Source organism: Haliotis cracherodii, unplaced genomic scaffold (genome assembly GCF_022045235.1).
Source record: "Haliotis cracherodii isolate W230 unplaced genomic scaffold, xgHalCrac1.p SCAF_1, whole genome shotgun sequence".
NCBI classification, from domain to species: Eukaryota; Metazoa; Mollusca; class Gastropoda; order Lepetellida; family Haliotidae; genus Haliotis; species Haliotis cracherodii.
This window is the reverse complement of record NW_027266264.1, coordinates 36,366,533-36,497,439: the sequence shown is the minus strand read 5'-3', so window position 1 is coordinate 36,497,439 and position 130,907 is coordinate 36,366,533. Positions and strand designations below refer to the sequence as shown.

Sequence of the window (130,907 nt, the reverse complement as noted above, 5' to 3'; positions counted from 1 at the left end):
TGGTTGTCGAGACATCATACACTGACAGTGTGGGACATTGCTCATAATGTACTGGTTGTCCAGAGAACATACACTGACATTGTGGGACATTGCTCATAATGTACTGGTTGTCCAGACAACATACACTGACATTGTGGGACATTGCTCATAATGTACTGGTTGTCCAGACAACATACACTGACATTGTGGGACATTGCTCATAATGTACAGGTACACATGCACCTGACATTGTATTGGGCAGTTATGTAGATTTTACTCGCGTTTGAAACAACATTTCTGCTCAGAGACCGACCGGTTTACTCCCATTTGTCAGACGACCCTGGCATCAGACAAGGCCAGTCAAGTGTGACCAGTGTAACTGCCTGGTCTTACCAACTAAGTAATGAGTTTCTCAATACTTGAACTGTGAGCAGAGTAAGTTATTCTAACTCTTTAAGTGATACAGATTAACCAGATTATGATTGTGTTTGTAAATTGCGTTTAACACGTCCCATTTTAATTCTGGAAACCCAAAAGTCCAGAAACTCTACGCTCTTTGCCCAGTCTCGGTTAAAGGTATTTACAAAAATAAACATGCCGTTTTCATGGGAACATGCCAAGGAAGAAAAAATGAAAAAAAAATTGTTTAAAAACTCAATATTTAGACTATGTCGCCCATGGGCCTGCCCATGGGCGAAGTCTGGCCCATGGGCCTGCCCATGGGCGAAGTCTGGCCCATGGGTAGGCCCATGGGCAGGCCCATGGGCGAGAATATGTTCCTTTACTTAAAACTCATGTTTTTGTTTCGCAAATACATTTAATGTATTCATTGAAGTATCATGACACAAAATTTAACTCATTTTAACTTAATTCAACGATTTTATAGCGATATTGAAATATTTCGCCCATGGGCAGGCCCATGGGCGAGAACATGTTCCTTTACTCAAAACTCATGTTTTTGTTTCGCAAATACATTAAATGTATTCATTGAAGTATCATGACACAAAATTTAACTAATTTTTACTTAATTCAACTATTTTACGGCGTTATTAAAATATTTCGCCCATGTTTTCGTCAGTCCCTTTAAAGCATCAACTAACTGTTTGCAAAGTATATTGTATCATGTGAAATATACTTTATATTATATCATTACATTACTATTTAAAAAGGGCATTTGGTTGGATGTTTCCTTTAGTTCTACAAATTTCACCTGTTTTACATATTGTAGCGATCTTTAATGAACCCGGCCTTACCTCTCAAAACGTTTTGACAGTTTATCATACGAATTCATGTGCGTGTACTCCAATTCATTGGAGTTATTTTCCACAACATTAAATTTTAGTTAGTTTCTATTTCATTTCCCATTTTACACTGGGCAATTACGTGACACTAGGTATGCAATATACAGGTACGCGTGCGCGTATTTTAATGAAAAAAACTATTCGTCTTTTATTGCATAACGTTTGGCTGAATATTCTTACATTCTAACGAAATCTCGAAATAATTATTTAATTACATGCGGTTTCGAACTGACCAGTGGGAATTATGTTTCAATGCGATTGAGGAAAACGTGAGTGAATATTGTGACACTAAAGCAACTTTTAACTGCATTGTCACTTTTGGTATGAAAATGGTAACAGTTCAGAAAAAACAACAGCCTTCTTATGATAATTCTCATTAGTCCGTTGTATCTAATTACAGTGTCGGCCTTATTTACAGGTGATTCTACAATACCTGCTCTCGGTCAATCACGATCTACCACACCACGCGTGAATAAACAGTTATGCAGGTGTTGTTGTGGGCAAATACCTAGCCTGAAAATGTTTATTTTTTTTAGGATACATGTTTTACAAATGTTCGTTGATATGTGGATTTATTAAGCACAAAGACAAAAAAATGTTTATGAAAGATGAATTAGTGCCTTGATATATTCATCGAGATGTGTATCATCGTTTAATGGGGTCATTCAATAAACGTATGTTTGGAGGAGATATCAAAGGAGCCGCCCAATATACACAGTGTCGTCCGGTGAACTACCACCCCACCCTGTCCATTAGAGTTATGTAATCGGTACACAAATATACTTGATGCGGTGTCAGTGCGGAAGGAGTTTGAATTACGTCCGCCACTTGCCACAGAAATCCTCAAAGTATAGAAACAATAAACAAGGTCAATCCGTACTAATTACCTAGTGACGCACGTAACAACGACTGTCAATAGGGAAAATGGTGAAAACAAATTGAAATAGATTTTAATAAAACATTATAGTACTAAATAACTCGTAAAAGCGAGTATACTGATATCGGTGTCCACTGTTAAAAGGGTATTAGTGCAGTCAGCCATGGTAAATGGAGAGACAATAATAAGGTGATTAGTTATAGTCTGTTGCAGAATATGCGGTATAAGTGTAGTCATTGATACATATACACATTACACATATACAGATGAAATACACGATATGATGCAGTGCAAGAACAAATTAAGATACGGTTTCTATTAAAAATAATTATACGATTTTGGATTTAATTAGCATGTTTACATTTTCAGGCCAACACGGCTGAGATACAGCATCGGCATACTCAACTGGAGTTGTTTTCTGCCGGTCGTAAGTTCATTGTTTGACCGAGCACACTCGTGTCGGGGTTGCGATATTTTCTTCTCTTTGTTGGCAGCCTGCCACCGGTCTGAATTTTGAGAAAGGTCTCAGCATGGGACTGTTAATTACTTCTTAATGATGTCTACAAGCTTACAAACTTGTAGATGTTGGGTGCGGTTAGGACCAAACTTTTTCAGCTCAGAGTGTTAGTGGTCCTGGAACCCATAGTGTCAAACAGGTTCTGCACAAAACGTCCATCAGATTCTACTGTTCAGCAACATTGTCACTGAATTTCAGAACTCTGGCATGATATAATAATCAAGGATTTCGAAGGCAAAACCTTTTCTCGCCCATGGGCGAAATATTTCAATAAATCTGTAAAATAGCTGAATTGAGTAAAATTGAATTTCATTATGTGCCATGAAAATAGTAAGAACACCTGCATGTATTTGCGAAACAAAAACATAAGTTTTAAGTAAAGGAAAATATTCTCGCCCATGGGCCAAACCCTTTTCTCGCCCATGGGCAAAATATTTCAATATCGCTATAAAATCGTTGAATTAAGTTAAAATGAGTTAAATTTTGTGTCATGATACTTCAATGAATACATTTAATGTATTTGCGAAACAAAAACATGAGTTTTGAGTAAAGGAACATATTCTCGTCCATGGGCCTACCCATGGGCCAGACCTTTTTCTCGCCCATGGGCGAAATATTTCAATATCGCTATAAAATCGTTGAATTAAGTTAAAATGAGTTAAATTTTGTGTCATGATACTTGAATGAATACATTTAATGTATTTGCGAAACAAAATCATGAGTTTTAAGTACAGGAACATATTCTCGCCCATGGGCCAAACCTTTTTCTCGCCCATGGGCGAAATATTTCAATATCGCTATAAAATCGTTGAATTAAGTTAAAATGAGTTAAATTTTGTGTCATGATACTTGAATGAATACATTTAATGTATTTGCGAAACAAAATCATGAGTTTTAAGTACAGGAACATATTGTCGCCCATGGGCCAAACCTTTTTCTCGCCCATGGGCGAAATATTTCAATATCGCTATAAAATCGTTGAATTAAGTTAAAATGAATTAAATTTTGTGTCATGATACTTAAATGAATACATTTAATGTATTTGCGAAACAAAAACATGAGTTTTAAGTAAAGGAACATATTCTCGCCCATGGGCCTGCCCATGGGCCTACCCATGGGCCAGACTTCGCCCATGGGCTGGCCCATGGGCCACACTTCGCCCATGGGCAGGCCCATGGGCGACATAGTCTAAATATTGAGTTTTTAAACAATTTTTTTTTCATTTTTTCATCCTTGGTATGTTCCCATGAAAACGGCATGTTTAATTTTATAAATACCTTTAACCGAGACTGGGCAAAGAGCGTAGAGTTTCTGGACTTTTGGGTTTCCAGAATTAAAATGGGACGTGTTGTTTGATCTTTGTCTGGGTTGCGTGTGTTTCATTGTCAAAGACATTGAGAAGTTTTTTTCACTGATATAGAATATAGGAAACGCAGCGAATATTAGTAAAATCATTTTAACCGTTGAGTTTGTTTTGCAGTATTTTCACTAAATACAATGTTAGGAAGTATAAGACCGCATTAAATAGATAAAATGAAACGAACATGGAAGAACTAACAAGACTAGCTCAAATAGAAGGCAAAAATGGGATAATCCTTGGTGACTTTAATGCCCACAGCCCTCTCTGGGAAGACAGGAATGATTCATGCAAATACGGCAAAATGGTAGAGAAATGGGTAGAGGACGACAATCTCATAACTCTGAACAACGGCAGTCACACACGTTATGACCAAGTCCACAACACGTGGAGTTCAATTGATCTCACAATTGCCACCAACAACCTCGCCACACATTGCCAATGGCAAGTCCATGATGACACTTGGGGAAGCGATCACCTTCCTATACTCACCTACATAGGTAGCCCACCACAATTAGAGGAACAGCCCAATCCTCAGCCCACATGGGACTATGCAAATGCTGATTGGCCTAAATTCAGGAAGGAATGTATATCATTCAAGTCCTCAGAAATTGCCTCGGATAATTCTGATCTTTTTTGCCAAAATCTCACCTCAGCAATTATTGCCGCAGCTGAAAAATCAGTTTAAAAAAGACCACAAAACTGGCAAAACTCCGGTACTATGGTGGAAAGGGAAATAGCGAAAGCTAGGAGAGTGAGAAAGAAAGCCCTAAATAGGTCAAAAAGGGATAAATCAGCTTTCGCCCAAGTCCGAGCAACCACGACAAAAGTAATACAGCTCATAGACGATTCTAAAAAAGAGTTATGGCAGACCTTCTGCAAATATCTAAATGAGAAAACAAATGCTAAAACAGTCTGGAGCAAAATACATGCAATCAGGGGTAAGCGTAAACCCTCAAAAAATCCCAAGTTAGCTAACGCCCATATAGTCAAAGAAAAGGCCAACATTCTAGCTGAGCACTTCTCATCTGTCAGCAGGAACACAAATTGCAGCAAAGAATTCAAACAGGAAAGAATGCTTATGCTAAGATATCAAAACAGCCGCAAAGCAAGCATCTGGTATACAATTTACCATTTACTGTGACAGAATTTGATGATGCGATACAACATAGAAAAGGCACAGCACCTGGTCTTTGACACAACCAGCTACGAGATATTGAAAAACCTACCTGATCAAACAAAAAGCTTACTCACTGTTGTATAACATGACATGGTCTAAAGGAGAAGTCCCAAAAGCATGGAAACATGCTTCAGTTACCCTGCTTCTAAAACAAGGGAAAGACGAAGCCCTACCAAACACTTATCGACCGATCTCACTCACCTCAAACATGTGCAAAGCCACGGAAGCCCTGGTTACGAAAAGGTTCATGCATCGCCTTGAAACTGGCAACCACATCAAACCTGACCGAAGTGGCTTCAGGTAAGGACACTCGTACCTAGATCATATTCTAAGATTGGAAAATGAAATAAAATTAAATTAAACAGACAATACCTAGCCCCAATATTTCTGGATTTCAGCAAAGCCTTCGACATAGTATGGCATGACAGACTCCTGACAAAACTAGCACAAAATGGAGTAGAAGGGAACATGGCAAACTTCATAGATAGCTTCCTGCAAGACAGGTCGCTAGGGAAATAGGGAACAATCGATGTGATCCTATGGCACTGGACAATTGGACGCCACAAGACAGTATTATAAGCTCAACCCTGTTAAACATTATGATCAATGATCTTTTTGACAATGTCAACTCCTCTACCCAAACTTCTAAATTCGCTGATGACGGAGCAATATGGGTAAAGCACAGAGATATTTCACAAATCAGAAAAAGACTCCAGTCAGCCCTGGATGGAGTAGATCAATGGTGCAATAAATGGGGATTCACCCTTTCAAGTGAAAAAACTGTTGGAGTTCTATTCAAACGCCGGGGGCAAGATGCTATGATACCCTGTGTCTCCATAAAAGGCAGACCAATCAAATTCGATAAATCCGCAATATTTCTTGGGGGTGATCCTTGATCAACACCTCACTTGGCGCAAACATATAGAATATGTGGAAAACAGATGTCAAAAAGACCTGAACGTACTACGCGCAATTTCAGGCACATCTTGGGGCACATTGAGGGATATTCAGCTTGACCTCTACAAATCACTAATCAGAACAAAAAGTGACAATGGCTGTGAGGCGTTTCACTCAGCATCAGATACTATCTTGAGCCGCCTAGACAGAATAAAATACAAAGCCCTAACGCTGGCCACAGGTGCAGCAACAGGCACCTCACTAGAAGCACTGCAAGTAGAAACGGGAGAAGCCTCATTCCAACTAAGAAGAGAGCAGGCAGTATTATCGTTCTGGGGACGAACATCAAACCCTTTGGTTAAAAAGATATGGCAAGACAAAAACACTCGAGATGAAGCCCTAGCTCGAAAAAATCCCTCACTTAAGCCATCTGGGATATTAGTACTTGAACTCATCCGAAGTCACAATTGTGATGACATTCAGCCCCCAGGAAGTCACTACAAAGGGTACACCCTCCCTGGACTTTAAAAACTCCCAAAGTTGACACTGCTTTAACATCAGAAGTCACTAAAAAAGAAAACCCAAACCTACTACGATCAGTAGCTATCACTAAAATTCAAACTACCTTGGACAGCTGGGCCCATATAAACACTGATGGATCCAAGAATCCTATCAACAACAGTGCTGGTTACGGGATCCACAGCTCCAAACCCCAAGCACATTCAGTTCGCCTGCCTGATGGTCAGTCAGTATTCACGGCTGAATTGGAGGCAATTCATCATGCACTCAAACTCATACCGGAACTTCCGGAAGCAAAGGCAGTCGTCCTATCAGACTCGATAAGTGCACTTCAAACCATCAGTGGCAGAAACTCAAACTCCAGGCCAAACACAGTCAACAATATTCTATACGAATATACAAAACTATCGGTCCAAGGGCAACAGGTGGAGCTGTGTTGGATCCCATCTCACATAGATATTCATGGAAATGAAAAAGCAGACTCACTGGCAAAGCTAGCTCTAGACAGAGCGGATATACAGCCTATTCCCTTTAGTAAACTAGAGATAAAAATCAAAATCAAAGCCTCTATAGCAGAAAGATGGCAAGCTCAATGGGAAGCAAGTAAGATCGGCAGATGGCTATACAAAATTCAACCCAACGTCCAACAAAAGCCAAACTCATACTCAAATTAAAGGGAAATTGAAATTGCCATCTCACGCCTCAGACTCGGTCACAAAGAGCGCTATGGCAAGGTTTGTTCATCTTGCAATCAGACTTAACCATTGCTCACGTGTTACTAGAACGTCAAGACCATGCACAGCCCGGGCTAGGTTAAAACAAGAATTGCTGTTAGATCCGCTATCTGTCGTAGATCTCCTAAAGCCAAGAGACGCAATAGCGAAGGCCAAACTAACTTTATTTCTGAGAGATGGACAGCTACTCGAACGTATATAAACAGAGCAGCCAAGGACAAAAAATGAAATCATATCAATAAAAAAAAATTAGAAATCATATCAATACAAAACAGAAATTATGTGTATACCAAACTCACAATAGATATGTGTACCCTACTCACACACAGGAATACCAAAGAGGGACAGGTCAGCCGAAATTTCTTCGGCAGAAGGCGACCTCTTAAACACTTAATGCAAAAACAACAACGACATAAAATGTCTGCAAAACCTGTATATAATCCCACATGTACTAGAGGTACCGAACTATATTACATGAAGTCAAAGTCAGTAGGGACGGAGCAATATGTGTAAAACACTGAGATATTTAACAAATCCGAAAAAACTCCAGTCAGTCCTGGACGGAGTAGATCAATGGTGCAATAAATGGGGGTTCACCCTTTCAAGTGAAAAAAGTGTGGGAGTTCTGTCAAACGCAGGGGGAAAGATGCTATGATACCCCGTCTCTCCATAAAAGGCAAACGAATCATATTCGAAAAATCCGCAAAAAAACCCAGGGGTGATCCTTGATCAACACCTCACTTGGAGCAAACATATAGAATATGAGCAAACCAGATGTCACAAAGACCTGAACATATTGCAGGCAATTTCAGGCATCTTGGGGCACATCGAGGGGCATTCAGCTGGATATCTACAAATCACTTATCAGATCAAAAATAGACTATGGTTGTGATGCCTTTCTATCAGCATCAGATACTGCCTTGAGCCGCCTCAACAGAATACAATACAGAGCGCTAGTGCTGACCACAGGTGCAGCAGGTACTTCACTAGAAGCACTGCAAGTAGAAACAGGAGAACTCTCATACAAACTAAGGCGAGAGCAGGCAATATTATCGTTCTGGGGACGAACATCAAACCCATTGGTGAAAATAATAGGGCAAGACAAAAACACCCTAGATGAAGCCCTAGCTCGGAAAAACCCCTCATTAAAGCCATCTGGGATATCAGTACGTGAACTCATCCGAAGTCACAATTGTGACCAGAATTCGAAAGTCTCTAGAATTTAAAATCTCCTTAAATTGACGCTTCTTAACATCAGAAGTCACTACAAAAAGAAAACCCAACTCTACTACGATCAGTAGCTATCACTAAAATTCAAAGTACCTGAGGCACCGGGACCCACATATACACTGATGGATCTAAGAATCCTATCAACAACACTGCTGGTTCATGGAAATGAAAAAGCAGACACACTGACGAAGCTAACTCTAGACAAAGCGAAGATACAGCCTTTTTCCTCCGTAAACTAGAGATAAAAGCAAAATTAAACCCTCCATAAACCAAACATGGCGAACCCAGTGAGACGCAAGTAAGATCGGCAGATGGCTATACAAAAGACAACCCAAGACCCACCAAAAGCCATCTCACGCCTCACACTCGGTCACTATGACAAGGATTTTCCGTCTTGCAATCTAAAAACACCTAAAACAACAACAAGAAGAAGAAGAACAACAACAACAGTACGGTACCACCACCATGGCTAGTATACGCGGAGTTCAATACATTGAGTCTCAGAGAGGAGTCCCACAAGTATTACTTGATGAGTTCACATTCTCTAAGAATCGAACAAAAGGGAAATGTTCCATAGTTGTTGGGACTTCCTTAAAGATGTCTGGTCCCACTGCCAGTACTTTGAAGAAACGGGCCAGGGAAGAAGCAATACATGACCAGGGAAGAAGCAATACATGACCAGGGAAGAAGCAACAGCGGACCAGGCTATCTACATCTGATCAGTGTATATTGTGTGTATATAGTGTCTTTTTCAAGAATGTAATAGTCGTGGCATGCATTTTTTTCCAACAGTCTGAAGCATAACTATTTTTTTTCAAGAATTTGGGGGCCCAAGAATATATAATGGACTGTCCCTAAACGGCAAATGGATTGTTACGGCATAACTATAGCATTCTGATTTTACAATTGCACCTGTAAATGTATTCATTCAATGTAAACAAACAGACAAATGGAAAGCTAGAGCCTCATCTGGTGCCTTATTTGGAAAAAGCCCCTTATCATATCATGGTTATAGTTTCATAAAAAGATATCCCTTCAATGAAAAAAGTGTTCGGATTTCTGAGTGTGTGGATGTTGAGATGACTGATCTATCATATTCATGGACTTATGATATTAAAAATAAACATGTCGTTTGACAGCTTTGAAACCGTAAAATGAAACCTCATTTTTCCATTGCATGGTTATTTAACAAATGTTATTCTTGCGATAACACTTCCTCAGTAAAGCACAGATTCTAGTACATTTTTCCCACTCAGCCACCAAGGCTTCCACAAAAATGAAAGTCCGACAACTGGTAGTCTAGATCACGTACTTTGTGTACCATTCTGACAAACGTAAATTGGCAGGGCACCCATGGCCGAAAGTTACGAATACACAATACCATTTAGAAAGTGATCTAATGTAACAACATTTATATTTGGGATAGCACTTCCTTATTAAACAAATGCTACTCTTTTGGGGGTTGTGTCCCATCCCACACTTTGCATGATTATTGTAAAGCGGACGCTGTAAAAAGAACAATCAACCCAAAGGGTATGTACAATTGTCTACTCTCTAGTATACAGCAAATACGTATTATTTATGTTACGTTATTTTCTTAATTCGGTTAATTCGGTTGATTTACTAAATAGTAAATGTACATTACCTAAATGTACATTACACAACAATAACTGCTGCCTTGTTGTCATCCATGCTTCATGGTACGAGGGCTGTTCAAAAAGTTCTAAGCCTGACTAACTTTCAACTTTGGGACATAACGAAGTGATCTGGTCTATGTAGTACATTGTTTGAATAGTTCATCGCAAGAGTATTTGGTATTTTGAGGCCGTTTGTATATTAGTGACAGCCAGTTGAACGTTGAAGAACGATGGTTTCAAAGCTGCCGTGATGGGTTTTTCAGGGTGGCTTCAGAAAACCTCTTCCTGGCTGGAATTGAAAAGCTTCACTGTCGACATGAGAAGTGTACAATAAAGGTTATTATGTGTGGAGACACGAAACAACACCTCTGTATTGTCAGAGATACAGATTAGTCAGAGTACGGTTTTGACAGATTTCACTGTTCTAACATATATCTAGTATGCTAACGAATGTGCACAATCTAACCAGAAAATGGATCTTCTCTAAATATAATGACTTCGAGTGCATATGTCATTATCTGACATGGTATCTATGCGAGACAGTTTCTATTAATATAATTGAAGACTGGCGCACAGTCTATGGCAGGGCAACAAGAAGGGGAAGATGACTGCCAATCCAAGGGAGACAAGTAATATTGCCCGCGAAACTCCATACACACATGTCAACGGATTGACCTGAGCACAGACGAGTGTTTATTTGGAATATTATTGCACGTCATTTCATGTTTCAAAAGGTATTTCGATCCACTAAGGCGCTAATACGTTTCTATATTGCAGGACAATAATTGACAACCTTAATTATGTTCTACATTTGGGAAAAATCATACTTTCCGGATAAATATGTCACGACATCGACTTACAAAAAGTTACAGTTCACGTTAGAGATGATCTCATTGGAGAGGATGACACGGACGTGATTTTGTGTAAAAAGTGAATGCACGTGTCCCATTTTGTAAACAACCTTTGTGCATAAAAAACCCAACAGATACACAATTCCTCCACCTAATCACAGTGTGTATTTTTTACATGCAAGTAAAGCAATTTCCGTCTGGTGCAGAAGAAAATGTCCCAATGCAAAAAATGGCACCAGACAATTTAGAGAAAGTGGCCCCAAATTTGAGTGAAAATGGCCCCAAATTTTGGAGATAATTGAGGCAGATATTGGAGAAACATAATTAACACAAACCAGGAGATACTAAGTCATTACTGATTTGTGTTAATTTTGTTCTACCAGGATGACAACAAGAGATAGCAATCATATTATTCACGCAATCTGAAATCTGAAAATGCTTTCACTAGAGGGATACTTTTTTTTATTGTTATTACTATATAACCATCAGCATGATCAGGGGTATTTCCAAATAACGACATCTGATGTGCTTCCACCATTCTTTTTGTCTGTTTCTTTAGGATGAAGAAATGAATTAACATGCGCCATTTGTCAAAATCTTCATAGATCACGGGTAACCAATCAGTGTTCATAAATGCGTGAAACAGATATTGCCTCAAAGTTTATATAGCTGTCGTTACAGACCGTAGCCCAGTCTCTTGTCACGGTCAGTTGCGTTACCGAGCAAATCGACTCAAGGCAGCTAGTGAGCCCTCTAGTGGGCAGTGTAAGACAGCTGAGAAGAAGCCAGAGATTAGTACCCTTTTAAAAAAAAGGAACAGAACAAGATAAGAAAATTAAAAGAATAATTTACCGGAAAGGTTTAAAGCTTTGTGCTCCATCATCTGTGCAACACTACTGAGGTGACATTAAATTTGAACTCCTTCACTTTTTCAATTTTCAGAATCTTGTGCCACATCATGGCAGCCGGCAATATTCCCGAAGATGTGAAGAAGAATGTCAGAGCTGTACTTCTGTCCAAGATAGGGGGTGTCCTTGTCAGTGACTTCAGGAAAGACTACCGTAATCTTACCAACAAGAAACTCTTTATTGAGAATTATGGATTTGACAATTACAAGGACTTTGTTGAGGCTATACCTGAATATGCGAGGTGAATAAAAGTTCTCCAACCCTGCATGCTAAGTTTCCTGTGACCAGTGTCTTATCAATGATAATTAAGCCTTGTAAATTCTAATCATTATAATGTGTTATTTGATATTGTGACATGATAATTACATTTATTGTGTGTTCTTAGTAATTACGACAATCTGATTGGCTGAAAGGACTAGTTTTTTTTTAATTCATTTCCCAAGAATGTAAAACAATAAGTCACGCCCGCCAAGGTAGACAACTTTGACCACCATGGAATGTCAGGGGAATCCCAATGAAAGTTTGACCGCCTCCGGGGTTTACTGGATAAAGTGTCTGCCTGGAGAGTGGAAGGTCGTTGGTATAATCCCAGATCACGTCAATACCATAAGTAGTTAAAAGATGGTACTAGTAGGTACCCTGTGTGGCTCTCAGCATTAAGTGGCTTCAACAAGGACTGGTTGGGTCGGAGTCAGAATAATGTGTCAGAACGTGGTATCCGTGTAAGACTGTGGCGTGGTATCTCGGTGGGCTAGCACTGTACAACCGTCTCTTCCTAAGTGCTTTCTTCCTGGGCGCACTTGCATGAAACTATCTTATAGCTACACTTATTGTAAATCCAAAAAAACATGATCTTAAGTTCATCCTACCATCGCCATCCACTTGCACAAAATGATTGTGGGCTAGGACAGATGATTGTGAGCTACAATTGAAATAATATACAGCTAGTCCTGACTAGTTAAAATCAGTGTAGTCTCTGAACATACTGGACAAGGGAGGGCCTCCTTCAAATAAATAATCTGCTGCACATTCAAACACTGACATTCATTTTGTTAAACATTGTGATTCAAATCAACTCTCCTAAAACACGAAGAATGCATCAAAGATTTCTGTCAGAAATATTGTTAATAGCAACCCACATAACTATCGAGTCAATCGTCTAAAGATAATCTTCATTCGAGTCTGTGAGCAAAGAAGTGTAGCATATCTTTTTGAGTGAAATTTGAGAAGGATGAACACGAAAGATGCACGTATCTGCAAGCTACTGTAATGACCATGACCTTTATTATGACACGGGCTGCTAATCTTAGTTCACATTCTGTAGTCGGGAGATGTTTCCCTTTGTATATATGCCTTTGACTTTGGGGGCATGCAAATTTGCGTTGATATTAGTAATGTCTTTGGAGGCATGCCTACAATGTCCTGACCAAGTATGCAAAATGGAATCGGGTGAAATCAGATTGAAGTCAATCTGTTGGTTTGTCATTTTTGTATATCGTATTTATGATCATGTGGATATATCATTAAATATTTGTTGACATTTCAGACTTGAGTACTCTGACAAGGACATGGCCTACAGATTGTTTGGTGTGGGTGACCCGAACATGTACATGTCTCTGTCCGCTAAGAAGGCACAGGGAAATATACAGGGAAGTTTACAGAAGGGACATTCCTCCAACATGTCAAAGGGAAACAGATTTGCAAACAGAAATGGTCAGTATAATCATGCCCTGTGGTGCCAGAATAGGTCTCCGCAGCTTGTGCTTGTCATGAGAGATGCATATGAGGATCGGTGGGTTACCATGGTTACAAGGTGTGAACTGGCTGCATGTGTGCTATGATCATACTATTGTTCATGCTGTCAGCACTGGACTGTGTGTCCCTCACGTGAATATGTTATGTGTAGTAGTTCTAGTGTAAACATATTGATAGTCATTCGCCGTGGCAGTAAATGATTGAAATACTTGTTAAAAATATCAAGTGCTGTCATGGATGGATTTGACCTGCAGTTAACAGCAGTGAGTTGAGCTTTCCAGAAGGGCTTGGTTTCTGGATGGGACAGTTTCTAGAAGGCTGACTACCTAGCGACAAGGGGTGATTGGAGACGTTTTCAACCTGACTTGTTTCTTATCTACTTGCCAAGTGTGGTTGGGATACATATTTGTGTAAAAAACAAATTCCTGCCGTCTTCCAATACTATTCTGGATTAAAAAATGGAAACAGGCCTCTGATACGCCTTTTGATAGTTTTGGAATTTAAAAAAAATTATTCATTGAGTTTCCATAACAACGACTTTGAGATTGACTGAAATGGCGGTAGTGATCGTTTGCGGAGCAGATCTTGAAAATCGTTCAATATTTCTTCACCAAACTTGTCACATAGATAGGTCTAGTGGTAATAGGTGGGTTTTTGACAACTTTGACATAGGGGCAAATGCCTTGCCCACAACAGGACATGTCATATTGGCAGGGGATATGAGTATGTCATGTTTGTTCATGGTTATGTCATGTTTGATGTCTGTCTTGTCAGGATAAAAGGGTTAATGTACCTGACTGATATACCAGTAGAAGATTTAACGTGCGCTTGCCGACTGTAGCGTATTTCGCACACGGACATCTCAAGTTAGTTAGTTACTTTGGAGATTTAACATGCGCTTTCCGACTGATGCATATTTCGCACACATCACAAGTGCACACACAAACCTTATATATGCAATAAAAATATATGGGAGTAGTGCACTTTACCCTAAAGACGTGTAAGTTTCCCTAAGGACCCCCAAGGGGTGTTGGACCCTAAAACGTGTACAAATTGGGTGGCTAACCCTAACCCTAACCCAACCCTAACCCTAAGGACCTCCAAGGGGTGTTTGACCCTAAAGACGTGTAAGTTTCCCTAAGGACCCCCAAGGGGTGCTTGACCGGCAAGGGGTGTTGGAGTCACTGGAGCGTGAGCCACGGTCACGGTATAGCGAGACACCGGCCGCGCTAAAGCGCGGTAATTGAGCGGATGGTAGAGGCCGGGCTGCGCCCGGTAAACTGCATTGTTGCCAAATATATTTATCTTGCGTTGTTTTTTTTCTACAATGATAGGTCGCGTGTGTAACTCCAGCACACGTCGCCATTTTGTGTTTACACGGTACAACACCAAATTGGTGCCCGTAAAATAAAATTCATTTATGAAGTAATAACATATAAGAGACAATGGTAAGCAATTAATCGCCAGTTAACTTTGTTGTAACTAACTAGGCTTATGTTTGCTTCACATTCACATTATTCCACAATCACTTGAACACACCGTCTCCAACACTTGTTAATACAACTGTTAAAACAGCGGGAATTGATTTCAGCTTCACCGGTTATCACATGTTAGGTCACATGTGCAATATGCAAATTACCAGTACTTCCGGCTCTCTACTCACGGATGTTGATTGTTTTACCGTGTCAGCTGGCTTGACAATCTGCATCGAGGCGAGGGTCATTTCAACTTTATTTGCAGAAATTATTAAACTTTATTCAAGGAAAAGAGATACAAATCATGTTTATGTATGGAAATAGTTATTGAAACAGTTATTTAGGACGAAATGCGAAGTTTTATTGTCAAATGCTTTTGCTGGCTATCGGACGCCGGTTGACATCGCCAGTGGAAAAAAATGTGAGATCTTCGACTCCGTGTATAAGACGACCCCCCTTCTTAGCCCCCTCATTTTAGGTACGAAAAACTCGCCTTATACACAGCGATATACGGTAGTTCAGATGTGAGCAAATTACTCTTTGGGGGAATTTCATTTTACTGAAAATTTTGAAAGAGTTTTTGTCATTCAGTATAGAGAGGCTGAACTCTGATATGAAAGCGGTTAATGTCACCTTACAACTACGTACAGTGTAGTGAAGACGTCAAGTGTTTCAGTTTTCCTGCATGCTTGTAGGATAAGGATATACCCTTATGATGCTGTGTTGTGTTTCTGCAGGTTCATCACACAACAACGAAGATGGCAAGAAACTGATCCCCAATGGCCGTGGACTCTACACTGTATGCTACAGAAGTGAAAAGGCAGTCAGCAATGATAAAGAAGTATGTACAGAGAACATAGTTGTACAACATTCTCCTCAAAATAGCACCAGACATGCTGAATTGCTTGAAATTGATAGTAGCAAGTAGTGAAAATGCCACCTCAAGATTATTTTCGCCTTCTGAACTCAAACTCTCTACTTCTTTTGACCAAGTTTACTTATCAAATCAACTGATCAAGAAGTTTGCCTATCAATATTTGCCATTAGTCTCTAATGTACGGTTCATTGTATTTTGTGTTTTAGGAAGGTTGTAAATGAGTCATATTTTACTTAGATTGTGTTTTAAAAACTTCTGTTGTCCTGTTGATCCACAAGAAAATGCCACTAGTCTTTCCTGAGTTTAACTAGTATCAGACTGTCAGGAAAAATCCCAAATTGGAATAACACATTTCCTAATTCTTGGTGTTCAGTTATCACTAATGTTTTGGCTTTGCACAGTCTCGTTTATTAAAATAAGGATAGGTACTTTTATAAAAAAAATCCAATTTTGAACAAAATATGTTTTGTTTCCAGTTTGAACAGGAAGCAGTATTAGTGATGGTTAGACGTGCAGTAATCATGTATCAACACATTGTTTCACCCTATGTTTGGGTAGTTAGTCGTCACTGAGAATGTTGCCCTTCTACATGCTTGTGTTGCAGGACATCGTAGAGTGGTTCAGTGAAGCCGGGGAGGTGGGCGAGGTCAACATCACACCCAAGTAGGTGGTAGGAAGTAGGAGCTGTATTGGTTGTGTACAGTACTCAAACTGAGCTTTATTATTATTTCATTTCATGTTTCATTCATTGTTTTCATTGTTTGTGATATCTTTTCAAAAACATTGTTGCTAGTAATCAAAGATGACGTGATCCACTGGTCCTGACATCAGTCGTTTGTATGTGATATTGATTTGGTTGTATGTGATATTGATTCGGTTGTATGTGATATTGATTCAGTTGTATGTGATATTGATTCGGTTGTATGTGATATTGAGTCAGTTGTATGTGATATTGATTCGGTTGTATGTGATAATGATTCGGTTGTATGTGATATTGATTCGGTTGTATGTGATATTGATTCAGTTGAATGTGAGATTGATTCGGTTGTATGTGATATTGATTCGGTTGTATGTGATATTGAGTCAGTTGTATGTGATATTGATTCAGTTGTATGTGATATTGATTCGGTTGATTGCAATAGTTTCTTTCAATATCAATAGTTATCACAATAGTGATTTCCAGACCTATAGTGACCCCTAGTATTGAGTTGGTTATTTGTGATATTGAGTCGGTTGTATGTGATAGTGAATCGGTTGTATGTGATATTGAGTCGGTTGTATGTGATAGTGAGTCGGTTGTGTGTGATATTGAGTCGGTTGTATGTGATATAGACTCGGATGTATGTGATAGTGAGTCGGTTGTGTGTGATATTGAGTCAGTTGTATGTGATATTGAGTTAGTTGTTGTATGTGATATTGAGTTAGTTGTATGTGATATTGATTTGGTTGTGTGTGATATTGAGTTGGTTGTATGTGATATTGAGTTAGTTGTATGTGATATTGATTTGGTTGTGTGTGATATTGAGTTAGTTGTATGTGATAGTGAGTCGGTTGTATGTGATATTGAGTTGGTTGTATGTGATAGTGAGACGGTTGTATGTGATATTGATTTCGTTGTGTGTGATATTGAGACGGTTGTATGTGATATTGAGTAAGTTGTATGTGATATTGAGTTAGTTGTATGTGATATTGAGTTGGTTGTTTGTGATATTGAGTTAGTTGTATGTGATATTGATTTGGTTGTGTGTGATATTGAGTTGGTTGTATGTGATATTGAGTTAGTTGTATGTGATATTGATTTGGTTGTATGTGATATTGAGTTAGTTGTATGTGATATTGAGTTAGTTGTATGTGAGATTGAGTCAGTTGTATGTGATATTGATTTGGTTGTATGTGATATTGAGTCAGTTGTATGTAATATTGAGTCGGTTGTATGTGATAATGAGTCGGTTGTATGTGATATTGAGTCGGTTGTATGTGATATTGATTTGGTTGTATGTGATATTGAGTTGGTTGTATGTAATATTGAGTTGGTTGTATGTGATAATGAGTCGGTTGTATGTGATAGTGAGTTGGTTGTATGTGATAGTGAGTCGGTTGTATGTGATATTGAGTCGGTTGTATGTGATAGTGAGTTGGTTGTATGTGATTGTGAGTTGGTTGTGTGTGATATTGAGACTGAGTTGATGTCCTCACTGGAGTCTGGGAAACCCACCCGTTCCTTGATGTTGTCAAAAACAAATGTTTACGGGTAATAGATCGAATATCCTACTTGCAACATGCCAAGGCTTGTGATCTATGATGTGAAGTCACTCATAGGTTAGTATCTTACTTAACGTGGGTCCAGGGGTGCCTTTTAATGTATCTGGGCAAGCATCTTATAGATACATCATGCTTGTATGACATCAATTCTAGCATTTGTTTGTTACAGTTTTGATGCTTTGGAATGAAAACCTGTTTGTAGCATGTAGCATGAAGCATGGCTGGAGACCTGTCAGAAGTGCACTGCATGTGGTTTAACCTTGCAGGCAGGCATGGGGTTCAGAGCACCAGTAGGTCCTATGTGCTCTATTGTTTGTGGTAACAGGGGACTTAAGTGGATCATATTGTCAGACTCCGTGACTTGGTTGATTGTGTTTCATACTCTGATTGGATGGTGCTCATATTGACCACTGATTTTTCTGGTCCTGACACAATTATTTAGAGGTTGCTGTGATATAGCTGAGATATTGCTGATGCTGCGTAACGCAACAAACAAACAAGTAAACATAGCATGTAGTTTCACACTGATGACCATATTTAAGCTTCAGATGTTGTGTGCTGGGTAGTTCCAGCTCTAGGATAAGCATGTCCTCATTACCCCAGGTTGAAGGATGCTGGGAATGGGTGGCTTCAGTGGCTACTGGTTGGACCAGTACTTACATGAGCCAGTGTTGGGAGTGTTGTACACTGACAACACCAACTGCTGGTCACACCCGTGAAGATCCGGGGAGGAATAGATCTTCACCAACCCATTCTTGCCCTAAACTATGCTTGTCGTAAGGGATCGGGTGGTCAGACTCGCTAACTTGGTTGATGCATGTCATCGGATTCCAATTGTGTGGATCAAGGTTCATGATGTCGATCACTGAATTGTCTGGTCCAGACTTGATTATTTACAGACCACGGTCATATAGCTGGAATATTGTGGTGTTATACAAATAAACAAAAAAACAACATCATGATGGAAGATATTCTGTATTCCGAAAGACAGTTACGGCCCGTACGACTGATTCCGTCAAAATTATCGTTTGTCTCTCGCTTCCATAGGATAATCATTTGAACGGAGGAGGCGTTGCACAGTACGTGGCAAGCACTGCCATACAATCCCAACCATATATTAGACATTCCGGAATGTCCGTTTGTTTAGTTTTCAAAATTTTAATCGAGAACTGTGTTAACATATTTTTCATGGGTAGTCTGAAATGGTAGTCGCCAGGTTGAAACGAGTGCCGTAAAGCACGAGAAAGCTTCCTTCAGATTGGTCACTCAATTGGTCGGTCAAAGTTCGCGAAAGGTCGTTCTGACGTGACCCGTAATGGGATGTCCTCAGATCTTTGTTTAGCGGCAGCGAGAACTTAGAACTGATTTTAATGAGATTGGGTGAAGGTAAGAAATTAGTTTGTTATGCCGTGTATTTTGTTATGGAAACCTGCATGGCTTTATGCACTCTGACTGTGCTGGAATGTTTTCTATGTACTTTTACGTCACCACGTCAATCAGCATGTACAGTGGCCAGTGGTGGCATTTATCACACACATCTGATGAAGACAGCAGCATCATCATCCACCTTTCTGAGTTCTTTGCATGTTTTGATACTTGAAAATGTCAATAGCACTTTGTGAATATACATATCTGGCTTACATATTAACTTTCTCGTGGCTTCTTGCAATCCCCTTTGAGCCTGATAATCGTTGCTGAAATGAATCTTTATCCTGTTCGTTAAGCAATACGATTCTTGATTTACAGATATTTTTGTTCAAAATTTTGTTAGAAGGTGTGAACAAAATAATATTAAAAACTATTTCACCATGTTTAATTGATTTTTTGGTTCATATAGAAGTTGAATATGTTGGCATGTGTGCCACTCTTCAGTGTCCCATGTTAATGCAATCACAACCTGATAACAATACAGACAAATAGAATTTTCTGATTTGTCTTTTCCACTTTTTGTTCTTTAGGATCAGTGGATCTATAAACCTATTTTGCAAAAATGTATTGCCTTTCTTTCTTGCTGTTCAATCAGTCTACCATTACCCTGCAATCACTTGCTGAAACTGGCCATCATTTCTCAAAGCTGTCAAGCACTTCTGGAAGCTGTCAATCAGTTCACAGGTTTCCCCAATCCCAAGTTAGCTAACGCCCATATAGTCAAAGAAAAGGCCAACATTCTAGCTGAGCACTTCTCATCTGTCAGCAGGAACACAAATTGCAGCAAAGAATTCAAACAGGAAAGAATGCTTATGCTAAGATATCAAAACAGCCGCAAAGCAAGCATCTGGTATACAATTTACCATTTACTGTGACAGAATTTGATGATGCGATACAACATAGAAAAGGCACAGCACCTGTTCTTTGACACAACCAGCTACGAGATATTGAAAAACGTACCCGATCAGACAAAAAGCTTACTCACTCAGTTGTATAACATGACATGGTCTAAAGGAGAAGTCCCAAAAGCATGGAAACATGCTTCAGTTATCCTGCTTCTAAAGCAAGGGAAAGACGAAGCCCTACCAAACACTTATCGACCGATCTCACTCACCTCAAACATGTGCAAACCACGGAAGCCCTGGTTACGAAAAGGTTCATGCATCACCTTGAAACTGGCAACCACATCAAACCTGACCAAAGTGGCTTCAGGTAAGGACACTCGTACCTAAATCATATTCTAAGATTGGAAAATGAAATAAAATTAAATTAAACAGACAATACCTAGCCCCAATATTTCTGGATTTCAGCAAAGCCTTCGACATAGTATGGCATGACAGACTCCTGACAAAACTAGCACAAAATGGAGTAGAAGGGAACATGGCAAACTTCATAGATAGCTTCCTGCAAGACAGGTCGCTAGGGAAATAGGGAACAATCGATGTGATCCTATGGCACTGGACAATTGGACGCCACAAGACAGTATTATAAGCCCAACCCTGTTAAACATTATGATCAATGATCTTTTTGACAATGTCAACTCCTCTACCCAAACTTCTAAATTCGCTGATGACGGAGCAATATGGGTAAAGCACAGAGATATTTCACAAATCAGAAAAAGACTCCAGTACGTCAGCCCTGGATGGAGTAGATCAATGGTGCAATAAATGGGGATTCACCCTTTCAAGTGAAAAAACTGTTGGAGTTCTATTCAAACGCCGGGGGCAAGATGCTATGATACCCTGTGTCTCCATAAAAGGCAGACCAATCAAATTCGATAAATCCGCAATATTTCTTGGGGTGATCCTTGATCAACACCTCACTTGGCGCAAACATATAGAATATGTGGAAAACAGATGTCAAAAAGACCTGAACGTACTACGCGCAATTTCAGGCACATCTTGGGGCACATTGAGGGATATTCAGCTTGACCTCTACAAATCACTAATCAGAACAAAAATTGACAATGGCTGTGAGGCGTTTCACTCAGCATCAGATACTATCTTGAGCCGCCTAGACAGAATAAAATACAAAGCCCTAACGCTGGCCACAGGTGCAGCAACAGGCACCTCACTAGAAGCACTACAAGTAGAAACGGGAGAAGCCTCATTCCAACTAAGAAGAGAGCAGGCAGTATTATCGTTCTGGGGACGAACATCAAACCCTTTGGTTAAAAAGATATGGCAAGACAAAAACACTCGAGATGAAGCCCTAGCTCGAAAAAATCCCTCACTTAAGCCATCTGGGATATTAGTACTTGAACTCATCCGAAGTCACAATTGTGATGACATTCAGCCCCCAGGAAGTCACTACAAAGGGTACACCCTCCCTGGACTTTAAAAACTCCCAAAGTTGACACTGCTTTAACATCAGAAGTCACTAAAAAAGAAAACCCAACCCTACTACGATCAGTAGCTATCACTAAAATTCAAACTACCTTGGACAGCTGGGCACATATAAACACTGATGGATCCAAGAATCCTATCAACAACAGTGCTGGTTACGGGATCCACAGCTCCAAACCCCAAGCACATTCAGTTCGCCTGCCTGATGGTCAGTCAGTATTCACGGCTGAATTGGAGGCAATTCATCATGCACTCAAACTCATACCGGAACTTCCGGAAGCAAAGGCAGTCGTCCTATCAGACTCGATAAGTGCACTTCAAACCATCAGTGGCAGAAACTCAAACTCCAGGCCAAACACAGTCAACAATATTCTATACGAATATACAAAACTATCGGTCCAAGGGCAACAGGTGGAGCTGTGTTGGATCCCATCTCACATCGATATTCGTGGAAATGAAAAAGCAGACTCACTGGCAAAGCTAGCTCTAGACAGAGCGGATATACAGCCTATTCCCTTTAGTAAACTAGAGATAAAAATCAAAATCAAAGCCTCTATAGCAGAAAGATGGCAAGCTCAATGGGAAGTAAGTAAGATCGGCAGATGGCTATACAAAATTCAACCCAAGGTCTAACAAAAGCCAAACTCATACTCAAATTAAAGGGAAATTGAAATTGCCATCTCACGCCTCAGACTCGGTCACAAAGAGCGCTATGGCAAGGTTTGTTCATCTTGCAATCAGACTTAACCATTGCTCACGTGTTACTAGAACGTCAAGACCATGCACAGCCCGGGCTAGGTTAAAACAAGAATTGCTGTTAGATCCGCTATCTGTCGTAGATCTCCTAAAGCCAAGAGACGCAATAGCGAAGGCCAAACTAACTTTATTTCTGAGAGATGGATAGCTACTCGAACGTATATAAACAGAGCAGCCAAGGACAAAAAATGAAATCATATCAATAAAAAAAAATTTAGAAATCATATCAATACAAAACAGAAATTATGTGTATACCAAACTCACAATAGATATGTGTACCCTACTCACACACAGGAATACCAAAGAGGGACAGGTCAGCCGAAATTGCTTCGGCAGAAGGCGACCTCTTAAACACTTAATGCAAAAACAACAACGACATAAAATGTCCGCAAAACCTGTATATAATCCCACATGTACTAGAGGTACCGAACTATATTACATGAAGTCAAAGTCAGTAGGGACGGAGCAATATGTGTAAAACACTGAGATATTTAACAAATCCGAAAAAACTCCAGTCAGTCCTGGACGGAGTAGATCAATGGTGCAATAAATGGGGGTTCACCCTTTCAAGTGAAAAAAGTGTGGGAGTTCTGTCAAACGCAGGGGGAAAGATGCTATGATACCCCGTCTCTCCATAAAAGGCAAACGAATCATATTCGAAAAATCCGCAAAAAAACCCAGGGGTGATCCTTGATCAAAGACCTGAACATATTGCAGGCAATTTCAGGCATCTTGGGGCACATCGAGGGGCATTCAGCTGGATATCTACAAATCACTTATCAGATCAAAAATAGACTATGGTTGTGATGCCTTTCTATCAGCATCAGATACTGCCTTGAGCCGCCTCAACAGAATACAATACAGAGAGCTAGTGCTGACCACAGGTGCAGCAGGTACTTCACTAGAAGCACTGCAAGTAGAAACAGGAGAACTCTCATACAAACTAAGACGAGAGCAGGCAATATTATCGTTCTGGGGACGAACATCAAACCCGTTGGTGAAAATAATAGGGCAAGACAAAAACACCCTAGATGAAGCCCTAGCTCGGAAAAACCCCTCACTAAAGCCATCTGGGATATCAGTACGTGAACTCATCCGAAGTCACAATTGTGACCAGAATTCGAAAGTCTCTAGAATTTAAAATCTCCTTAAATTGACGCTTCTTAACATCAGAAGTCACTACAAAAAGAAAACCCAACTCTACTACGATCAGTAGCTATCACTAAAATTCAAAGTACCTGAGGCACCGGGACCCACATATACACTGATGGATCTAAGAATCCTATCAACAACACTGCTGGTTCATGGAAATGAAAAAGCAGACACACTGACGAAGCTAACTCTAGACAAAGCGAAGATACAGCCTTTTTCCTCCGTAAACTAGAGATAAAAGCAAAATTAAACCCTCCATAAACCAAACATGGCGAACCCAGTGAGACGCAAGTAAGATCGGCAGATGGCTATACAAAAGACAACCCAAGACCCACCAAAAGCCATCTCACGCCTCACACTCGGTCACTATGACAAGGATTTTCCGTCTTGCAATCTAAAAACACCTAAAACAACAACAACAACAACAACAACAACAACAACAACAACAACAGTACGGTACCACCACCATGGCTAGTATACGCGGAGTTCAATACATTGAGTCTCAGAGAGGAGTCCCACAAGTATTACTTGATGAGTTCACATTCTCTAAGAATCGAACAAAAGGGAAATGTTCCATAGTTGTTGGGACTTCCTTAAAGATGCCTGGTCCCACTGCCAGTACTTTGAAGAAACGGGCCAGGGAAGAAGCAATACATGACCAGGGAAGAAGCAATACATGACCAGGGAAGAAGCAACAGCGGACCAGGCTATCTACATCTGATCAGTGTATATTGTGTGTATATAGTGTCTTTTTCAAGAATGTAATAGTCGTGGCATGCATTTTTTTCCAACAGTCTGAAGCATAACTATTTTTTTTCAAGAATTTGGGGGCCCAAGAATATATAATGGACTGTCCCTAAACGGCAAATGGATTGTTACGGCATAACTATAGCATTCTGATTTTACAATTGCACCTGTAAATGTATTCATTCAATGTAAACAAACAGACAAATGGAAAGCTAGAGCCTCATCTGGTGCCTTATTTGGAAAAAGCCCCTTATCATATCATGGTTATAGTTTCATAAAAAGATATCCCTTCAATGAAAAAAGTGTTCGGATTTCTGAGTGTGTGGATGTTGAGATGACTGATCTATCATATTCATGGACTTATGATATTAAAAATAAACATGTCGTTTGACAGCTTTGAAACCGTAAAATGAAACCTCATTTTTCCATTGCATGGTTATTTAACAAATGTTATTCTTGCGATAACACTTCCTCAGTAAAGCACAGATTCTAGTACATTTTTCCCACTCAGCCACCAAGGCTTCCACAAAAATGAAAGTCCGACAACTGGTAGTCTAGATCACGTACTTTGTGTACCATTCTGACAAACGTAAATTGGCAGGGCACCCATGGCCGAAAGTTACGAATACACAATACCATTTAGAAAGTGATCTAATGTAACAACATTTATATTTGGGATAGCACTTCCTTATTAAACAAAGCTACTCTTTTGGGGGTTGTGTCCCATCCCACACTTTGCATGATTATTGTAAAGCGGACGCTGTAAAAAGAACAATCAACCCAAAGGGTATGTACAATTGTCTACTCTCTAGTATACAGCAAATACGTATTATTTATGTTACGTTATTTTCTTAATTCGGTTAATTCGGTTGATTTACTAAATAGTAAATGTACATTACCTAAATGTACATTACACAACAATAACTGCTGCCTTGTTGTCATCCATGCTTCATGGTACGAGGGCTGTTCAAAAAGTTCTAAGCCTGACTAACTTTCAACTTTGGGACATAACGAAGTGATCTGGTCTATGTAGTACATTGTTTGAATAGTTCATCGCAAGAGTATTTGGTATTTTGAGGCCGTTTGTATATTAGTGACAGCCAGTTGAACGTTGAAGAACGATGGTTTCAAAGCTGCCGTGATGGGTTTTTCAGGGTGGCTTCAGAAAACCTCTTCCTGGCTGGAATTGAAAAGCTTCACTGTCGACATGAGAAGTGTACAATAAAGGTTATTATGTGTGGAGACACGAAACAACACCTCTGTAGTGTCAGAGATACAGATTAGTCAGAGTACTGTTTTGACAGATTTCACTGTACTAACAAATATCTAGTATGCTAACGAATGTGCTCAATCTAACCAGACAATGGATCTTCTCTAAATATAATGACTTCGTGTGCATATGTCATTATCTGACATGGTATCTATGCGAGACAGTTTCTATTAATATAATTGAAGACTGGCGCACAGTCTATGGCAGGGCAACAAGAAGGGGAAGATAACTGCCAATCCAAGGGAGACAAGTAATATTGCCCGCGAAACTCCATACACACATGTCAACGGATTGACCTAAGCAGAGACGAGTGTTTATTTGGAATATTATTGCACGTCATTTCATGTTTCAAAAGGTATTTCGATCCACTAAGGCGCTAATACGTTTCTATATTGCAGGACAATAATTGACAACCTTAATCATGTTCTACATTTGGGAAAAATCATACTTTCGGGATAAATATGTGTCACGACATCGACTTACAAAAAGTTACAGTTCACGTTAGAGATGATCTCATTGGAGAGGATGACACGGACGTGATTTTGTGTAAAAAGTGAATGCACGTGTCCCATTTTGTAAACAACCTTTGTGCATACAAAAACCAACAGATACACAATTCCTCCACCTAATCACAGTAAAGGGGCACTGATCTAACGCAATTCCCCGGGACTGGTTGTTGCCTTAGTTATTGTTTTTTCCCAGTGAGTACCCGGATGTAAAGCAGAAATCAGGACTAGCTCGCGACCTCTGTTGCGCCATTCGTAAGCGCATTAGTCACTTTTATGGATACCGGTAGTAATAAGAGCTTATGGTCACATTGATCAACAAAATGAGATAATAAGGAAATGTAGGCATCTTTGTGGGAAGCATCGGTAATGGTGACGAAGTTTTGATAAGTCACTTGCTTGGTAATTTTGCGATTTTCGTTTACACTATTTTGACTTGCAACACAAAGTAAATATTTCACCTGAGCATTGTTTTTTTTATAGTGTGTATATTTTTTTACTGTCAAAATGTGTAACATATTTATTAAACGACTAAATATTCAGTTATTTTACAAAGTGACTGAAAAACATTTCCATCTGTATTATTATGATAACGAATTCCAAACATTTTGATGTTTAATGTCATCACCAAGAGACTGAAAATGTTACGTTGGAAAGTACATTTCTATGTTGTTTGGATTCTAATCCTACATAATAATCTGTTGTGATGTTTGTAGGCCCTTTTGATCGTCTTAATCAATCTGGACATATTTTTTAGTCAAAATGACTGAAATATTTACACATTTTATAAATTGCCTGAGAGAATCACATTTACAAATTGACGGTAATCTATACTCGCTTACAAAGGAAATGACCTGTGAAAACAACGTCTATCGTGCATTGAAGAATTTCCCAACCAAGACGTAGAAAAACAAGAACGAATCGGTTCAAATGAAGGAAAACAAAATGCAAATACCATAATTACAGCTTACCAAATTTATGTGTATAAATAGGCGGCTTCCTTATTCGAGGAATGTATCCGTGAATATCCACACAAAGGAATAATATCCCAATCGTCTGCAGCCATACAAAATAACTTATTCGATGTCACGTGTCTCTGTAACTATCAAATATTCTAAAAGATATATATCGTTTCGGGTGTCAAGTCACAAGGGTCGGCTGAGAAAGGCCACGTGACAACTATTTTCATTACGTCGATGGTTCCTAAAAGATCCATTGAGTTTGATAACAATGAGCAACCAATCAACGTATTATCAGTTAACCCTTTGAACAAATTGTATGTTGTTTTTACATCGGCACTTCACGCCATGATATGAGTGTATTCCCTTTGTTTTAGTAAACCTAGACATGTAAACACTCTCTTTTGACATATATGCAAGATAACAGTGATTAATCAATCAACGTATTTTCTGTTAATCCTTTGATGACTAGGAACGATCCGTTGATTTACAAAAAAAAGTAAATCAACTGATCATTCATCTCTTGCTGGGCTGCCACGTGCATATTACATAACCTCACTTCAAACCTGGATTTAGATTGAATAATTACCCCAGACACAATAAATGCCAAATGAGAACCTTTGTCAGGTAATCTAAGTGGTGCTACCGCTAATTGTACCTGTGATAAATTCATTAACTGAGCATCAAGTGAATGACGACAAATACACAAGTGTAGGGTTATACGAGAAAACGTGGATGACAACAAGGGAATAGTAATCGTATTATCGACGCAATCCGAAATCCGAAAATGCTTTCACTGCATGGATATTTTTTTTAGTATTAAACTATAACCATCTGGTGTATTTCCAAATGACGACTTCCGATGAGCTCCGCCGTTCTTTTTGTCTGTTTGTTTAGGCTGAAGAAATTATTTAATATGCGCCCTTTGTCGAATCTTTATAGATCACAGTTAACCAATCAGTGTTTATGCAAAAATGCGTAAAACAAATATTGCCTCCAGCCTCCAAGTTTATTTAGCTGTCCTTGCAGACGGTAGCCCAGTCTCTGGTCACGCTCAGTTGCGGTGCGTATCATCCGGGTACTCACGGGGGAAAAAACAATAACAAAGGCAACAACCAGTCCGGGGAATGGCGTTAGATCAGTGCCCCTTTAAGAAGGAAATATACCTGTTACAGTGTGTATTTTTTACATGCAAGAAAAGCAATTTCCGTCTGGTGCAGAAGAAAATGTCCCAGTGCAAAAATGGCACCAGACAATTTGGAGAAAGTGGCCCCAAATTTGAGTGAAAATGGCCCCAAATTTTTGAGATAATTGAGGCAGATATTGGAGAAACAAAATTAACACAAACCAGGAGATACTAAGCCATTACTGATTTGTGTTAATTTTGTTCTACCAGGAAACATGGATGATAACAAGAGATAGCAATCATATTATTCACGCACTCTGAAATCTGAAAATGCTTTCACTAGAGGGATACTGTTTTTTATTGTTATTACTATATAACCATCAGCATGATCAGGGGTATTTCCAAATAACGACATCTGATGTGCTTCCACCATTCTTTTTGTCTGTTTCTTTAGGCTGAAGAAATGAATTAACATGCGCCATTTGTCAAAATCTTCATAGATCACGGTTAACCAATCAGTGTTCATAAATGCGTAAAACAGATATTGCCTCAAAGTTTATATAGCTGTCCTTACAGACGGTAGCCCAGTCTCTTGTCATGGTCAGTTGCGTTACTGAGCAAATCGACTCAAGGCAGCTAGTGAGCCCTGTAGGCCTAGTGGGCAGTGTAAGACAGGTGAGAAGAAGCCAGAGATTAGTAACCTTTTAAAAAAATATTAAAGGAACAGAACATGATGAAAAGATAAGAAAATTAAAAGAATAATTTACCGGAAAGGTTTAAAGCTTTGTGCTCCATCATCTATGCAACACTACTGACGTGACTTTAAATTTGAACTCCTTCACTTTTTCAATTTTCAGAATCTTGTGCCACATCATGGCAGCCGGCAATATTCCCGAAGATGTGAAGAAGAATGTCAGAGCTGTACTTCTGTCCAAGATAGGGGGTGTCCTTGTCAGTGACTTCAGGAAAGACTACCGTAATCTTACCAACAAGAAACTCTTTATTGAGAATTATGGATTTGACAATTACAAGGACTTTGTTGAGGCTATACCTGAATATGCGAGGTGAATAAAAGTTCTCCATCCCTGCATGCTAAGTTTCCTGTGACCAGTGTCTTATCAATGATAATTAAGCCTTGTAAATTCTAATCATAATAATGTGTTATTTGATATTGTGACATGATAATTACATTTATTGTGTGTTCTTAGTAATTACGACAATCTGATTGGCTGAAAGGACTAGTTTCTTTTGAATTCATTTCCCAAGAATGTAAAACAATAAGTCACGCCCGCCAAGGTAGACAACTTTGACCACCATGGAATGTCAGGGGAATCCCAATGAAAGTTGGACCGCCTCCGGGGTTTACTGGATAAAGCGTCTGCCTGGAGAGTGGAAGGTCGTTGGTATAATCCCAGATCACGTCAATACCATAAGTAGTTAAAAGATGGTACTAGTAGGTACCTTGTGTGGCTCTCAGCATTAAGTGGCTACAACAAGGACTGGTTGGGTCGGAGTCAGAATAATGTGTCAGAACGTGGTATCCGTGTAAGACTGTGGCGTGGTATCTCGGTGGGCTAGCACTGTACAACCGTCTCTTCCTAAGTGCTTTCTTCCTGGGCGCACTTGCATGAAACTATCTTATAGCTACACTTATTGTAAATCCAAAAAACCATGATCTTAAGTTCATCCTACCATCGCCATCCACTTGCACAAAATGATTGTGGGCTAGGACAGATGATTGTGAGCTACGATTGAAATAATATACAGCTAGTCCTGACTAGATAAAATCAGTGTAGTCTCTGAACATACTGGACAAGGGAGGGCCTCCTTCAAATAAATAATCTGCTGCACATTCAAACACTGACATTCATTTTGTTAAACATTGTGATTCAAATCAACTCTTCTAAAACACGAAGAATGCATTTCTGTCAGAAATATTGTTAATAGCAATCCACATTACTATCGAGTCAATCGTCTAAAGATAATCTTCATTCGAGTCTGTGAGCAAAGAAGTGTAGCATATCTTTTTGAGTGAAATTTGAGAAGGATGAACACGAAAGATGCACGTGTCTGCAAGCTACTGTAATGACCATGACCTTTATTATGACACAGGCTGCTAATCTTAGTTCACATTCTGTAGTCGGGAGATGTTTCCCTTTGTATATATGCCTTTGACATTTCAGAGGCATGCAAATTTGCGTTGATATTAGGTAATGTCTTTGGAGGCATGCCTACAATGTCCTGACCAAGTATGCAAAATGGAATCGGGTGAAATCAGATTGAAGTCAATCTGTTGGTTTGTCATTTTTGCTGACTGGCAAGAAACAGAGTTCTCTCACCTCCATGGAATGTGTGTGCATATTGATAAGTGTATCTGTGACATAATTTGGTTGACTTTATCCTAATTATAAGTATGAGGTTTTTAAGGACATTATCATTAACAAGTGCGAAGATTTGGCATTAACTGCAAGCACATTTTGATTATTTAGTATATCGTATTTATGATCATGTGGATATATCATTAAATATTTGTTGACATTTCAGACTTGAGTACTCTGACAAGGACATGGCCTACAGATTGTTTGGTGTGGGTGACCCGAACACGTACATGTCTCTGTCCGCTAAGAAGGCACAGGGAAATATACAGGGAAGTTTACAGAAGGGACATTCCTCCAACATATCAAAGGGAAACAGATTTGCAAACAGAAATGGTCAGTATAATCATGCCCTGTGGTGCCAGAATAGGTCTCCGCAGCTTGTGCTTGTCATGAGAGATGCATATGAGGATCGGTGGGTTACCAGGTTACAAGGTGTGAACTGGCTGCATGTGTGCTATGATCATACCATTGTTCATGCTGTCAGCACTGGACTGTGTGTCCCTCACGTGAATATGTTATGTGTAGTAGTTCTAGTGTAAACATATTGATAGTCATTCGCCGTGGCAGTAAATGATTGAAATACTTGTTAAAAATATCAAGTTCTGTCATGGATGGATTTGACCTGCAGTTAACAGCAGTGAGTTGAGCTTTCCAGAAGGGCTTGGTTTCTGGATGGGACAGTTTCTAGAAGGCTGACTACCTAGCGACAAGGGGTGATTGGAGACGTTTTCAACCTGACTTGTTTCTTATCTACTTGCTAAGTATGGTTGGGATACATATTTGTGTAAAAAACAAATTCCTGCCGTCTTCCAATACTATTCTGGATTAAAAAATGGAAACAGGCCTCGGATACGCCTTTTGATAGTTTTGGAATTTAAAAAAAATTATTCATTGAGTTTCCATAACAACGACTTTGAGATTGACTGAAAATGGCGGTAGTGATCGTTTGCGGAGCAGATCTTGAAAATCGTTCAATATTTCTTCACCAAACTTGTCACATAGATAGGTCTAGTGGTAATAGGTGGGTTTTTGACAACTTTGACATAGGGGCAAATGCCTTGCCCACAACAGGACATTTCATATTGGCGGGGGATATGAGTATGTCATGTTTGTTCATGGTTATGTCATGTTTGATGTCTGTCTTGTCAGGATAAAAGGGTTAATGTAGTTCAGATGTGAGCAAATTACTCTTTGGGGGAATTTCATTTTACTGAAAATTTTGAAAGAGTTTTTGTCATTCAGTATAGAGAGGCTGAACTCTGATATGAAAGCGGTTAATGTCACCTTACAACTACGTACAGTGTAGTGAAGACGTCAAGTGTTTCAGTTTTCCTGCATGCTTGTAGGATAAGGATATACCCTTATGATGCTGTGTTGTGTTTCTGCAGGTTCATCACACAACAACGAAGATGGCAGGAAACTGATCCCCAATGGCCGTGGACTCTACACTGTATGCTACAGAAGTGAAAAGGCAGTCAGCAATGATAAAGAAGTATGTACAGAGAACAGAGTTGTACAACATTCTCCTTAAAATAGCACCAGACATGCTGAATTGCTTGAAATTGATAGTAGCAAGTAGTGAAATTGCCACCTCAAGATTATTTTCGCCTTCTGAACACTATACAGACTCAAACTCTCTACTTCTTTTGACCAAGTTTACTTATCAAATCAACTGATCAAGAAGTTTGCCTATCAATATTTGCCATTAGTCTCTAATGTACGGTTCATTTGTATTTTGTGTTTTAGGAAGGTTGTAAATGAGTCATATTTTACTTAGATTGTGTTTTAAAAAACTTCTGTTGTCCTGTTGATCCACAAGAAAATGCCACTAGTCTTTCCTGAGTTTAAAGGGGCACTGATCTAACGCCATTCCCCGGACTGGTTGTTGCCTTTGTTATTGTTTTTTCCCCCGTGAGTACCCGGATGATACGCAACGCAACTGAGCGTGACCAGAGACTGGGCTACCGTCTGCAAGGACAGCTAAATAAACTTGGAGGCTGGAGGCAATATTTGTTTTACGCATTTTTGCATAAACACTGATTGGTTAACTGTGATCTATAAAGATTTGACAAAGGGCGCACGTTAAATAATTTCTTCAGCCTAAACAAACAGACAAAAAGAACGGCGGAGCTCATCGGAAGTCGTCATTTTGAAATACCCCAGATGGTATAGTATCCATGCAGTGAAAGCATTTTCGGATTTCGGATTGTGTAATACGATTACTACTCCCTTGTTGTCATACACGTTTTCTCGTATAACCCTACACTTGTGTATTTGTCGTCATTCACTTGATGCTCAGTTAATGAATTTATTACAGGTACAATTAGTGGTAGCACCACTTAGATTACCTGACAAAGGTTCTCATTTGGCATTTATTGTGTCTGGGGTAATTATTCAATCTAAATCCAGGTTTGAAGTGAGGTTATGTAATATGCACGTGGCAGCCCAGCAAGAGATGAATGATCAGTTGATTTACTTTTTTTTTGTAAATCAACGGATCGTTCCTAGTCATCAAAGGATTAACAGAAAATACGTTGATCGATTAATCACTGTTATCTTGCACAGTGGATATGTCAAAAGTGAGTGTTTACATGTCTAGGTTTACTAAAACAAAGGGAATACACTCATATCATGGCGTGAAGTGCCGATGTAAAAACAACATACAATTTGTTCAAAGGGTTAACTGATAATACGTTGATTGGTTGCTCATTGTTATCAAACTCAATGGATTTATTAGGAACCGTCGACGTAATGAAAATAGTTGTCACGTGGCCTTTCTCAGCCGACCCTTGAGACTTGACGCTCGAAACGATATATATCTTTTAGAATATTTGATAGTTACAGAGACACGTGACATCGAATAAGTTATTTTGTATTGCTGCAGACGATTGGGATATTATTCCTTTGTGTGGATATTCACGGATACATTCCTCGAATAAGGAAGCCGCCTATTTATACACATTAATTTGGTAAGTTGTAATTGTGGTATTTGCATTTTGTTTTCCTTCATTTGAACCGATTCGTTCTTGTTTTCCTACGTCTTGGTTGGGAAATTCTTCAATGCGCGATAGACGTTGTTTTCACAGGTCATTTCCTTTGTAAGCGTGTATAGATTACCGTCAATTTGTAAAATGTGATTCTCTCAGGCAATTTTTAAAATGTGTAAATATTTCAGTCATTTTGACTAAAAAATCTGTCCAGATTGATTAAGACGATCAAAAGGGCCTACAAACATCACAGCAGATTATTATGTAGGATTAGAAGCCAAACAACATAGAAATGTACTTTTCAACGTAACATTTTCAGTCTCTTGGTGATGACATTAAACATCAAAATGTTTGGAATTCGTTATCATAATAATACAGATGGAAATGTTTTTCAGTCACTTTGTAAAATAACTGAATATTTAGACGTTTAATAAATATGTTACACATTTTGACAGTAAAAAAATATACACACTATAAAAAAAAGCAATGCTCAGGTGAAATATATACTTTGTGTTGCAAGTCAAAATAGTGTAAACGAAAATCGCAAAATTACCAAGCAAGTGACTTATCAAAACTTCGTCACCATTACCGATGCTACCCACAAAGATGCCTACATTTCCTTATTATCTCGAAAACTGTATTTCATTTTGTTGATCAATGTGACCATACGCTCTTATTACTACCGGTATCCATAAAAGTGACTAATGCGCTTACGAATGGCGCAACAGAGGTCGCGAGCTAGTCTAGATTTCTGCTCTACATCCGGGTACTCACTGGGAAAAAACAATAACAAAGGCAACAACCAGTCCCGGGGAATTGCGTTAGATCAGTGCCCCTTTAACTAGTATCAGACTGTCAGGAAAAATCCCAAATTGGAATAACACATTTCCTAATTCTTGGTGTTCAGTTATCACTAATGTTTTGGCTTTGCACAGTCTCTTTTATTAAAATAAGGATAGGTACTTTTATAAAAAAAATCAAATTTTGAACAAAATATGTTTTGTTTCCAGTTTGAACAGGAAGCAGTATTAGTGATGGTTAGACGTGCAGTAATCATGTATCAACACATTGTTTCACCCTATGTTTGGGTAGTAAGTCGTCATTGAGAATGTTGCCCTTCTACATGCTTGTGTTGCAGGACATCGTAGAGTGGTTCAGTGAAGCCGGGGAGGTGGGCGAGGTCAACATCACACCCAAGTAGGTGGTAGGAAGTAGGAGCTGTATTGGTTGTGTACAGTACTCAAACTGAGCTTTATTATTATTTCATTTCATGTTTCATTCTTTGTTTTCATTGTTTGTGATATCTTTTCAAAAACATTGTTGCTAGTAATCAAAGATGACGTGATCCACTGGTCATGACATCAGTCGTTTGTATGTGATATTGATTCGGTTGTATGTGATATTGATTCAGTTGTGTGTGATATTGATTCGGTTGATTGCAATAGTTTCTTTCAATATCAATAGTTATCACAATAGTGATTTCCAGACCTATAGTGACCCCTAGTATTGAGTTGGTTGTATGTGATATTGAGTCGGTTGTATGTGATATTGATTCAGTTGTGTGTGATATTGATTCGGTTCATTGCAATAGTTTCTTTCAATATCAATAGTTATCACAATAGTGATTTCCAGACCTATAGTGACCCCTAGTATTGAGTTGGTTGTATGTGATATTGAGTCGGTTGTATGTGATAGTGAATCGGTTGTATGTGATATTGAGTCCATTATGTGTGAGATTGATTTGGTTGTATGTGATAGTGAGTGGTTGTATGTGATAGTGAGTTGGTTGTATGTGATAGTGAGTCGGTTGTGTGTGATAGTGAGTCGGTTGTATGTGATAGTGAGTTGGTTGTGTGTGATATAGAGTTGGTTGTATGTGATATAGAGTCGGTTGTATGTGATATTGAGTCTGTTGTATGTGATAGTGAGTCGGTTGTATGTGATAGTGAGTTGGTTGTATGTGATATAGAGTTGGTTGTATGTGATATTGAGTTAGTTGTATGTGATATTGAGTTAGTTGTATCTGATATTGAGATGGTTGTATGTGATATTGAGTTAGTTGTATGTGATATTGAGTTGGTTGTATGTGATATTGAGTTAGTTGTATGTGATATTGATTTGGTTGTGTGTGATATTGAGTTGGTTGTATGTGATATTGAGTTGGTTGTATGTGATATTGATTTGGTTGTATGTGATATTGAGTCAGTTGTATGTGATATTGATTTGGTTGTATGTGATATTGAGTTAGTTGTATGTGATATTGAGTTAGTTGTATCTGATATTGAGACGGTTGTATGTGATTTTGAGTTAGTTGTATGTGATATTGAGTTGGTTGTATGTGATATTGAGTTAGTTGTATGTGATATTGATTTGGTTGTGTGTGATATTGAGTTGGTTGTATGTGATATTGAGTTGGTTGTATGTGATATTGATTTGGTTGTATGTGATATTGAGTCAGTTGTATGTGATATTGATTTGGTTGTATGTGATATTGAGTTAGTTGTGTGTGATATTGAGTCAGTTGTATGTGATATTGAGTTAGTTGTATGTGATAATGAGTCGGTTGTATGTGATAGTGAGTCGGTTGTATGTGATATTGATTTGGTTGTATGTGATATTGAGTCGGTTGTATGTGATATTGAGTTGGTTGTATGTGATAATGAGTCGGTTGTGTGTGATAGTGAGTTGGTTGTATGTGATAGTGAGTCGGTTGTGTGTGATATTGAGTCGGTTGTATGTGATAGTGAGTCGGTTGTATGTGATTGTGAGTTGGTTGTGTGTGATAATTAGATAGAGTTGATGTCCTCACTGGAGTCTTGGAAACCCACCCGTTCCTTGATGTTGTCAAAAACAAATGATTACGGGTAATAGATCGAATATCCTACTTGCAACATGCCAAGGCTTGTGATCTATGATGTGAAGTCACTCATAGGTTAGTATCTTAATTAACGTGGATCCAGGGGTGCCTTTTAATGTATCGGGGCAAGCATCTTATAGATACATCATGCTTGCATGACATCAATTCTAGCATTTGTTTGTTACAGTTTTGATGCTTTGGAATGAAAACCTGTGTGTAGCATGTAGCATGAAGCATGGCTGGAGACCTGTCAGAAGTGCACTGCATGTGGTTTAACCTTGCAGGCAGGCATGGGGTTCAGAGCACCAGTAGGTCCTATGTGCTCTATTGTTTGTGGTAACAGGGGACTTAAGTGGATCATACTGTCAGACTCCGTGACTTGGTTGATTGTGTTTCATACTCTGATTGGACGTTGCTCATATTGACCACTGATTTTTCTGGTCCTGACACAATTATTTAGAGGTTGCTGTGATATAGCTGAGATATTGCTGATGCTGCGTAACGCAACCAACAAACAAGTAAACACAGCATGTAGTTTCACACTGATGACCATATTTAAGCTTCAAATGTTGTGTGCTGGGTAGTTCCAGCTCTAGGATGAGCATGTCCTCATTACACCAGGTTGAAGGATGCTGGGAATGGGTGGCTTCAGTGGCTACTGGTTGGACCAGTACCTACATGAGCCAGTGTTGGGAGTGTTGTACACTGACAACACCAACTGCTGGTCACACCCGTGAAGATCCGGGGAGGAATAGATCTTCACCAACCCATTCTTGCCCTAAACTATGCTTGTCGTAAGGGATCGGGTGGTCAGACTCGCTAACTTGGTTGATGCATGTCATCGGATTCCAATTGTGTGGGTCAAGGTTCATGATGTCGATCACTGAATTGTCTGGTCCAGACTTGATTATTTACAGACCACGGTCATATAGCTGGAATATTGTGGTGTTAAACAAATTAACAAAAAAACAACATCATGATGGAAGATATTCTGTATTCCGAACGACAGTTACGGCCCGTACGACTGATTCCGTCAAAATTATCCTTTGTCTCTCGCTTCCATAGGATAATCATTTGAACGGAGGAGGCGTTGCACAGTACGTGGCAAGCACTGCCATACAATCCCAACCATATATTAGACATTCCGGAATGTCTGTTTGTTCAGTTTTCAAAATTTTAATCGAGAACTGTGTTAACATATTTTTCATGGGTAGTCTGAAATGGTAGTCGCCAGGTTGAAACGAGTGCCGTAAAGCACGAGAAAGCTTCCTTCAGATTGGTCACTCAATTGGTCGGTCAAAGTTCGCGAAAGGTCGTTCTGACGTGACCGGTAATGGGATGTCCTCAGATCTTTGTTTAGCGGCAGCGAGAACTTAGAACTGATTTTAATGAGATTGGGTGAAGGTAAGAAATTAGTTTGTTATTCCGTGTATTTTGTTATGGAAACCTGCATGGCTTTATGCACTCTGACTGTGCTGGAATGTTTTCTATGTACTTTTACGTCACCACGTCAATCAGCATGTACAGTGGCCAGTGATGGCATTTATCCCACACATCTGATGAAGACAGCAGCATCATCATCCACCTTTCTGAGTTCTTTGCATGTTTTGAGACTTGAAAATGTCAATAGCACTTTGTGAATATACATATCTGGCTTACATATTAACTTTCTCGTGGCTTCTTGCAATCCCCTTTGAGCCTGATAATCGTTGCTGAAATGAATCTTTATCCTGTTCGTTAAGCAATACGATTCTTGATTTACAGATATTTTTGTTCAAAATTTTGTTAGAAGGTGTGAACAAAATAATAATAAAAACTATTTCACCATGTTTAATTGATTTTTTGGTTCATATAGAAGTTGAATATGTTGGCATGTGTGCCACTCTTCAGTGTCCCATGTTAATGCAATCACAACCTGATAACAATACAGACAAATAGAATTTTCTGATTTGTCTTTTCCACTTTTTGTTCTTTAGGATCAGTGGATCTATAAACCTATTTTGCAAAAATGTATTGCCTTTCTTTCTTGCTGTTCAATCAGTCTACCATTACCCTGCAATCACTTGCTGAAACTGGCCATCATTTCTCAAAGCTGTCAAGCACTTCTGGAAGCTGTCAATCAGTTCACAGGTTTCCATGCATTAACCACGTTCTGTGTTCAACAGCTGGATATTTGTGCGCTTCAAAACGAAGCAGGGAGCCCTGTCGTCCCTCGAGAAGTTGTCTTATCTCGATGTACGCATTGCCGATGAGGGTAAGAACAAGAACAAGGAACACCGGAACTCGTTAGTGGAAGAGACAGAGGAGGAGAATGATAGTCTCCTGGCCAACAAACGTACCTAAACCTTCGTCATTTTGCCAGGTGTTCGTCGCCTTAGCCAGAAGTTTCACATGTCAGTCAACTCTTCTTCCAAAGTCAGAGGTCTTTACCATGTCTACAGTAGCTGTAATTTTATGTAAATATACGCCTATTTTACTTGAAAAATATTCACAATATATGGCAATCCATTAAACAAAGCAGTGTTTGAAATTCAGAGTTAAGATCAAGGCCTCCTTGTTTTTATCCTAATGTTTTAAGGACTTGATGGGTTTATACATTACAAAGCTAATTTTGCTGTAGCCTCAGGAACCCCCAGTTTTTAACACCACAAAGCACCATGTAACTGGTGGCATGGAAGCCTGGTACATAGACTGATGGCTAAGGCTGACGGATCAGCTGGCTAATATTCCATAGTGATATCCATCAACCTGGTGAACAATACCCAATGCCATGTCATATCATATTTTACTGATTTTGTACTGACCAAAGTGCAAGAACATCTTAAAGAGTCAAGAGATCAGTTACAGTGATTGAGAATTCAGCCTTATTTAATCAGGTCATGTATAACCAGTTTAACCACAGATCTGCATATGACATGTCAATCAAAGTGTAATACCCCAAATGGATTGTTGATACCCTATCGGCATAGAACCACAGTTGAAGTGTAATACCTCAGAAGGCATATTGTTGATACCCACATTGGCGTGTATGTTTGAAAGTTATGATATTCTTTGATGGAGCTCATTTTTCGAGATGTGGAAATTGTGTCTATGATACTTGGTTGCGTTGTACACTTGTGTATAGGCAAAATGTTTTATTTTGAGGTAAACCATTTTCTTGATTTTATTTTTGCATTTAAAGTGTAAAAAGACTCCACTTATTGCTAAGCCCGCAATGTGTTTCCCAAATGTAATTCGCATTTTAGTTTTTGTTTAGACTCATTTGGGTACTATAAATGACGTATAATAATTCAAGTCTAATATTATACTCGATCTCCGACTTGTAAAAATGTAAGCAGCGCAAAGATCTGATGGAAGAAACAAAAAGTGGGCCAGCCTACCGTTGTTTGATATTTGTCATCTCTGTACTCTGCAAAATTTGTAACATGCTTTTCTTTCCTGGCTGATTACAGATGGTTAATGACAATGGCAAGATGTATTATTTATCAGCTGATGGATATGTGTAGATTGATGAGATGTGGTTAATACTGAAGATATATGCTTGCGCTATGGCTGACCAGTCATTTATTACAGGGGGCAGGGGGCCAGAGGTTTAGGATGCACTAATCTACAGAAAATAATAACCCTAATGCCTGTCATATCACATTAAGTAATACGTTACCACTGTTATACCGAGGCTGTTGTCTCCCACAACTGCTCTGATAGCGAAATCTACCACAGAGATCTCAATTACCTCATGCAGCACGTGCGTAGCCACGTAGCTGCCATGTGACACCCTTCACACTTGTCTCCTCGCTTGCTCCAGCAAGACGTACAATAAAGACTGCTCTGAAGCGTTCCTGTTTCTCCAACCATTCGGTGATATTTATTACTGTTTATTATCTCAACATACTGTGCTTTTATGGGGCGTTTGCTGTAACTACACTTGGAAATATTTTTCCCGCCAAAAGGAAAATATTTTCCCGCCCTTTTTTTCTATATACTTGTGGGGTGTCTCGTATGCACGTTGCGTCTTATGTTCCCCTGTTCTAGTGTGTCTTGGGGGTTTACATCACTTATCTCTCTATATGCTATATGTGTATGTTCTATATTCGCATTGCTCGTTTATTTTCTTGTGAAAATGCTCGTTTGTGAATATTTGTGATGCGTGTGTTGTAATCATGTTTTACTCTTTGTTCATAGTGAAAACAATGTCTGACATGGATGTCTCGCCGTCCTCCACCCCCTCTACCCCCGCAACTCCTGGTGTGCCGTAAATTCCTGTTTTCTCGGGATCCCCACGATGGTTGCCCGCGGTGCAGGGTTTATGATCTCTTTGAGGACATGCCTAAGCTCCTGCTGGTACCGCGGGGAATCAACGGCTCTGTGGGTTCCGCCGAGGTATTCGAGGAGTCTTCTGACAAGGCTTTCCCCGCATCAACCATGCCGCGCAGGATCAAGCCTTCCTTGGAGAAAGCCTTTGCGGCGGCCTCCGGTCGTTGCCTCCCCCGTCATGGAGAAAGGGTTCATGACCTTGCCTTTCCCGAGGCTGGTCCTACCACGGAGGCCCATGTTGAGCGGTTGGGTGTCCGTGCCCCACCGGCTGCTACGGTAACGAAGGCTACCTTGCAGCAGCTGGACACCCTCGCTCAGCACTCCATGCTTGCCATGTCTCACGGAGACACGTACTTGGCTGCAGCGGCCAGTCTGGTCGAAGGTTCTCCCACGGACCGAGACCAGCGCATTTACAACTGCTTGCTCAGTTTTAATGCTTCCCTGGAGTACGTTGCCGGGGCTTCGGCCTATATTTCCGGCACGTGCCATTTTATGAGGCGCCAAGCGTATCTTGCTGCCTCAGGGTTGGACGCTGCCAACAAGGAAGTGCTCCTTCCGCAGCCTTGGTCTGCGCAGACCCTTTTCAATAACAAGATCCCTGGGGTTCTGAAAGAACAACAGGCTGCTTCGTCTGCCGTGGCCTCTCGGCACACACTTGATCTTGTTGGGTCCCTGCATAGACGCCTGGGTGCTGCCCCTAAGCAGAGTGCCCCCCAGGATGCTGCGGCCGGCAGGTCGAAGGGGTCGGGTCCTTCTTCCTCTGGGAAGAAACCCTGCCCTAAAGGCTCCGGTAAGGGCAATCAGCAGCCCTTTCGTGGGAGGAAGGGGAACTGGGGGAAGCCCAAGCCATCTAGGGACGGCAAGCGCTGCTCCAGGTGACTCTCACTGGAGGGGTTCGTATGTCGACAGTGTCAACTTCGGTTGGCCCGTAGGCGAACCCGTGTCACTCGGCCCTAGACAGTTGTGCCTGCCACAGCCTGTCAGGCACGCCTCTCCTTCCCCGGTCGGAGCCAGACTCCAGACTTACTGGGAGAACTGGGAACCAGAATTCGACGACCCGTGGGTGGTCAACACGATCCGGTACGGCTATCACCTAGATCTCAAAGCGGATCCGCTACTCACCGTTGCCCCGTTGGTAGGTTTCTATTCGGAAACCGATCTTCCCATCCTGGGCGATGCCATCGGCAGGTTGGTGGAGAAGAGGGCGGTACGGGAGATAGCCCTACCAGAAATAACACCGGGCTTTTAAAAAAACTCCAGGATATTTCTCGTTCCCAAGAAGGACATTGCCGAACTCGGAATGTTTCACAACCTTAAGTCAGGCAGGCATTACGAGAGGGTAGCATTTCCTTTCGGCCTATCGTCCGCTCCCTGGCTGTTCACCTGGTTAACCACCCCCATAGTGGGGTTCCTCCACAAGATGTGCGGCAGGTACTTTGTGTACCTGGACGACTCGCTAGTGGCGAATCGGATGACGGACAGGCTGTCTCGTCAACTCGATTTCCCACTTCAGCTCTTGGAGCAATGGGGGTGGATTGTCAATCTCCCCAAGAGCGAGTTAACCCCCTCACAGAACTTGAAGTTCATCGGAGGTCGGTTCGACACGGTGACCCATCGCCTTTTTGTCCCCCCCAGACCGGTGGCACAAGATTCAGGTGATGATTGCCAAAGTCTTAGCGGTGCAACAGACGGTTCATAGCTGTTAGGGCTGCTTGTGTCAGCCCGGCACTGCACCGAACGGGGTTGTCTCCAACTCTGCCCGCTGCAACTGTTTCTAATCCAGTTATTAGCACAGGAGGAGAACACTGCGTCCGTCGCCCTCCTAGATTGGCTCCGACCGTGTTATCAGGAGTCTTTATGCGGCCCTTCCAGGCCACGTTGAACCTGTATACAGACGCCTCTCTAGTGGGTTGGGGCGCCCATCTAGAGGGGGAGGGGAGCTTGGGGCTGTGGTGCGTAGACGAACTAGGTCTTCACATCAATTGCCTCAAGTTCAAGGCAGTGATCAACGCAGTCAATCACTGGAAGCATCGTCTCGTCGACGCCTGGCTCAGGCTGGGGACTGACAACACGACGGTAACGTTTTAGGTGAACAAACTGGGGGGAACCCACAGTCACTCACTACTCGATCTCACGTTCGAGTTTTACGCTCTGGTGGACAGTATCCCATGCCAGGTACGCGCCTGTCACATTCCCGGTGTGCGGAACGTACTGGCAGACGCTCTGTCGAGGCTTCGGGATCCGAGACCCACGGAGTGGATGCTTAATCCAGTAGTGTTTCAGTGGCTGTGCGAACGTCTGGGTTGTCCGATGGTCGACCTGTTTGCAACCAGATTCAACAATCAACTCCTGTTGTTTGTATCACCAGTCCCAGACCCAAGGGCCATTGATCATGATGCTCTCGCGTTAGACTGGACAGGCATGGACGCTTATGCTTACATGCCGATGGCGTTAATACCACTCATTCTAAGCCGGCTCCGAGGAGTTCGCTGTCAAATGTTGCTGATCGCGCCCATGTGGCCGAACAGATCGTGGTAACCCGACGAGCTGGCCAAGGTCACGCAGTCGCCAATTCCACTGCCTGTGAGACCGGATCTACTGATCCATCCTCACACCCGTCAACTTCATCCAAACGCAGGGCAGTTCAGTCCGCACGTGTGGATGCATGTTGTCTGAGGAGTAAAGGTTTTTCTCGTCAGGCGTCTCGGGCATATGTTAGTATGCATAGTGATTCTACCCAGAAGGTGTATAATGCACGCCTTCGGGCACCGGCCTGGGATCTTTCCTTAGTGTTGAAATCACTTACGGAAGCTCCGTATGAACCCTTGAGTAGTGCTTCATTTCGGCATGTGACTTGGAAAACAGCATTTCTCCTCTCCTTTGCCACGGCGGCACTTGTATCTGAGATTCATGCACTTGATGTCACTAAAGTACGATTCAATAGGGGCGACGAAGGAGCGGTCCGCCTGGACCTGCTCATGGGCTTCGTCGCTAAGAATCAGAAATTTGGCCAAACGGAGAGAGAATTCAGTGTAAGATCACTCAAGGAAATCTTACATCCTGCTGATACCGAGGACAGATCACTGTGTCCGGTAAGGGCCCTTAAGTATTATCTTAAGGCCTCGAATGAACGCAGACAAGGGCGTTGTTCATATTGTGTAACCCTAATCAGACTGCTGACATAACTCGCAACTCGATTGTGTTATGGCTTCGTTCTGTCATCAATCTGGTGTACCGGTCTCGGGGGTTACCGGTTGCAGGGTCAAACCCACACGAGATCAGGGCGCTAGCGGCAACTTTTGCCCTACACTCCAATGTCTCTGTTCACAGAATATTGAGAGGTTGTTACTGGCGTTCTGACTCGGTTTTTGCCAATCATTACCTCAGAAAGGTTTCTGATGAAAACGTGGAGGGTGTGCACCGTCTTGGGCGGCTGATCGCGGCACAAGCAGTCATCTAAGGGGTGTGCCCAGCGCAATCCCGAACTCCTCAGGCGTCAGACCTTGCACGGTGGTCAATCTGGGTCGACTCAAATGTTCCCACTGCTGTGGGTACAGGAGTGGGGGTCCCGCAAACCAGCGCACTCACACCACAGGTGAGGGCGGCTTTTTGTGTGTTTTGTCCTTATTTGTATTTTGACAATTGTGTATGTAATTGTCTGTCGTGTATTCAAACCTTGTAATGCACGGTTACAAATATTGGAATTAGGTCACGCGCCTAATGCATACTTGAAGTAGGCTTGCTCTGGGATATACGGTCCGAATGACTGTTGACCTCATCTAAGATTTAGCTCCCACAGATACTGTGTTCTCATCCGATGCGGCGATGAAATACCTATCCAGTGAGGCCGTTTGGAGTCACCAATCGTTTGGCAAAGACGATTGAGCCTTACGGTATGCGCTTGACAGTGCTTTGGTATTCCTATAGGGTAACGCTTAGCTAGGAGCATGCACATCGAGTGCTTCCGCCTTGTTGTTTACTTCCGCTGGACGGAAGGAACACAAGCAGTCAGGTTCGGGTTGTAGGTGCTCCCCACCGCCTACTGTGGTAGTCAGCCTCGGTATAACAGTGGTAACGTATTACTTAATGTAATTTGTAGAATTTTCCTATTCGGAATATATCATAAGTAATACGTTACCACTTGGCTGATGCCCGCCCGTCCGTCCCCTGAGCATTTGCTCTCGCAAGAGACAAGAGTGTAGGGTGTCACATGGCAGCTCAGGTGGCTACGCACGTGCTGCATGAGGTAATTGAGATCTCTGTGGTAGATTTCGCTATAAGAGCAGTTGTGGGATACAACAACCTTGGTATAACAGTGGTAACGTATTACTTATAGAATATTCCGAATAGGAAAATTCTACAAATTTATGGATTGCCCTCCCCAGGTCCTTGTTCATTTCTAACACCCTCCCCCAAAAGACAAAATGCAAAAGCACTTTACGTTTTGTTGTAAAATGTCCATTTTTCATGACCCTCCCCGATTCCTTCTGACTCACCCACCACCCTTATAATAAATGACCGGTCTTCTAACTAGATGAAGTTGCTTGAAAGTAATCAGTGATCTTAATATTAACTGTGTGAATAACATGTATGGCAGTTAGGAAATAGTGAAGGAGGAGGCTGCAGGAAGATTTGCTAAGCCAAATGAGACCAAGAGAAATTTATACAGAGTTTGTCATCCGGGGCCCATCAGCCGATTGTGTGAAAGGCTATCAATATGATGCACCAATTTGCAAGGAATGGATTATTATATAAACAATACTTTCACTCTTTTAAAGAGTATATGAAGTATGTTTATCAGATAAATTTCTTCAGTCCAAACAATTATTTGTGTTGTAAATAAATGACATTCAGTTATATGATAAAATATGCTTGTTTGTGAAAATATGTTTTTCTGCTGCAAGTAATGTATAATCATACAGTCACTGAATCTCATGCTAACAGAAAAAAAGCATTGACAGATATCATAAAACGTTGTGAATTTGGATCTGTATCAAATTATATTATATTAATTTTATATTGGAAGTTTTGGAGAAAAGCTTATGACATGGTTTCTACTTTTTTCTGAATAAACATAAAAATAGGGGTACTTTTAAGCTGGCTTTGCCCTAGTCAAGAAGTAAGTCTATGCCCAAGATAAGCATGATGATAAAAGTGAAAAAACGATCAGGGAGTTTCACATTGCATTTATGAATGTAGGGCCCGTGTTTTGGCTAAGACAGTTAAGTACTTTGACATGTGTATATATATATATATATATGCTGTTCATTACAACAAACCTGTGATATAAATTCTTTTTACCCAAGGAAGTTATGATATCTATTTTCTATTTATCTATCCATTAGCCCAAATGCGTGACATCCCACCAAAAAGACAAGATAATCAACAGGAGAAACAAGGTGCTCACAAGAAGTTAATCAGGAAAGGGGTCCCTGGTGGGCGGCAACATGAGGTTTTTGTGGGAAACATTACGAACACTCTTAAAGAGGTATGTAGACGGCAATGGGCAGTTGGAACGGTAGTCTTTATGTCTCCACATGCGGCGAAGTCACATACTGTTGATAACGGGGCACAAATGAGTGGTGACTTGCGGGTTTCAATTTCTTGTAGCTGCAGTGTGACGTTTGAGTACAGATGAGAGTACCTTTATCAAGCAAGTGAACATACTTAAAGATCACATATAAGGGTTTAAATCTGTAAATCAACCCTGTCTTTATCGAAACCACATCTTCTATATGCCAGAAAAAGACACAGAATATAAATATTAATACAGTTTACATGGTCCATACAAGTTATACTCTCAGGGCTACCTGTGGGAATTCTGGGTAAGAATATAGGGCCCAGCAACCTATGCTTGTTGTGAAAGGCAGCTAAATTAATTAGGTGGTCAGACCCAGAGTCTTGATTGAGTGCATGTCATTGTATCCCAACTGCATGGAACAATGCTCATGGTGTCAATCACTAGATTTTCTGGTCCAGACTTAATTATATACAGACCACTGTCCTGTAGCTGGAATATTGCAGACTGTGGCAATAATCATTAAAAAATAGAATTCTGACTGCTGGACAGATGTGTCAGACAGGCTATACTTTGTAGCGTACAGGCATTGTCCAAGACCCGTGAAAATCTGGGTAGAATAGGTCTTCAGTAACCCATGCTTGCCGTAAAAGGTGACTGCTTGTCGCAAGCGACGACTAATGGGATTGGGTGGTCAGGCTGGCTGACTTGGTTGATGCATTTCATGGTATCCCAATTGCGTGGATCGATGCTCATGATGTGTATTACTGGATTGTCTGGCCCAGACTTGATTATTTATTAACCGTATTCATATAGCTGGAATATTGCTGAGTGCAACGTTAAACAACAAACAAACAAATCAAACAAACACTTGCACCAAGTGATTGCAGCGCTTGACTTTCTTGACACTTCTACTGTATCATTTATGAAGTGATTGCTGTGATTGCTTTTTTGGCAAGTTGGTTCTTTGCCTGTATAATCAAGATGGCAGGTGACAAAGCTGTACCCCTGCTGGCTGGCTTGTATGTCCATGTGTGTGGACAGTTGCTGATGCTGTTGGCTACATGAAGCAAGTGACTGTGTGATGCCTGGGAGAATACTTCTATGTTTCATTGTGTGTTGCCATGGTCCCAGTAATGTTTGTTTTGTGAATGGGTTCTGTTGGTTAGGCCACCATCGTTTTCCTATGTCTTTTAGAAGTTTACAATGTTGACATCTAAAATGACAATCTTAATTCGGGAATTGGCATGTTTGACCTATGCATGTGTGATCCTTTTTCCAACAACCTTTACGTTAAAACCATGTCATGATTTCCTTTATTTTTTGTTTAATAGGAAGAGTTTGATGAAATGATTGCCGAGTTTAACCCAAGAGAATCAAGACTAGTTCGGAAAGATGTGAAGTTGTAAGTTGATTGTTTAAAACGTCTTCATGATCCTAAGTAAAGACAGAGTTTGGGCATGAGTCATGGAACATGCACCACCTGTTGATGCTACTGTATAATGGGGCATGCTGGCACCAGTGGTTTCAGACACTGAAGTTTGAAGCCTGAGGTCAGTAAAATGTTTTCCTGTCTGGAACTTTAGTTCATAACAACCTAGTTATTAACTCCAAAATTGACTGACTTTGCTGCAAAGAGACAGTTTCTGTCCAGAATAGTGGCTGGCAGATGTCTGTGTACTGTCAGTATGTAGATGGCATTCTCATCTGTTTCATTTGGTCGTCTGGTTAGTTAGAGCTTATAATATTGCTACAATAAGGTTAAAAAAAATAATAATCTTGGTTCTCAGGCACCGCCCACATCATCAGAAAGTCTACTGCACGTTTTGTTTTTATTTCCATTTTGAAAAAAAATCTAAAAACCCTTATACTTAAACAATGCGATCCAATACAGCACGCAGTTACTTCCCTTTATATGCGAACTGCTTTACTGTGCATCTTGTGTTATGGTAATTGCGGAAATAGTAGTAGTAAACTTTGTATGCTTCTTTATGTAGAGAGGCCCTTACCCAGGTTGATGGTACACAACTGTTTATTTGGTTACATACTATAGTCTGGAAGGTAATTTAAGGTACCGACGTTTACTACAATATCTGAAAAACTATTGGACCTACTCCAGTCAAAGTTGGTATGAGATTATTAAACACTCATACATAATTGGATATTACATTTAAAGACAATCGGTGCATGAATTTTTTAGCTATCACTATGTTTCATCAACAACCAGACCTGTTCGTCAATTGTGGAACGAGCAGTCGTTGAAACAGCCTCTGCATGATGCTACCCATAAGTCACAGGGCCATATGACACAGTTGAACCAATCAACTCAACTCGAAAGGGTGCACGGGACTCACGCACGTTGAGACGCCCAACGCTAACACTGTATTCGTGCGTGCGTGATTTTTTATTCATGCACCGATTGTCTTTAAATGCAATATCCAGTTATGTATTACTGTTAAATAATCTCATACCAACTTTGGATGGAGTAGGTCCGATAGTTTTTCAGATATTGTAGTAAACATTGGTACCTTAAATTACCTTCCAGACTATAGTTTGAACAAGCAAAAAAAATCCAACCCATCCCGCCTGCATGCACTATATTTTCAAAAGGCATTGCCTGACAACCAATCCGGGTTTTTTTTAAGCCTTATGAGGGGACATTTTTTTTGTAATGTAAACATGATGTAGGGAATGCATTAAAGTTTTCAAAACTTGGAATTTGAGATTATGTGTAGTGTTTTATATCTAAGTGGAAGTTGTAATATCCTGGACCATTGCTCAGGCAATCCTGAAAGGGTTATTGGCTATATGTGGATTCTATTTGTGAAACAAATCTTTGCAGACTTTAAACAGGTCAAACATTGCCAGGAACCAGTCCATGAATTAAGGGGACCGCTTCCATGGTCTAGTGGATAGAGCATCTGCCTGGGGAGTGGAAGGCCTGGGTTCTATCCCCAGCCACGTTATCCAAAAGACGTTTTAAAATTTTTTTGTTCCCCTGCCTGGCGCTCGGCATAAAAGGGCTAATACAAGGACTGTTGGGCTTGGAGGCTGTATTTTATGTTCACAATTCAAACACATAGGTTTGATGAGAAGAAGCCTGTGTGAAAGCGGAGAAGTAATCTTGGAGACTATTGATTCCCGGCTTGCATACTTCCAGGAATTGTTGAGGCATGAGCATTTTTCTTTCTGATCATGCTAGTTTCTGACTGATGTCCTCCCAGGTAGGCAATGAGTCTTTTGACACCTGACAAGTGGAAGTCCCACTGTATACTGATGTGTTACGAGTAACTGGTTGAACCGAATGTAGAAGCACCTTCATGACTTGTTCAACAGAATGAGTTTTACTATTTTTAAGGTATGCTTTTGTGAATTTTGACACATCAGAGGATGCACAGAGGATGATTGAAGCCATGGATGGACAAGACATTAAAGGTCGTAGAGTAGAAGTGAGGATTTCCAAGCCAGACAGTCTTCCTAGCCACAATAAACCCCCGGCCAACCCTCCATCATCTCATCCAAGTGGCGCCGGTGAGTAGTGACAGCCGGAGGGCCATGACTGTACTGATGCACTGCATCACAATACCATATACGTCCTGCTGATAAAGCCTACACTTAATTTGCCATGTCAGAGACACATTTCATCATCAAAGACACCCAACCAACATACCGGTATATGAAGTTTGTTGATGAATAAGTAGCTTGAGAGTATTTTCAAATGGTTGAAAAGAGTATTTTATAATTACTTTGTTTACAATTTTAAATGTTGCTCATTCAGTTCGTGTGTTTTAATTACCAGCAGTTTTGTATGGCTTCATGACCAACATATACAACACTTGTATAGTGGCACAGGGAATTGCACAGAATTGTTGCACTCCCCATCAAGACACAATTTATTTTGGAAAGTGGAGGTTTACGCACCATCAGGCCATATTATACTTCTCCAATTGAGAAAACCAATGGATATGCTGAAAAGAACTATTCCTACGTTATGGAAATAACACCAAGGATTCAAACAATGTGATGACCATGATGACGATCGAGGACCCTACCCAAAACAACTTTCACATCAGTAAACTGTCTGTCTCTCTTCTGCTTCATGTAGTGGGTTAGTTTACTCAAACATCTGGATCACTTTGTCATAAAATAGTAAATTTTATTATGTTTACAGTGATGAGCATGATGAGTTGATGAGATACTGTATTTTTCTGATGATGGTGAGCGCATGTATTTGCAATCCTCAGTTTCATGAAGTGGTTTGATCCAGCAACAGCAGATTGCTTTAATACCGTAAAAGAGAGATTTGTGTCTATATTTATATGTGTGCTGTGTTTCTGTGTGTATTTATATGAGTGCTGTGTTTGTGTGTGTATATGTATGTGTGTGCTGTTTGTGTGTATGTATATGTATGTGTGTGCTGTGTTTGTGTGTATATTTATGTGTGTGCTGTGTTTGTGTGTGTATATGTATGTGTGTGCTGTTTGTGTGTATGTATATGTATGTGTGTGCTGTGTTTGTGTGTATATTTATGTGTGTGCTGTGTTTGTGTGTGTATATGTATGTGTGTGCTGTTTGTGTGTATGTATATGTATGTGTGTGCTGTGTTTGTGTGTATATTTATGTGTGTGCTGTGTTTGTGTGTGTATATGTATGTGTGTGCTGTTTGTGTGTATGTATATGTATGTGTGTGCTGTGTTTGTGTGTATATTTATGTGTGTGCTTTGTTTGTGTGTGTATATGTATGTGTGCTGTTTGTGTGTGTATATTTATGCGCGTGCTGTGTTTATGTGTGTATATGTATAGGCATGCTGTTTGTGTGTGTATATTTATGTGTGTGCTGTGTTTGTGTGTTTATATTTATGTGTGTGCTGTGTTTTTGTGTGTATGTATGTGCTGTGTATGTGTGTGTATATTTATGTGTGTGCTGTGTTTGTGTGTGTATATTTATGTGTGTGCTGTGGTTTTGTGTGTATGTATGTGCTGTGTCTGTATGTGTGTGTATATTTATGTGCGTGCTGTGTTTGTGTGTGTTTGTGTGTGTATATGTATGTTTGTTCTGTATGTGTGTGTGTATATTTATGTGTGTACTGTGTTTTGCTGTGTTTGTGTGTGTATACTTGTGTGTTTGTGTGTGTATATGTATGTGTGTGCTGTATTTGTGTGTATATTTATGTGTGTGCTGTGTTTGTTTGTGTATATTTATGTGTGTGCTGTGTTTGTGTATATTCATGTGTGTGTTGTTTGTGTGTGTATATCTATGTATTTGATGTGTTTGTGTGTGTATACTTATGTTTGTGCTGTGTTTGTGTGTGTATATTTATGTGTGTGCTGTGTTTGTGTGTGTATATTTATGTGTGTGCTGTGTTTGTGTGTGTATATTTATGTGTGTACTGTGTTTTGCTGTGTTTGTGTGTGTATACTTGTGTGTTTGTGTGTGTATATGTATGTGTGTGCTGTATTTGTGTGTATATTTATGTGTGTGCTGTGTTTGTTTGTGTATATTTATGTGTGTGCTGTGTTTGTGTATATTCATGTGTGTGTTGTTTGTGTGTGTATATCTATGTATTTGATGTGTTTGTGTGTGTATACTTATGTGTGTGCTGTGTTTGTGTGTGTATATTTATGTGTGTGCTGTGTTTGTGTGTGTATATTTATGTGTGTGCTGTGTTTGTGTGTGTATATTTATGTGTGTGCTGTGTTTGTGTATATTCATGTGTGTGCTGTTGTTTGTGTGTGTATATGTATGTATGTGCTGTTTGTGTGTGTATATTTATGTGTGTGCTGTGTTTGTGTATATTCATGTATGTGCTGTTTGTGTGTGTATATTTATGTATTTGCTGTGTTTTGCTTCCCAGGCGGAGGAGCCACATCAGGGAGAAACATGAAGGGAGATATAAACCACCACAGTAAAAAAACAACCTACCAGGAAAAACCAGGTGAGACACCCATGCCATTGTTTTGTTGAAAAGTGACAATGTTCCGAGACGATGTTTTTGCTTAAGATCACAGTAAACTATGTTTACAACAAACATACTGACTGATATAACAAACTGTTCCTTGGTCCTGGCCATTTGATGTATATTTTATCATATAAAATTGATGGATATAAGGAACACATTAATAAGGAAATAACAGATATGGTGAACTTTTCTCTCAATTTACACCCGCAATTAACAACGGTAACACAGTGTTGAGGCTTCAGCCATTGAAGTGGATATTTCTGTCCATAAAATGTGATGACAAGAGTGAGGAAATTCAGTTTTATCAGATTTTAAACCAATGATTTGATTTTAGGAAATAGTTGATGATTGATTTGTTCTGAGTGTTGCCATTCATGTAAATAACTATAGATGGTCAAGCTTGACAACGGTATAAGGATCTATACCAAAACATTGCCTTTGCAGTAATTAAAGAAGTTGTTATCCATAAATTGTGTCTACTTTGTCATCCGTCAACTTCTAAGTAATGCCTATCAAACAAATTTGACTGTTGTGATATATATTTTTATTAGCCTATTACGGGCAAATATTAAAAAATCCCCAATTTAGTGGGATGCATATATACCAACTGATGGTAGCTGAAATTGCTTCCTGGGAACACCCACCATGAATTGTGAAACATCTATGCTGCAGAGGTACACAATACAATACAGAACACGAAGTGTGTTGACCTCTTACTCATGACCAGTGATATGTTTTGTGGGGTCTTTTTAGGTATTTTGGGACCTATACCATCCGATGGCCTCGGACGAGAGGATGCCAGCAGCTCCGAGTTAAACAACAGTTTTGAAAGTTCCTCAAGTTTTGGCTGTGGCCGAGGGCTGAATCTGTCTGAGAGGATGCGGGACATCAGTATTAGCATTGACAGTAGGGGGAAGAAGATGGTGACATCCACACCAGTGGGCAGGTCACCACAGAAACCACAACAGCAGTTGAAGTCCATCAGGCACATGGCCGAGGCAGCAGATGATATGCCAGAACTCGAAACTACAATGCCGGAGCTGGAAGCTTCAATGCCTGACTTGGAGAATTCTGTTGTTGTGGAGGATGGGAAGGATGACGAGCCTGTCAGCATATTTGTTGCCAACTTTCACCCGAGCACAACAGCAGTAAGTTGGGTTACCATTGTGATCTGCCCTGATCTTGTCCACACCACCAGTTAGGTTGGGTTACCATTGTGATCTGCCCTGATCTTGTCCACACCACCAGTAAGTTTGGTTACCATTGTGATCTGCCCTGATCTTGTCCACACAACCAGTAGGTAGGGTTACCATTGTGATCTGCCCTGATCTTGTCCACACCACCAGTAAGTTGGGTTACCATTGTGATCTGCCCTGATCTTGTCCACACAACCAGTAGGTAGGGTTACCATTGTGATCTGCCCTGATCTTGTCCACACCACCAGTAAGTTGGGCTACCATTGTGATCTGCCCTGATCTTGTCCACACAACCAGTAGGTAGGGTTACCATTGTGATCTGCCCTGATCTTGTCCACACCACCAGTAAGTTGGGTTACCATTGTGATCTGCCCTGATCTTGTCCACACCACCAGTAGGTTGGGTTACCATTGTGATCTGCCCTGATCTTGTCCACACTACCAGTAGGTTGGGTTACCATTGTGATCTGCCCTGATCTTGTCCACACCACCAGTAGGTTGGGTTACCATTGTGATCTGCCCTGATCTAATCCACACCACCAGTAGGTTGGGTTACCATTGTGATCTGCCCTGATCTTGTCCACACCACCAGTAAGTTGGGTTACCATTGTGATCTGCCCTGATCTTGTCCACACCACCAGTAGGTAGGGTTACCATTGTGATTGCGCTGATCTTGTCCACACCACCAGTAAGTTGGGTTACCATTGTGATCTGCCCTGATCTAATCCACATCACCAGTAGGTTGGGTTACCATTGTGATCTGCCCTGATCTTGTCCACACCACCAGTAAGTTGGGTTACCATTGTGATCTGCCCTGATCTTGTCCACACCACCAGTAGGTTGGGTTACCATATACTTGTTTTTTAAGATTCATTCAAAGTTTGAGCTCTTCAGCTCTTTGGTTAAAGGTAGAACTAAAATTTTAATTTATTTGTTTTCAGCGTGAACTTTACATTTTGTTCTTGCGCTATGATGTTGTGAGTGTCAACATTGTCCCTGCCATCAAGTGGTGAGTGTTGTTCCCAAGTGCTTTGATGAAGAATCTGAGACCATGACAAGTGTTGTAGCACTTGGTCAAGAGCACTACATGTACAGATGATATGTGATAGTGGTTCTGAATAATTGTAATCATTTTGGAATTCATGAGTTATTTTCATATTTTACTTTTCAAATTAAGCATGCGAAGTATATGACCATTTTCTTACTGATCTTTGTCTGAGAAACCTGATACCTGTACCTGTGATGATCCAGGTTAAAACCCATGCTTGTCATAAGAGGCGACTAACAGGATCAGGTGGTCATGCTTGCTGACTTAGTTTTTGCATGTACCTCGGATCCCAGTTGAGTAGACAGATGTTCTTGATATAACTCATTGGATTGTCTGGTACAGAGTCGATTATTTACAGACCACCGTCATATTGCTGAAATATTGAATACAACGTTAAAACAATACACAAACAAAACATTAAGGTGGACTGAGTTCTGGCATGAAGTGTTATTTGATTGACACACTCAGGTGCAGTGTTCACTTAGCATTACACCGCCGACACAATCTAATTTGCACATCACGTGACAGGACTTTTCTTTTGTTAGTAAAGAAACATGCTGATACTGAAATTGGAGAAGTCAATGCTATTGAGGTCTTTTAGTTTGTTTAACAGACTGTTTTGCATATAACAATATCCTGCTGAAACTGTTACAGTGGAGAGTCTAACAACATTTCTTTAAACATCAAAGTTACGATATTGCTTGATATCCAAAGGAATTTGATGTTAGCACATGGAATCATACAACCTTTGTACAACTAAGTTTATACACTGAAAGGGAGAAAACATTCATGTTTGTGACTGGACTGAGTAAGTCCTGCTGGCTTGTGACAGAGATTCTAGCTTGACAACAAGGAACTCGGATGCGAGAGAATATTGATGTTATGTTTTGAGAAATTAGGTAGTTGGTCATAAATTACTTGATAAAAGTTGTTATGTGTCTCTCCACCTTACTTTTATCAGTGTTGTAATTGCAGCCCAAAAGCGTACGTGTTTTTGCGAAATCTAGACAAGGCTGAGGCTGCCATCCGAGAAATGAACCAGTTCAATTACCTGGGTCGGCCATTGTTGCTGGACATTCCCCGATCCACCCCTCAGATGAGGGAGAAACTGATGGCACGCAACTGCTTCGCAGGGGGGCGGCCAGTCTCCATGACCCGCAGCCAAGTGTTGGACGGACTCAGTGACTCCTTGGACTATTCAAGTGAGGATGTGTCGTCGGAGTCTGAACAGAGTATATACGAAGTGTTGGAGCTGTACTCCCACATACTGGTAAAGATGAAGGTGAAGAGGAATGCGCTGAAGCAGGGCAGCCACATCAAGGTGCTGGTCACAGCTGCTGAGGAGGAAACTTTCTTCTGGGGACAGGTGGTCAGTGAGGTAAGGGAAGATGGAGACTTGTTGCAGGTGGTCAGTGAGGTAAGGGAAGATGGAGACCTGGGGCAGGTGGTCAGTGAGGTAAGGGAAGATGGAGACCTGGGGCAGGTGGTCAGTGAGGTAAGGGAAGGTGGAGACCTGGGGCAGGTGGTCAGTGAGGTAAGGGAAGGTGGAGACCTGGGGCAGGTGGTCAGTGAGGTAAGGGAAGGTGGAGACCTGGGGCAGGTGGTCAGTGAGGTAAGGGAAGGTGGAGACCTGGGGCAGGTGGTCAGTGAGGTAAGGGAAGATGGAGACCTGGGGCAGGTGATCAGTGACGTAAGGGAAGGTGGAGACCTGGGGCAGGTGGTCAGTGAGGTAAGGGAAGGTGGAGACCTGGGGCAGGTGGTCAGTGAGGTAAGGGAAGATGGAGACCTGGGGCAGGTGATCAGTGACGTAAGGGAAGACGAGGGAAGGTGGTGACCTGGGGCAGGTGGTCAGTGAGGTAAGGGAAGGTGGAGACCTGGGGCAGGTGGTCAGTGAGGTAAGGGAAGGTGGAGACCTGGGGCAGGTGGTCAGTGAGGTAAGGGAAGATGGAGACCTGGGGCAGGTGGTCAGTGACGTAAGGGAAGACGAGGGAAGGTGGTGACCTGGGGCAGGTGGTCAGTGAGGTAAGGGAAGACGAGGGAAGGTGGTGACCGGGGGCAGGTGGTCAGTGAGGTAAGGGAAGACGAGGGAAGGTGGTGACCTGGGGCAGGTGGTCAGTGAGGTAAGGGAAGATGGAGACCAGGGGCAGGTGATCAGTGACGTAAGAGAAGACGAGGGAAGGTGGTGACCTGGGGCAGGTGGTCAGTGAGGTAAGGGAAGACGAGGGAAGGTGGTGACCTGGGGCAGGTGGTCAGTGAGGTAAGGGAAGATGGAGACCTGGGGCAGGTGGTCAGTGAGGTAAGGGAAGACGAGGGAAGGTGGTGACCGGGGGCAGGTGGTCAGTGAGGTAAGGGAAGGTGGTGACCGGGGGCAGGTGGTCAGTGAGGTAAGGGAAGGTGGAGACCTGGGGCAGGTGGTCAGTGAGGTAAGGGAAGATGGAGACCTGGGGCAGGTGATCAGTGACGTAAGGGAAGGTGGAGACCTGGGGCAGGTGGTCAGTGAGGTAAGGGAAGGTGGAGACCTGGGGCAGGTGGTCAGTGAGGTAAGGGAAGATGGAGACCTGGGGCAGGTGATCAGTGACGTAAGGGAAGACGAGGGAAGGTGGTGACCTGGGGCAGGTGGTCAGTGAGGTAAGGGAAGGTGGAGACCTGGGGCAGGTGGTCAGTGAGGTAAGGGAAGGTGGAGACCTGGGGCAGGTGGTCAGTGAGGTAAGGGAAGATGGAGACCTGGGGCAGGTGGTCAGTGACGTAAGGGAAGACGAGGGAAGGTGGTGACCTGGGGCAGGTGGTCAGTGAGGTAAGGGAAGACGAGGGAAGGTGGTGACCGGGGGCAGGTGGTCAGTGAGGTAAGGGAAGACGAGGGAAGGTGGTGACCTGGGGCAGGTGGTCAGTGAGGTAAGGGAAGATGGAGACCTGGGGCAGGTGATCAGTGACGTAAGAGAAGACGAGGGAAGGTGGTGACCTGGGGCAGGTGGTCAGTGAGGTAAGGGAAGGTGGAGACCTGGGGCAGGTGGTCAGTGAGGTAAGGGAAGGTGGAGACCTGGGGCAGGTGGTCAGTGAGGTAAGGGAAGATGGAGACCTGGGGCAGGTGGTCAGTGACGTAAGGGAAGACGAGGGAAGGTGGTGACCTGGGGCAGGTGGTCAGTGAGGTAAGGGAAGGTGGAGACCTGGGGCAGGTGGTCAGTGAGGTAAGGGAAGATGGAGACCTGGGGCAGGTGGTCAGTGACGTAAGGGAAGACGAGGGAAGGTGGTGACCTGGGGCAGGTGGTCAGTGAGGTAAGGGAAGACGAGGGAAGGTGGTGACCGGGGGCAGGTGGTCAGTGAGGTAAGGGAAGACGAGGGAAGGTGGTGACCTGGGGCAGGTGGTCAGTGAGGTAAGGGAAGATGGAGACCTGGGGCAGGTGGTCAGTGAGGTAAGGGAAGACGAGGGAAGGTGGTGACCGGGGGCAGGTGGTCAGTGAGGTAAGGGAAGGTGGTGACCGGGGGCAGGTGGTCAGTGAGGTAAGGGAAGGTGGAGACCTGGGGCAGGTGGTCAGTGAGGTAAGGGAAGGTGGAGACCGGGGGCAGATGGTCAGTGAGGTAAGGGAAGGTGGAGACCTGGGGCAGGTGGTCAGTGAGATAAGGGAAGGTGGAGACCTGGGGCAGGTGGTCAGTGAGGTAAGGGAAGGTGGAGACCTGGGGCAGGTGGTCAGTGAGGTAAGGGAAGGTGGAGACCGGGGGCAGGTGGTCAGTGAGGTAAGGGAAGATGGAGACCTGGGGCAGGTGGTCAGTGAGGTAAGGGAAGACGAGGGAAGGTGGTGACCGGGGGCAGGTGGTCAGTGAGGTAAGGGAAGGTGGTGACCTGGGGCAGGTGGTCAGTGAGGTAAGGGAAGGTGGAGACCTGGGGCAGGTGGTCAGTGAGGTAAGGGAAGATGGAGACCGGGGGCAGGTGGTCAGTGAGGTAAGGGAAGGTGGAGACCTGGGGCAGGTGGTCAGTGAGGTAAGGGAAGACGAGGGAAGGTGGTGACCTGGGGCAGGTGGTCAGTGAGGTAAGGGAAGATGGAGACCTGGGGCAGGTGGTCAGTGAGGTAAGGGAAGATGGAGACCTGGGGCAGGTGGTCAGTGAGGTAAGGGAAGAAGAGGGAAGGTGGTCACCTGGGGCAGGTGGTCAGTGAGGTAATGGAAGGTGGAGACCTGGGGCAGGTGGTCAGTGAGGTAAGGGAAGGTGGAGACTGCTTCCAACAAATTGCAGGATGCCTATTTTATTGAGTTAGGGTCTGCTGAGATATTTACATGCGCTTGTTGTGTCATATTTTACAGAGAATAGTGTTAGTTTAAGATGGTTCTGAAGATGCACCTGCAATAAGCGGATTTTTGTTCAGTGTGCAACAAAGTTTATATGAATTCAACCTGCAACTTGATATTTATGTATTTTCTTATTTGAGATGGAGAACCTGAAGGCCTTGAAGCGACTGATCCTTGACTTGCAAGATACAGATAATCATCTGGCCAGGACAAAGGGCCTTGGGCGATGTGCTGCAGTGTATGAAGGGGAGTGGCACAGGTGGGTTCTCACTGCAGTGTATAAAGGGGAGTGATACAGGTGGGTCCTCACTGCAGTGTATGAAGGGGAGTGGCACAGGTGGGTTCTCACTGCAGTGTATGAAGGGGAGTGATACAGGTGGGTTCTCACTGCGGTGTATGAAGGGGAGTGATACAGGTGGGTTCTCACTGCAGTGTATGAAGGGGAGTGGCACAGGTGGGTTCTCACTGCAGTGTATGAAGGGGAGTGGCACAGGTGGGTTCTCACTGCAGTGTATGAAGGGGAGTGATACAGGTGGGTTCTCACTGCAGTGTATAAAGGGGAGTGGCACAGGTGGGTTCTCACTGCAGTGTATGAAGGGGAGTGATACAGGTGGCTTCTGTCTGAATATCCTTAATAAATGAAGGGGAGTGGCACAGGTGGCTTCAGTCAGACCGTTTTGATTGTATGAAGAATTCTGACCGACCATCTTAATTGTACAAAGAATTCTGACTGAAAGTCATCATCAACAGGTGTGAAATTCCTTTCACTCAGGCCTGAATTTGTTTCAGAGCCTGGGTTCTGAAAACCTCTCTCCGACAGAATGAGAAGATGAAGGTGTTTTTCGTTGACTATGGCAACATCGAGCGTGTGCAACCATATGAGACTTGCGTGGTACCCCCCAAGTTTTGGGAACTTCCTCCCATGGCCCAACCATTCACTATTACAGGTAGGACAGTTGTAGCATGCATGAGGGTGTAACCTTGGGGGAACCCAAAGGTAAGAATTGGTCATGGGTACATCGTGCTTGTCCTATGAGCATTGGCTCTGTGAACTGAAAGAATATGATAGATAAGAGATGTTGAGGGGGATGTAATCAAGAGTTCATCTGATAAGTTGTCCTTGGCCTCTATTATTCCAGTCATATTGTCATTTGAGGTTTTACAAATGACATTGCAGTTAACATGGGAAGTAGAAAATGCATATTTATGTGTAAATATTTTGGAATAGTGAGTTTGTGTGTTTCAGGTGCTGGGTTCCCAGACCTCGGCGCCCTGGAGTCATCTGTTGTTGACTGTCAAGTGACGAAGACAGCCCCTGTTGCTAATGTAAGTTATGTTTGAGGCACCTGTGTCACATGATTATACCAGCAGCTTTTAGTGTCACACCATTGCATATACCACCATCTGCTGGTGTCCCTTATCACATATACCACCAGCTGCTAGTATCCCTTATCACATATACCACCAGCTTCTAGTATCTCTTATTGCATATACCACCATCTGCTGGTATCCCTTATCACATATACCACCAGCTGCTAGTATCCCTTATTACACATACCACCAGCTTCTAGTATCCCTTATCACATATACCACCAGCTGCTACTATCCCTTATTACATAAACCAAATAAAAATAAAATATGTTATAATTAAGACCTGTTGGAAATGTATCTTAAAAACTTCCATCCCCACTTATTACTTCTTTTCTACCTACTTGACATTTTGACGATCAAAAGTATACTTGAAATTGTAAATTTTAAGAATATATTTTGAACCCATTGACTTGAATTTTTGGGCCAAATATCCATAAACCAAAGAAAACACAAAACAGTCTGGTCGTAAACATGTTAGCTATGGTGGGGTGAAGTGAAATGGGGTGTCCTTCTGTCCAAGATTATTGCACTTATGTAGCAATGTGCATGCATGTGTGTGTGTGGCTGCTCATACAAGTCCGGACTGACTCCAACTTTATAGTGCTAGCCCACTGAGATGCAGTAGTTTGACATGAAAAACCCACACAGACATAGTATACTGACTCCGAGCCAGCCAGTACTTGTTTCAGACACTAATGCCGAGCGCCAGATAGGGTAACAAGTACCATATTTTAATTTTTTTTGGTATGATGCAACCGGGGATTGAACCCCAGACCTGCTCTCTGGGCGGATGCTCTTCCACTAGACCATGGAAACGGTCGTTAACTTTGGCAGTGATGTTTGTGTGCTGCATCTTGTGTGCAACTCAGATGATGCCAACTGCATGATATGGCTGATACTGTATTTGCTTCCTGTTTCAAACATGATTAATGATGGCAACTTAACCATCCCAGTACCTGCAAGGGCCACTCATGCCTGTGTTCAGTTTGGAGTGTTTGTCTCTGAATGAGAACAGAAAAGGAAGGTTCCTGGAATAGAAGAAAACTACTGAAAGTGGTAGTGAAGTTGTGTTTCTCTTGTTTCAGGCTATGCTGACTGAAGTGGACATAGTGCAGACATGAGGTTGGACCTCCCACCAAACTTGATCATCCATACTTCAGTGATCATAACATCACCATATGTCATTGGTTTTCATAATTTGATAATAAGTCGATATCTAGATACACATATGTTAAACATTTCTAGATATTGACATACTTCATGAGTCTTTGTTTATGTGGTCAGTACCATGCTTAGTACGATATCGATTTGCTAAGACTCAAGCAGCGCAAGAAGTTAGTTTGATGATAAAGCATGTGACTGCTACAGGTAATATATACTGCGAGTCGGTTTACTGGGAGATCCTAGCTATTGACATTTAGGTCCTATTGCAAGCAAGTATATTCACCTCGGATACAACAACAGCCATCAACACAGCCATGCAGTGATGACCTGTACATGATGAGTTTGTTTTTGTTGATATGATTCATAGCTTATTTTATGACAGGTTTATGATGGGATGGGTTTTTTATATCTGATTTTTAATGGGGCCTGACACTTCTTTAACTGGGACTGAGGCAGTACAGAAAGTGATGATGTACTTGATGTCGGGTCAGCCAGACAATAAGCTTCACTATGCACAACCAGACAATATTCTAGACATTGATATGCAACAAACTCCTAATGTTTTAACGACAAATGATTGGTTGACCAGTGATGTTCACATCCAGGCATATATTTTTTAAATATTTTAATCATTTTCATACAGCAGTCCATACATTTATACTACTCAACATTTGATAAGGATATCCTGAGTGTGCAGGCTGGTAGTACACCAGTTGCCATCCTCTAGTTGACACATAACATGAAATAGCCCTGCATCCTTCTCACATGTTCAGTAGTACCGGCACTGTCAGTCTGGAAAGTTTGGTCCCATGAAGTTACTGCGAGTGGCTGACACTAGCCTTAACTGAGTCTGGAAAGTTGTGCAATGTCCTCTTAAGATTACCAAATATCAAAGCTACTGTCACAGGTGTTATAGTTGATAAGAAGGAAGTGGCATGAGGAAATGGTAACTCAGCACCAGTCAGTGACTTTTAAGCTATTGATGCTTGTGTTGTAGTTGACAAGGGAGGTTGGAAGTTGTGCAACGGTAGATTTCCTTAATTGGAAACGTTGCAAGGTGTTAAAAGCTACTGGTCAGGAGTTTCAAACAAACAAAATTACTGCTTCATTTTCTCATTTTAATATTGATTTCTGACTACATAAAATGTGATACCATGTCAGTACCAATCTTTAAGGAGTTTTTTATTTCTAGCCTAAACCAAAGAGAATGAAGATTTTGTCATCCTGTTTCTATTTTTCTTGATTCTTTGAATCCTGGTAATTCTGAGTCAAACATCACATTGTACTGGGTATTATAAAAACCCAGTGATTAGGTTTATAATAAAATGTTGGTGTCAATTTCATAACAGTACCCATATTGTTTCTTAGTATTCTGATAAATATTTGATTTCTGTATTGAGGAGAATGACTTGATTTTGTTCATAAAGAGAGAGACTTGTAACCGAGACACCTTCAAAGAAGGTCGCTGACAGCAATGTCTTGGTCTGTGTTTCTTCATCCTAGACTCCGGTTGAACAATTTCTGGGCATTATTGTATGGGTAAAACCATGAGCCGATCTTTTACAATCGGTTAACAAACTCTTGTTTCACTGATCTTGTGTCATAATGATTCTTGGATGGGGTATAATCTGGTTATCCCACAAGATTTCAAGGAGAAATGACTGACAATGTTAAGGAAGTCTTCATGGTGAGAAGAAGATGGATAATTCATTCTGATCCTGGAGTCTGTAATAGACTTACGAACTGATTGATGGTCACATTTTCTGAAACTAAAAAATAAATCCTTTATATATGAGTGAAAGTATTATTTACCATCTAACAAAAACAAAACATCAGTACTGTATAGCTGGATTGTACTTTTCTAAAAACATTTAAACACTGTATAAAACATGTATGTAAACAAGAATTCATGAAGTAAATATGTTGGCAGGTTGCTTATTCGAGGGAGATAACTCCTTTGTACTTCTTTCTGTCATCTGACTGTGAACTGGTCAGGGCACAATGTTTTAAATCTTTCTCACAACATCATCCAAAATGTTGTTTTAAATATTGTTTGTACTAAAAGACTGTAAACTGTACATCAATCAAAATAGCACTAGTTACTAGTTTTGTTATACATAAGCTTAGAACACTATTTAGCATGATCTTACAATGCAGACCCTATAACTATCAGGTGTTGATTTGCTATATGAAAGTGTTTTTGTTATATATTTTGCAAGCAGTGATCAACTGAATTTAGTTCTTCATTCCAGTGTGCAAATATGTTTTATCTTTGTTTACTTAAAAGATCATTTAAAATTAGTGTTCTGGGCCAATTTGCACAAAGGAATGTTTGTACAGAGACTGTTATGATCAATAGTCACAGCACTGTCCGTAAGTGGGCCCTCCTCTCAGTGAACCTAGTTTCTATTTTCTTGATGCTGTTTCAATGATTTGTGTTACCAAACTGCCTCTTGTTTCTGCAGAGGTGTAATCCCCTGAGTCCAGCATCCACAAGCTTCACACCCATCTTCAGGCTTGGTGATAGATGGAATGTCATGCTGGCTCAGTGTTGTTGAAATTAATGTAGTTCATTTCTCCATGTTTTGAATGTACATATTCCTATTGCAATTGGCAGTAAGTTCTGTCTTCTTCTTTGTGTTATTGAAAAAACATATGGTATGTTATCATAAAAGTTATGACACTGTTTTGCATGCAAGCCTGCTATACTGTAGACAACATGGAGCGTTTAAACTCTTGTGTATTTGTTGTGGACCAGAGTTGTATGATCTGAACAATAATGAGATGAAGTTATGGCAAACAGGTCTGTATTTTGGCCAATTCTTTCTTAATGTCTTTTCAGTGTGTTCAACTATCAATATGTTCAGAGTCCATTATGATGTCTCTGTATGCCGGAAATGTCTTCTTCCTTTGGCATGTCCTCCACACTGTGGCATAGATACAATAGGAACTGTCTTACATGTAGGAAACAAGTATTTCCTTGAAAACAAAAACAACGTTCCATCAGTTGAGATATCCCCTGCTTGATAGTATGTCAGCTCAACAGGTCAAAGACCAGTTGATATATTGCAGTGTTCTCCTAAGAAACCACTACGTCAGTGATACTTTGCTTGGATTATCCCACTAATGATGTGTTTTTGCTTCCCTCAAATTATTCTGATTAATATTTCCATACGGCTGCCACAGCAACCAAGTTGTCCTGTTATAGACCATCACTCAGCTGTTCATGCATGTATCCATGTGCAATGTTATGGGTCTGGACACATGTGCTTTGTCATCCTTTGCTCGATTTTTACATCAATTTGACGAGAGAACTTTGAATACCCCTTCGATCAAGTGATATGTCATAACGGGCGTCTCATTTTCAGGCACAAGGCCTCTCCAACAGAATGTTAACCTGGATAATCCTACCAAATTGTCGCACTAGACGTTCAAAGAATCTTAATCTGATAATGTCAGTATGGCTGTTATGGCAGCCATTTTGAAAATACTACTATGGAACATCTATTTGTTTGGCATATATGTTTTATCTGGGTTTTGTAATAGGAGGTTACTATATGCTGTTGTATATTTCTCCATGTATTTTTGTGTTTGATCTGTGAGCCCATTCAAAACCAAAATTGATATATTTTAGTATGATCATTTAAAGAATGGATTAATTTTGTTTAATGTTAATAGTCTGAAGTCTTATGTTTATAAGGTCATTAAATACGAATGTCAACTAAATAACAAAATAACAACTGCATGCCTAGTATATATGCGGGATGTAGTGTAGTGAGAAATATGGAGTCAGAGCCTATAGCATGGTTTCTCATAGAGCATGTTCAAGTATCTAGCCATGCAGTATCCAGGTAAGCATAAATCCTGTAGGATTTCTGGTTTTCAATAAAAAGTTTAATTTTGAGACCAGGCAGGGCATTTTTCTATGATATTTCAACAAAAAAGAGACTGCAACACAAAACAATGTGTTTGAAATCATTGTCTGAAAACCGTCTGTTATCTTTCTTACCACCTGCTGATGTTGTCCCTTGTCTTAATCTTAGAGGTGCCTTCCTGTTCTTGTGAGCATGTATGTGCTTCAAGGGTCTATTGGCAATGCCTGTTTCATATAAAAAACAAACAATACACATCTTATTACTCATAATGCTTGTCAGTGTGCATTTCAAAACTGTTTGCACACCTAAGGCATTTAAAAATAGTTGTCACATAATTTTAGTAAAATAATTCAAAATACAATAGTGTGTACAAAGTATCATGAAAATGTTATGAAAATTTTATGAAAATAAGCAGTCCAAGTGTTACTAGACTAGGAAAGGATATCACTTCATGACAAAGGTTTCAGTTTGGCAAGGAAACTTCTCTTGAATCTCATTTAGTGGTTTTATCAAAATACATAAACAGTTTTAGTTTCATAAGTTTATTATACAGAATGCAAATAAAGGGTAATAAACATGCACATTGGTTCTAGTTGCCTGCTTTTTCTAAACAGAACCAGTGGACTGGTGTAAAGTTAATGTGACTGCTGCAAGGCTATGGAGACTGATGGCAGTGTTTGTGGAGAGTGTCCTCAGCTGTGTCAGTTGATAGTTATGTAGTTCTGCAAGGCTATGGAAGATGACGGCAGTGTTCGTGGAGACTATCCTCAGCTGTGTCAGATGATAGTTATGTAGTTCTGCAATGCTATGGAGACTGATGGCAGTGTTTGTGGAGAGTGTCCTCAGCTGTGTCAGATGATAGTTATGTAGTTCTGCAATGCTATGGAGACTGATGGCAGTGTTTGTGGAGAGTGTCCTCAGCTGTCAGTTGATAGTTATGTAGTTCTGCAATGCTATGGAGACTGATGGCAGTGTTTGTGGAGAGTGTCCTCAGCTGTGTCAGTTGATAGTTATGTAGTTCTGCAAGGCTATGGAGACTGATGGCAGTGTTTGTGGAGAGTGTCCTCAGCTGTGTCAGTTGATAGTTATGTAGTTCTGCAATGCTATGGAGACTGATGGCAGTGTTTGTGGAGACTATCCTCAGCTGTGTCAGTTGATAGTTATGTAGTTCTGCAATGCTATGGAGACTGATGGCAGTGTTTGTGGAGATTGTCCTCAGCTGTGTCAGTTGATAGTTATGTAGTTCTGCAAGGCTATGGAGACTGACGGCAGTGTTTGTGGAGAGTGTCCTCAGCTGTGTCAGTTGATAGTTATGTAGTTCTGCAAGGCTATGGAGACTGATGGCAGTGTTTGTGGAGATTGCCCTCAGCTGTGTCAGTTGATAGTTATGTAGTTCTGCAAGGCTATGGAGACTGATGTTAATTATGTAGATAAGAGTCGTACTGAAGCAACCCTAACACTAGCAGCACTACTGTTTTAGACAGACAGACAGGAAACACTCTACTACACTTGGATATTTATGAAGACCTCAGTTGGCATCGGCAGCAGTATGTATCCCATGTGTGTGATGATGGAGACAGGTGTAATGTTTACCTTCTTCTACATATCTTGGTCGTGATTGTTTGCAAGATGCTGTACATCCTTCCTCTGTGCTTTGGCATTGTTCAAATGAATGGACACGCCTTGACATATTTTGTATGTAAACACATCGATACATAGCTCAGTCTGTGACTTCAGCCACTGGCCAGAAGCCTAAGGCTGATACTTTGAAAAAAAATGTCTTGTGAATCGCTCTTATGACATCTGACATAATGATGATGGCATTGTGGACTAGTTGCTTTGGGTGCACATTGTTGTTAATATGAAGTTTTGCTATGTGCTTTTCTATTTGCATGGTCGTTTATGCTCTTCTTGACATGTCTTGCAAGAAATATTTTAGTTCTTATGATTAAATATTGTCTTCATACTATATCATACGTTTTTTCTTCTTTTTTTGTCCCCATTGGAATACTGTGGAAAGAGTATTGCTCTTGTCAGAAGTATTTTAACAGACGTGTAATGTCTTTGTTTGGAATATGCAGTCAAGTCCTTGATCAGGCAAACTGGGATATGAAATAAGTCACAGTGTGGAATCCTGGCATCCAGCAAACCACGGTCTCACATGAGTTTGTCTTAATTTGTCCCTTATTTCTGTTATGAAAACAACATATTCCATTTCGGGGGTCTGGCATACAAATCAACTCATTGACAGTAGGTTGCGGTGTGTAATCTGGGCTTTGATCAGCTAAACAACGGACGGACAGTAGGTTGCAGGGGGCAGGGGTGGCTCAGTCGTCTAAGGTGTCGAAATTCGCTGTGCAGAGTTGCGTTCCTTGGGCACTACAGAAACCTATGATTGTGGGTTCGCATCCCGGTTCGCCCTGATTTAAGGTTCTAGGTTTGTCAGCACCATACCCGTGCTCGTGGGTTTCATTAAAGTGGTAAACGTCTGAGACCTGCATCACTTCGGGCTTTCCTCCCACATTAAGCGGACACGCCGTGATATAACTGGAATACCGTTAAAAACGGCGTTAAACCCAACTCACTCACTCACAGTAGGTTGCAGTGTGTAATCTGGGCCTTGATCAGGTAAACCACCGACATGGCAGTGGCTTGCAGTGTGTAATCTGGGCCTTGATCAGGTAAACAACGAGATAACAAGGAGATCGCAGTGTGTAATATAGACATTGGTTAGCTATACCGCTGTCTGTCAAGTTGCAGCGTGTTATCTAGGCCTGGATCAGGGAAACCGAGGACTGGTAGGTTGTAGTGTACTGTGTAATCTGGGCCTTGTTGGGGTAAACCCAGGTCTGTCAGTAGGAGTATGTGATCTAGGCGTTGATGAGATATAGACTGACAGTAGATTGCGGTGTGTAATCAAGAAATAGACCAGGGAAACTAAGGTCTGACAGTAGGTTGTAGTGTGTGATCATGACCTTGATCACGCAAACAATGGACTGTCCGTAGGCTGCAGTGTGTGATCAAGGTCTCGATTATGCAATCCAAGGTCTGAAGGTGATTACAGTGTGACAGGCTACATTATGTGATATAGGCCTTGGGTAGGCAAACCGAGGTCTGACATCTTGCAGTGTGCAATCTTGGCCTTGGTCAGGCAAACCAAGGTCTGTCACTAGATTAAAATGTGTGATCTAGGCCTTGGTCAGGCAAACCGAGGTCCGTTAGTATGCGATTGATGTGTGTAATCTAGGCTTTGGTCGGGATAACCTAGGTGTGACAGGTTGCAGTATGTAAGCTAGACCTTGGTCGGGTAAACAATGGACAAGCAGTAGGTTGGAGCGTGTAATTTAGGATTTGGACAGATAAACAAAGGACAGATAGTAGGTTACCGGATGAAATATTGGCCTTGATCAATCAAGCCAAGGTCTGACAGAAGGCAGCTGTGTGAAATCAATTCGGTAGCACGGAGGTGGTTAGACGTCAACATGTTAACCCTGCAGACATTTTGAAACCCACATTTTGGAACGCTGTGATGATATGCATCTCTTGATGATCCGCCGACTGGTCCAGGTCCCAGACTTTGGTACAACAAAGTGGGAAACAGCTAGATCAAATGCGTCACAGAGGATGGCACTCCCACTATTCGATGACACGGGACTGAAATAGTGTTCAAAGCGGCGTCAAACTTCACCAACTCACTCATTGTTAACAAGGCTTCGCCTTTGGTCAAATATCCCACTTGATGAATGCTCTGAAGATGGAACAGTGTAATGAACGGAAACAGTCCACTGTAGAAATATTATTTCCGGATTCCTCACAACAAACCATTTGGTGCTGTTAGAATAATTTATTTATAAAGCAGCATAGAGTAATAGCTGAAGCCTCAAGCTCAGCAGTGGAGCTCGATAAGGACAATATGAGGACGTATTCTAGCACATTGATGCTACTGATGGAAGTATTCCTGTACACGAGGGTTAAGTTACGTGGTACAATATCAACAGAAACCGACCATCTAAAATTGCATGGCCATTGATTCATATTCGGTGTCAGTGTGACTTTTAATATGATTGATACTGTTCCTAACGAGCTAAAGAGATATTTGCATTTGCAAACGATTAGTGACTATTTAAGTCAGCCTGCCCACACGTCGATTAAAGTCCAACAACTGCTGCAAGTCCTGTTCACTGACATAATGCCATAGTCTGGAGATAACCACGGGAAGGCTTCCAGTTCGGTTTATGACAAATATCCTAGCTGAATGATTTCCACCTCAGTGATTTTTCACGAAACGTTTTCTTAAACAGTCTTGACATAAATCAATTGATTTTGAGAATACAAGCGGAGAAGCTATATACATGCCTTTCGGTAACAAGATTCTGTGGTATTTATATACAGTCTCAATAATCAACAATAGTGGATATTTAGATGAACATGAAACTTTTCGTGGCGCATACTGGTGTTATCAAAATGCTGCAAACATAGAAAATCTATAAATGATCTCGTATATATCTAAATCATCTCATTTATATGAAGGTCGAGACTTTTCAAAGAATACGCAGTCTGATAAAACACCTGAAGATCAGGTTCCAAATCTAGGCTTTTTCAACGTGTGTGAGGATCGCCTATATTTGCACGCAGTTGGTCTTTCAACGTGTGTGAGGATCGCCTATATTGCATGCAGTTGGTCTTTCAACGTGTGTCAGGATCGCCTACATTGCATGCAGTTGGTCTTTCAACGTGTGTCAGGATCGCCTATATTGCATGCTATTGGTCTTTCATCGTGTGTCAGGATCGCCTATATTGCATGCAGTTGGTCTTTCAACGTGTGTCAGGATCGCCTATATTGCATGCAGTTGGTCTTTCAACGTGTGTCAGGATCGCCTATATTGCATGCAGTTGGTCTTTCAACGTGTGTCAGGATCGCCTATATTGCATGCAGTTGGTCTTTCAACGTGTGTCAGGATCGCCTATATTGCATGCAGTTGGTCTTTCAACGTGTGTCAGGATCGCCTATATTGCATGCAGTTGGTCTTTCATCGCGTATGACAGGAAACGTCGGATCTTTGGTCTAGGTTTGTAATTATTATTTGTAATTCCATGAACTTGTTTTCGTAGATTTATGACCTCTTCGTTTTATTTGGAAACAAGCAACTAAATGTCTCTGCGTAAATCGGAATGGTAAACGTAAAGAACAAAACTTGTTGTTTCGACCTCAAAGGTTCTTTTGTCCGTCAGTTCCTATTTCATATACGATCATCAAAACGTAATACTGCTTTTCATTCAGTGGATGAATGATTTTAGATCTGCACGTGATAATTCCCTCGTCGAATGCAGTCACTCCAGGCAGCCATGTGATTAAATTTGTTTACGAAAATGATTCCAAAATTTCAAAAGCTATTGCAATTCATTTTCAGGTGACCGCCGAACCTTGCCAATACGAACCGTCGGGTAAACTACTAATCGTGTTGCAAAATAGGAACCACTGGGGAGTAACAGAATTCACTCATCTTTTTATGTTATTATTTAGAAAATTCCAACTCACTATAAACCACTTTGGACCTTCAAGATTCTACCATTGAAGTTCACTCAAATCAGTGAAGTAGCCGGCCTTCTTCCATTTTTCTGGACCTTTGTTTCCAAACGCTCACTACAGTTGGGAGTATAGATGTATGAACCTTCACGTTGTTTGAGAGAACTAACCAATATAATCAAGACTAATAGTTCATCCTTATTCAGGATAATTTTGACGTAATGTTATCAAGAATCTCAAAACCTGTCCATAGTTCAACGGTTAAATAAGCCAGGATCGTTAGTGGTTGTCGTTTAGATGTACGCGTTTGGTTTACGCTTATGGATCAAGAATTCAGTTGTTCAGAACCTCTGAATATGTTCACTAACGAACCTACTCAGCGGACACGCAGTCATCGAGAACGACATCCAGTCACACTGACCACAGTCAATTGTTACATCATGATCTCTGAGATTCGTAACGAACTATCTCAGCTGAAATGTAGACACCAACAACGACGGTTCTGACCGCGGTCGTTACTGTTCATGACGTGACACCACTGGAGGCAAATGCTTCTCTGGATGGGTCTTATGTTCTAACAATGTTATTTTAACAGCTCTGTGTACTTCTTCAAATTCTTGCGATTATATACGTTCTATTAAAAGACATTACAGAAGAAACCCAGATCATCCAACATCGACGGTAATATTAATCCTTAAAAGTATACACTTCACGTTCTGTTAGCCTTGAGGCCTTTAAAGTGTCTCCGACTTTTGAGAGCCCCGTGTTTCTTCAGTTCACCTGGCATTCCACGTTCTATTTTGGCAAGGGGTCAACCTCAATTAGGAATGCCAGGAAACAGAAATTACAGCTTAAAGAACACGCCCTACCTCATGTTTATTTATTGAAAATTACCGAAATTCACAATTATACTTGTCAAAGAATTCACTTGTGTGAGGTGTCAATTGCACTTGTCCATTACAGAGAGCCGATCTATCAAAAACGGCTACGTTCGCAAAGGTCAAATATATTGCTGCCACCTTTCGCCGGATCTCATCTCCGAACCGTTGCTGTTGTTCCTGATTATTCATGAATAGATTTGTTTGACACTTGTGTCCTTAATTATAACCTAGAGTGACTCAAAGGGGCTCCGATTGCAAAGTATCAATTCTTCTTAAAGGACCCATTAATATTACCATTTCTTTTATTTTCTTCACACTTAAATTTGATTAACATTTCATAAGGATTAATAGGAATTGGTTAAACGGAAATTATTTGTTTTCTTTAACACGTCCAACATTCTCTGAAATGCATGTCATTTACTTTTATTTGATACTGCTATCAGTTCTCATTAAACCAAAACGACACTTCTTTTATCATTTTATCAATCAGGGATACCAAAGACTGACAAATTATGAAAGAGCAAGATGATATATTTCATCCATGTTTCTAAACTGAAACTATAAATGAATTATAACTGATTGCAATGAAGCTAAATGCAAGTGTTAATCATGTAATATGATCATTCGCCTGCCCCAGCATTTCCACCGTCTTCAACGTCTGACAGTCAAGTTTTTACCGTTTTATCACAACTTTAGAGTTTTCAGATTAATTCAGACTTCCTCTCTAAGACACACAAAACCAATTTCCCCCTGTCTGGGTTCCAGTGTCCAACTGCAACCTAATCTGAGCTTGAATTACAAAGCGAGAGGCGAACCAATTTGTCAGTGAAGGTACCATAGTTCCTGGCAGTCAAAAAAAAGTGGAATTTCCCCAGAAACAGTCCCCGAGAGTCAAATATTGATCCCTTAGACTCACGACAGGCGTGTATTGGCGGCCGCTTGTACTGTTTGAAGCGATGTTCGGGAGGCAGGTTTCTTTATTGCCAGAACTCCTGAGCCAACCTGGAAAATATTTTCTAATTATCCTAAGCCTGAGCCAAAAATCGTTAGAGAAGTTTTGGTTTCTAAGGATTCGTTCTGTTGGGGTTTCTAAGCATAAGCTCTCTTGTGCTGTTTCCTAAAGAAGGAAAAGGTCAACCATGGATATGAATTCATATGAGTGTTAAGTTCAGGAAATAAGCATGGGTCGTAATTTCCAAGCTCGCAATTTTGATATACGTCCTCCCATAATGTACGAGATAGAACAGATACTCTTCAGAATCGCCTCTCATGCTAAGTGCCAATCGCTGTGGACTCGACACGCGATAAACGTCAATTACTCATACTTTAAGGGGGCTTAAACTGGACTTAGGATAAGTGTCCATTTCAATGATTAGGTATTGTGCGTTGTTACACTTGTGTACAGGATAACTTTAAATAGTGTTAGTTAAATAAGATTTTGAAACTGAAATATGTTTCTCCACATAGAAAGTTTGCTTATATTTCAGATAATATTACTACCAATGATTATCCTGTTGTTGACTTTTATTTCAATTAAACTCTTTATACTTTATAACATTGGGATCAACTCTTAAAACTCTATGCATTGCTCTAAAATTAATATTGATTTTTTACAATACTAGTTTGGTTTTGTTGGTGTACAATATACATTTGGTACTAATAAATCCTTATATCTTAGGATTGGGAGATATGTTTTAAATTCATCAGCGTGTCATTCTCGGAAATGGTCAACGCCATTTTCTTCACTTTGGAATCTGTAAAGGCCTTCATCACGCCCTTGCATACTGATTCAACGTTTTTCGTTTGGTACGAGTAAAAATGATTCATGTGCTCTAACAAACAATCTTCTAATAACATCATATTTTCTTTTCTTGTATTTGCAAATGGGAAATACATGACATATTTCGACGGGTTTAGGACTATAACGCTCATCCCTCCAACCATCACACATTAAATTCATTTCTGCTTCGGGCCACGATCAACCAGAAATATTAATTCCATTTCCAAAGTCAATTAAATCTGTAGTTGTCATTAAAGCACATATCGTTTTTACACTGTGACTAAATGCACAACTTTGCTCTAAGCACTGCTCACCATGGCAACAGATCATAACGTTAGGCAAAAATGCTGCAACAGAGTCATGAACGTAGCTCGCCTGACATAATTGTCTTGCTGTTCTTTTGGCTACCATGCCCGAAACTGATTGTTCGGCCGTTAAATTCAACGCTTGCCATTTAGGCATCCAGCTGGAAGACTTCCACTGTTGATGACATTAACTGATGACATTAACTGATGACATTAACCGATGCTATTACGTAAATAGGTGTTAAACGCCTCAAGCGACATTTGACTCGACTCATTTGAGCTGTTTTAATATCCTGTGCCATGCCACAATATGTGAAATATAAAAAGCAGTAAAGGGTAAACCAACAGCGGCTTGTTGATATATGCTACAGTGAGTGACTGAGAATGGTTTTACGCCGCTTTTAGCAATATTCTAGCAATATCACGGCGGGGAACACCAGAAATGGGCTTCACACATTGTACCTATGTCGGGAATCGAACCCGAGTTTTCGGCGTGACGAGCGAACGCTTTAACCACTAGGCTACCCGATCGCCCCGATATATGTTACAGTTATGTTAATTATACTTAGCAAACTTCAACAGACATTTGAAAATGTTTCAAACGACATCAACAAAGATGGATTAAAGTGAACTTTGCCACCGTCACATGTAACATAATGATGTTACATGTTATTTTTCTAAATTGTAGGTCTGGAACAAATGATGTAAGGATTATCCTCAAAACGGTAAAGTATCGAAATACTTCCTCAAATCCTCACATGTATCATGCGCTATTGGTAATTCCTGGAACTGTATTGCAATATTACAAAAAAAACAGTGGTATAGGGATATTCTAGTTGAAGTAATAGTAAACGACGATTTATCTAATTATTGATTGCGCAAATGCTTTCATATCATCCATTTATGTAATCTTCTCAAATTCACAGACCTTACTCGTCATAAGATTATTTTTTTTACAAAAAATTCCAAATCAATTTCCTCCTTTACATCATAATGAGCTTAACACTGACACGTGACATGCATAATGTGGTTAATCCATGTCTTCAATTCTCCACCCTACGTTTGTCTACAATTAATTTGACATAAGAATTGTACATATATACAGGTTACATAATTATAATTAAACAACATAACAAGACATCTGGAAAAAATACATTAAATGCAAATGGTCCCGGAGAAAAGCTCTAGATGATTCAAACAATATTCACAAAGACGATGATGAAAGGGATAAACTACTGGAGGACCTTCAATAGGACGACCTGCTACAATGTAACCTCATTCCAATGATATCTATCCGAAACTATCGAAGTGATGTAAGTAATGTATTGTGCACTACGTGTTGGTAGTCGGCCGACGGTGGCCTCCTCTAAGCCATGCCCTGACTACAAGGTCACGTCCTAATGCTTGATGTTTGTCGCTAGTGATACACATTCCCCCACAGAAGCTCCATCGTAAACGACCCGGGTCAATGACGCTAGTGCTTTCTGGCACTCCAAGACTTCCTCTCACACACAAGATAGCCATGATGGCTCCACATTTGGCAGTGGAAAAATTCCGTTCGCTGACTTTATCACCTTGAATCCTCAAACAGTCATCAAGCTACGCATTACAACACAGCTCCTAGTAATATCGTGTCTATCACACCACCATCCACTATTTCCAGGCCTTTCAACATTGATTCCCGACTCCTTCAGAAAATAGATCAAGATGACATCTCATTAAATAACAATATCTTGCTTTTCCAGTTTTAGTGGAATCCATACTTCCACAACGAACCACAAACCACTCGAAGGCTATCTTCTTTCAAACGCCACTTTTAACGCAAATGCTTCTTTTCACTCGGATTTCCTCGGGTATTTCCGGTTGCAAAAGCTCTACGTTACCAACCGAAGTGTTCCGAATGCCGTCAGATGTATTCACTAACGTCGGCGTTGTGTCAAACAAGGGTAGACAACTCGTTCCGAGGTACGTTGACTTCCCCCGCAGTCTTATGAGAATGTGGAGAGGTTTCATAAACCGGTAGTCCCTCGTCCGCTCGGCTTTTCTCGGCTCGCCAATGGTAAGAGTTCTGCATAACGCTGAGTATGCAGAACAGAATCCCAGCTCCGAGGATAACGCTTGATGTCAGTGCCGGGGTCGTCTTCAACTTCATAATAGCAAACAACATGAGAGCTGAAACCAAGAAAAAAATGACGTTACCAGCAAATATACGGCGATGTTCTGTCATATGATTTATTGTCACTTATTACAGATATTCATTTTCTAACACTCGAAAATATATTAAACACAGAATATTAAGTGGATGAATGTTGTTTACGTCGCAGACAGCAACACCAGCCTCAACTGTTCATGACTAGATCGTGGGCACGGGGAGCCGAGTCGTCTAAGGCGCCGCGATTCGCTGTGCAGAGTTGCGTCCCTTGGGCATGCCAGAAACCTATGATTGTGGGTTCGAATCCCGGTTCGCCCCGATTATGTTTCTAGGTTTGTCAGCACCAAACCCGTGCTCGTGGGTTTCACCGAAGCGGTAAACATCTGAGACCGGCTTTCATCCCACATTAAGCTGACACACCGCGATATAACTGGAATACTGTTAAAAGCGGCGTAAAACCCAACTCACGCACCTACTCATATCTAGCTCAGAGTGGTTGACACCACGAACGATCCTCGGCGTGGGATTATGATCAAAATGAAAACTACACGTTGGCCAATCCACCAGGACCCTCTATTTGAGGACCAATTGTCCTTGAAACAATGAATAGCACAATTTAAGAAATTCAAAATGTGGAAATTTTGTGTACAATATCAATCTCATTAAAATCAGATCTTCGCTCTCGCTATCGCTGTACAAAGATCTGAGGATATCCCATTGCGGTAACACATAATAGGCAGCAAATCAATCTGTACAAAGGAATCTGGAATATATTTGATCGAAGTAGTAACTCCATCGACTCCATCCATGAGAAAATAGATTTTCAGCGGTCGATTCATATGTTTTTCACCACTGTTTTTTGCCTTTTGAGCCCAATGGAATCTGTTTCTGCGGATGTCCGAGATTGATTGTACTCCTGCGTTGACGGTACATATTTTATTATATTGTACTTGTTTTGATTTAGATGCAAGAATAAATAAATCATAATAATGTCATTTGAGGGTAGGGACGTGGAAAGAAAGTTCTTTGAAGTCAAGCAATGGCGTTCATCTCAATCATACCCCCACAGGAGTTGGCAATAGGAACAAGCAGTTCGGTATTGGCATGGGTTGGAGATTTAAGGGCACAATGTTCACTCGGGGTCGAATTTCCATCGAAATTGGAGCGTAAAAACGCTTAGTTTGATTAATTTATAGTTAGAGCAGTTCGTATTTCAGTTTACTGCAGGGACCTGAAAGGGGAAGTTTGAGAACCACTACCGCCAGACGTGGTTACATGCAGCTAGGAAATAGAGGGACACAAGTGATATAAAAAGACGGCTTTTGGTGAAAGTTAAGACGTATAATTGAATTGGTGCGGTGCATTTTTTTCACAAGATGGAAAATTTGATCAATTCTTTGATGCTAAAATAGCAACGGATAGATTTTCCTTCGTTTCTTTGGCGAAAATAGTAATGCTGTGCAATTCCAGCGCCAGAGATCTATATCAAGTCGATAATAGTGTTTGCCTTCGTTTGAATCTTCGGGTAAGAGTATCTTAATTCCAATTCTAAAATAAATAACCAGACGAACATGTTAAAACTTTATAGACACTACTTATCTTAGGTTGTAAACTAGCAAAACCTATTGAGAATTAAGACGTGTCTATCGAATTCACGTGGAATTTAATGATACATAATGGGAAGTTACGTCACAAGTCAGTCTAGAGAAACATCCTCCAGCGCGTATTATGTTGACACGGCATGTTTGATGCCTGTTAGACGTCTGATTTGATGGACACCTATGTTATATACATAAGTCTATACTGGATTTGAGGCTCCTGTCTTATGGAACAATGAATTAAGTTAACTTTGTAAGGAAGTTCACCAGTAAGAAATGACTGGGTTTATTTTATAATGTAATAACTGTTATATTTTCTTTCTTTGTAAAGTACAGATTCACGTACTTTTTGGGGAGTTGTGTCCCGTACGAGATTCGAATCCACACTGCTTCAATGGGGCACCTAATCGCCAGTACACACGTCAGCCATCTAACCCACTCAGTCACCTTGACTTCCACAAAAATGAAAGTCCGACAACTGGTAGTCTAGATCACGTACTTTGTGTACCCCTCAGGAAAGGTGGTATGGACACAATATTCATGTACTCACAAAACAGGAAATATTGTATGGACACAATATTCTTGTAGTCACCAACCAGGAAATGTGGTATGGACAGAATCTTCATGTACTCGCAAAACAGGAAATATGGTATGGACACAATAATCTTGTACTCCCCAAACAGGAAATACGGTATGGACACAATATTGTTGTACTTACAAAACAGTACATATAGTATGGAAACACTATTCTTGTACTCCCCAAACAGGAAATAAGGTATGGACACAATAATCTTGTACTCCCCAAACAGGAAATACGGTATGGACACAATATTCTTGTCCTCAGTAAACAGGAAATATGGTATGGACACAATATTCTTGTACTCCCCAAACGGGAAATACGGTATGGACACAATAGTGTTGTACTTACCAAACAGGATATATGGTATGGACACGCTATTCTTGTACTTACCAAACATGACATAAAGTAGAGGAAATATGATATAGGCAAAATAATTTTGTACTCACAAAACAGGAAATATGGTATGGACACAATATTCTTGTACTCACCCAGCAGGAAAGATGGTATGGACAGGAAGAAGCCGATGACAGCGATAAACCTGCTACTGGAGCACTCCCTCAGATACTTCAGTGCTCTGGAACAACAAGACAATTCATAATAACTCAACGTACCAACAGTTCTATCACTCTTTGCCTGAAGCAGGAATCAGAAACATGCAGCAGTTTTGCTTGACAAGCGTTCGCACTCCCCGCATTCCTTACATACAACACAACGTCATTCCTAGTCAAATACACCTAGACCTGTGATCGTACACATAATTATACTTTCGTGAAGAATACGGTTTTATTAGTATTTACACTAAAGAAAGACAACATACATAAAAAATAGTTTCGGCTTTACCTAAACAAATCCGTTTTTGAATGCAATGAGTTGCTGGAAGAATCAAATTCTGTACGGCGTTTAGTGACATTTTAATGTGCTAGTGGTTTTAACTTGTAACCAGCCTTTGAACTCAAGTAAATTATTTCATCAATTATTGCAAAAAGGCACATAGTTTGAAAAAAATAATAATTCTGATTGATACCCTAGAACGTCCGGGAATCATATTAATATAATCGATTTTCCATGCATTGCTGGTTTCAGCGAAAGCCAGCATGCCATCTTCAATCAAGGTTAATCTACATTTGGCTAAAACATCAGGCATATTCTTCATCATTTAAATATCCCTTCTGCCACGCTTTAACGGCTCACAAGATCAAATAGCCGGGCTAAAGGAATGTGCTGAGAGCGTCAACGAGAGCCTGCTCCGTCTCACAGCCGTACCTTCTTTCAGGCAACGACATATTATAGAAATAGATGAGAGAATTACGCCTGTCTGCCATGGAGTCCCTCTACCTTTCTTAACTTTGGGCCCGCATTAAGCAATTTGAAATTCACCTGTGCCAGATGAACAACAGTAAACATTTTGTATTAGCTTGTATAACCTTGACTCACAGTTGCATCCTAGAACGAGGTTCATCTTAGTTATTTAGCAGGTGGTAAAAAATGCAAACTATTTATTGTGTGTTCATACAGATAAACGTTTCCCAAATGAATATGCTACGAAACCTCTGGTTTGATTCATCCGGGTGTATCATGATTCACAGGCAGGCAATACAGGTTGGGCAAGAAGCACCTGGCAAATCCTACTCCAACTATAAAGAGGTCAACAATGAATATGGATGAGTAAGATGGAGTGAACGACAGCTCATTGAAGCAGAGTAATAGCCTTTCCTTGTCACGCAAAGATTACACCTAGGGCACACGCACCATCGCCTTCTACCGTCCATTGATGGAAGATAGTATTGCTTTTATAATGATGCTGGAACTCACGGGGGAACTGCTGTGGACATGTAGAACATAGGAGACAAGGGTGATGTCTTCACCACTACGTCCTTTTCTGGTACACGTGCACCCAGCCAAGCACATACAGTGAGTGCACTTACCGTCGAGGAAAGCGAAGATTTGCTGATGCGGACTTTTCGAAAACTTGAATAAAAGTAATAACATAACTTTCGAGTCAGTTGTTGAACATTTATACTCAGAATCCCAAGTTTGTTTTTTGTTGTTTAACGCCACTCAGCAATATAATGTAAATGATTGAGTCTGGACCACACTATCCAGTGATTGATATCATAAACATCGAGCCGTGCAATTTGGATACGATGACAAGTCAGCGAGCCAGACCACCCTATCCCGTTAGTCGCTTCTTACGACAAGCATGGGTTGCTGAAAACCTACTCTAATCCGGATGTTCACGGGTCATGGTCCGGGTGTTTGATTCTTATATCTTCATATACAGGATATATTAATAACACATGGTATTCATCTTCTTGGTAATATTTGCAGAAAGGACACATCGATGTTAAAACATCCTTATCTTTGAAATGTCTGTATAATTGAATATTGAGGGTATGTATACCACACTTGAACTTCGTTAAACATCTGCGTAAAGATAAAGATCGAATAGTTGTTAAATCCATTTCTGGTGTTATTTCCATCTTAAACATTGAACATCAACATCTTATATCAGCTGACCAGCCTTGACAATACATATCATTACATCGTTGTTTAGACATTATTAAGAACATATTTTTATTTCCAACATCCTGGGATATCCACGCGTATGCAAATCCATGCGAAAAAAGAATCTCTTTAACAGCTAAGCCCAATTTATATCCCCAAAGTCACCAAGGCGCTTAAAGCATGTAATAGCATCGTCTAGAGTATCGTGCATCTGGTTGTCTGAGCAAGCGTATCCAGTATGAGATAACTCTACATTGATAGTTTTCATGAAAAGAACCTGCTCGATTGTACCTACAAAATATGGAATGTAGATACCAGAGGCGTTTAACGAGTCATCCCTCTGGCCATACAGCATTGTGGGGCGTTCTTTATCACTCTGCATTTTAATGCTAACTCTAAATCTAGTTTTTCTCAATCCGAGAAGAAATTTTCACTCGTATGCATACTGAAACAGATTATGATGATAATGGCGATTGTGATGGTAACCTCTAGTGTAAATGGCCAATCCCCAAATTTCAAATTGATGGTATCTATGAGGACAATGTATCGTTATCCCCTAGTGTACAACGACATTTGCATATTATTGGAGTGTCAGAAAGGATTGCATCGATTTTTACCGAATATGATCTCCACAGATGTGAATTACTGCTCGAATACTTCTGATCAGTTTCCTCATCTACGCTTTAGGAATTATGTGCCATTTCTGAACCAATGTCTGAGAAAGGTACAGTGCTGGAATTGGGGGCGCGACCTGTTGAATGGACCAGCTTCCACAAGGTCCTGTACTCGATTGGATTAACGGCCGGATTGTTGGCTGACCAATTCATTGTGTCGGGGTCTTCCCTTTGGAGATATTCAATGACTTCTGTCACAGTGAGGTCTAACATTGGTATCCACGGGGACTAGGAGCAATAGGTCAACCAGTAGAATAGGCCATTTCAAATCAGTCCTTAACACATTCCTAGCCTAACTATGTCCAATCATACACCACAAACATGGCCATCATACAATCCAAAGAGAAATTGTATTCGTCTGTGATAAAAAAGGATTGGAAAATTACATTTGAAAATGAACGTATTTGTGTTTGTTTAGTTTATACTCGACAGGAACAAACGGAACATTCCCGCATCGTATCAATATTTTACTTCATTTGGGTTCCACCTGCATCTTCAAATTTATACGAATATTGGTTTATCGAAAGGATGCAATATTGACTAGCAAAGTCTCCACGTTCCAAAGTTAACATTTTGGGGTTCAACTGCGTACCACTTTGATGGTAGCACTTCATAAAACTAAAGTTTCACCCTTCAGAAAAGTGCATTTTTAAGAGGTAAATAGCTAAGATCATATACCATGAAATCAACTGTATTCCGTAACCTGTAGACTTTGGAAAGAAAATATCAATGCATATATATATTTTATGTGAATACATGTGAAACAGTCCTGGTTCTAACAGAGCACCAACACTTCCATGACATTAGTCGACCTTTGATACACCAAGGACCACTACTACAACAAGTGAGAGTAGATAGATCGATGGAGACAATAAATGGTGTATGAGTGCTGAACTCCGGGAAACAAGACTGATAGCCCTGTCTTTGAACGTGAGGGATGCAGTAATTATATTGGCTTTCATCAATGGTCTGGGAAACAATTGATCCCTCTATTCTTATTTCACGGCCCAGAAGTTGAGAGTTTGCTAAGTGGCTGACTTGCCACCCAACTACAGGACAGAGCAGAGACAACCGACATTTGTTTGAGAAGCGAGATAAAAACGGCCATGAGGAGGTGAAGTGTGTTATTATCATAGGTTTATTTGGTACAAGGTATTTGGGGTTAATAGGGGGTTTCTTAGCTGCAGGCACGGAGAACATGCTGAAGAATTAATATATTTTGTACTCAGAAATATGAGTTTGTAAAAGAGTGAATGAAAGTTGTTTTATGCAGAACTCGTCAATATACACAAGCATATTGATAGTCGAGTCTGGGCGATACAAACTAGTAGTTGACAGCATGAAAACGATATATGCCGTCGAGTAGCGATAATCAAGGTTGAACATTGCAATCACCCAATTCGATTAGTTGACGCTTACGACAGGCATGCGGCACAGGGAACTTATTCTGACCCGAAATCCCCACGTTTTCTTTTAAGTTACAGAAGCAAGTAAACGCATCCGTTTCATATGTGCAGAGACCATATAATAATAATCTATGCGAGGGGCTAGGCTTTGCTTTAGAGACAAGATTTCTGTAAGGTTCTTTTAGAGTTTGATCATAGATACAAACGAACTAAGTATAATCTAGTTCAAAGAAAATGATAATCGTCTGCGTCTGCAAAACAAGACAGACCTGAAACGAATTGATGTCTCAACATAATTGGATTGGTGGACGTGTGATTTAACGTTTGAACAATGTAAAGTTATTATCAGTATAAACATATCATGTTTCGAAGGAACAATACATTTGGGACACATTTACAAATCTTTATGTGGCAATGTACAAAAAATGGAGACAACATGTCTCATGGGTACCGAGACTGGAATGTGTGTAAAGTTTTAAGCCTGGGTGCACCTACAATATGAAAAATGATGACACACTTCTTTTCAACGACCTCTGGGGTGATTCACTAGTGCCACACTCAAGACGCGACTATATGCTTGGTCTGCAAACATCGCAGCCTTGGGTTACATAGACAATTTAAAATATAATGTCCATATATAATTACTGGTGCGCCTACAATGGATCAAAATATGATCCTCTGGCTACTATGATCTGTTCAACGTATGGGTTATCAATCTTACAGTCATTGGCTCATTACTGCACAACTCCCAGTGTCTCAGCTTGGCACAGACATATTCGTTTCACAACAGTGCGCTACGACAGAAAATCTCTCTGGTGGGAGCGAAAACGATGTGAGATCATTACTCAATTTGAAATAATTCCCGCTCGTCCCTCAAGGAGATCTTGTTACAGACAGAGGATCTCCAAGAGAAGTATGTGGTCTTGTTATTGTATACTCGATGATTCAGTCTTATCAGACATGTCTTGTGAGTGAGTGAGTGAGTGAGTGAGTGAATTGGGTTTAACGCCGATTTTAACAGTATTCCAGTTATATCACGGCGTGTCAGCTTAATGTGGGCGGAAGGCCCGAGGTGATGCCGGTCTCAGACGTTTACCACTTCGGTGAAACCCACGAGCACGGGTATGGTGCTGACAAACCTAGAGACAAACATAATTGGGGCGAACCGGGATTCGAACCCACAATCATAGGTTTCTGGCGTGTCCAAGGGACGCAACTCTTCACAGCGAATTGCGGCGCCTTAGACGACTGGGCCACCCATGCCCCCGACACGTCTTGTAGTACACGTGCACATGTATGTATATGTTTTCGTCTCTAATCAAAACTGACAGTTGGCTTTATTATCCTGTGTATTTCAACAAGCACAGAGCCTGATATTTATGCATTTTATATACCGTAATTTCTCTATTAGAGGCTTGGTATATGAAACTGAAGTCGGCCTCAAACGGTCTCGAATTGTTTGTTTGTTAGTTTGTTTGTTTGTTGTTTAACGCCGCGCTCAGCAATATTACAGCTATGTGACGGCGGTCTGTAAATAAACAGGTCTGTACAAGACAATCCAGTGATTGACATCATGAGCTTCGATCCACTCAATTGGGATACGATGACATGCATCAATCAAGTCAGCGAGCCTGACCACCCGATCCTGTTAGTCGCCTCTTATGACAAGCACAGTCGCCTTTTACGGCAAGCATGGGTTGCTGAAGACCTGTTCTACCCCGGATCTTCATGGGGATCTCGAATTGAAGCATGCTGCAACATATTACATTTGAGACGTGATGCAACGTATTACTTTTGAGACCTGATGCATCTTATTACAATGCTGAAAGTAACTAACTTTTAATCCTTGACATATGCGGATTTCGTGTTGGGGCCTAATTTAAGTATAATTGGAATTCGATTATTTACATTATATCTAGTGTTCAACCAAGTTTAACAATTTCCTATGCATTTGGCGCTGTGAATGAATGACAGATTAGTGTTAACAGATTCACATCACAAACGCAGTGAATATTAATGCATTAATTGTCCAATCGAAGTGTTCTGTGAATTTAAAAGCTCGATGTGGTCGCTTAATTCCATGTACGAGTGTAAATCTGGAACTAGTTTCGGTATTTAACTATTGACAGACTACTTAAGAATCAGGAGCAGTTGGCACCATAAACCACAGATGAAGAAAGATACGGATACTGCTCTTGATCTAACTCGACCAGACTTCATCATTCTGAAATCAACATCTGCTCTGGCTACTTAAATTGTATACTAGCAAGAGACGCCGTCTTCCGAGACGTGCTTGGATTCAATTCAAACCAATTTAATCCTCTCATGAAATTCAATGATTCTTGTGGACGGCGAGCTCTGGGCGTCCGATCTAGGATTGCAATCAAGGACGGTATGCAGCCGAGATCACAGGCGCTTCACTGGCGGTACCGTCCATTGTTTCAAGCATAGGACTTGTATCACATTTGATTGCACGTCTCTGAACGTCATTAATCTCTCATAAGCTGTAAATGGCGATTCTTATAATCGTAAACTTCCATTACTGGCTCTTCCAAGAACCTGGAATTGATTTTTAGGAATGTCAGAATGGTACAAAATAAGTGGGTAAAAGATAGGTTTACTGCACTATTCATGGGACCTGCATCACAACTGGCAGGTTTGGTCGGAGCCATGGGTGCTGTAGGGGATTGACTTTTCCGTTTAACTGTATTGGTCTTAATCGGAACGTAGACCGTCAACTTGCCTATTGGGGATTGGGTAGATTACACGGAATAAGTCTGCCTGGTAATACATTTTACATTGCACTATCGTTTGATTAACTGCTTGCAATATATGTTTGATAGAATCAATTTGAAATATACGTTGAGGGTTCTCATTGATTCTGTATATGTTGAATTGGTATGCATGGAAATGATTCATTTAAAAATGAATTGAACAACTGTGACTTTAATCAAATTTAATTCAGGTCGGGAGAGGACATTAATACTGACAGGGATTAAAAATAGTTCCATTTTCTAACTAAATGATGAATTTAATTAATGATCAATTAATTTCGATTACGAAAACTAAGAAGATGGAAAATTAACATTTGTACAGTATAGAAATACAATGGGCAAGGCAGTGTATGTTGATACATTTTGTCCATACATACATAGGTCTTAACTGACCTACATACATCAGCTGCCCTTGATGGCAGGGGTGCCCGGTAGCTCACGCCACATCCATGACATCTCCAGTAGACATCCAGTGGATGCGCTCTAGTACTACAGATATACGCCGCTAATGATGGCGGCCAGGCACGCCTGCAGCACTCGACGTCTGTACAACGTGCCCTGTAGAGGGGAGACGCGAATCTACTGACGAAACACAGAGAAACGCTTGAGAAGCCAATTAACCACTATGATCACAAGATCAAGTGACCATAGTGTGTAATAGCCAGAGGTAATACTGCCTCATATATACATTACAGTCACACGAATCTACTGGTACTGAACCTTCAAGATGTGTTATCAGCTATAGGCATGTACTCATTGTTTGGAAAAAGAAGTCGTTTCTTATGCGTTATGAATAGTTGAACTTATATTTAAAGTATGTTCTTGCCACAGGGACAAACTAAAGTGTAAATATGACTTGATAAATGAAATATTATCGACAATAATTCAATATTTTCAAAATGCATTGCGCCAATATCGTCTTTTTTGTCATATCAAGACAAGACATTTCTAACGGACACGTTAATAATAAGGTTTTTGTTACAGCCTAAAATTTCATGGAATGGCAAATTTTGCTTATAGCTAAGCTTTCCAATCAAGCTTTCACCACCAAAGGCCTGGTCAAGTCAGACATGTTATGGTAGACATTCAGAGGAATTAGCTAAATATGACACGTCGATTGTAACCATGACGCACGATGCTACCCCATGCTATAACCTTATCGGGTAGTCTTCACACCACTCCCTGGCACATACTTTAATATATCGGGTGATCATGCTTGGTGACTTGCTTGACAGCGTGGCGTTGTACCCCGACAACGTGGAGCATTGCTCATGGTGCTGATCACTGGATTGTCTGGTCACGATTGGTTAAAGGCGGCCGTCGTATGACAGGAGCTTTGTAACGTGCGACGTTCGGCAACAGACACTCACTATGGTATCAGCGGCGGATGCTACCCATGGAGCCGGACATGCTTTTACTTTTCGGGAACACTTGGCGTCATCACTGAACTTGAGCGATCCATACATGTAGTTTTTTAGCAATATTTTACCTTTTACGCCCTATGGAATCTGTTTCGGAAGATAATCGAGATCGATTATTCCCTAGCGTTGAGAAAATATTCTCCTCCTTTGTAACGACAGACCATTGCATCCCCTGCTAACGGCTCAGTTAATACACACGGTGTCGTTGCAGATTTCATTGTTAAAATGAAACATAATGGAAAGAGTGGCTAAAGGCGAGGAGTGCAACTGTAATATTCCATTTCTTTGTAAATATGTTCAGCTGTTATTATCTCTACAAACTATAATTTCAAGGATAGAACAATTATGTTTTATCCAAACTCAACTGTAGGAACAAAAAATATTTCTGATATAAATTCCAGTCCAAGCGTTATACTGCGGACGGCTTGGTTGGTCGCCATTTGATAAATCAATCAAGTCCTGTTTACTTAAATAGGAATAAATAGAAACTTTTTGATGGAAGGAGAAAACCTGATTCAAATGTCGACTTTAAAGAAGGAAATGTTTGATATATTTCGATGGTGCTTCGCTTGTACCTGCCGAAAGAGTTAACACAAAGGTATACACGCGCCACATGACCACATCCCATGCTAAGGTGAATCGCATTCTCGAGTGCCACAATACATCGCACCAATGCGCTGAGCTGGAAGAATCCGCCACTCTTCTCGGTAGGTCACTGGTGCCATTAGTATTGGTTTCTGGGCGTTTTCGGTCTTGGACTTCGATTTTATGCCCAGTAGACGGAACAAAATTAAGGACTGATGACATCAACGCGTATAAAAAATCAAACAATAAATAAAGTAATATGTTAAATGTCAGCTTGAATAACACTGTTAATAAACCAATAATACGAGGAAAATACACCATAGACGATATACTGTTAACGCGGTTGTCTTTTATAGAGAAATATCTTTAACTTCAAGCAACATTAGACAATCCAATAATCATGTGTAAATCATGTCTTCAGCAACCAATGCTTGCCGTAAAAGGCGACAATGTTTGTCGTGAGAGCCGACTAACGGGATCGAGTGTTCAGTGTCACTGACTTTGTTGATGCATGTCATTGTGTCCCCCAATAGCGTAGATCGATGCTCATGATGTCACTCACTGGATTGTCTACTCCTGACTCGATTACTTACAGGACGCCGTAATATAGCTGTAATATTGCTGAGTGTGGCATTAAACAAAGAAAGAAACGAACAAACAAACAAAGAAACAAAAGTCAAACAACCAAGAAGAAAATAGACAGATACTGGTTTCTAGACTAATCTGGTTTGGATAGAGCATTAACTGACGAGTTATTGAAATGATCTGGTGGGCGAGAGGCAGCATTCAACTGTCTCAGGAATGTAGGTATATTGTAATTGACACTTTTCCAAAAAAACAAACGCACAGGTAGTATGTAGTTCATTGAACCTGACTACAAAAAAATTCCGGATAAAATATAATATGAATTGGATATATGTTATTGGAAAATGTTGGTGGCCTGATATTCGACAAACGGTGCGTCAAAACGCAGCCATTGTCGATTTGCAATGTCTTAAACGGCATTGTTTTCACACTTGTGCAAAAATGGAGGAAAACAGTAAAGCAAAATGCACGTGCACGTTATGACATTCGTAACTCGTGGTAGTGGCTATGAAAAAGTAAGCATAAGTCATTAATTTGTCATTCAATTGTCAACATTTTTCAAGTTCGAAAATGCCGAAACTCAGCGCTGCCGATCGGAACATCGCCATAGGACGTATCCAAAGAGGGGAATCGCAGTCTACTGTTGCACGCCACTTCAACGTCCACCACAGCACCATTTGCCGCCTTTGGGACCCATACACACACAGTTCAATTCCACTGCAGACCGTCCGACCAAGAGTTACCGCCACTGCACAGGATCGCTACATTCGACGATTCCACCTACGTGAGTCATGAATCCGACCCAGAAGACCAGTTATCATCCCTGTTTTGCAACAGATCCATCGACAGCGACGCTTGCGTTGGTGCCATACCTTACAGCCTTGGAATCTGGAAAACTGGAGACGAGTGTGGTTTAGCGATGAATCACGATTTCTTCACCGGCGAGATGGAAGACACCGTGTTTATCGTCGTCGAAATGAGCGTTTTGCCCCACATTGTGCACGTGAATTCGACAATTTCGGTGGCGTTAATTTCATGGTGTGGAGGGACATATCCTTCACCACGAGATCTGACTTGGTTGTGGTTCAGGGAAATTTGACAGCAAATCGCTTCATGAATAAAAATTATTCAACCCCACCTTCTTACACACACTGACCGCCAGAGGGAGCTGTTTCAACAGGACAACGCCCCACCGCACACAGCTCGTGTCCCGATAGACTACCTTCATAATGCCAAAATCAACGTCTTGCCCTGATCATCGAGATCTCCAGATCTCAACCCAATCGAACACCTCTGGGGTCAACTCGATCGACGTGTACGTCAACGTCAGAACACGCCACTCACACAACTGTCTAATGCGTTACAAGCAGAATGGCGCAGAATTCCGCAGGACAGAATTCGTACACTTATCCAGTCAGTGCCGAGGAGATGCAGAGGCGCGATTGCTGCACGGGGCGGTCACACCAGACACCAGAGTTCAGCGCAACCTTGTGGCCTTATGTGACATGACAATGAATATTTTTCAATGCCTTTGTACATGTGACTATCGAGTTCTAAAATTTCATATTTGTATCTATGATATTAAACTAAATATATCGACTTTATTCGGTACAATACATTTACTAAAAATCTACCTGAGCGTTTCTTTTTTTAAGAGTGTAATTGAACATAACCACCACGAGAAGGAGCGGAAGACCCTCGTAGGATGGACATGAATAATCTATTTGTCCAATAAATCAGGACAAAATCGGAATACAATAGAATCGATCTTTCATCTGAATTCTACATATATTCGTGAAGATCCGGGGTAGAATAGGCCTTCAGCAACAATTCTTGACGTAAAATGCGACTATGCTTGTCGTAAAAGGCGGCTAACGGGATCGGGTGGTCAGGCTCGCTGACTTGATTGATGCTCATGATGTCAGTCACTTGATTGTCTGATCCAGACTCGATTTTTTACAGACCCCGTCGTATAGCTAGAATATTGTAGTACTGCGACAAACAAACAAACCTTGTACTGAAGCATATGAAACACCCCCAAAACAACGAAGTACAAACAACGGTGCGTTATATATGCACTTCAGTATATACGTTCAGCCTTCCACTCTTTCAATTTTCACAATAGCAGGCAGCTCCTCTAAGTGTCTCTCACAGTGCCCCCGAGCCTACTCCACTATGTAGTATTTGCTACGCTGTGTTACCTCATCGACGCAGCAACCAGAGAAAAGGATTTTGTCACCCTACCTGCCTGGAACCCTAAAATGAGAGTACTTTTCAAATCTTTCCTGTACGATCCGAACTATGAACGAAGGGGTCTCGACACATTCGATGTACGTGCAGAGAGCCGGCCAGGTTGAAATCGTACATACGTTAAAGGCGAGCTATGCTCGAGCAAAACTGGCTGGCCCAGTACATTTGATTCGATTGCTTGGTCACTTTATATTTATAATAGGGCTGGGAAGGGTAACTCGGGTCGGGTGGGTATTGAGTAGGACCCGGGTACCCACAGGACTACCCGGACACGTCACGTGATATATTGTTTAATGACAAAAAATATCTGTAACTCTATGGTTACACTACAAGTCACTAATGTTCGTTTAATGCATGTATCTTAATACGTTCAGCAAGTGATGTGGAAAAAAATTCCCAATCGGACATTTTGTATCTCTTGAGACCTACAGTGGGTACCCGCGTAGGGTCGTGTAATAGGGGGGTGGGTACCCAGGTAGTGAATTTAGACTCGTCCCAGTCCTTAATTAAAACCCTGAATACTATGGAATGGAATCGATTTTGACAGATAATCGAGACTTTTTTTCTGTCATTGACGTGATATATTTTCACATTTCATTACTTAATTAAAACTATACAATTCTTACGATTTATTTGGTAGTTTTGACCAACACATCGAAGTTGATTAGTTGATTCCGGGAACATGATATACTTTGTCATTTGTTATGATATGCATTGTATTTTTGTGGTCATTAGCATTGTCGTCATTTTTAAATATTTATTAATAATATTTATTATTACGTTGAAGTGAATCTCATTTAAAGCTGAGTGATGTTTTCGCCACTCTGCAGAAGAAATGACGTCACTTCGGACCGTACTGACATCATCAACAATGAAAGACGCCATGTGTTACCGTGAAAAAATGGAGACTTAGATGATCTCTGACATCAACATTCTTTCCCGACCAATATTTCTTAAATTGGGTGTATCTATAATATATTCATATTGTTTTGCAAAAAGCCCAGACCATCTTAATTCGTAAACAAAAGAAAGATACTTTAATTCGTAATTGCGTCATTATATTACTGATAAATGGTGATATATACTTGATACTTGGCAAGAAAATAGCAATACCTTTTATACATCGTTTCATTAATGCTTTCTTAATTCCGACTATACGTGTGTAGGCGTGAACATTCGCAAAGGTTATGACACACAAATCGGATATAAAAGAATAACAATATATAAAAAGTATCTTTATGTATCATTACGTTTTACCGTTGCCTCTGAATGATGCAATTTTGGCATGTGATTTTCTATCGCGAAAAAGGTGATAGAATAGCATCAAACGACAAGCGAATCCCATATTCCCCACGTGAACTTCTACCCTGCGACATCAGCAGTTCCCGCACCAAAGACATCATGTGATTATCAGTGGACGATTTTTTCAGACAAGGCCATGCGTATGAGCAATTCCCGGGCATTCGATTACAGATTTACTTTGCTGTGTTTAATTTCCAGGGACTCTTCTTTGGTGAACTCGTTTTTGCATTTCCCTAGAGGGGCATATGAACAAAAACACGTATCCCATTCAGCCACACATGCATGAAGCGCCAACGCCGTATAAGAACCAGTGTTAAACAGATTCCACTCGGCGTAAGAGGCAAAATAGAGGTGACAATTATAGGAATGGATCACTGACGACAACAGGTCTTCGCGAATAGGGGACGCAGGGTATCATTAACAATCTGCAGCATGGACACCAGCAAGCTAAACACCACCATCAACAAGGGCTTGGTGTATCAAAGTCCAGGTTCATTCCTAGCCAGGTCGTATGATATATATATTATACATATGCCACTTACATGTACACAGAACGTGGCCAGTCTGTATGTGTAATGTGTCAGAGTGTTACTGTATACAAAGTCGTGGCTACATATGTCAAATTCCTTCTACTTTAGTAATAATACGGAAAGAACAAAAAATGAAACACGAATGTCAACTTTCTTTTTACTTGATTATCAAAATCTACATTTAAGTTCTAAAGTGTAAATTGAATTTGTCTTAAGGCTCTCATTGGTTAGCCACAAGGTCAAGGTCAACGCCTGAAGAAACTTTGTCGCCGGTCACTAACATCATTGGTGGACGGAGGAACCCCGGCGGTAATAGTTTGACAATACTAACCGATCTCTTTAGACCACACACGTATATGGATCTGACTCTGACGTAGGCTATAACCTGGTCATGCCATGTGCTGACCAGGGTGCCGAGACGACTGAGTCAACTGTGGGGCATTCAATGCCACTCTATATGCTGCACACACAGAGATAACGGTTCCATGGATATGCATATATCAGCATTCATACTTAGCTGCAAAAAGGATCAATGAACATTTATACGTAACGTCATCTCTGTTACTCCAGGCTCTGAATACATAGATATTATTGTTGTCAATGACACTCATCAGTGATATTTACTGTTTAATTTCATAGTACTTAATAGAAAAGATTTCCCACAATATCAATCTTCTTTCTGGCTTATGAGTAGACCAAGCTTTTATCATTGTTAAAGAATCGGGTAAAATATGGGATACAAAATGGTGATAATGTATAAAACCATTTACCAAGGACAAGGAAGCCTCCTCGGTGTGACCTCATGGCGATACAAGGCAAACTATGGCGGGTCTTGTCTGTGACCTGAGGTTACAGACACGTGAGATGGTAGGGAATCCCAATAAAACCCGCCTACTATGGCTAGACAGTAGTGGTGCTAATCTGCTGAGTAGATTAAATACTGTAATTAAAAGATTAAAGGCAAATACGTTTTGAGATATCTTTCACCGAGTACTTATGCCTCGTAGGTTATCCAGTAGTTAAGACAATACCTATTTATAGATACAAACCAATCGGTGACATAACGATGTCATTTCTAATCGACAACCTCTTCATTGAACCCTAAACATTAAAAAACAATGACGCGCAAAATAAACCGCGCGTAGACTGACTTGAAGAGTAGCCCTATGAACTTTTCGGAAGATCCTTGACAGACGCTAATGCAGATTCAAATACCAGACGCCGTGGATAGGGGAACCCATTTAACACTGACTGGAGTAAATGACAGTTTGTGTGCAGACAATCAAATGTAAAGACCATTGTTCTTTGCATACCACTTCCGTCTCAGAGCTCCCAGACGCAGCTGAAAGGTATTTGACAAAGGTGTATCCGGATGATGGCAGTACAGCTACATACATCTTGTTTCATTATGCACTTTGTCCATTTTAACTAAATAACCCGTCAGAATAGCGGATACATCGGCTTAGTTGCGAGTTTTCATATACAGCACAGAATGTAATCCATACAACTGATTCATACAATAGAATGGAAATTAGAGACCCATGATCTAATTCATTAACGTCATACCTGACCTGTGCATATAGAGTCAACATAATGGGTATTTCTGAACTTCATCTACGATAAAAGAGATGGCTTCAGTTTCCAAATCGTCAATTTCCCCTTACGTCAGATGGTATCAGTATTTGGTGCTTATATCTAAGAATTATTTAAGTACTTCAGAAAAATGTTCTTTACATCAACAAAAGTTGACTCGTGCTTTTGTAGTTCATGAGTTCATTAATGTTATTTCATGTGAGAGTTTTTACCAAACATATGTATTTGTGAAACGCTATAACCTACGTCGACTCCTGGAACGAAATTCGTTGCGGAAAAGAGAGTGCACTGTATAACGTTTTCGAAGTTTTCTTTCTCCAGTCAAAGGATGTTTCTACTCATTAATGTATTGCTTGTATATATTCTTAAAGTCTACAGTGCGTCTGACCCTGTCCACAGGTAAAAGTGTGTATTCCTGTATCAAATAATATTGTTATTAGGGTAATGGTTCCAAGCAAGATTCAAATGTCGAGTGTGTGTGTGTGTGTTTGTGTGTGGTGTGTGTGTGTTATGTGTTGTATGTGATGTGTGTGTTTTGTATGTGTGTGTTTTATGCATGTGTTTTTAACGGGTGCAACCGTTCGAGCACGATACGCTCGCCTTTTCGCAAGCATCATCATCACTATTTAATACTGATTCATAAACACGTGCTTGTGATATAGTCGGACTTATACAACGGAGTCTGCTTTCAGACGTATGATTATGGAAATGATTTTGTCGCTGTTATTTCCACCCATTTACACGCATTCACAAATTACGTCAGATTGTACTGTGACGTGTCTGCAAACGTTGTGGTGCTGAGTATCTGAAGACTTTACAAGCAATAATAGAATCGAAATTAAGCCCTGTCATTATCACAATTTAGGGATAACCATCATCTAATAGACAACAGGGAGCCGTTGTACAAAGCGATCTTAGCGCTATTGTGATTGTATCTCCCATACCTTAACATAGAATTAAGACAGTCATAGCGCTAAGGTTGTTTTGTACAACGGCACCCTGATGCCTGGTCATATTATATTTCTTTAGTAGAATAACATTAATTCGTTACCTTAGGGGCTATAATATAGTATCATACAACGCATTGCATAGACAGGGTGTAGACCATGACTCCATTGAACTGTTTGTGTATAATGTGAGAGACCCGTGAAAATCCGGGGTAGAATAGGCCTTCAGCAACCCAGGCTTGTCGTAAAAGGCGACTATGCTTGTCGTAGGGGGAGAATAACGGGATCGAGTTGTCAGGCTCACTAACTTGGTTGATGCATGTCTCGTATCCGAATTGCGTAGATCGATGTTCATCGTATCAATCACTGGATTGTCTGTTCCAGACTCGATTATTTAAAGACCGCAGTTATATATCTGGAATATTTCAAGCAAAACAAACAAAATGAAAAAAACAATGTGGGGGTGTATTCAACACTCTCCACAGCCGCTGCAATACATTTTGTTTCATTAAATAATTGTCTGGAAGTAGTTACAAACACTTTTGACAAACATTACGTATATTTACAGTACCTTCTTACAGTGCGAATCAAACACTAAAATGTCAGAAACATGAAGCATTGACTCCCGATACTCGCATGTTTACCTCAAGAATATGTTTGTGACGCATGTATACCATGCAGATTATGTAATCAATAGTATAAAAACTAAAAACTATGATTGCGGTTGTTAATTCCGCAGACGCCATACCCGTTTAAGCATATTGGCGTTTGTTTATTAGGAAATGCGACCCCCTACACATAAAACAAACTCTTTTAAATGGGTCCATCAGACAGAGTCGACACAATTTATGGATTCTAACTTCTTTAATATACTACTATCGCGACGTTTCGGAATTGTTTGACACATATAGGGTTTGAAAGGGTCCATTAGACGTTGAAAAGTGTAAAGACTTCTTCTTGAAATACCCGTTCCGATAAGAGCCGCTGGCATTCAAAACGCCATAGCGATTTGGACAATACTCGAACAGTTACAAGAGACTGCATTGTGATATCTCAGGTCAAACAATGTAACTCCAGATCTGTTGTGAGGTAAACGCTGGTGTCTGCCTCGTCCATTACGTCTTTAGTCAAATTCAATGACCTCTGTTCTTATCACTTTGAACATGAAATGGTTCAACATGCCATTTCTTCAACAACCAGGACTGATAGGAATGCGTTTTGGAAACCCATTTGGACACTTTATGAATTGTATCATGTAAAAACAGGAACAGAATCTTTTGGAATAAAATTTATTCAACAGGAGTATTAATCGATCGAACGTTCCTCCCGGAATCTGAAAGGTTATTTGAGAACTTTTTGTTTGTTTGTTGTTGAACGCCGAACTCCAGCAATACGCCAATATATGACGGCGGTATATAAACAACAATCCAGTGATTGACATCATGAGCATTGATCCACGCAAATGAGAAAGGATAACATGCATCAACCAAGTCAGCGAGCCTGGCCACCCGATCCCGTAAGTCGGATCTTACAACAAATTACTGTTAAAAGCGGTGTTAAACCCAACTCCATCACTTACAACAAACATGGGTTGCTGATGACCAATTCTAACCTGATCTTCACATGGTAGTCAATGACTGCCTGCCTATATTGACATGTTCACATATAATATCTATTATAATATCATACCCATAGCAGCACTGAGTGAGTAATAGAATCTGCTTGTGGAACCGAAATTGTCAACAAATATACACCATTGACAATCAATAACTGTCCGGTACTTACAGTTACTTTAAAACTTTGAAACTTTTACCTCTCAAACTTACTCGAACCGACATGGGATAGTTTGTTTAAAGAACAAGGCGATATTAGTCTTCCTTTATAGAATCCCGTTACCTGACCAAGCAAAACCAAACAGAAAAGAAAATATACCATTTCATAGAACAAATGACAGAGTAAGTGTTCTCATGAGCACCTAGATCGTTTCCAGTAACCCAGTTCTGATGAAGTATTGATAAAGCCACTATCCATAGACAGAATGTAATATGTATGCAAAACACCGGCACATTTCCTGCTTAAAATGAAGTCAAAACTAAAATGACAAAACACATGTATCAAACTCGGGATTCGAAAGGTTGATTATATATTGCGTTCTCTGACCTTCACAATGGCCGTTGACAGGCCATATTTTATAAATCTACAAAGTTGACTGATCGTCGGTCACTGATCCAAAATTAATTTAAATACATCTTCTTGTATGTCTGGATGTAATCTAATACTAGAATTTGACTTTGGATAATTTAAAAGTATGTTGGCGTTAATGCTTGGTTCACACAAACATCTTTACTGCAATGCAATTAATTTGATCATTAAAACATCGACAGTCTCCAAAACATTTCAATTATTACTACTACTCTGCCTGACTGTTTTAACAAATGGTTATCTGGATGGTAATTCAGATAGGGATACGCATGCGATGCCATCCCTTGATTTGTTATATTGCTTTTCGTTTGCTTCAAGCATCCGTTTGGCAGTGATGATTCATTTTCCCAAATGACATGTACAGACTAGGGACTGTTTGGAAATCCCGAAAGAAAACATATCAGATCCCAACTTTTGTTTTTTGCAGATATTCATGTTTTGAGTCTTCAAGATCAAATTACAGTTTATAATCTAACGAATATAACCAATATCGACGATGTTTAAGATTGTTATTTCCAATCACACTGTTTAAAAGCGGAACTTTCTGAGATGGTAGTGTGTTGTTCCAATGACTTGCTGAAACTGTACTAAAATCAGTTTATCTCAGTCCCGTAGGAACCATCCAAGAGCATAGCTCGCGGGGGACTACTGTTATTTCATTACCGGTGAGATCACAACACTCACATATAACCACGTACTCGCCATTACACTCGCTCCACTGAACCTCCAGATCATAATGGGCATCAGTTTATCTAGTTAACATCGTCCTCAAAGACATCACTAAAATGTTACCACGCAACGAAATAGATTTACTTAGCGCTTAAGACGTACTCCAAGCTTCAACAAACAAGTTGTCTGTGATACAAGATGATACAAGTCGAGAAAACGGCTAGAATTGTTGTTGGATTTCAACGCGGACGGTACTGGTACAAGTGACTAGGTTACCCTCACTAAACTGAAGTGACCGCCTCAGTGGTCTAGTGAATAAAGCGTTTGCCCAGAGAGTGGAAGATCGGCGGTTTGATACCTTGGTCGTGTCATACTGACGTACGTTAAAATATGGTACTTGTTGTTACCGTGCCTGGTGCTCAGATAACACAAGGACCGAATTTTGAAATGTCAGCCCACATGACTACCGTAAAACCTTTTAAAAGCTTCACTGAGGATTTGAATGTTGTAACCTTGATCAAACAACTACCGAGCAAGAGGCGAGGGGCGCTCTTTGAAATTGTAGTAGAAAGAGCATGCTTGATTGTACCACAGAAGTTGTGAAATGTAGACACCAAGGGCTGGAGCTGGGGGAATACTGCTCGGTATAAAGGGGAAAATGACTATTGGAAAGATATTGCCATTCAGTATTGTAAAGATTGTTTTGTCACTCTGAATCTTTATGTATAGATGTAAATATAAAACAGATGAAGTGGTCTCATCGATATACCTGAAGCTTTAGTTAAACGTCTTGATCCAATCCGAGCAGAAATTCTGATTCATGTGCATAACACACACACACACACACACACACACACACACACACACACACACACACACACACACACACACACACACACACACACACTCGACATTTGAATCTTGCATGGAACCATTACCCTAATAACAATATTATTTGATACAGGAATACACACTTTTACCTGTGGACAGGGTCAGACGCACTGTAGACTTTAAGAATATATACAAGCAATACATTAATGAGTAGAAACATCCTTTGACTGGAGAAAGAAAACTTCGAAAACGTTATACAGTGCACTCTCTTTGTATAGCTTGTACTGGTCCGTACTTATGCCAGTATTAAGACCCGTGAAGATCCGGGGTAGAATAGGTCTTCAGCAGCCCAAGCTTGCCGTAAAATATGACTATGCTTGTCCTAAGAAGCGACTTACGGAATCGGGTGATCCGGCTCGCTGACTTGGTTGATGTATTTCATCGTATCCCAATTACGTAGGTCGATGCTCATGATGTCAATCACTGGACAGCCTTGTCCAGACTCGATTATCTATAGACCGCCGCCATATAGCTGGAATATTGCTGAGGGCGCCGTTAAACAAACAAACAGACAAACACACAGCAGTATAACGCTGGCTGACCATGCCGTTTAACATTGATATCCCACACAGGCACATGATACCGAGTCTGCGACGGTCATACTTTGTTTAATCCACTTAATGTCGAGCGCCATGAAAGGCAAGACTTCTACCGTATTTTGGTATGGGGTGACACCATCTCGTGTACAGAATAGCATGCAAATATTTCATAAAATAAAAGATTATGGTCATGTCCTACCTATCCACAGGCCCAACATTTGACTGAAATAGTGAGTGAGTTTTATGTAATTATTGTAATACCTAAACCTAACAAAAGACAAAATCTAGGGTTAATAATACGAACAATACTTGCTTTGGCCCGAAGATGAAATGGTATATTCTCATAATGAATCCCAAATTACCAGTGTATGTATGTATATTTGCTGTTTAACGCCGCACTCAGCAGCATTCCAGCAAAATGCTGGTATCGGTGCATGATGTGCGAAAAAGGGTCTTTCTCAGAAAGGGTTGGAAACACACTTTGAACCTCATCAATATTCCGAAATAGAAAATATTTTGATTTAACGAACAGCGCAGATCAATGGATTTATTCCGCTAAGGAAATTATATTGCCATACGAGAAATAAATTTGTGTATTTCGAAAACACAATTCGATGGCCCTAGTCATACAACACGGTTTCGACAGCTACAGTTGTCATTTTTTGGTGATTAGGAACTATTCGCATTCAATTGTGTCTTCATTGGTGGCAGTGATCTCCTTTAGTTTCAGACTGAGCTTCGCACAATTAGCACTTCCTTTGCGCTCACTTGTCACTTCCTCGGGGAAACGTTAAACATTGATTTCTGTGAATATCGAAATGTCGAATAACACTATACGTTTGAGACTTGATGTCTAACGACTCTGTACCTCATTCAGTTATAGCGAGAAGGGGGCAGTTTAGACGCTCACATCTGGAATATTCCTGTTAATATGAAGACGAAATTCTATTGACACGCCAAGGGATATATATTGGGAACGTTGTGGCTCCAGTCAGCGTTCTTTCTGTTACCTAAATGTCTGGTGTCAAATGATGAGGTTCATGAATCTCGATGTGATGGCACATGAACACGAAACACACCAAGGGTCCTAGCTGCAACGATTTTGGAATTGTTTGGACTGATTACTAGGTGACCTTTCTTCACTGTTTTTTCTTAGAAAGACAGATTGTCAATTTCTGGTTTTAGAAACCTCATCTTTAATTTTGCTTTGGGTGTATTAGATAATTGTTTTAGAAGTCTCCCACTTGGTTTAATGAAATAAACAGATTACCAAGAAAGTTACCTTGATATTGTTTAAGTTGATGGAACCGATGAATTGCAGTTGCCTCAAGGAATTCCTTGTTTAGTGTGCAGGACCTGGTTACCACTCTCTGAGATAAGTACTCTTCAGGTATCGACTTTTCTAAGTTTAGACTGTTACACCGTATTCAGTGTTTAATTACCTGAGTCTCGTGAACTGATGGATATATTCATTCGGAGTTACCTGATAACTATACCCTGTCACAATACTCTGACAAAGCTCCAGAATATGTTTTATTTAGGTGTGTATGTATCTTGCACATGATGCTGTTGTTCCTCAGCCAGGCATCTTCCCGAGGCAAGGGCGTTAACTGACTATAAAAGTCCAGTTTCCACCCTTGCCGAACTAGGCTGGAATTCCTGGGCTCGACCTAGCGCCACCAGTGGTTATTACGAGTTATGTTCCTCCTAAGCCTCTCCTATGGACCAATCAGATTCCACCTCTCGTATCACTTGCATTTGTTTCAAACAAAATGGTGGCGCCCACCCAAAACGATCTGATTGGTAATTAAGATCTATATTGTGATAAAACGGGTCATACATAGCGAAGTGCATCAAATCACGTGAGCACCTTGATTAATAACACGAAAAGACTTGGAAAATATCTGTTGACAACCAGTTGGTGGTGCACATGCTTTGCAAATCCTGCATTCGACAGAAATCTGCACGACAGTTTACAAACCGGATTTCGATTTCGGTGCACGATTTTGATTGGACTATGCATAGACTCGTTAGCCCAGCCAAAATGTAACTCCATAATACCAGCCTAGTTCGGCAAGGGTGGAAACTGGACTTTTATAGTCAGTTAACTCACTTGCCTCGGGAAGATGCAGCTAGGTGGCAGCTGTGAGTCGTCCAAGGTTGTCACCAATCAACGTGTTTCCGATACAAACAAACCACACGGGGACTTCCTTCAGCCAGAGGTGACATGTTAAAGCACTGCGGGTAGATCTAATCCGGATAATAGATTGTACATAGTTTGACATGCAGGCGCAAATTGCTAAGACATAATCCTCCAAAAATTAATAATCATATTTCCTGATATATGTCGATAGTGTGCGTGCGTGCTTTCGTGCGTGTGTGCTTGCTTTCGGGCGTGCATGCGTGCGTGTATAGGGTAGGGGCAGGGGTTACACGGGTAGGTTCCTTAGGGCTTTAGGGACCAAACTGTGGTAAAGTGACAAGCATCCACTGTGTGATCCAGCCACATTAAGTTGCCACATCCCTCTCACACTGTGTTGTAAATGGGAAGCCTGACCTACAAAACCAATAAATCTGTTCTGTAATTAACTCAGCATTTGGTCGCTGATATTTACTTCAGTAAGTGCTGACTTAGGTACCACCATTGCCGGTTTGCCCACGAAGTATCAACCGAAAACAGCGTGTGTGAAGTTCTAACTCCACCTCGAACCCGGTTGTCTGCCGCAGGACAAGAGCCGTCAATCTGACTCTGCCAATACCATATCTACTTGCAGCAACTGCGCAGACGTCCATAATAATTTGTAAAACATCTCCACTTTAGGTAGAATCTGAGCGCGGTTGAAATAATTCGTACAAATGTAAGCCTCGTATCAAAGCTTCCAGTTTGAACAGAAACGTGCTATTTTCGCAGAGCATTCATTTGAACAAAATGCATTTCAAGAATATTGGTTTCTTTCTGTCTGTTATTAAAATGTGTCTATCGGGAAATACATCATGAAAGACCGGCAGCAATACGCATGGACTGCATAGAATCAGATGATGCCCTTTATCGGAAACGCGTTGCTTTAGAAAAGGTTAGTAATGATGCCATCTTACAAGAAAGGGATTAATATCATATTGGCATTACACAACATGTCCAAGTTGGGCCTATTGAAGATACACAGGTCATGCCCCCGGACATGTTCTGGAAACTGTGATGTGAAACAACAGTTTCTGATACAGGTGACTTTATATTAGATATATACATTTTTGTCTTTTTCGAAAAACATATATTCTATAATATATCATCGTTTAATATCTCGGCGTGTTTAGGGGATTTCATTTCACCATCTGGCATATTAACATGTGAATAACACTATTTTAAGAGATCTTATAATAGGAGAGTTCATATAAACTTCTACATTTAACATGCTCTTGGGAATATTTGGATTGTCAATTGATTAATGTTTTAAAGAAAACATTTTTTGGTCGTTTATTGCTTCTGATCATTAATTATCAGTCCCTGTTGCAAAGTCTATTTAAAATCTCTATGTTTACTCTTGATATCACTGTATGAGTTTTGTAAAAATTAATTTGTTTTGATTGCCACGAGTGGTCCTCCGACAAAAACTGCTGTAAAATAACTCATACATTTATAAGAGTTCTCAAGGCACATAAATCCAATTTATTGTACACGATTGTCAACAAGTAACGTATTTATAACCACTTTGTTTTGAAAACTGTTCATAGTCGGCCCCTGTGTACAACACAATAGATAAACTGTTGTCTAGAGTTCTCATGTTGTATATGTCAAGATACACTTCATCACCACCTTCTACAGCTGTCCAATAGACACAGCCAGTTATCTATCCCATGTTCCTGAGACCTAAGTCAACCCCCCTCACAGAGCTCACATACTTCCCTAGGTCTAGCTTCTGTTATTATATGTGATACCTTAAGACACCGATGAAGCTACCTGGATACGTGTCCCTACCACTCTAACACGTCTGTAATAGCATCTCACTCATCTAGTTACCAAACTGCTGAAAGAAATAATGCAACCTTATCACAGGAGAGAATAGAATTACCATAGCCTAAAAACTCCAAGGTTCCGCGGAAAGAAGTGATCTGAACTTCATGCGTATAAGCTTCTTTTAATGCTCGGAGGAACCTGATGGTGTGAATGTGTCCTAAGGACAAAGTGAATTGGGCCAGTGGCAGGGATAACCCCCCTTTAACAATGATGAATTAGATTTCATATTGTACATTTTCAAGATTATGTGAGTAGAGTGGAGACTTGGCGTGATGGAGGTTGGTAAATGTTGTTACTGGTTCGTCCACAGGAACGAATGATGTCAACGCCGTGTCGTTTTCATGGACAAGAAAATGTTAGGCCAGTTTTTATTTCAATTTTTCTTTAAGCTACCACTGGATAATATGTTATTGAAGCAAAAAGAAGTCCAATTTATTGCCAAGACGAAAAACCTTGTAGAACCCAAACCGGACAGTTTTTATGCCCTGCTTGATTAAGATGCATGGACGTGTCGTGACCCACCACTCGTCTTCAAAGTTTCTTCTTCTACGGGATATTTGTTGGATGGAAAATCGGGTAATTGGCAGTGTTGTGTATGATCGTAAGCCTTGTACAATTTGAACAAAGGAATATGTTTGGGTTTGATAGTGTGATTGTATGTTTGACGAATCACAGCTTCATTGCGGTACATTATTAGGAGGAACTGAGAGACTAATGACACGTTTAGTCAATTTCTTCTCGTAAAATCTTTACAAAATCACATGTTATTCTCCTTAGCGTCACTATCAGGCATTGAATCACCCTCACCGTTGCATGCACGAAGAGCTTGGTTTGCATTTAAGTATTTTCTTCTGTTTTAAGGAGTGAAACAAACGTTAAGCACATAACACAAAATACCACGTGCTCAATAATCAATAACTTAATACAACCAGAACTCCAACAGAAAATTGTGTTCCATGATAAAAACACTTTACGCGTTTATAAGAATGCCACCAGATCAAATCAACATGGCGGTGTGGTTTTAGCGCAACCGAGTAATATTTCAATAACTTTAGTTTCAGAGAGACTAAATATTTGGCCAAGCATTGACCAGAAATGTCACAATGACCGACGAGTTCAAAGTAGAAATCATGAAACTCGATTCCGAAGTTTTCCCCGCTCTTTAGAACCACTGACGATAAACTGGTATAAAGTTTGCAAACTCACGCGTGCATCTCCTCTGTGAGGAACACTGTTTGGTGAAACCCACGCCCAACGTGGGTAACCGCAGTGTTGTGACATTTCTTTATGAACTCATTTGCCTAATGGGTTATTCTGTTTATTGGGTAAATCAGGTTATGAATTTAATTTGTGCGTGTCGCTGAAGCTGAAGGCAGCTCGCTGAATTGATGCCCGCATTACACGCCAAACCGTCTATGACGATCCAGGATGAGGGCCTGGGTTATAAAGATTCGATTTTTATGGAGGATATTAGCTGGGCAAATATATTGAAGTTGAAATGACTCCAAATTGCTTCCCATTTCTGTCAACGGCTTTCACTGATGTTATTGTGTACCGTGACTTTGATCTGCAATAAACAAATGAATTCGTATTATTCAGCGTGTGGTGTTATTGTTCCACCGTTACAAATGAATATGGATACGTTTTCATTTTAATCAATCAGAATTTTCCTAGCTAATAGAATAAGGCATAGTTTGGGATGGGATAAGCATAGAGGTGTATGAAGAAGATGGGTAAATGAAGCAATTGCTGCATGATTCCATGTTTGATATGGCTTGAACCAAAGAATTTAACTTTGATTTGAATCAAATAACTGAATTCTGCCTCATTCAACTTGACCAAAATATATCCCACAGTTCATATTTATTAAGGAAATACGACGCGCATGGTTTGGCTCGATGTAACCCTGCGGTCCAACCTAAAATAACATTAAATGAATTTCGAAAGGTGCACCTTGGCTGTCTCGAGTTTTCTGTTATCTCGATGTATTGGCCTGGTATAATACGACTCTCGGTTGACCAAGTGTCACATTACTTTCCATTGCTGCGCATTGTAACACAGGGTAACAAGGAGAGCATCGATCTGACACCATCGAGAGAGTTTCCGGTTCATCAGCCACGCTTGTAACCTATTGCTTCAATTGATGTTCACGGGTAATTAAGGACCTTCATTAGACATTTTAGTTCGTCATCGTCACCTCGACAACATTTCTAGGGCTGATCGATAATTTGATATTCAGAATCGATCCTCGTCATCCTGGAAACGTCTATTGATGATCGAAGCTCCTCAGTCAGATCAATCATAAAGATGCAAGAGTCAGGGAAGAAAAGGAACCTCCAGGGGTAATGAAAAATGGCCGCCCGTGAGCTCCATACAGTGTTTTGACATATGCTCATCTGCAGGGCTGATATATCTATGAGTTGAACAGGTTATACAAATATAACATGATTGATGAACCTAACTTCCCATTAAATCTACATACGTCTGAGTAAGGCGCCTGGTGGTACTAGCATAGAAAACGCGCTTCTATCATGGAAGAAGTAAAAGAGAGATTGGACGCCCATAACACGAGAATCTATTCGTCAACTTGTTGTAACCTGGTGTGTTCCGTTAAGGGACCGAACATTTAATATTCTTGGGGTGGAGATGGGGATGGGGGGTGGTTGTGAGGATTTTATCTAAAAATAGAATTGTCTTAGAAAATGTTTTTAAAAAACAAACTTCGCTGTTGAGAAAAAGGAAATTGCAAGAAATAAGTTGTCTCCGTACAAATCCCAGACTACTACCCGAATATCAAATGGACGGTCCCTAAAGTCAAATCAACGTATAAGGGTTTTATTGTATCAGAAATGAGATGCCTGACGAATTTTTAAAAAAAGATGCTACAGCAGATTTTAAAGATTCACATGGCAATGGTTGTTACGTAATACAAACTCGTATTATGTATTATATAATTATTACATATAACAACTTTTAGTTCAAAATTTTAAGAACAAACTGGGAAGAACAAATAATATATCGTATGTGACCTTACGACATTAGACAATTTTACAACTTTATCAACAAACAATGAATGTGTTTTGAGGATCAACAACAACCAACATGACACATCCTTCTTTCATGATGATGGACGTAAAATCGTTTATACTTCAACTTCAGTCCGAAAAGATAAAGCAATCACAACGCTTACACCATCAGTGATTATATCTGGTCACATAACACCTGTCTCCAGACGGTATGTTAATTGGTTTCTTGTTAGTAAAGTCCCCTCTGGGAATCGGTTCTCCTTTATCGAGATTATAGAACGTTAAGTAATAATTTCACGTCTCACCGTCCATACACAAGTCATACATTCTTGAATATTTACCGCGAAATTAGACCAGAGTGTCTACCTCTACCGTATGTGTGCCCATGTTATTAGCTGATATTGCAGACATAAAGTTCCCACTCAGAACTTCGTGCTGCTGATTTAAATCGGAGAGAGGCTAGCTTACATAGGTCAGGGACTTTATCAAAATTAATTCTCAGTTTGATGGGAATGATAATAGAGTAGTTCTCATCCAATCACCAGGCCAGAGCTGGGACAGATTATCACTTAAAGCAAGACATGTAGTGATTAGAGATTGACAGGAGACGATCACGATTATGACTAGCACTTGTAGGCAGCCTGGACTTTCTGGCCCTCGTACCAACTCCAGTATTGATGTTCCTGCAAATTACCTGACGTGTATGAAATTTCTGCAGAGCAGAGCAATTCACCAAGAAAGCTGTAGGTGTCAATGGCCATTAAGTATGAAATGTTATGAATCACTTCAAAGATAGTTTTCATGAGATCTCAAATAGTGGCTAAGAATAGCTTTTATGTCCTTTGCTGCACGACATGGACAGCCAAAATGGCTGGCGGAAGCCATTGCATAAAGTTGGGATGACGTCTGCCGTCTCTTGTAATCCATGACAAGTGTTGATTTGTCACAGTTCAGTGGATTTAATAGGCCGGTGACGCAAGGGTGATAATTCAGACTGATAGGATTTAAATCACCTTCTCTTAAGCATTCAATGGAATTTCATTTTCCTTCAAATTGGATTGACATGGTAGTTTGAATGTGTTCCCTATCGCCGCGTTTGTTCGCCTGAATTCTGTAAGATGTGGGGAATTTAAAATGCCACTTATACAACATTAGCGTAAATAATTAGGCAAATTCTGTCTGACAGTGTGGCTGACTAAAGAGCGTTATTTCTGGGATCTGGTAAGATTGCAGTTTAAGATATAAAAAACTGTCAAGTGAAAACGTTGCTATGCATAAGCTCGAGTGATCACGGTAACAAACCAGCAAGTGACGTCTCTACTGGATACTACACGGATTGAATTCATTTCAAAAGCAAGGCACAAAATGTTGAACGTACGACGACGACACTTGTATATAATGTATACGTCATCGAAGATTTGTTAAATTGTATGTCAGTATTACTCGCCCCCAAACATGTTAAACGTTTTCGTTATCAATGAGAGAGTGAATGAGTGAGTGGGTTTTACGCGTTGCGTTTAAGAAATTGGATATTTTAACATCATCGAGACCGGGAACACCAGAAAAAGGCTTCACACAATGTACCCATGAGGAGAATCGAACCCGGGCCTTCGGTGAGACGAATGAACGCTTTAACATTAATTGCTACCTTAAGTCTATTATAATCCAGTGATCTGTTACGGAAAAAAGGTGCAATACGGTTCCTGTGTGACACAACGAATTGGTCCAATCACATGAACATATGACGCTACTAAACGTTTTAACCTCTTACCTTTCTTCTCCCTCTGGGGTTTTGAGAATCTTGGATGCGAAGAAACATTGCATTGAACACACCATGAGACAGCAAATGTCCATCATAATGACAAACATTGACATAGCAACTGTAACCTCCAGCACACTCTCATACACAGAGGTGGAGTTGATGAGGGTGGCGCCAGTCCCGGGGGTAAAGTCCACCTCCGCACCCCCCAGGGAGAAGATAATCTGAAGGGACAGGACACACAGAATGAGGGAGGCGAGACACAGAAGGCCAAGACTGTAGAGGAACTTGATGACGCTGCTCTCCTTTTCACACAGCGTGACACGTGACGCGCTTGCGAGACTTTGGCGCGAGAGGTTCAGAGATCGTCTGGAGAAGCTCGATGGCCGACTGAGGTTCCCGTTAGTTCTTGCGAGAAGCGTGGATATGCGAGATCCGGCGTCACTGCGGTGTTCGTCTTGCTTTTGAAGGATAACATCAAGGAGTTCTCGGTCTCGGCAGTTTTCAGCTGCTCTATTATAATCCTGCATCATTTGCGGGAACATTCAAGATGGCGGACATATTGTGCAATGGCGGACGTGGAGGGTGATAATAACCGGAAGTGTGGCATCCCTCCGCCATCTTACAATTTAGAATGCCCAGGCCTATTGACCAGGAATTTCATACACCTGCAAAAGAAATGACATCATTTGAATAAATTGGTATTGGACATTCCATTGTTTGTTTTTTATGTAAAATCGTTTAATCATCAGCTGATATTCATACTTGAAAATCCGCTTTTCTTTGTTTATATGACTTCGTTTGAATACTTTTGAACCTTCTTACTGCTTTGATGTAAAGAGTTAGTCTAGCACTGACTATCAACAGTACTTCGTCTCGATATTCAAGAACGTTCAGTTTAGTTTGAGACATTAAATCAATTACTTTGTTCTTCAACGAGAAGGAAATGCGGCGATCGTGAAGTGTTGTTTGAATTATTAAAGACATGTGATTCTCCCAAGGGTTGCACCAGCTTTAGCAGAAACCATCAACGTCATTCGGTGTTAAACAAAGTCAACACTGGTTGAATAAACGTGAATTTGATTACTTCAACCCTCGACATTTTTTAAATTGAAAAAATCCGGTCAAATCCGGCCTCTTTGGTCACGACGTAATTATTCATGAACATATATTGTTCAGTTGATTTTGCTGTTCTGTATCAACAATTTCATGAATCATAGTTGGTTGCATTTTTAAGTATGGACCACACAAACTCGGTTAGCCTGTAAACACATTCCCCAGCAGAATCGCCAAGCAGTAAAAAGTATATCCTTTCATATTATAGACCGTGTCGTCACACAACTGTGCAGTTCTTTGACTATTCGTAATGTAAACATAGTATAGATACATGTCAGTGGGCATATATTTCAAAAATCTATATATTCCATAGCTTTCATTGTAAGGAAACAAGTCGAAGTGCATATATTACACGGTTGGTTTCCTATGCAGTTTCAATGTGGACAAGGCGCTCAATCCGTTTTCAGGGTTATCTTGTATTAACGCTAAAGAGGTGAACAAGCAGTACCATATAATCCTCACGTTATTGTTCAAAAAGGAGTCTGTGTATTGTCCTTCTATAGCACAACATAACATGGTGATAGATTAGAAACCTCCAAGCTAAATGTATGACATTTCTCTTTCCAATACACAATGGCCTTAGAGTCGTATTGTATTGTATGAGTATTATATAATATCACTCCAATGCTATTGTGGTAAAGTAAACTCACAATTCGCTCATTGGATTCTTGTCAGATGACCAATCGGGCCAACTTATATTCAAAATCCCACATTCATAGAGTATCTATATTTTAACAAAGGTTTATTCAAAACTAACAAAGGCATGGGCAGTTTTTCCGAATCTGCTGTTTTGGTATACTGCACGGACAGTTGTTGCCTATCAATCTGGAATACCACATCAGTAGCAGATGCCCATCAATTTGGCATATCACAATAACAGCAGATGTCATAACTTGGACATACCACGACAGTAGCATATACCACCACTTTGACATATCACGACAGTAGCAGATGCGCATCAATTTTGCACACTACAGAGTAACAGATGCCCATCAGTTTGGCGTTTCACACCAGAAGAGGATGCCAATCAATTTTGCACACCACACCAGTAGCGGATGTCCATCAATTTAGCATACCACACAATAGCAGATGCCTATCAATTTGGCACACCAAACGAGTAGCAGATGTCCATCAATGTGGCATACCACACAAAAAGCAGATGCCTATCAATGTGGCACACCACACCAGTAGCAGATGTCCATCAATTTGGCACACCAACACAGTAACAGATGTCCGTCAATTTGGCATATCACATCAGAACAGGATGCCCATCAATTTGGCACACCAACACAGTAACAGATGCGCATCAATTTGGCACACCAACACAGTAACAGATGCCCATCAATTACACACACCATACCAGTAACAGATGCCCATCAATTTGACACACCATACCAGGAGCAGATGTCCATCAATTTAGCATACCACACAGTAACAGATGCCCATCAATTTGGCATATCACAATAATAGCAGATGCCATAACTTGGACATACCACGACAGTAGCATATACCACCACTTTGACATATCACGACAGTAGCAGATGCGCATCAATTTTGCACACTACAGAGTAACAGATGCTCATCAGTTTGGCGTTTCACACCAGAAGAGGATGCCGATCAATTTGGCACACCACACCAGTAGCAGATGTCCATCAATTTGGCACACCAACACAGTAACGGATGCCCATCAATTTGGCATATCACATCAGAACAGGATGCCCATCAATTTGGCACACCAACACAGTAACAGATGCCCATCAGTTACACACACCATACCAGTAACAGATGCCCATCAATTTGACACACCATACCAGGAGCAGATGTCCATCAATTTAGCGTACCACACAGTAACAGATGCCCCTCAATTTGGCATATCACAATAATAGCAGATGCCATAACTTGGACATACCACGACAGTAGCATATAACACCACTTTGACATATCACGACAGTAGCAGATGCGCATCAATTTTGCACACTACAGAGTAACAGATGCCCATCAGTTTGGCGTTTCACACCAGAAGAGGATGCCAATCAATTTTGCACACCACACCAGTAGCGGTAGTCCATCAATTTGGCATACCACACCAGAAGCACATGTCCATCAATTTGGCATACCACACCAGAAGCAGATGCCCATCAATTTGGCATACCTCACCAGTAGCAGATGTCCATTAATGTGGCATACCACACAAAAAGCAGATGCCCATCAATTTGGCACACAAACGAGTAGCAGATGTCCATCAATGTGGCATACCACACAAAAAGCAGATGCCTATAAATGTGGCACACCACACCAGTAGCAGATGTCCATCAATTTGGCACACCAACACAGTAACAGATGTCCGTCAATTTGGCATGTCACATCAGAACAGGATGCCCATCAATTTGGCACACCAACACAGTAACAGATGCCCATCAATTTGGCACACCAACACAGTAACAGATGCCCATCAGTTACACACACCATACCAGTAACAGATGCCCATCAATTTGACACACCATACCAGGAGCAGATGTCCATCAATTTAGCATACCACACAGTAACAGATGCCCATCAATTTGGCATATCACAATAATAGCAGATGCCATAACTTGGACATACCACGACAGTAGCATATACCACCACTTTGACATATCACGACAGTAGCAGATGCGCATCAATTTTGCACACTACAGAGTAACAGATGCTCATCAGTTTGGCGTTTCACACCAGAAGAGGATGCCGATCAATTTGGCACACCAACAAAGTAACAGATGCCCATCAATTTGGCATATCACATCAGAACAGGATGCCCATCAATTTGGCACACCAACACAGTAACAGATGCCCATCAGTTACACACACCATACCAGTAACAGATGCCCATCAATTTGACACACCATACCAGGAGCAGATGTCCATCAATTTAGCATACCACACAGTAACAGATGCCCCTCAATTTGGCATATCACAATAATAGCAGATGCCATAACTTGGACATACCACGACAGTAGCATATACCACCACTTTGACATATCACGACAGTAGCAGATGCGCATCAATTTTGCACACTACAGAGTAACAGATGCCCATCAGTTTGGCGTTTCACACCAGAAGAGGATGCCAATCAATTTTGCACACCACACCAGTAGCGGTAGTCCATCAATTTGGCATACCACACCAGAAGCACATGTCCATCAATTTGGCACACCAACAAAGTAACAGATGCCCATCATTTTGGCATTTCACATCAGAACAGGATGCCCATCAATTTGGCACACCAACACAGTAACAGATGCCCATCAGTTACACACACCATACCAGTAACAGATGCCCATCAATTTGACACACCATACCAGTAGCAGATGTCCATCAATTTAGCACACCACAAAGTAACAGATGCCCCTCAATTTGACACACCATGCCAGGAGCAGATGTCCATCAATTTGGCACACCGCATATGAACCATTGACAGATTTTGTCCCATCTTGTGAGTTGGATCCCAATGAAACAAGGTCAAAGCATGCATTATGGTTCCTTGTTTGTTACATGAAGACAGTGTGCAAACTGTATACCAGAGGTACAGTCATGTGATGCTAATATCAGAGAACATCGCATGTAAGGCCAAATGGGTAGTTCATTAAGGATGCTCTTTCCCAAATTATACTTTCCGTAAATATTATTAGGATGACTGACTGCGTGAGAAACACGCCACGCGCTTGTAACATAATTCAGTCCAATTGATCTTCACGAAAACAGTGATTGAGGTATTGTACCGAGTGAGTGAGTGAGTGAGTAGGTGTTTGAGGGAGTTTGTGTTTGTGAGTGAGTGAATGTTTGAGTGAGTGAGTGAGCTTCAGAAAAAGTAACAAGTTAAGAATTAAGTCTTATCTTATTCAGTTTTTGGCAGGGCCCCCCTTCACTCTTAGAAAAGATATACCTTGCCAAATCTCTGTGATCGACATTTAATTATTTCCTTCTGATAGACGTTTTTAATTTCTTTTCCATATAGAAAAATGTCAACAACTGTTGCAAAGTGTTTGACGTATATAAACGTGTAATCAAAAAGTCCAAACATGTCCAATAAGGAGACAGATTTAAATACTTGTCAAAGGAACAAAACACAACGACTATTAATAAGCACACATTGTGTCTGAAACAAACACACAACACGACAAATGACGTCAGTCAGCGTCTCACCATTTACAAAACCAGGCCTGGATATATTCTTGTGGAACATGAAGACTATGCGGTAGAAAAACCAAACCCGAGAAAGGATGTCTCTGTTCACAGTCAATATCAAATTTTCAGCACACTTCCTGTCTTTGGTCTGGCTGCGTGCCAAAACGTAAACTTGTTAACACAACTCTCCGTTATACATTTGACAAGCGATCCGCTGTGAATTAAAAAATTCACGTAATCTGTGTTTGTCCCACCGATGTCTTCTTTACCGTGTAAAGAGTCCATTAGACAACCCAACTGCGAACAAACCTAAAAACAATCCATTCATTTTCATGTTTCAAAAATGACAGCCACTTCGTTTACTGTTGCCGAAAAAACATGGCGGGTCAAAAAGGACGCTAGTTACTCGACGTTATCACTTTGTGTTTAGTACAAATAATGCTTGCTAAAAATCAGTTTCTAAAACCTTACATACACAAAGAGCACATGTATGGTCTACTTTGATAAGTAAAAAGAATAGTGGGCAGATAAAAAAGAACAACGCTACTCAGTCGTCAAATAGGAACTGAAATTGTGTTTGAGAATCGTTAAATACTCAACGTCTGTTGACGTTACATTTGGTGGAAACATTGTTTTTTGCATTTGGTGAAATCAGATGTATAGAAGACGTAGTGTTAAGTGTTACTATATAAATATCGGCATCCGTTAAATATCGATTAACTATTTCCGTTACCACAATATAGTAAACATGAACTATTATTGATCCATCAATGTAGGATTATGTTAAATGTAGCTTGGATAGCACTTAACTTTTTTTGAAACCGAGAGTATTTAATGTGGGTGTACCCCCTACTATGATTAATGTTTGATGGTACTCTTTCCTTGCATGAAATTGTGGCCAGGCATCTTATGACCATGTTTAGGTGGCAGATATTACCCAGTTGCCAAACAAGCAAGCAAGCAAACAAACGGTGCCCAAAACTTAACTGATCATACAGACTAATCCTTTCATGTTTTTTAAAGTTTATTTCTGGTGTATATATTATGGTGATGAATGTCGTAGTAACTAACACTGATCTACAAATGTTGTTTTGTTCTGATATGATTGCCTGTTGCCTATGACGTGGAGCGATCACCATTACTTTACCCAGTAATAGAGACAAAAAATATTCAGATGTATTAGAATGAAGTGACAGTCTCTGATAGACGATTCAGAATATATTTTTTTACAAAGGTCATTCTATTTTAATAATATGAGTGCACGAAAACTCTGTAGAAAATGCGCCTCGGAAAAATCCAAGACTCCAATTTCCTACTCTGATTGCCTTGTATATTTATCAACATGGGAAAATATGAGAACAAACGATAGTTTACACGCGACATATTGTATACCCTGCGTTTTGGGTTTCCCCGAAGTTGTGGGTGTGTCTGCAACATAACAGCGTGCCTAGGAACAATCCAATCAACTGGTTGACAAAATTAGCAACGACCCAACTCGTCGGGGAAGGATACACTGGAGGTGTAAAACCCCGTTTTCTCGGACGACTAAAGTCATGTACAAAATGTGAGACAAGTTTACGTACACATGGGAGTTTGCTCAACAGGCAGATAAATGTTGGGAAAGTCATGAATCTAATGTAAGAGACAAGTCTAAGCCCCGATGGAGGTTCATTCCTCCCGATGATTTCATATACGTGTATAGGAGTGGTACTGTCTGGATAAACGGAACTTCACTGTTTACCTGAATATTACCGGTGGCTTGGAGTCATGTCAGAAACTACTTTTTCACAAACAATGTTGTCCGTGAATTGAATTTTCATCTGTACATATGCATTGTATATGGGCCGTTGGCCTTTGTACAATAAACACTTTTGACTTTTTTAATAAAGTAGACCTATCTACTAACTGTACAAACATAAATAAATTTCACGCTAGCCCAATGTCAGTTAAGGCATGTTCTATTATGGGAGATACAACCCTAAAAGCTAGGGGATACAAATACATAGATTCCACACCAGTACAATGTGAGTGAAGACATGCTCTATTGTGGGAGATACAACCCCTAAGCTAGGGGATACAAATACACAGATTCCACACCAGTACAATGTGAGTGAAGACATGCTCTATTGTGGGAGATACAACCCCAAAGCTAGGGGATACAAATACACAGATTCCACATCAGTACAATGTGAGTGAAGACATGCTCTATTGTGGGAGATACAACCCCAAAGCTAGGGGATACAAATACACAGATTCCACATCAGTACAATGTGAGTGAAGACATGCTCTATTGTGGGAGATACAACCCCTAAGCTAGGGGATACAAATACACAGATTCCACACCAGTACACTGTGAGTGAAGACATGCTCTATTGTGGGAGATACAACCCCTAAGCTAGGGGATACAAATACACAGATTCCACACCAGTACAATGTGAGTGAAGACATGCTCTATTGTGGGAGATACAACCCCTAAGCTAGGGGATACAAATACACAGATTCCACACCAGTACAATGTGAGTGAAGACATGCTCTATTGTTGGAGATACAACCCCTAAGCTAGGGGATACAAATACACAGATTCCACATCAGTACAATGTGAGTGAAGACATGCTCTATTGTGGGAGATACAACCCCTAAGCTAGGGGATACAAATACACAGATTCCACACCAGTACAATGTGAGTGAAGACATGCTCTATTGTGGGAGATACAACCCCAAAGCTAGGGGATACAAATACACAGATTCCACACCAGTACAATGTGAGTGAAGACATGCTCTATTGTGGGAGATACAACCCCTAAGCTAGGGGATACAAATACACAGATTCCACACCAGTACAATGTGAGTGAAGACATGCTCTATTCCGGGAGATACAACCCCAAAGCTAGGGGATACAAATACACAGATTCCACACCAGTACAATGTGAGTGAAGACATGCTCTATTGTGGGAGATACAACCCCTAAGCTAGGGGATACAAATACACAGATTCCACACCAGTACAATGTGAGTGAAGACATGCTCTATTGTTGGAGATACAACCCCTAAGCTAGGGGATACAAATACACAGATTCCACACCAGTACAATGTGAGTGAAGACATGCTCTATTGTTGGAGATACAACCCCTAAGCTAGGGGATACAAATACACAGATTCCACATCAGTACAATGTGAGTGAAGACATGCTCTATTGTGGGAGATACAACCCCAAAGCTAGGGGATACAAATACACAGATTCCACACCAGTACAATGTGAGTGAAGACATGCTCTATGGCGAGATTAACTTCAATTTCGTTAGAAAGATTGGATCTGGGCCTAAAGTTTCACGTGGACGTCCTTTATACAAGAGATTTGTTTGTGTTTGTTTGTTGTTTAACACCGCACTCGGCAATATTCCAGTTATATGACTGCGGTTTGTAAATAATCGAGTCTGGACCGGAGAATTCAGTGATTGTCACATGAGCTTTGATCCACCCAATCAGGATACGATGACATGCATCAACCAAGTCAGCGAGCCTGACCATCCGATCCCGTTAGTCGCCTCTTACACCAAGCATATCGCCCCTTATGATAAGCATGGGTTGCTGAAGACCTGTTCTAACCCAAATCTTTACAGGTCAGATTTGCCTGTGACTATGACTATCATGTGATATTGACTTGTGAATGTGTCACTTAAAATGATAGGTGACGAAAACATGCTTGTATTGTTACCTGGTGGTTTTGATGAATAAACATGCCATTTTATTTTGATGGAATTCTCATATTATTGGTATAGATTGAAAAACGTCTTGGACATTATGTTTGTCTAATACAGTGAATATGAAATATCGGTGGTGGATATTAGTTCAAGGATAACACGTTCACACATTTATTTTAAATAATTATAATATAATTATATAACTTCGTTGTAACTCTTCTGTTCATGGGAGGAAACAATTAATTCATTCGTTCGTTCGTTCGTTCGTTCGTTCGTTCGTTCCAGAACAATTACAATGAATGAATTCTCTTTTGTGAGATATATAACATATAGCTACAGGATACAAATACATTAAGCAACATTATAGTTTAGCTCATTCAAAACATGTTTCATTGTATTAATTCTCTATGAGTTGTTTTTTTCTTGTAACGTCTCCCCAGATCCACAACTGTTGAATGTGTGGAGATTAGATACGGCGCCGATACATACATGTCGGCTAGAGCCTCATGGCCAACTATAAACAAGGGTATTATCTCACAGATATTGTAGCCCCGTGTTAATCTGCTAACGATGAAAGTCTTCCAAACATTGGAGAAGATAATTACAACAAATCCAGTGTTTCAATGGATTTCCTCAACGTAAATCTTCCTGGTCCAGTTCCAGGCCTAGACGTATTTCCTCATAGCTATAAGGGCTCAGACACACATTCAGGATTTTTACTGCCGTCCTTGACCATTCCCGATTAAAATTTGTCAAAAGTCTGATGAAGATCCTGTGATTCGTGGCAGGAAATTCACAAACGATCAGATATTGTTCAGGAAGCGTCCCTATTCAGCCGTTTCCAGCCGAATTCTTCCCGATTCTCCCTTTCTCAATCGAAATTTGTATCTTTCGCATGGTAAAAAAACGACCGAATCTGTCCCGTCCCGATCCACAGGACACCGTCCAGACAACACAGGACACTGTTACGATTTTGATCCGATACAGCAGAATCTGTCACCAAATAGTCACGTTTGTAATTCGACTGGACAAAATCGGCTGAGTTTCCCGAATGTGACGGGATGCACCATACTGTCGGGAGCGCTTGGCCGACCTCAGTCGACCTTTCCCGGTCCGTAGGACACTGTAACGAACGTATACGACTGCGTTCAGACAATGATAGGACATTCCAGATAATTGAGGACAGCAATCGGACTCTTTCACTTTCGTGTCGTAGCACTGTCTGATCTAAAACGGGAGCCATAATCGGCACTGTGTGAACTTGGCCTAAAGTGGAATAAAATATGATATAGTTAAGTGAATTCCCATTAAAACATGTATTTGTTCGTTTGGTGAAACTGGAAACATACCACTCTCAATAGCTTAGTCGGTTCGTGTTGGTCCAGATGAATGTCTTTTTAAAGTGGAGATTTTGTGTTTGTTTCGCGGTCTTGTATTATAACCCTTGTGTATAACCCGGGTCAGAATGTGTCGTCAGTACATCGTGCTTGTCGTCTGAGCCGCTTAAAACGGTTATCCGTAGTCAGACTCTAATTATGCGTTATCTTAGTCAATGATATGGTTCGTTGCTTATGATTTTAGACACCTGAGTGACCCAGATTCGGCTATTTTTATACCAATTTGAAATAGATTGTATGTTGCCAACTGTGGTGTTAAGCACAATTCACTCACTCGAACTAACGAGGTCATAACGGAGTCTGTATACTGTCCAGTGGTTTAGCACTGAACGTAGGCCATCATTATTTGCCACTTTCTGTATACGAGTTAGATTTCCTCCGCTTTGAGCAGTATTCAAGCTGTATAATGGCGGGATTTAACAATGATTTCAAACCTTGTTCGTGTCATTGGCGTGACAAGCGAACGCTTTAACCTTGTGGCTACACTCCCTATACCCGCATCTTGAAATCTTGGTTTGAATACAGACATCATCTCCAACCCCAATTCATAGTGCGTGATACTGTTGTGTGGCAGTAGTATTGTTATCTTTAGGCAGTACTGTTGATTGTAAATGGCAGCAAATTGATCGAGGCGCTCGTACAATATCCGCTTTGGTAGTGACCCTGACATCTAGTAATTTAGAGTTACATCCCTTACATATGTACATGTTTGTAGTTGAAGCTATTTCTGGACAATCGTGTGACTTGTGTAGTTTGGGTTGTTTTTTTCATTGCTGCTGTCACATATTGTGACCCATTGTATTGCTTTTTATACTTTTCAACATAACCCTGTGTGTTGCAACGTGATTGTTAATTATTCATTGATCTTGTGTGGTTATTTATTGATTTCACAATTTAGGTCTTTACGTGCCGAATTCTGTGTTAACCTTCGCGTTTCGATTAGTAATCAACTTATAACAATACGTTTTACTGATAAGAAAAAGTTAGTAACAGTAAGGATATGTTTAGTAAGGGCGGTACTAACTTCTGTATGTGCCCGAACAATTGGTCGGCAACGTTTTGAACACACTACATGCTATAATTTCCATCAGTGATCAGCCGATTATTCAATACAACAGTAAATAGACATCATTTTATATCTTCACCTTTTCACTTGCATCAGTAAATATCAACTACAATGTTATAAAACGTAACAGTAAATAGGCAACATTAATGTATCTTCACTTTTTCACTTCCAACAGTAGTATCGACAGGTTATATAAAACATAACGGTAAATAGGCAACAGTACTATGTCTTTTCTTTCCCCTTTCAAACAATATATATCAATTTTTCAAAACACAACTTCCCGTTTTTCTTTCCAATTGTATATGTCTTCTACTAACCAATATGATGTAAAAGTGAAGAAGAACGGATCCGTCTATTTAAGTGTATTTATCAGGTGAAAAGTAAATACCATTCCTTCTTATCATATACTAACTCGCTCCACTATTGCATCCAAAGCCGGGTTGCCCCGTTTCTTACACCTGCAGAGCAACCAAAATGGCTTAATTTATTATTTTTTACAACATCTGGTATGCTGTATGATCAGAGACCTGTCGAAATTTCGCATTTCGATTTCTTAAAACTTGCGAAATACACGAAAAGGGAAATGCATCCACCCAATCTGTCCTCGCAAGGCATTCATTTAAAAAACTGGCCTTTAATTAAACAGCTCCAAGCACGACGAAACCGCATGTGGGAGGCAACGTCGGGAGGAAGATGTTTTTATGTAGACGTTGATGTCAATAGCTTCATTACCCCCGGGTTTGTTTGATAACGGGTGCAGCTGTGACAGCAGCAGAGTTTCATAACCAGCGAACAACACGGACCCTCCCGGGGGGACTGGCACGACACGCGGCAGCACTGCTCAAATCCAACTGTACTATGCCACATGTAATCCCGGGAAAGTATTAAAATCGATATGAAAGCCTTGTAGGAGGAACAGTCAAATCCAGTTTTGATCGTCGAATTGAGCTTGAGCGGGGAATGTATTTTGATTGACTAGTTTACATCATTTGGGGTATTGCAGCTTAGAATTAGACGAATCGAATCTTTTGGTCATTATTCAACTTGCATTAATCACCTGCTTATAACGTGGCAGCTAGGCGCCCGCATGAATTGAATATGTGATGCGTCAAAAGATCTTTATACCTTTATACGCTATTTCATTTCATGATGGTGTTGTTGATGTCAGCATATGAACTATATTTGAAACGAAATTGTGGCATAAATACTGGAAACACCGATACGTTACCTTGCGCTACCCGACAATAATGGCATGATGGTACTCCCTACCGGTAGCATTGCAATAACCATTAGCATACAGTCATTAGCAAATAGTTGTCTCTCGCCAACATTCAGGTTACGTCCAGTACTCACAATCCATATATATACACACACACACAACAAAAGAACAGAAACATCATGTACAACCAAACAAAAATTATACTTATAGAGTAAAATGTCATAAATATTATGTTCTATCAATTACAGATGTCTTATATTCTATAAAGGATTCGTCTCTTGGGCTACAAAAAATGTTGATGTTGTCTCCTAGCAAATGTCAGCAATGACAAATTTACGAAATAACTGCACTAACCAATTCATCAAATAACGGTAATGTTATGAATTGCAACGTGACGGTAAAGTTATTCTCACCAATTAATCCTAATTTTATTATCACAAAAATAAAAGCGACCGAACCATTTCAATAATCATAATGGCCCATTGTACGTTTCTGACTATAGCATAATTATGTGTTTATAAATCACTGCCAATATTGATGATAACAGGTGTTCGCGAAATGTGAGCGTATAATGCCTAACCTGTGGTACACGTCACAAACACATGCAAAGGCAAGATAATTGTTCATCTATAAAAAAAAACACGGGTACAAATATAACATATGGTACAAATGAAAATAGAAAATTACATCAGACATCATATTTGTCACTGATGCGTCCAATCGTAAAACTCTTTGAAAGCTTACTAAGGCCTTGAATGTCGTATCCCTGATGAAATAACTTTTGAGCCAGAGTCGGCGGAATATTGTTTCCAATAGTCATACATCCTGTCATACAACCTTGTAGATATTTTTTGTCACTCTGAAACTTTATGCATATATCTAAATATGAAACAAATGAGGAGATTCCACTGGTCTCTTCTTATTTCTAACCCAGGTGTGTAAATTAGTGGAACGGAATGGCTAAGTTTAACAAGTCCCCTGTTTTGATTTTGCCAATCCGAGCAAATAATGTTATGATGACCAATTAACGTTAATGTTATGATGACCAATTAACGTTAATGTTATGATGACCAATTAACGTTAATGTTATGATCACTAAAGAACGGTATTGATATGATCAGAAAATTACGGAAATGTTATGATTAGCAAATAACGGTAGTGTTTCAATGACAAAATATCGGTAATGTTATGATCACCAAATAATGTTAATGTTATGATCACCGAATAATGGTATTGTTATGATCCCCGAATAATGGTAATGTTATGATCACCGAATAATGGTATTGTTATGATTCCCGAATAATTGTATTTTTATGATCACAAAATAATGGTAATGTTATGATCATCGAATAATTTTAATACTATGATCATCGAATAATGGTAATGCTATGATCACCGAGTAATGGTAATGTTACGATCACCCAATAATGGTATTGTTATGATTCCCGAATAATGGTAATATTACGATCACCCAATAATGGTTTTGTTATGATCACCGAATAATGGTAATGTTATGATCACCCAATAATGGTTTTGTTTTGATCACCGAAGATTGGTAATGCTATGATCACCAAGTAATATTAATGGTAATATTATGATCACCAAATAATGGTGTTGTTTTGATCACCGAATAATGGTAATGCTATGATCACCGAATAATGGTAATGCTATGATCACCGAATAATGGTAATATTATGATCACCAAATAATGGTGTTGTTATGATCACCGAATAATTTCAAAGTTATGATCACCAAATAATGGTAATATTATGATCACCAAATAATTTTAATGTTATGATCACCGTATAATGGTTATACTATGATCACCAAATAACGGAAATAATATGATAACTAAATAACGGTAATGTTATGATCATCAAATAATGTTAATGTTTTGACCACCAAAAAACGGTAATATTATGATCACTAAATAAAGGCAGTATTAGAATGATCAAATAATGGCAATGTTATTAACACCAAACAACTGTTTGATGTTCACCAAATGTTATGGATTACCATAATTACAATAACAAATAATTGGTTTCTTCCAGGCAAGAACAAGCCAAAGTACTACCAGATTACAACAACTCTGTAGGACGAAGGAAGAGGGACCTATTCAACAGGAAACCTTTAATGTTTGAACTGTAAGGCAACAAGTGGCAACTCTACAGGCATGGCTTGATATGCGACATTTACCAAACCACCAAGCGCCATGCATTTTCAAAGAAAACGTTTGCTAGTTTATCAGACAGTGCGCTGCCTGATGTAACAGTGACCATGTATTAAAACTAGCAACTTATTTCAGGCTGTGTGACATGAGAAGGACAGAGTGTAATAGTAATCGTGTGCAGACCTGAGTGTTTTGGTAAAATTCACGGAATTCAGACATTCACATCAACACCCAGCAATGTCATAGGTCAAGGTGTTCTTTATATACGTAAAATTTGTAAGAAATAAACCATTCCTTCCAACAAGAGCATTTACGAACGGAGAACGTCTTCCCTCGTGCCTTGTACCACCGCAAAGTGCCAGAATGCTACAAACGTGCCATCGACCATTGCCAAGAACTGTCAGAATGGATAGATGCGCAACACTGACAATCCATGTCACCCACAACTTGATTGGGGTGAAATTAATTCCACAAGTAGAACAGCCTTACCTTGTCCATGGCGTCCGTGATGCGCTCTCTAAACATCTTATATAACCATGCTGAAGTTGATAACATGGAACTAGGAACGACTCCAGCACAGCGAGGCTCAGAGACGAATGTCCTTGCTGCCGGTTCCACAGAGCGAGGGTGCTGGTATTGATTTTTGGGTCCCCATTAACTTAAGGGGAACGTTTTGTATGTGCAGGAGGGGAGAGATGGGGGAAAGGGGCTTAGGCTGACTCGGCGACAGACGGGATACGTCAACGACCTTGGGGATGTCACAACGTTGACGTCTATCACAAATGGTGCCGCAAAGTACATTTGCTGTTCACGAGATGCTGCTCTCTTACCAAGACTGATGTTACGGTAAGTTAATCTCGTCAAGGAAATCCGATGGAAAGGAGGCACAGGAAGACAGTGATTGCTCACAGAGGAGCGTAGCTATTCTAAATTTATGTAGGTGGAATATTCCAGACATTCAGATAAATATTTACACTACAAGACAAACATAATTGGACCAATACTGAAAAAAGCCTTTCAATCAATACTTAATACTCAATCAGTACAACATACTTTTCGCAGATAACTGCTGTTCAGTATGCGGCAGTTCCATCAAAGTATCTCTAAGTACCAATTCCTTTATCCCAATATCCAGTGTCTGTGTCTTTGAAGTGTAATGGCCTCTATCAATAAATGACATGAGCAATACAATGTCATCCCTTATCATACAGTCAGTGTAATATGACTTCCAAGTAAATAGGGGTCTGCTCGACGTGGGTATGCATATGCATATATATTCTCTGGTGCAATTTGTCAGAAAGGCTACGTTGATCAATAATCTGATGTCTCCGACGGCGGGATGAACGACACTGATAGTGTACCCTGCACGCAGGCACGGACTTAACACACACTTTCAAGACGCTTAGATGTCGAGGTTTGGCGAGGAATCAGATGTTAGGAATAAATGTTGATGAAACAATGGGGCGCCGACGATGGCAGACAAGTTATTCCCAGCATCAATGTCGAAGATAATTAGTTGGTGCTGAGGTTACCTCATGATGACACGACATGACATATTTCTGAAGGAGACGATATAGATTTCTTGACATGTCGCTCATATTGATTCCTACCGTGTCATATCCATCATATAAAATGGGCAACGACTAGGATACCTCTATGTCGCCCATAAACACAGCGTGTGTTTTTCCTGATATATTCAATGAATACGCATTGATTTTATTTTAAATGTGCGATATTCCCCTGCTTGGTTGCGGAACATTTTCTTAATTTTATTCAGGCGTGATCCACGTTAACAAAAGTTCTTACACACGTGGCTATACATTTACTAGAATAGAATGGAAGGGGTTGTAAGATAACCTCATGCCACTGACGTTTTCAAAGTTATCTACACTTTTAGGGTTAAAGTTACATCAATATGTGTGATTATGTTTAGTTATGACATGTTTTTATGTGCCAACCGAATTTCTTTAAACAAAATAGATATCTATAACTGTTGTCAGTTTGATGGTATATGTTTACATTATTGGTTAAATAACGGCCTGAAGGTTACTGTACCACGAAGCAAGACCACCGCGACCAACGATTTTGTTTGTTTTCCCAAAACTCTCCGGGAGTCTTCACTTTGGAATCAATCCTTGGTTTCAACGGTATATAATTAAGATTGTCCCTTTGACATTTGGAGCAAATGTATACTGTTCCAGAATATCATATAAAATATCAGAATTTTAAATGTTATGGACGCCCCTGTGGTATTAGTATTGGGCTTTGTAATTAAAGGATATATTTTAATACATCTACATGACGTTAAGATTCTACCTATACTAGGCCCCGGAGAAATCCGGAAATACAAGACAGATGTACGTCATTCGTGTCGTAAATGATGTGACTAGTAGAAGGACAACCGGAACGATGAAATGGTAAGTGTATGGAGGGCCATTAAGAAGACCCTTTCTTGCTGATAACAAGGCTGAACTGGTGTGTCCAGAGTCCACTGACATGAACCCACCATGTACTCACCATGACTCACCTTCCATGACTCACCTTTACGATGTGTGTCATCGTACCTAACTGACGTTGAGCATTGCTCACACTGTGCACAGTTGATTTGGACTCAACCACTGGTCTGTACTTGCACGTATGTAGTAAGGATAAGATATATGGATGAACAACTTCTTTATTACAATTAGGAACAACGTTTCGGTGTAGGTTCTAACACCGTTATCAAGTAAGTGATATCACTTGACAACGGTGTTAGAACCTACATTGAAACGTAACCCTAATTATATTAAAGACGTTGTTCTTCCATATATCATATCCTTACTTAGAACTCCAACTTCTTAATGCCTCTCAAAGAAGTTGTACAGTTTGCTGTAAATATATTCGGTGACTCGTTATCCAGAATCCCTGTTATCGCTGAGTAAAATATGTTTCAACCAAACCCAAAGACTTTTCTGGCTGCCGTTGTATGTTGACTGCTGGGTACATGTCTATCACTGCACGCTTGTCTACGATAGAAAACAGTATTATTTACGATTTTCTCTCTCGGTTGATGAATCATTGATAAGACAAGCGATAAGACAAGTCATGAAATAAAATGATCAACGGCGTGGGAAAATAGAATCAGTGTCTCTATGTCAAGTATTCTGGCTGGTGTTTTTCAAGACAATGAAGGAACTATATTCTAATGCGGCCAAAGTACATGACTCGCAGCCTAGGCATCTCGTCAACTTGAGCCATGGACATTCAGCAAATAGAAACAGTAAGTAGGATGTAGCAGCATGATGAAAATTCTTTGCTTGGTTGGCAGTTGTCAAAATCAGTGTTTGGATTATTAAAACGTGTTTCCTTATGAGAGAATAATTTTGGTTAACTCTGCTTTGAAATTTTTTCGTCATATCACGGCGTATCAGCTTAATTTGGGAGTAAACCACTTTGGCAAAAACCCACGTGCACTGGTATGGCAGTTATAAACCTAGAAACAGGTTGGTGTTGGGCTTCTGGAAAGTAACTGTGAACAGCAAATATGTCGCCTTAAATAGCTGGGCCACCCGAGCCTCCGTTTCCCTTGAGTGGATGGAATAGATAGTGGGTAAAGGTGTCTTAGAACTTTCATACATTTTACTTTAATAGGCGGCACACCTTCCTCCAGAGAAGCATATATGGTACAATTAGGGTGATAAATGAACGAATTTAGTGGCTTCTGTCACTCACCCAGTCAACACATCAAGTGAGGGTCTGACTTTGAACAAAATCTTGTAGAGCGAGAGTGTGAATTTATATCCCAACTCAGGGATGCTCTATACTAATGGGGCGAATAAGATGAATAGTGATTTTCGTGATGACTTTGGATGAAGAGTTTCTATGAGGATACCGATTTCCTTACACGTCCTGTTTCTGACCTAAATGTAGTGTGAAGCAATAAATTCCAGTAAAAGAAGAGAACAGTCAGCTACTGATGAGGGAGGGAGAATAAGAGAGAAAAACACGAGACTAGAAAAAAGATTTGCATGAGAGGTGAGGCGGACTGAATGATTGAGTTGCTCAGAGAGCGTGAAAGTAAAGAACAAGTATCATCGGCCGAAAGGCGTTGTTTTATAGGACGTGAAAAGATGTTCGATTCCCCAGGATCGGGGGCAGTGGTATATTTCTATAAATCTTGGACTGCTTATTCGTGTATGCTATGTGGAAACCTGCTTCAACAAAGTCTAGACCAGAGGAAGAACTCAAAGACCAATCACTACAGCTTTGTTCAATGTCTAAAGCTGTGCACGTTTACAGGAACCCTGAAACCGTTTCAAGTATGACCCAACATCACTTGAATTGGTTAAATCTTACTGATATAAGAGAGGATATTTGTTCAATAAATATTAGGAGCGCCATTTTTCGCCGACTGGTGCAAACGTGAAGACCTTTGATTAATACATTGATGTGACGTAAAGGCGTTTAATACACATAAAGACTCAAGCCCAAACAGTCTTGATATAATCAACGTTTTTTGGCCAGGTCATCATAGAAAATCAAGTTTGACCGGTTTCATGTTGGATCACGTGGATTGGGATTTCTTTATCTCTTGGACAGACACTTTTTAAAAGAAAACTTGAAATATGTCCATTAAAATCTATGACACCCTCAGCTACATGTCTGGTGTATATTCAGTTTGGTAAATCAGCTTTTGATGATGAGGTGGTAGGCGTTGTTGAAGGCCGTTCAATCACTACAAAGACAGAAGCTACTTCAAAGAATTCATGATTTGTTAAACTATTCCTAACACATTTCCGGTTTTATCATGTAACTGCCTACAAAGTAACGTGGACATTTTCGTAATGAAGTTAGATTAGAATGGTGTGTGTACACATCAAGTTCAAAATTTGTTTGATTGAGTTTATAAGATTAGATTAGATTTGATTGTTTAGGTAGATTTGGTGACGTTTAAGGTACATTTTCTTTCCAAGCTGTTACACACAACAAAACACAAACAAAATATATATGTTGGAGTGTACCAGAAGTTTGACGCTTTTATCATGTCACTGGTCAAGGATTTCTAACCTAAATAGCGGCAAGAGATTAATATAGCATGATTTTAATATTCAGAAACGTTACATCTGTGGCACTCATATTGTTTGAAAGCCGAAATCAAGATACTTTCTTTGATAACTCATGCACAAGAAGATGACACGAAGAACCACGGGACTTTTCGGAATACTTAATTGTTATATCCATGACACATTTAGGTGATGAATATAGCAAGTGTGACTAGTTCATTAGGTCGGATTGCAAAATCTGAGAAATCGGTACCCTTGACCCAACGGTGTAGATTCCGAGCAAACATGTCGTAATGAGATGTTATTCAATTGCTTGATTCCTGAACGCTTTAGTCCCATCCTGCTGCCAGCTCAGCCATCATCTCCTCATGTGTACAACTGATGGGCGATGCCTGTGACTATACAAAAGGCGATAAAACACGTAAGAGCCTCTATTTGACTCGAGGTTTCAGCGAAATATTGATTTGCCTAAATACAGTTTATGACAGTGAATTTGAGTGTTTGCGTGACTAATGACAGAATATTTGCAGTTGAAAATCATAGATGTCAAAACATTGAGTGATTACAACGTTCACCATATTTGATGCAGCAGAAATAAACAGTTTGGTCCGTTTCCTATCTAAAGAATGAAACATAAAAATACCTATGTTTGCCTTGAATATTAACGTCGCGGAATTAGACTTCACTTGTCATCGATTGGGATTAACGGAACAAATCACCGTTCTCAAAATATGTCAGACCACACTAGTGTGGAAATGGCCTAAACTTGAAGTAATCTGAAAAGGGTGAAAGGAGAAACACGGACAGGAAAAAAAGCTCTTTACAGATGACCAAAAGCAACTAAACCCCTTCCATAATCAAAAGATATTCACTGTACAATCCCTACTATATCACCAACACGTGTAGAGGAATCACCATCAACTAGTGATGACAGCAGGTGTTCACAAAAAGGCGACCGTAACCTTCCCCTGTGGTGTCCCTCACACAAGTAAAGACAAAAGGCAAGTCAACAACAAGCACGTGAACATATGGAACAAGTCCAAATAGCCAACTGCATCATTTGGTCATTGATGCTACAAGAAAGGGGGTGCTTACCATCCAGTATGTGGCTAATGGTGGCATATTGATGCCCAGTTGGTGGCTATGAACAAAAGGCAAAATTACATTAAACGCATTATTATATCTAAAAGTCATGACTGCAAAGGATTTAGTGGATAACTTTGGGAGTGTATACAAATACTAGGTGTTCCCGTATCTGGCCTGGTCGGTCATACAATGTCATCATTACAAACTGATCACAACTAGTGATCCGCTACAACTGTAGTTGGCTGATTGCCTCTTTAATATTGTCATTCTGGCAGCACTGGAAAACTATCTCCTATACACCGAAGGTACCCTATAACTCTGCATGAATCATGGTAACAGGCTTCTTTTCAGTCACCTAACCGTGTGTACTTCTTGGTACAGTTAACGTTTCCAAAACCAAGACGACTGCAGCTAGACTGTAAAAGAACCGTAAAAATCGAGAATAACTGACAGAGTGTTGCCGATACCCATACAAAATTAATCCAAAAATGAATTTGTCCATTCTGCATGGCTTGGGATTGATTTGTGTGAAAAAGAATGCGGTAATGCAGAAATTTGGTGAAAAGATGGAAAAATCTCAAAAACACAACCACGTGAGAGTCTGGTGCTGAAACACACAAACGTGACATGCACATGCAACATCACTTGCCTGACTATAATAACGTTGGGTTTTCATTTGCATGCCATCACAATCTTACATCAAGCGAACAGCGAAAATATGCCACGACTGACGGAAGGCCAACCCAACAACGCCATCGGCCGACTGCACATAGCAGAATTGTCCTTGGCCGTAGCCAGCTTTGTCCAGTAGCCCCAAGCACCATTACAAGACTGTGGAGCCGTCATAAGACACACAGGACAACACGGGACCTTCCTAGTTCCGGTCGACCACGTATCGCTACTATAGGGCACAGTACAAATTCATACAGCTACCTCACTTAGTTGACAGAACCACCACGGCCACCTCTACAAATAGGGCAATATCGTTCTCCTGATTTAAACCCAATCGAACATTTATGGAGTACACTGAATCAACGACTGCGAGCACGTCAGCAACAACCACAGAACCTCCGACAGTTGGCACAAGCACTGCAGGTAGAGTGGGTGACCATTTCCCAGGCCACAATTCGGGATCTCATTTCTTCCATGGGACGACGATGCCAGTCAGTTTTGGACTCTAACGGTGGCCATAAAAGATATTGAGAACAGATGACCTTCACCTCGAAAATCAACTGTTCCGTGTGTGCCATATGGAGCCTGGGTCAATGACAATGACGTGTGTCAGTTTTGAACAATCGATTACTATCTGTTGATTATTTATATGATATATTAAATATCTTAAATCACTTTTGGTTTTCGTATGTTTTGTAGAGTATATATCATCCTCATGTCTATTGTCTAACTTAGTTCCCTTGTTTTTCAGTATGTTATAATTCCCAATGAATAGCTTAGGTGTATATAGACTCGGTGTTAATATATCTCAATGTATTTAGATGTTTTCATTTTTACTTGTCAGATACGATCTAGTTATGTATATTCAAAATAATTTCTCGTGAACACATGTGTTTTGTTATGAATCATATTGAACATGAACAGAGTATCAAACTCATATAATATGGTCCAATGTAAGAGGTTTTAACTGCATGTATTGTAATTGTCATTCGCACATGTGGGGATATTTCGTTTTCAATACCATAAATGGGCAAGAGAGAGAGAAAAAGACGCACACACAAATGCAGGTCGCTTATGCAGGTAAACCCCGTTTCACCTCTCTTCGTCTAATTCCCCAATAATGTGATTCTGAATTTAAAAACCTCCCACAGCATCACGTTTTTTCTAGAAACACTGACTGCAGTATAGA

The 130,907-nt window shown here is 40.5% G+C and overlaps 2 protein-coding genes and 2 long non-coding RNA genes across 5 annotated transcripts; 3 read left to right on the top strand and 1 right to left on the bottom strand.

Annotated features, from left to right (window-relative positions):
* The first annotated feature begins 10,875 nt into the window (after positions 1-10,875).
* LOC139464042 (uncharacterized) lies at positions 10,876-13,616 on the top strand. Its single transcript, XR_011653087.1, has 3 exons — positions 10,876-10,962; positions 12,022-12,228; positions 13,534-13,616. It is a non-coding gene; the product is annotated as an uncharacterized lncRNA (long non-coding RNA).
* Positions 13,617-13,623: 7 nt separating this feature from the next.
* On the top strand, positions 13,624-16,757 carry LOC139464035 (uncharacterized). Its single transcript, XR_011653086.1, has 3 exons — positions 13,624-13,700; positions 15,955-16,058; positions 16,699-16,757. It is a non-coding gene; the product is annotated as an uncharacterized lncRNA (long non-coding RNA).
* Positions 16,758-29,232: 12,475 nt separating this feature from the next.
* On the top strand, positions 29,233-66,324 carry LOC139477141 (uncharacterized). 2 transcript variants are annotated; one of them, XM_071259695.1, is made up of 17 exons: positions 29,233-29,320; positions 29,503-29,709; positions 31,190-31,356; positions 32,412-32,515; positions 35,149-35,207; positions 39,033-39,202; positions 46,527-46,669; positions 48,034-48,104; positions 50,058-50,230; positions 52,555-52,635; positions 53,413-53,807; positions 54,796-54,863; positions 55,878-56,280; positions 59,324-59,442; positions 59,973-60,130; positions 60,430-60,509; positions 61,640-66,324. In XM_071259695.1, exons 2-17 carry the CDS (start codon positions 29,519-29,521, stop codon positions 61,673-61,675), a joined length of 2,418 nt encoding a protein of 805 aa, XP_071115796.1. In that variant the 5' UTR covers positions 29,233-29,320; positions 29,503-29,518; the 3' UTR covers positions 61,676-66,324. The 2 variants fall into 2 exon arrangements, 1 of the variants encoding a protein (XP_071115796.1); XR_011654140.1 differs by lacking the exons at positions 60,430-60,509; positions 61,640-66,324 and having other exon boundaries at positions 59,324-59,676; positions 59,973-60,049.
* A 3,134-nt stretch (positions 66,325-69,458) lies between these two features.
* LOC139477130 (transmembrane protein 221-like) lies at positions 69,459-123,490 on the bottom strand. The gene is made up of 4 exons (XM_071259687.1): positions 123,408-123,490; positions 108,099-108,754; positions 78,905-78,990; positions 69,459-76,258 (listed from the first exon to the last, which is right to left on the bottom strand). Exons 2-4 carry the CDS (start codon positions 108,629-108,631, stop codon positions 76,023-76,025), a joined length of 855 nt encoding a protein of 284 aa, XP_071115788.1. The 5' UTR covers positions 108,632-108,754; positions 123,408-123,490; the 3' UTR covers positions 69,459-76,022.
* Between the last annotated feature and the right edge of the window lie 7,417 nt (positions 123,491-130,907).

Coding starts and splice junctions, on each gene's coding strand:
- LOC139477141 (XM_071259695.1), top strand. CDS start 29,519: ATGGCAGCCGGCAATATTCCCGAAGATGTGAAGAAGAATGTCAGAGCT. Junction 56,281..59,323: donor GGGGACAGGTGGTCAGTGAG/GTAAGGGAAGAT, acceptor TTCTTATTTGAG/ATGGAGAACCTGAAGGCCTT. Junction 60,131..60,429: donor CCAACCATTCACTATTACAG/GTAGGACAGTTG, acceptor TGTGTGTTTCAG/GTGCTGGGTTCCCAGACCTC.
- LOC139477130 (XM_071259687.1), bottom strand. CDS start 108,631: ATGTTCCCGCAAATGATGCAGGATTATAATAGAGCAGCTGAAAACTGC. Junction 78,991..108,098: donor ACCCCAGAGGGAGAAGAAAG/GTAAGAGGTTAA, acceptor TTGTTGTTCCAG/AGCACTGAAGTATCTGAGGG. Junction 76,259..78,904: donor CATACCATCTTTCCTGCTGG/GTGAGTACAAGA, acceptor TCTTGGTTTCAG/CTCTCATGTTGTTTGCTATT.